The following is a 144,179-nucleotide window of genomic DNA, read 5'->3' as shown; positions in this document are numbered from 1 at the left end:
TTTTGTGCTAACCTTTACACATTGTACATTGTAGTATAAATAATTAAACTTAAAAAACTACTAGTGAGAGAGAGAGAGAGAGAGAGAGAGAGAGAGAGAGAGAGAGAGAGAGAGAGAGAGAGAGAGGGACAGAGAGAGAGAGAGAGAGAGAGAGAGAGAGATAGAGAGAGAGAGAGAGAGAGAGAGAGATGGATATTAAAATATATAAAGAACAACCTGAAAATAAATCTACATGCGTTCAGGGGTGTCTTTGTATACAAGGGCCTTGATTTTCTAAAGGCAGTGCATGAAACTAAACATAAGACAGTGAATCAGAAAGCCATACCTTTCTCCAACTGTGCATAATGAATGGAATGCTGCCAAATAATGAGTGGAAAGTTGTCTAATAATGAGGAGAAAGCTGCCTAATAACATTGGTCCAAAGATAAAGGCTCCCTGCGCCTTTCATAGTCATGCATATGTAAATTAAATCTCACTCTCAATGTTTTGACGACACATAATTAATTTGCTGGCAGGGTCATGCAATGCAAAATGTGCTCACTAACTCTGCACTAACACTTTGTAACACGCCCAAGTCTGCTAAGCAGTTTAGTTGGTTCTACACCTTAAAGGATAATAAGATTGTTGTTGTTTTGTAGCATATAAGAGCCAAATAGAGTTTATTCCTCTGTTCTTATCAAAATGTGAGTAAAACACACAACAAAGCCATCTTATAGCACTGGATGACACACTGCTTCATGACCAATATTTTTGATCTCTGAAGAAGGAATATGTCACTCATGGTATGACATTTTAATGTGTTAATAGTAATAACAACGGGGTTCCCCAGCACAGAAGAATAAGATATATCTAGCTTTGGATATACAGATGATTCTGGTTAGCAGGACACATTTACTGTTTGAGTTTGTATTTCAGTGGAGTTTATTGAAATTGACCTCAGCACTATCCTTTAGAGTAGCAGTTCCTAAACCTTTTCAGCTCAAAACCCAAAATAAAAATGTGATGTCTCCCTGGGACCCTAACTTACAAAGAACATATCATGAATTGCCATAAGATCTAATTTTATAAACTACTGAGGAACACAACAAACAATGAATTTAAAATGTATATAAAATGTTTTGTTTCATTGTAAAAGTACATCACAGTGCTAATTAAATTTGCTGACTGTAATGGTAAGTTTCATAATTGATTTGCACTGTCCACTAAAATGCTAGCGGGCTTTTAATTTAAAACTGATACAGGAAGTGTCGAGTTTGTATTAACTGTGTAATTTTGTAACTTTAACAGGGAAAACAGGAGGCTTTGTACTAAAACATTGTAGTCATGGCCCACATTTCCCATTATACCTAGAGCTGGACTGAGCTGTTTGTTAAGTTTGTTGTTTGTTTTATGTTCTAAAATGCAAATGTTATGTTTGTTTGTAATGGTTTGTTGAGAACATGTTGGTTTATGTTAGTAGCCTAATTATCATTTTTTGTTGGGTTACAGTTTTAACCATTAGTGAAATGACATTTTTTGATGCCAGCTCTATTCTGCTGTCCTATTTTAGAGTTCTTGTCCCTTGTGTTGAATGTCATTAAAAGGTTAATGTTGTTGAAAGCTGCTTGTCTACTGCTCTCTGCCAGCTTGACTGGCATTATGGCCAATTATAACTATCAAACAGAAAGAATTAGAAATAAATTCCTGCCTCTAATAAAAGGCTGTTTCAAATGAAGCCCAGTTACCTTTTGCAGTCAAGTTCACAAGAACAGCTGTACTGAATGCTTTAATGTTTTGTTTGTCATGGTATTTGAACAGAAGTATCGGAGTATTCATTCATTCATTCATTCATTCATACACACACACACACACACACACACACACACACACACACACACACACACACACACACACATATACATATATATATACAAATCTCATGAGAAGGTGGGAAGGAGAGACAAAGATATTGCCAATCACCAATAGATGGGCTGATGATGGTGGGTTTCACCCCACATTTCACACAACCCTAGACCAGCAAGGGGCAGATAAGGTGTAAGGTGGACTATTGCACACAGTGTTTCTGTAAGTTATTAGTAACTTACTGGGCATGCTGCTTTGTCACCCATTGAACCCATGATATTTTCCCATGATGAGGGCACACACTTTTTAATTGCAAAATATGGAAATATTCAGGCTCCTGTCATCCCTCTCACTCACAGCAGTGAATGTCACACTTCAGTTCACACCTATTATTTGATATCATAGAAAGCTCATATGATGTATGAACATCAAAACATTATGTTGTAACTGACTTCTGCTCTGATAAAACATCATGGATAAACTATATATATAAAAATATAAATATATAAACTATATCATATATCTATATGACTCATTTTCACCACTTAGGAACTCCAGGAATCTAGGCAAGAACACAAAGCTTGATTTTAGAACTATCGCAAACGTTAAGCAGTACTATTGCATGATTATTCACTATCTTACTTTTTTCAGCACTCTTCTTGTTTTTAGTCTGTGCAGGTGGTGGAGAAGGAAGGACCGGCTCAGACTCGCTGGGTGAACGGCTCTCCTCCCCCTTGTTCAGGATGTCTTTCTCCTCCAGGTAGCAGGCCATGAAGAAAGTGCTGCACAATTACATAAAAAGAAGATTTGGGGTCACGAAAGAACAACAAGCTCTAAAGAAGGCTGGCAATGGTTCTTCATTAAGGAGAAATTAAATAAGACACATGAAATAAGACAAGCTCCAACATATTTGTGGCACCTCATACATGTCAAGAACAGTGTTTTTTAAATTTTGTTCAATAATGTGCCCCCTTTGAAATATTTTTTCAGCCAGGTATCCCCTGACCAGCACAAAATATTTTGTCAGAAAAAATGCCTATATAAAGAGATACAATACAGTGCTGAACCATCACTGTCAACTCCTTTAAGTAAATCCCATTAAAGGGAAGCTTTGGTGATTTCATGAGGATGTCCAGTTAATGTTAATAGTAAATGTAGTCAACAGAAGCAAACATATCCTCAGTGTGTGTTATACTGCCAAAGAAAGCTGACTTCTAATGCTGCAAAATCTGCAGTTCCTCCTGCTTATGTCACTGGATTTTTAAGGTTGTGCTCATTGTAGCTACTTTATATACTGCTGGGTAGTTTACTCTACAGCAATGCATCATATTCTATCATATGTTTGTTCTACTGGAGAATTTACAGCATGCATATCATATTTTATATTGTGGCATAGCCTAAAAACATCAAGATAACATTTTTAAGCCATACTGCCTACCCTAGGTTAACCTCACTCAGTAATCACTAAGGAGGTACCACAAGGTTCTGTGCTTGGTACACTGTTAATTACATTGCCCTTATAATATTCATTTCCATGCAGATGACAGAGTATTGTACATACGTGGATCCTCTCCAACTCAAGCCATATCTACAGTATTTGCATTCTGCTTTTATTCTTCTTCACATGTCTCTGCATAATCTCAAATTTGTTTGAAATAACAATAAGACAAAATGTGTTTTCATCTCAAGAACCCATAATTAGGACCCAAGCCCCGAAGGAGCAGGGCCTGAATAAATAATAATGATCATTATTATTATATCTTATCCATGTTGTATTCCTCCTGCTGTACTCATATCTCTCTTGCAGAAGAGATCTTGATCACAACGAGATTACCTGTAGATTTTATGATTCTGATTTACTATCCCTTATTTCTGCAAGATGCAGCCTGCTTATAACATAACATACACAGTAGACTGAAACTGCAATTCTATGTCTCCATCTAATGCACTACATGTTTAATGTTAGATGTAATATACTTATTCCTGAGATATTACCACTGCTCAGAGAAATCTGAATCCACTGCAAGACAGGCACTGCAATGTAAATTTAGCATTGTCCACCCCAACCCCCAAGCCACACTGATGCACAGTAACTCATTAAGCCTTTCTAGCGGGTCATGAGACATAATGCAAAAGCAACCAATAAGAGGGTCTCAGTGCATCATGATGATATGATAGGCTGTGACAATAGGCAAACAAGTGCAAAGCATTAACCTCTGCATGACCCCATCCTAGGAGGTCAACACATGGCAAACTGCATGTGACCTCATTGGATTCTAACACATAAAAATGGCACAAACTTTTTAAATTTATGTTTGTTTGTTTGTTTGTTCATCTTGTGAGGACTGAAATCAAGATTAATGTGCACAGCTATCAGTTTGATTTATAAATATACACCAGAAATGTTAGAATTCAGAAAGCACTTAGCAACTCAAAGTATTTTTTCAGTTTAATCCTGGAACCAGGAAAGAACTCTCACAGCATGTATTTCCAGTGTACTGCAATGCTTAATCAGTAAGCAGAACAGATCCAACAAACATGAAATTTGAGCATTTTTATGAGGATGGAAAATGGCCAAGAATTTATTTTTTCATGGATGTAAAAGTTTCCCCAGAAGCGTTTACAACAGAAGACACCAAAGTGTTCCCACTAAAATGGAATTATTTAGGACTTTTGAAATCTACACACTGCAGTAGACAAAAAATATTTTACAACAAAATGTGGAACAATATGAAATGTACAATAACAGCTATCACTTAAAGCAGCACAAAAATCACAATTTGATGTGTAGGGTGTCTAGAGACAGGTGAGCAAACAAAGGTCTCAGCTTTTTTTCATTTCAGTACCCCTCCAGAGATGAAATGCTCCACTGTAGCTTGAAAATAATTCTAACACTACCTGAGTATATGGTCGACTTCTGATTGGTCACAGGGGTTTTGGTCCTTTAGCATGTTGTTCAGAGGTTCATTGATCCACTGTGCAGCAGTCATCACATGGTCAGTCCTCTCCTGACTCTTAGCTTTCCAGTCCAGAGAAGTCTTCTTAGGCCCAAAGTGGATGGAGACAGCAGCTGAGGACATACTCTTTAATATCAAGAGAGGGAGAAGTTCCTCAAAAGGACAGCAACAAGCTGTTTTCCACTAAATTGTTACAGTTGTTATAAATGACATGGTTGATTGGTTGATAAACAACAGGCCCCCTCAACTTTATTCACACCTCCACACAAACACTGCACTCGCCTTTGTGCTCCAGCTTTGAACGAGGTGCTTGTTTGTATTGAGACATAACACAATTAGCATTTTTTCACATATACCAACAAAATGAACCTGAGGCTCAGACTGTTATAAGCTGAATCACTTCTGCTGCTGCACTACTGACATAGTCACCTCCACCTGACCTGAAGCTGTGTGGTTGAAGGGAGGAGGACATCAGTTAATATCTCCTATCTCCATGTCAACTCTCCTCATCCACAACATCCTTCTCTTTCCACCCCCTTCTTACACTGCTTTTACCTGTCATTACAAATTACTGAATGTGACTAACAATGGGCCAAAGAGGACAGCTCCAGCTGTCCAGTTTACTTGATAAAGAACAAAAACTTGTTGAAAATAAATTAATAAAACAGCACCTCTACTATGTTTGGGCAGTACTGGACTGACTACTTTGGATTATGTGTCTAACTTCTCTTTTAGACAATGAAATTCAAGGGCACACTGGTCTTTCACTGGATAATTTGCTCAAATTGTACAATAAATTAGGTTGGATGGGACACTGCTATCTATTACAGTATCGCTTGTAGTCTTTACGATGGTTGTTATGTCACTGTCTCCAGCTGACAGTGAAGCAAGACGGGATGTTTTGGGAGGTGAGTGGACATGCAAGAAAGGACTCAGCCCCCATGCAAACTACATGATTAACATTATGTTAACATTGTGACCAGTCGGCCACCAAGACGGCCGAGCTGGTAAAATTTTTTTACATAAAAATTTATCTTCAAAAACACAACATCCCTGGTTTGCTGCTCTGGAATGGCCTGCTGGTGGGGATTAGGCAACCCTGTTCTTTATCTTTGTTTAAATAGGGGTAGAGCTGGTACGAACTTTAAGATAAGCACCACTTTAAAAGACAACATAACAGATAGAAACAGCATTTTTATTATGATCAACAACTCACATGCATGATAGGACTGGGCAATATATTATTTTATTCATATTGTGATATGAGACTATATATCATCATTTGGATATCATATTATATTGTGATATGTCATAATTGTTGTCTTTTCCTGGTTTTAAAGACTGTATCATAATAAAGTGATGTCATTTTCTGAACATACCAGATTCATACCACATTCTAGCTGTTCTTTTATTTATCGTTAACTGCTTAATCATTAAATCTACCTCATATCACTGATAATTATTTATCATAAATCTCATTGTGTTACATAATACATTTTGTGAATATATCACAAGCCATCCCTACAACATTGTTGCAATATTGCTAAATATCTGTGTGTAGGTATTTGGTCAAAAATATTGTTGTCTATATCACTCAGCCCTAAAGTCCATTCTATCACTTTCAGATGCTATTATTTACAAATGTGGAACAACTTGACTTTGCATGAAAGTTACGGATTGTTACTTTCGACCCTGTCAGTCAGAACTGAAGTAACACAAAAGTAGGGTGGGTCAAAAAGTCAAGAGTAACACAACAGCTTAAACTTGAATTGTTTATATAATTCTTGTTTTTATTTTTCAACTGACAAGACTATGACAGGACTAATTAATTGATTAATCATTTTGAGTGATTTATTTTTATTTAAAAAAAATCCAATTATCTTGTTTTATCTTCTTAAATGTGAATATTTTCTGGTCTCTTTACTCCTTTCCATCTTTGGGTTGTGAACAAAACAAGACATTTCAAGATGTCACTTTGGGCTTTGGGAAACACTGATCGATATTTTTCACAATTATCTAACACTTTATGTACTAAACAAGTAATCAGTTAGTCCAGAAAATTATTAACAGAATAATCAGTAATGAAAATAATCATTAGCTGCAGCTCTATATAAAATATTATTTCAATATAGTTTTCAGTTATACATTATACAATTCATGTGGTATATAAATAAAAATATTATAATTATGATTTTTTTTTTTTATCTTTGGGACGGAGGAATTGTCCTTGTCCTCCTGACAATGACTACTTAAAGCACTAACTAATACTATTGAGCAAAAGCGTTGATGCATGCCTATTGGCTAGGCCTTAGGTGTGTGCCCTCTCAGAGACCTCACCATGACCTCTGTTCATGGTGTCACATCTCATCTTTCTGGCTTTGGTGATACTGTAAAAACTGAAATGGCAAGGGTCAGGGGTCACGGTCTGATTGCTACCTTCTTCGCTCTCTTCTTGCCTCCAGCTGCCTCTTCACATCAGAGCCTGCTGCATGTCTGAAGAGGCCCCTCACTGTCATTACAACCCATCAGCACATCACTAATGAATCACATCTCCTTTGTTAAACCTTTATTTGTTCAATCTTTACGCTTATTGCATACACTGAACTGCATACCCAGAATCAGCCACATAAGCAGCTGTCAGCCACAGTCCAGGCAGTGCGGAAAGAGAATCTCTTGTATTGGACTACTGCTGGATTTTCCAATAAAAGGTTGTCTGTGGTCAAAAAGGCAAAATGTGACTAATGAATTTTACCTTTTCCTTGTCGCAGACAATGCAGAAGACCTCTGTCTCAACAGATAGCTGTCCTCCTGCATCATAAACCTCTCTTCCCTTCAGTCTGCTGATCCTCGGTGGCGCAGAGAGATCTGTGAAGTAATTTGCCTAAAAGAAAAAATAGCTCAGATTCCTGATGGTATGTGATTCTTTGTCACCATTAAAGCCTGGTTTCAGAGCACATGCCTTTGATTTAGCAAGGATAGCAACTGCAGAATAATTTACATCCAACACATACAGATATGCTACATTACAAATATCTAACTTATAAAAATATTAAAGCAATGAAGTAATTATTATATTCAACTCAAATAATTGTCACTCTTACATTCACAGGTACGCACATATTGCATTTAGGTTTACCAGTTCCAGGGACACTTAATGAACTGAGCCATAATACACCTGTGTTCGTTCTGTCAGGACCATTCAGCATGTTTGCTGTCTTTTGGATGGGGCTTTTTAAGTTTCATTTGTGCTCATTTCCACCAAGCCTCTTTGTTATAGACAAGTGTGATATTTTCACCTCTTCACCTTGCCAACAGACAGCCTTTTCTGATGGGAACAACTGTTATACAACCCAAATATCACTTTCTCTCCAAAGCCACCAAACTCAATTGGCAAAAATAATAATTTTACCTCAGAGTACGGGAGTAGCTGCTCTACTGCTGCCTCAATTTGTTGATGTAAATGTGTGACTTCGGAGGATCTGAGGTAATCTTTTAAAACACAGTAACACAAACTAACAGATGGAGGCAGCAGCCGACCAGCAACTCATGTTCTGTTTTTGCCAATGGAGTAAAGTTGTGTTGTAGAGAGTGACATTTAGCTTATATAGCTTTCCCATTCGAAAAGGCCATCTGATCGCAATGTAAAGAAGTGAAAATATTCTAAATATGGCCTAACATTACCTCATACAACCCAGTTTAAAAAAAATCCAAACTATCCTTTTAAAGTAGGCTGGAAACTATTCTGTAACCATGATGGAAAATAGAGAGAACAATAGACCTTTTTCACAGCAGTTATTTTGACATGAGCTGAACTGATTAATCAATTATTAATTGACTATTAAATTATTCATCAACTATTTTGATAACTGATTAATTGTTTTGAGTCGTTCTTTTAATTAAAAAAATGATTTCTGATTTCAGCTTCTTAAATGTGAATATTTTCTGGTTTCTTCACTCCTCTCTGACACTAAACTGAATATCTTTGGGTTGTGGACAAAACAAGACATTTGGACTTTTTGGAAACACAGGCACTGACATTTTTCACCGTAATATGACATTTTATGGACCAAACAACCAACAAAATAAGCAGTTACAGCCCTAATTTTGACATGAAATTTAGGTGACCAGATGCTGTGTTTTGGTGGTTCCATTTTTTAACATTTTTAACTTTATGTTAAGAACAGACAGTAGTTTGTGAAATAATATTTTACGTGACAAGAAAAACAGAGCAGCAGAGTAGGACAAGTGACGTCTCAATCATGTTGTGCTTGTTTTAGCCAACAGAGAGGGCTGCTCGCTATAGCGGCTTCAAATCACTCTTCTTCTTCTTCTAACTACTTGTTCACACTAGTTTTAGAGAAAACTGCGATGGAAAACTCAGCCAGAAGCCAGCAAGTGTCAAGTGAATCCACAGCATCACCAAAATGTCTTTTTAAGTCAGGTAGAGGAAGTGAGGAGGAAGACTGGATATGAAGAAAGTGAAGGAGACAGAGGAGGAAAGGTAAATATATGATTACAATCTGACAATTTATTATTCCATACAATGTTTTTGAGATAAAACACAAAAATGAGAAACACAATGAGGATCTCTTAACTAGGGATGTCCCGATACGATCATGTGATCAGAAATCGGGGCAGCTCAAGTGATTTTCAAATGATCGGAATTGGGTGGAAATTATCGGATTTAACCTTACAAAACAACAAGCATGGCCATATTCACGTTTTAAATTCATCCTGAGGTACAAAGAGATTGTCAAATGGAATGACAATGGCTTAGTTTTAATTTTAATAAGTTCCACAACATCAATATTCATTGTTGCACAGACGGAAACAACACTGTAAACGTCACAATTTACAGCAGGCGGGGAATTCAGACAACATAATAGTAGTGAGCTGGTAGTTAGTAGGCTAACGCAGGGCAAAAATGTCACCTTGGGAAAGCGAAAATGTCTGCACTTTGGAGGTATTTTAAACTGGACAGTGAAGGCAGTGCAACAGCCACTTGTAATGTGTGCAAATTGGGCATTTTGCATGGTGGAAATGTGGATGTGTTCTCTTTTCTTCTTATTATTATTAATGCATTGCTGAAGTCGGATCGGGACTCGGTATTAGCAGATACTCAAAATCAAATGACTCGGACTCGGGGGCAAAAAACACATCCCTACTCTTAACCAAGGGATCAGCAACTCTTACTCTTAAATGAGCCATTTTTGTCCAAAAAAAGAAAACATCATCTGTCTTGACATGCAACTATTAAATTCTCTATTTTCCTCTGCACCTTTTTTTGGATTTGGCATCAATAGCTAGCCCAGGGAGACTCAAGACTGGCCACTGGCAAAATTTAGAGGAAAAGGTGCCAAGCCATAAACAGAGGGTATGATACACATTTTAGTTTAGGGCTGCAACTAAAGATTATTCTCACTGTTGATTAATTATTTTCTAAATTAATCAATTAGTTGTTTGGTTCATAAAATATCAGGAAATTGTGAAAAATAATGTTGTCAAATGTCTTGCACAGCCCACAACACAGCAAACACATTCAGTTTAGTTTCAGAGAGGAGTAAAGAAACCATCAAAATATTCTGCAATTGATTAAATAATCCATTTATAATCGCTTATTCGATTGATCCTTGCAGCTGTATTGTAGTTGATGAAATATAAAAAAAAAAATTAATTCTTTAATTCTAGAGAAACACATTTTTACAATTGGAGAAAGTAAGATTTACAGAAGGGCTATAACAATGATAAATTAAAATTCAAATGTTAAAAAAATAAGCATTCATTTCCACATTATTTCTTGCCAAAGCCCCAGGAAGTACTGGAGATGGGTAGAAGAGCCATATGTGGATCTGGAACCACATGCTGCAGAACCTGTGTTAACCACAGTATTTTATTGAATGCTGTACATTTTATTATTAAAGAGCGGAGAGGAAGAAGACAAAATGAAAAGAGCAAAAAGAACAAGGTAAGGAGAGTGTAGAAGATTAATGGAAAGGTTAAGAGAAGGAAAGACGAGTGAAGAGGTCAGCCATTATAGTTTGACTTTTGATTTTGATTTTGATTTTCTTTATGGAGTGTTCCGTAGTTTACCATAGCTTGACACACCAACTGTAAACTATGATTTTTAAAACAGTTTAGTTAGTTAATGAATTGCCAATTTTATCATTGGGTCTGCACCATAGTTTATAACAGTACAATGGTTACCACTGAAATACATAAAATCAGAATTTTCCTTATTTTTTATTTCATAAGTCAGCCATTCTCAAAACACCTGCAGGGCCCTAATGACCCACCAGCAGGCCACAGCCCAAACTCTGGGAATCACTATAATGTACACATAAAGGGATAATTCACCTAACAATGAAAATTTAGTCACTATATACTGACTCTCATGCCGACGAAGAAGATTCAGGCAGATTCAGTGTAAATAACATTTTTTTAGTCAACTCGGCATGTTGGGGCTTTAGAAGACTTACTTGATAAGTCCAGATTACACCAGATGAGCAGTATGTTTTTATTTTGTTGTTTTTTTAAGTTTGAAAACTGGTCACCATTCACTTCCACTGTTTGTTTCTGCAACACTGTTGTCCTGTAAAACTCCAACAGTGTTTTGTGGACTAAAAAAAAAAAACAGGAGGGTGAGCAGATACTTAATTTTCATTTTTGGCTGAACTATCCCTTTAACATTGAAAATTTAAGGGATATATTTACAGGTGAACTGGAAATGGTTGGTTTTCATTTCATAAATTTGGCCACCAACGTGAAATAATGGAATAAAACAGGTGTTATCAATTTTACTAAGGTTCCGTTCCATTCAGGTTGAACAGACTCAGGGTGCTGCTATAGTGCATGTTGACTCACTAAAAGGCTCTGCTACACTAAATGGAATGGGATCTTGATTGGTACCCTTGATAACACCTGTGTTTACTATTTATTTAATGTTAAAATGGCTGCTGTGAAAAATTTCTATTGGAGTATTAAGTTATTCTGTCACTTTTGTATTTAGTGGTTTGAGCTTATTTTAATAAAAAGGAACACATGAAGGCAGCGCGAGAGCAGGCAAATCCCTAGCTAGTTAGCAAAGTAGCCGGCTAACTGAGCTTATGTTGCTGTTGGCAACTTTACTGTAGAAAGTTAGCTAGCAAGAGCATAGCTCGGGCCGTTCTCTGCTCTGTTCCAGAGGTGGAAGCAGCTCTTACCAGGTAGCCGTGAACGTCTCGGGGCTGGTGGAGGAGCAGCTGGTTCAGAGCTTCCTCCAGCTGCTGCGGGACTTTGTTGACCCGGTAAAACTCCGCTGCTGTCTGTCTCATGTCCAACAAGTCCTGCTCCTCTTTAGAGAGACGCTTCATTTCGTAAGACATTGTCCAGGTGTCCCCTGTCGTAACTCTGCCTCTCTGTGTTGTCTGTTACTATGGAGACAGCCCGTTCACAGAGTCGCGCGCTGCTTCCGCCTTTTATTTTTTCCCGTGTATTTGGATGATGGATAAATCCTTTATCTATCCTGCTTTGTAAAACACTGCAAATTAAATTTGAAATATATAATATTATAGAGTCTAGGATCAGTAACTTCCCCGCCTTAACAGAAAATTACAGTTTATAAGATGACTGAAACACTGGCTGTCTGTCTCTAAATAAGAAACATTCAATGAACAAAGGGCCAAAATAAAGAAACAGAGAAAAACACACTCACACTCACACTGCTTCCTGAAGTTTTAAGAGTGCATGCTCTGGTCAGCAAAGATGGAAAAAAAAGTAGGGGAGACTGGGGACTGTTGCAACTTTAATGTATTTCTCTCAGTTATTCAGAAATGTGAATTCAAATTTAGTAAACTTGTATCTGTCTGCTAATTACCCATGCTATTTAAAGATGATTACATATGATAATGACATCATGACCTATCAGTCACAATATTTATTTGAAAGGTAGAAGTTAGATGTTGGTGTCATTTGCAGCATGATCAGGGACTGTTGCAACATGTTGAAAATACATTGAATTTCACTAAGTAACTTTTGCTTTTTTTCTCAATACACATGGTACTCTGAAAAATACATCGTTATGTGTTAATATTATAGTATCATTTAATTATTTTGTAATCTGCATCAAATAAGAGTTATTGCCTTTTGTTATTGGGTAGAACACAGGCCTCTGCCACATGCAGATTTTACAGAGGCTCTACAACAGTGTAAGACAGGGAAAAAAATGAACTATTTACACTGCAACAAACTTTTATTTAACATGTATTTATTGTACAACTCCAGTTTCAAAAGAAATTGAGAGGTTGTGTATATTTGACCTATATTTAATTGAATACAGAACAAAGACAAGATATTTAATGTTCTTAATGATAAACTTTATTGATTTTTGTAAATATACACTCAATTTGATGCCTGCAACATGTTCCAAAAAAGTTGGGACAGGATGGGACAGTATCAGGTTTACCACTGTGATATATCAACTTTTCTTTTAACAACACTCAGTCCGTGTTTGGGAACTGAGGACGCTAATTCTTGAAATTTTTCAAGTGAAATTCTTTCTCATTCTTGCTTCATATACGACTTCAGGTGCTCAACAGTCCGGGGTCTTTGTTGTCGTATTTTGTGCTTCTTAATAACTCTTTTACTATGAAGACACGTATGTCAATGTGTCTTGACACTGTCTCGCTGAAATAAGCAGGGACGTCTCTGAGAAAGACACTGTCTCGATAGCAGCATATGTTGCTCCAAAACCTATACAGTCTTTTCAGCATTAATGGGATCTTCACAGATGTAATAGTTACCCATGATGCCATGGGCACTTACACTACCCTATACCATCACAGATGCTATCTTTTGAAGGTAGTGCTGATAACAATCTGCATGGTCTTTTTCCTCATAAACGATCTGAAATGTGGACAGCAGACTTTTCCTTTTTGTGTCAGTCTATCTCAGATGAGTTCAGGTCCAGAGAAGTCAGCAGTGTTTCTGGATGTTGTTGATATATGTCTTTCTCTTTACATCAGGGGTATTCAATTAAAATTCAAAGAGGTCCAGTTAGAGAAAATTTCCTAAAGCAAAGGTCCGGAACATCATAATGTCTAACTTTCTCGAGTGGGCCGAACCAGTAAAATTTAAGTATAATCTATTGATTATTCTGCCGATTACTCGAGTAATCAGATAAGAAATATTGCGTGTTCTGCATTTTTTTTTCTATTACATTACTTTTGCTTTATTTAAGAACAATGGAAATATACAAAAGAGAAGATAAGACAGGTCTATTAAATGAACAACTATAAATTGCTAAAGTAAAAATACTCAGCAAAGTAACTTTACTTTTAATGTAGATTTACTTTTACTGTTTTCACTTTACTTTTTACTTTTTTTTTTCCAAGTACAAAGGTAAAAGTAAAGGTAGTAATGTCTGCAGAAACCACAAACAGAAGAGTGAACTCACTCTTTTAACTGAAACAGTCACCAGAATATTTTGTTAACATGTTAAAATCACAACATTTTTCTTCTGGAGCAGGACAGACGCTCCCAGACCCCCAGAGGAAAGGGAACTGGTTTACTAACATGCCACCTTTTTCTCCTCTTATGAGTTTGCAGGTCTGTATTTATTAATAAAAAAATAAAAAAATTAAAAAAATAGCGATAAGAATACCATTAAAAGTACAACAACAGCAATAAAAATGTTGATTTTTCAAAAAAGGAAACAAAAACATGCACAATTTTTAAATTGTAATGAAGTAAAAACACTAATACAACAATGTAAAAATACCTAAATAAAGAATGTGAGTATTTTTTCCATCACAGCAGGTCAGTGATCAGTGTTTCAGTGACTCTCTGTGGATGAGTGAATAGTGTTTTATTTATGGCGGCCCGCCACATTAAAAACATCGGCACCACCACATGATTTTCTATTTTTGGAGCTGCGCATCTTTTTCGGTCGTGTCTAAAAGGTAACTCTTTATTTGCAAAACTCTCGCGAGATTTGTGTTCGTTATTTCTACTAAAATAATCAAACTCGCGCGATCTTTCGCGGGTCTAGGGTTCCCTTCTAGACATGACCCTCTCTGTCTCTCTCTCTCTCTCTCTCTCTCTCTCTCTCTCTCTGTCAAACTAATGACAGCAGACTGTCTGTAAACAGCATGATGTTACACTCTGCAGTGTTTCACACAAAGACTTTATTTGTGTGGACACCCAGGTTTGGTTTGTCACCAATTTTGGCATTTTTATTTTTTAATCAGTCCGAGAGGACGACGGTATCAGTGATTGATTAGTGATCAGTCTGCCCTCCTCTCCTCCCTCACCTGTTCACTCTGCTGTGAGAAGGTCTGAAAGTTTCTCACAGAGAAACACAGACTCTCCTGTTTTACGTATAGGCCTCCTTATACAGTTGTTTCATTTTATAAGTGCATCTGGTTGGTGTCGATGTCATTAACCATCACGTTAGTTTCTGTTGTAATAAACTCCGTCATTAACAACAGTCTCCTCCACACACAGCTTCTCTGCAGTTGGTCTGTGTGTTTCCTGATCGGCTAAAGAAGCGCTGGAAAGACTAGAAAACTTGCGCCAGTTAAAATAGAAGCGTCCCGTCAAAATTTAAAATCTATTAATAATTTATTGGTTATAGATCCGGGTCCGTATAGGACGGCGTGTGGGTCCGGACTCGGACCGCGGTCCGCCATTTGGGGACCCCTGCTTTACATGGTAGAGTCTTAACTTGCATTTGTAGATGCAAAGACAAACTGTGTTTACTGACAACAGTTTTCCAAAGTGTTCCTGAGCCCATGTAGTATCCTTTATACAATGATGTAGGTTTTTAATGCAGTTTTTAATGCAGTGCTGCTTGAGGGGTCAAAGGTCACACATATTCAATGTACAGCCTGTCCCTTACATGCTGAGATTTCTCTAGATTCACTGTATCTTTTAATGATATTACAGATTGTAGATGGTGAAATCTCTAAAAAAAAAAACACATTGAGAAACGCTGTTCTTAAACTGCTGGACTATTTGCCCACACAGTTTTTCACAAACCGGTGAACCTCACCTCATCCATGCAACAACTTAGCCTTTCGAGAACACCCCTTTACTACCCAACCCTACTGTTACCTCTTACCAATTCACCTGTTTACCTGTGGAATGGTCCTAACAGATGGTTTTGGAGCATTCCACAACTTTCAATCTTTTGTTGCTCCTGTCCCTACTTATTTGAAACATGTTGCAGGCATCAGCAGCTCAACTTTTTTGGAAGTGGGGTTGTAGAAAACTTTTAAAAACTGATTATTGTCTCATTCCAGTATGTGAACTATCCTCATACAACTTAATTTATCTCACAATGACTTGTGCATGTTGAAAAATGTTATATAAATTTGTATTTGGGCATTTGTATTTGGACTATCTTTGTTATATACCCCACAATGACTTGTTTATGTTGAAAAATATATTTACGTTGTGTGGTCTGTTTTCACATGGCTCCTGAGCTTGAGCATGTGCAATATCATCACTCTAGCTTGTTTCTGATTGGAGGAAGAAAGTTGGATGCAACCTTCCCCTGTTGCAGCCGTCCCCAGTATAGAGAAAGCCAATGACAATATAACAAACAGGACTGTAGAGACATATTACATAGGAAACAGTAGAGCTACTGTCCCCACACCAGACCATAGAGTCCTGCAGTTAGCATATGCAAACCAAGTAAGTTATTGAAGGACTCCAGACTTTAAAATGTTCTCTCTTAAATAAAAGCTGACCACTTCTAGAAGCATGAACACTAACACACTGCTTAAAATGCACAAAATGCATCTCCTAGCTCAGAAAATAAGTATTTTCAGGAGTTTGAATGCATTTGGAGGAATGTTTTGAGGATTATGGAGCCTATGCCAAGAATGCATGACAAAGTGGAAATGTTTATGGTTTCTTTATTAATGTTTTGACTATTTAACATAGAAAATAATTTCTACACTACACATCCTGCTCTTCAGTGAACCTCCATCTGAGGATGTTAGAAATGCAAAGCTAACAGGAAGAAGTCCCCACAAAGTTCTGTGAGTTGATTTGCTACTTGCTGTTGACTGCTTTGAGATGACAGAATTTCAGGAATTTATATTCACCAAAACTACCATTATCCACCACAAACATACACCATACATTCTTGTCTGTCTTCCTAGAAGCTATGCCAAATGAAATCCTTTCTGTTTATTATTATTAGTACATTTATTCAGGTTGCAGTGGTTAAACATGTCTGACAAAGTGTTCCTGTTTCTCCAGCCTGGTCATGAGACTGACCTGGGCATCAGAGTTGAACATCAGCTTCAGCTGCCTCACTGGATGGACTGTGGCTGGAAACCACCACACTCTTTAACCGTGTATGAATGGATCTTGGCAAAACTACTGAGATATCACCCGACTCCAGCTCTACTCAAGGTGAAGCAACAAAACAAGTGTATATTACTAACTGGAAAAGTGAGTAATTACCTTGAAAGTGTATGAAGTTTTTGAAAATATAAAATGTATGTGAGATGTATATGCTTACATGTGTATCTTAACTCATACTCCTTAAAATAAAACCTGAAAGTGAAATCAATTGAACTAACTTAATGAAAGAATTTTAGTGAAGATGGGAGGGAGATGTGGGAGTGGGAAAGAGTTTGTTTTGTCTAACAGTTTTTCTTCTTCTTCTTCTTCTTCTTCTTCTTCTTCTTATTATTATTATTATTATTATTATTATTATTATTATTATTATTATATGTCTTTGTGAAGCTGTTGTGTGATCAGTCTGAGTCAGTCCTGTTTTTGTCAGTCTATTTTTATTTTGTCTTCTGTGGTTGTTTATTATAAAATCATAAAAAAAAAAAATCAACCAAAACATAGAACACATAGGCTGTCTACAAAATCATCCAGCAGTGATATTTAAGTGATCTGTATAACTCTTGGAGCATGATCAGGTCAACTTACAGTAACAGTCCAATATGTGGACTGACCAGTCACTGTCCAGATGTGATGGATTATTTCCCTCTGCAGCAGGAAATAGATGATATGGTGATGAAGAGCACATGTGAAATTTTTTATCATAAATTCTGAGTTTGTAGTCAAAATTCCAATATTAAATTCTGACTTTAATTTAGAACTTAAATAAAAGTTTTAAAGCCAAAATTCTGAGAATACAGTCAGGATTCAGAATAATGACTTTATTCTCAGAATTAAAATTTTATTCTTGTTAATCTGACTTTTATTCTTGTTAATCTGACTGCATTCTGAGTTTAAACTCAGAATTCTGAGGTTAAAGCCAGAATTTAGACTTGAATTCAGAACTTAAATAAAACTTTTAAAGCCATAATTCTGAGAATACAGTAAGGATTCACAATTCCGACTTTATTCTCAGAATTAAAATTTTGTTCTCAGATCTCTGTCTTATTCTTCAGAAACTTCATTCTCAGAAGTCAGATGGAACTTTAAAAGCAATAATTCTGAGAATAAATCAGGTTTCACAATTCATTCTCAGAATTAAAATTTTATTCTCAGAATTCTAACTTTAACATCAGGATGGTGACTTAAAATTCTGACTTTATTCTCAGAATTGCCTTTAAACTCAGAATTACAACTTTATTCTCAAAATTATGATTTAATTCTCTCGATTTCTTAAACTCAGAACTCAAATAAAATGCTCACACATAGCCAAAACTCACTGTAGCACATGACATGTTTTTTATACATATATTTTAGTAGTAATTGTTCAACTGAAGAATTGAAGAATTGAAGAATTCCCAACTGCCTCTTGAAACTGTTAATTTTACTGTACATCTTTCCTGTCCTGTGATGATGGCAGCAGTCTTCACCCTAAAGAAGGTTAGTCAAAATAAGTGTATCTCTTCAGGGTAATACAAAAACGTTACACACGTCCCTGCTCTCCCCTATCTGTTTGCTTTAAAAGAGAAGAGGGCAAATTGAAAGCATTGACTGTAGGTACTGTAAGCAACTGCGGAAAGAATATCAGTACAAGTATTGGAAATCAAAACCGGTTGTCCACGAGCAAGCCTCCACTACACACACACACACACTGATAGGCCGCATTATTGGGAGGCCTTAACCCTCGTGCGTTTCATTAGCCCAGTGTCGAGTTATTATTGGCGGGCTGTGAATCGGACAGACAAACATTCAATCTCAGGGCCGTAAAGAATTTCATCTTTAACAATATGCCAACAAAAATACACAAGCACAAATGAAATACATACACAACTGCAGGAGGATCATCTTTACGCTTCTTTCTCTCTGTAATTCACTGTTAGTGCAGGAGCTCAAGCTTTATTTTGAAAGGACAGACACTAGGACAACAATAATTATCTCCAGCGGAGCGCGAGGTTCTTCCATCAGAGAACAAGAATCCACCAAAACACGTAATCTATCATTTAAATATCTAATAAATACAGTCATTTCCCGCGTCCCTCGCCTCATTACTCACAATACTGAGAAAATACACCATCTGAACCCTGAACTGTTGGTGACCTTAATCACCCGAGGGAGGCCGTTACACAGCCACCGTGAACTCTTGACTTTTCAAATCCAGTTGGAGAGATAATGGACAGTTCTCTCTGTCTCTCTGCACACATGTTGAAGTCACAAACAGCAGAGACTCACACACTGTACAGACAGGGCTTTTATTGTCTCAGGCCCAGTTCTGCGCAGCTTTATTCACAACAAATCAAATTCACTTGGGGTTCTAGTATTTTTATTTTGTCTTATTATTATTTTAGTTTGCCATTTTTTTATTGTGATAAATGTCAGCTTACTCATGCATGCACAGAGCTTTTCTTTTGAAATGCACCATGTTGGATTTCTTCAAAATGTGTCAGAGCTCGCTGAGATGAGTCGCCATGACGTGACTGAAAAACTGTTTTATTTTCATTTATGGTGATTCATGATATTTACTCACCCTTTTAGTTCGTCACACAAGTACTTCTACTGCCTATACAGACTATGTGCTTCTATATGTCTCTCTCTCTCTCTCTCTCTCTCTCTCTCTCTGTCTGTGTCTCTTTCTGTGTGTGTGTGTGTGTGTGTGTGTGTGTGCAGCAGCAGCAGCGGCCAGAGGTGAGACTTCAGCGACATGAAGGCAGAGCAGCGCTGATCACTTCCCCATAAATAACGCAGGAGCAGTGAGTCAAGAACTGCTTCATGCGCGCACACACACACACACACACACACACACACACACACACACACACACACACACACGCACACACACACACACACAGAGGAAGATTTATGGTTGAACTGCGCGGCTTGTAAACACATAAACACGTCTGTCGCTGCCTCTTACAGCAGAATGTGAACCTACTGTCCAGTCACACTGTTAGTTTGTGACTAAAACAATCAGATGGTTTTATCCTCCACATCCTGCCTTTTGTTACAGTCAGGTGGGTGTATTCTGCGACTACACAGTTACTTCTCCACTGTAATTCTAATATGATATCACCGTGGACCTGAGAGAAATTTTTTTTTTTTTTTTAAGAATTTAATTGTCAAGCTATACACACACACACACACACACACACACACAAACACACACACACACACACACACACACACATATATATATCATATATAAAAAATATATCGCGTAAGTAAATTATTATCAGGCAGTTAATAAGATGATGGAACGTTTCCACGTGTCTATTTTCCGTTACACGGCACATCTCATTCAGACAGTCACGTATGCAAAATTTATTTGAGATTCAAACAAACAACACAAAAATTATAGAGAAAAAAAGTGTAAAATAAAAAAATGGGGTGAGCGCATAAAGCAAAAACAGAGGACAAATAATAGCCAAATGATATAATAGCTTTATCATGTGGGCTTTAATAATAATTACAACAACAACAACAACAATAATAATAATAATAATAATAATAATAATAATAATAATAATAATAATAATAACAATAATAATAATACATGTATTGTTAAAAACTTTAATTTTCTATTTTATAATAGTTTTCGTAATAGTTTTTATTGGCCTGTTGTTCGTGAAAAAGCAAATTCATGGTCATGTTTATGGCCACAAAATAATTACAACGGAAATAAATAAATAAATAAGTAAATATATAGGCTAAATAAATAAATAATTAGATAACTAAATGTCGCGTCTTTTGTGTGTGTGCCTGTGTGTGTGTTTCAGCCCGTGCTGGATTAGAAGCTGCCGGTGGCTCACGAGGCTCCTCCAGCGGCTCTACGGGGTCACCCCGGGGTCAACCACAGGGGCTGAGACGTTACTGCAGGGACGTCGTCGACCGACTCCAGCTCGTTGACGGTTAGCTCGTGTTTGATTTGTAAACGGTGAATGCCACACAGTAAAATGAGCGTCATGGAGAGGACGTGTTTCTCCTCCTGGCTGCTGCTGATGTTCAACACAATGCTGGACATCAACACACATTATTACATCCAAACATTATATCACATATTGTGTTAACAAACCTTTAAGATGCATTCATTATTAAACCTACTCAGAATATACTGTAGTACTAAAACAGCAGCTTAAAATACAAATATTTATGTCACATAAACCAGATTTCTGCTCTCAAAACTCCATTACAAAATTTTAAAATGTTATTTTTGTGAATTTAGTTAAGAGTGAGAAGCATGATCATTACCTAATAAATCAAGCTTCATTCAAATAAAAAAAAAAGATTCAGACATATATGATCAAAAATACAGAAGATATTATGACCTTAATGATGACAGAAAAAAAAATCTTGTATTCTGTCATCATATCCTTTAAATATCTTTCCTTAAACATGTAATCTTGTGTTTACATCCACATTACCATCACTGTAGGTTAGGTCAAGTCAGACTCTGAAAGTTAGTGCCGCCACCACCTGGATGCACAGGAGAAGAACCACTCCTTTGTCTGGTGGCGAAATCCAGCGCAAGCTCACCCTCACAAACTCACAAAAAATACAGTAGTTAGAGTAGCTATGTTCCCATGAGTCCTAGCTTCTGCAGGCCTGACCCACCGGAGCAGGATCGGGAGGCCAGGAGCAGCAGTTTGAGCCGCAGCCTTTTTAAGCAACATATTAAAAGATAGTCAAACCCATTCAGGCCTGTCAGAAAGAGACACATTTTAAGATGATAAATCCTAAAAAGGTGCAGCTTTCAGCCAATGAAGCAGAGCCCCAGCCTCCTCCTGGACACTCTCCTCTCACATCTGAGGCTATAATAGGGCCATCATTCCTTTCTTTTTCTTTTTTTCCTCCTCCAGAGGATGCTAGGTTACAGCAGCAGGGTGCCTACAGGCTTTTAAAAAAACTGCAGCAGCTGCCAAGAAAATGATTCATGTGTGATGGCCAGTTTGGTCTAAGTGACACAAATGGCATATGAAATTGGGCTGTATGAAAAGTGTTTATAGCTAATTTGTTGCAGGACGAAGAACTCTGCATGTCTTTTTAAAGCTCCGGTGCCCATTGTGGGGGTCCACTTGGGGCCCTCAAAGGGGTTCTGGAGGTCCTTAAAGGAGCTTCATGGGGTCCACCTTCAAAATAAAGAAAGGTTCTATTTCATTCTATGTTTTCCTGAGAAGTTTGGACAGAGAGTGGAAGATTTGCTCAGAAGTACAGAACCGAAGCCAAATTTTGATGTGTTTTACAGATAAAAACATAAATAATGTACAATACTCACATAATCACCGCTGTGTGCAAAATTTTTGTGTCAGAGAAAAATTCTGCCATGCTAAATCTCACTATATAAGAACTATAGTGTTTAAAGGGACATGGCTGCAGCATGGTTCCTCTGCTGGTCACCTGTTGCTGTTCTTCCATTCACACAGGCCATTCAGGGCTCATAGACAACTCATCCCACTGCACTGAATGTAATGGTGTCTGTTTATGTCAACATGCACAGCTCATTCAAATGAATTCCCGTTTTAATTGTCAGAGCGGTAGCGTTAAACAGCTTGCACAGGGTCTCCACAGGTCACATGAATAAAAGTAGCCTCCGGCCTAATTAGCGCATCCTTTTTCTCCAGTCTAAAAAGCAGGGGGCGCATCCAGCTCTCCGCATGGTTGCCGTCACTAATTGCGTCTAATTAAAAACCCCTAGTCATGTTTTCAAACTTGACCAGGTGTGGTTTGAATGGGAGCATTGCTTGGCTTTAAAAGTCTGGTTTCAGTCGGGGATCTGGAGAAGAATCGCCTGTGATGGTGATACAGAGAGCTGAGGTTTTACTAGGAACTTCAGAGTGTTACTGCTGACTAGTCTGTGTGTGTATGTGTGTGTGTGGAAACAGTTTTGTGCAGACGGATTTATCATAAAGGACCTATCTCTGAATCTCACCAAAACATTACCACTGATGTAGGGGAGACCAGGGGCAAATGGAACATTTTTATATTTTCCATCAGAACTCACAAATATCTTTTCATAATACATTTAAGCCTAATATTTCGTCCCTAATAAGGACACGACTACAATTCAGTGCCAGAAGTCAGAGTGGAGGCGATGGTGACACTCAAAAAATAGCTCAAATAAAACTCCACTTCAAAGTAATCACATTACTTCTGTAGTATCTAATAATTTTAATCCTTTCTTTCTTTTATATATAATTTTATATATTTCTTTTATATATGGTTCAATTTATTTTATTTTATTCATTTTATCAACTCTTCTAGTTGTAAATAGAATTTAATTATTTAAATTGAGTTAAAAGTACTGTATCATTTAAGTTTAGTGAAATATGTTCATTTGCTAACAGAAAAGTGCATCAACACAGACAAACATTAAACTTACATTAGGCTGTTCAAATTAATAGATGAGACAAAGATAAAGTTGATGAAGTTTAAATTCACAGACATCTAAACTTAAGAGAGTGGAAGAAACATCCACAAGGTACATTTCATACCTCAGCACTTAATTAAAAAAGTCTGCTGAGGTGAGGTGATCCTGCTCCTGTTCTACTGGCAGAGGACCCTACTGAGCATGTGCAGAGTAAATGTCATCACTCTAGTTTGTTTTTGATTGGAGGGATTGAGTGTGTTACAATTTCCCCTTGTTACAATTACACCCGTCTCCCCTAGTTTTTGAATAAAAGAGCTTCTAGAAACATGAGTAAGCTGTGTCTTTATTTAAATGTTTGTTTATAATTTTGATGACCTAAAAGATGTTCTACTTGAATCCTGAGAAAACCATGTACATCAAAAATACCAACTTTTCGTGTTGTCAGCAGAGACAATGTATTTTCCACATTAATCCACTGGTAATTTGGCTTAACAAGTAGAAATGTTTAGTTTTTTTCAGCCTTGTAGGAATATGTTTTAATTCTTCAGTTTACTAAAAAATAAAAAAATAAATAAATCAGCTAATTTGTAGATAAATGATTTTGACTGATGAGTTATTTAAAATCAGAATAAATGGAAAGTCTTTAGGATGCAATTTAATGAGGCTAATCAGTCTCATGTCTGTATTCTTATTCTGCAGACACTGAATCTCTCCAGTTACATATTTGACTGTATGTTATTACATTCTCTACATCAACTCCTCATCCAGAGCTAAATATAATGGAAATACTAGATTAGATTAGTATTTGTAGTAAGTCTCCACAAGGATATGTAAAGAATATTATTTGTGATGCCATAAGAAATAATACAATAAAAATACCCTAAACACCACATAGTACCACAGACAGTACATGGATCTAATGTCTAAGTTGTATTCTGTTTTTTTTTTTGTTTTGTTTTTTTAGCAAGAAATGTTTATGCTTATTGCTATATTTCATTTCAGAAAATGTACACTAGTAAATGTTGCATTTGTACCAGACCAGATATAATAATGTACAAAATACTTTGAGTAGAAATCAGATTCTAGTAATGAAATAAACAAAACATGTCAGATCTTTATAATTCAACGGAGTGAGACCTACCTGAGCAGATTAGACTGACTGAACATGACAGCACTGCGTGTACCAAACATGCAGAAATCATGTTGTTTCACAGATAAAAACTGAATATACTGAACATAAACAATCTTTAAGTTAACATGAAAAAAGTCATGTTAGTCCAAGAAATATACTATAATATACAAGTTTTATTCATTCAAGTTAGTTAAAGATAAAATTTGTATTTATTTTTAGAACTATTTATTCCGTTCTCCTCAATTTAAGTCTTTTGACTTGAAATGGTGAGTTGAATGAATGAACTATGCAGAGTTCAGTCAACTCATTAAATTAGGATTCTAAAGAAACAATGAATGATGAGCACATTAACAGACTTCCCAGCATGCATTGTGCGAGTTAAAACTCTCCTGAGATCCCTCTTTTTGTAGTTCATATTATTGAATTATTTATTTATTTAATGGTAAATAAATTATAATAAATGTTAAATCTTATAAATGTTTGTCAGTGTGACTGAAGAGTTGTTGGTTCAACTTAATATCTTCCGCTTCTTGAACATATTTTCTTCTGTACAACTAAATTAACATCAGGTTTCTTTGAAAAGTAGTTTGTTTGTTTTGAATTATTATAAAATTAACTGAACTTCTCTTTTCACAATCTTTTTTTTTTTTTTACAGTGAAATAATTTTCAACAATTTTAATATGTGCAACCAATGCCCATAGTTATTTTATGTCATTCAAAAGAGTTTTTTTTTTCAGTGTACAGGCCGCAGTAATGAAGTGATCTTTTTATTTTAAAGGAGAAAATGAAACTAGCTAAATGAATCAGCTTTGTTCTGTCAAAAGTCCATGTGTTATTATGTATGTGTAACTTTAACATGGGTCAGTGTGTGTGGTATTTTAGCAGATAAATGTGTCTTTGGTTCAAGTGCTTGAGCTAAAACAAAATCAGCCAAACTGGGCACACTGAATTTTTCTAAATGTAAATCTGCCTGCAGAACGCGGCTCGTGCTGTTGTTCCCTGGAAGGTGCAGAGAAGAACAGAGTGAGCTGAGGCCAGATCAGATAATCAGCACAGATGTTCAGGTAGCTCAGCAGCATTTCGAGTCATGCACGGCTCTTTGTTTAAGCCTAAGAAGTGGCCGACCTGTGGGTGAACCCTTTCCCAGCATGCTTGGGGGGGTGACTTAATCAAGACGGTCAGAACCCGTTAAGTCTGAGGAGTGTGGTTTACAAAAACACAAATCTTCTTATTTTAGACTGCAACTGTAGCACAACACTGATTATAATCCTCTCTTCACATACAGTGAGGCACTTCAACACTACTACAGAATAACAGTAAATTGAATATGTCTGTGGGTGAAATATTCCACACAGTCTATTATGAGCTCTTTTTAAAATATTACTTTTATAAAACAAAAAAAAAAGAAAAGAAATGAGCCAATGCTTAGCATGCACAACTGATATACAAATGTGTTTGTAGCCTATTTGTATTTTCCTGCAGCTTAAACGTAATTTATAACATATACATACATGTATTTCAGTTATATTTACTGAAACTTCAAACATTATTATAACAGCAAATTGCTCAGGAGATCATGCTCAAATGTCAGGATACAAAGTTACTGAAAAAATAAAAAGAATTCATCTTTATAAACAGTTTTTAATAATAGTTCATATCATCCAGAACATCCAGTCCACACTACTGAAGCATTCAATGTATTCTACTACAGAAAGGCTTTAAGAGACTTTAAAGAAGCTCGGGATTTGACACTGAACTTAAATATGCAGTCTGCAGTTCTGTCTCGTTCTGTGTTTTGATATTTCTGTCTGATCAGTAACTTAAACAGCCGCTATAGGCAGCTGATTCAGCCTGTCGGATCTCTTTGTCCAGGCTGCAGTTTAATACAGCCATGGTTAAAATCCTGCAGGCCTGCAGCCTGCCTCCAGATTCTACCCTGTACTCCCCTCTAGTGACACATACTGAGTACTGCAGCTTCATTTCCATCAGTCCACAACATCCCATAAACTTGGGTTCTTTTTAGTTCTTTAGTTCTTTGTTTGTGCATTGAATAAATAAAATGAAATAAGAGAGAGAAAATACACAATAACATTAAAAAATACACAAGAGGAGAGACAAAAAAATATCTGAGGGCTGTTTAAAGGACACAGCACTGAAATGAAACACAGCTGTGTATGATGGCTACAAATTTATGAGATATTAAAGTAAAAATATAAAAAAATACAGAGAATACAGTTTCCAAAAAAGATAGTAGTCCTTATAAATGATTTATGAATGGTTATAATAAGCTTCTAATCTGGGTGTGATGTGGACTATTTGGTGAAATCCAGTTATGGCTTACTAGAAATTAATTGAAGTAAGCGATGAGTTACTTTACAACTGGCAAAAGAATCTTCTGGTAAAGTGTAAAATGGTGCATAACAGTGTCACTGTCCCAGCTAATGATCAAACAGCAATGGTTTAATTTAGAATTGCACTTATACATATGAGACACTAATAAGCATAAAAAAAGGAAGAAAAAAATGAAAAACAATATAAAAATAAATAAATAAGTAAATAAATGAAATAAATAATAATTGGGTGTATTAAAAGTATACAGAAAATAGATAAATTCAAAATTACAATTAAGTTATAATTCTAATGTCAGTGGTGTCCAATTTTTCTTTTTGTTTTTCTATACTGATTAAAAAAGGTTTCTATATAATATTAAATATAACAATAGCGCAACCACTTGCATAATATTTTTTACAACACCAAATAATGTATAAGGTTTTTCAAATAAAACTATTAAGATATGCTGACAGTGGTTAAATGCAGTAACGTATTAACAGATGAAGCTGACAGGTAGACATGCTGCGGACGGAGAAGACAAAGTCAGCTCAGTAACCAATGAGATCAGAGGCTGAACAGAACAGAGAAGTGTGGGCTCACTATTTGGCAAGCAGCAGCATTTGTGTCCTTCTTGTTTAATGTGTTGTCACAGTTTATTAATGATTTATAGTGTTTACAACTGTGCTGGCTTATCAAACCATTCAGAGGGCTGCTGAATGGGTTTGAACAAAACTTAAAATGAGAGATCATACAACTGCTGTTTTACACAGCCCACACTGGCTCCATGTGTCTTTTAGAACTGATTTTTAAGACTTTTTGTTTTTAAAGCATTAAATGGCCTTGCTTCCTTTTATATCACACACTCCTCATCATTTAAAGATCCTCCACAGCTGCTCCTTTAACTGTTCCCAAGATAGCCATAAAAACCTTTAGGGACGCTGCTTTCAGCTACAATAGTCCCAAAATATGGAGCACTGTGCCTTTAATTCTTTGCTGACCGAGTGGACAGTTTTAAACAACAACTCAAAACTTTTTTAATTTTATATCTTTTTCAAGAAACTCTTTTAAAAGGGATAGTTCCCCCAAAAATGAAAATTCAGACATTATCTACTCATTCTCATGCCGATTGAGGGTCAGGTTTGTTTTGCTTGTCCACAAAACACTGCTGGAATCTCACAGGAAAACAGTGCTGCAGAATCTCCCAAACAATGGAAGTGAATGGTGACCAGTTTTCAAATGTAAAAAAACAACTGGAAAAAAAAACATAAAATGCCTCCATACTGCTTGTCTGGTGTAATACAAGTCTCCCAAAGTCCTAGTGCCATACTGGTGTTTTTTCCATCTGAAAACTGGTCACCATTCACTTCCATTGTTTGGGAGATTCTGCAACACTGTTTAACTGTGAAACTCCAGCAGTGTTTTGTGGACTGAAAAGCTAAACTGGACCTTCAGTCAGCATGAGGGTAATCCCCATCTGCCATTTGTACTTTAATTGGTAACTTTACTGCATCTTATTCCTGTGTTTAAAACTTGAAACAGTCCTACCAATCACAACACAGCTGAGTGGCATCATACAAGTATTATATAAAACTTGTATACTTTATTCCTAAATCCTCAAAGAGAAATTGTACCTCCATTGTACAACTTTCCTCAGGATGTGAGACTCCTAAATTCATCCTCCACACTCCATCATGAAAATATTTTTATTTTCAGGAAATATTATTTAAGTAGATTAACTCAATTTAAAAAATATGCACATTTAAAACTTTTCTTCAAACAGACAGATAACCTGGTCACTTGGGGTGGCCAAACAGATTCCAGGGGTGACCATGGCCCGTCTTCTAGAAATGTCCCTGTATCATTGATGACTACACCCTACACTACATGGTACAGTAGCACCCCTGCGGGGATTAAAACAAAGCTTCAAACAGCTCAAAATAAATGAGTGAGTGGGACTGAACCTTCACCCCATGTCTAATGTCGGCCCTCCACATCTAAAGGAATTCAAATTCAAATTCAAATTCAATGAATGAGTTCAAACAGGATGAGGCAGCTGAAGTAGTAGTGTTTAACACTGTAGATTTGAGACATGTTCTGGTTTAAAGATGCTTGTGAGAAATGGTTATTTGATCACAGTGATAGAATGGTGAAGAAATGTATATATGTGGATTATTGTAATCAGTGGGAATGAGTGTAGGTATTTACTTAAGTAGATTATGTGTTACGTTTGTGCAGTAAGTGTGTTGCTGCATATACGACAGACGTTTGATACTGTCTTTTGCTGTTCTAAGGATGTTGTTTGTAATGTTGCCAGTTTGTTGGTACCAGATACCAACAACTACACCTACAATGGGAAACTGAATTTAAAGGAAAAGTTCACTTCAAAACAAAAAAAATGAATATTTCTCCCTTGGCCTGTAGTGCTGTTTATCAATGTAAATAGTTGTGGTATGAGTTGCAGAGTTTTGTGGATATCAGCTGTGGAGATGTCTGCCTTCTCTCAAATATAATGGAACTAGATAAACTCAGCTTGTGGTGCTCAAAGCACCAAAAAATAAAATAAAAATAAAATAAAACCAAACCAAAAATGGAGTCATGGGCAGTAGGCAGATGGTACTGCAGAGAGAAAGTACATAAAACTGCTAACAAGAAGGTATGTGGATTATTTTTAGTAGACTCTAATATTGGGTCTGGTATCAGTGAACTCCATACCATAACACCTTCACAGTTCTCAATTAAAGGTGCGTTGTAATGTCTGCAACTGCATAAATAAATAAATATATAATTAAGTACAAGATGTGCATCTATATACAACTTTATTATTTATGTGTAGTTATGAGAGTGGTACCCTTTTTTGCTTGAGTGCCTGCCAACCAAAATGTCTGTGCATGGCTCTGAACAGACCTGCTGTAGAACGTTTTCACTGAGACGGTTTCTCTGATACAAAGTAGAGCCAATAACAAGCTCTACATTCTCGGTTTTATAATGACAAACAAAAAGAATGTCACACTGGTACATCCTCCACCATCAGGTACAGGACAGTGTGTTTCTATACACTGATGACAGGCAACAGTGGGGAGGCTGAATGATGAGTGGCCACTAGATGGAGTAAGATGCTGATCGTCATGGTGATACATCCTCATCAAGCCTCTGCTCCTCCATGCTACAAACACTCTTCACCTTCTCACTTGGAACTGAAATCAGCCAGAGGGCACAGATCGTTTCACCAAGTGAAAGAAAGAAAGAAGAAAAAGTGCATTAGTTTTTGAACAGTCCTGCGTTCAAAATTTTACTCAAGTTGAAGAACCTTATGCAGAATACTGATCCCTGTCAGTGTATTATATATAATATCATTAGATTATTAATAATGATGTGTTATTGTGTAAGTACCATCAGTTAGAGGATCTAATTTGAACTAATTTACATACAATCAGGTGGTTTAGTCTATAACAGTGCATCGTGTGATTGATAAGCTCATCATCAATTAATTTTTTGATGAGCATGAAAATGATGTGAAGATCTCAACCCAGCTGAACCCTGGGAGATCTTGGAGTGGTGTGTTAGACAGCATTTTCTGCCACATCATCAAAACACCAAACAGAGGAACCTTGCTTGGCAGATGGCTGTTCATCCCTCCAGCAGACTGGAGAATCTATGATGTTCAGGAGGCTCGTAGTGGAACTACGTCTTACTGACATACGTTTTGGGCAACAGTTTATAATGAGGTGCTTGTAATAAGCAATAGTTAATAGGTAATAAGGCCCTTATAAGATGCTTATTAACATTAAATAAGCTATATAAGTGCTAATAATAACATAATAAACATGTTTATTGTGAGATTATGTGACTTTTATAAGCACTAGAAAATTGTTTGCAGTTTATAGACTGCTTAAGAATGTTAATAAAAGCCTTATGAGTAATTTTTTATGCTAGCATTACCACTGCATTTATTGAGTTTAACTAATTTGCCTATTATGTCCTTGTTAAACCTTTACTAAGCTTTTGTTGTTGTTATATTAGGATTTCTACATATTTTATTATACATTTATTAACAGTGATGTATGTATTTATTAACAGTTTACTATGTACTTTGGCGGTAACTCATCTAAAGTGTGAACAATGCTTATTAAATTTAATAAATCCTGTGTTATGCACAGTTAAACATAACTTTTGTTGCTGTCCCATGTGAGCCCTGCATGTTGTTAACATTGAAACAATGTGAATAAAAAAAATGAACACCCCTAACATGAATTGTTTGTGGTGCACTTCAATAGAGATCTTTAAAACAACTTATGACAGGTTTAAAAAAAAAAAACAGTAAAACAAACAAACAAACAAACATTTTCACATAAATGGCAGTCACATGCACCCACAAAGTCAGACAAACAATAGTCAGCATATTATTCTGGACAACAGGGGTGGTAGTTCTTAGTATACTTGAGAAAAGGTTTGTTATTTTTTCCATTTATTGTTCTAGTTTTGCACATTCAAAGTTCTTTTTATGAAAGGTGCTTTATTAAATAAAGTTGAGTTGAAATGAGTTGAGTGCGGTTTCAAAAGTCATGAAGTCCCTCTATGGCTTGAGTGCATGCTTCATCTACAGAATCATTATTACACTATCCTGGATCTGAATCCAGCCCACACTTTAGATTCACTATGATAACTGTAATATCTGTTAATAACTGTATAATAATGTATGATACATCTTAATAAATAGGTAAGTAATTTAAATTCAATAAATGTGTTGGTAATACGTGATAAACAATAACAAGACACTCATAAGGTTTTAATTAACATTCTTAAGCAGTCTATAAACTGTTAACCAGTTTCTTATAAGTACTTAAAAATGCCTTATAATCTCACAATAAACATGTTTATTATACTATTATTAACACTTATATGGTCTTATGAACACAAATTAATATTAAGTGTCTTATGAGGCCCTTATTACCTATTACCTAATGCTTATTACAGGCACCTCAATATGAAGTGTTACCCCACAAGCCTGCAAATGGGCAAATTTAAGTAAATCGCAACTATGACAAAAAATAGTAAGTTAGTAAAATTAGTAAAAATGGGGATTATTAGCAGGATTACAATTTTATAATATATTTTAAAATAAAGAATGATACACTACCATGCACAGTCCACACACATTACAAGATCTAACAAGTACTGCAACAACCCCTCTGGTCTGAGTGACATCAGATGTCATCTTAACAGCTGCCAATTCACCAACATGACCTGCAGGGAAAAAATGCTTCACTGGGAGGAAATTTACTGCTGTTAATCTAAACGTGCATTTGTGCACAACAAAGGAAGAAACAGCTGGACAAATAATTAATAATCCTGACAAAAAACATCACATTAGGCTAAACAGTTTAACCATATTTTGCACTGAGGTAATTCAAAAGTAACGGAAAGTTATCAAGTTACATTACTTTAATATTGTGATACTTAGATTTGGATACTGGCTATATTTTTAACATGTAACTCTGTCTGAATACATTTTTAAAGTAGCCTTACCCTCCCAGCCCTGCTCATTTGTCTATTTTGTATGTAAAATCTTAATGCAAAAAGCACTTAGTTACTGTAACTGTCAAATCAAATAAAAGTAAAACTAGTCTAGAACCACCACTGCTCTCCATGGAATCTTTTTATAGTTTAGAAAAATCTGCAACATAAAAACTTTAAGTTTAGAAACTGTAATTTGCCACAGGTTTCCTCTTTAGGGCCACAAGATCAGGGAATAAAACAAAAACTCCCATTAAGACCTTTATTTTGTGCTTTTGTGGCATATATTTCTAAAGTAATTGTCAGTGAAATCACTGTGGCGCAAACCAGTTCAGACACAAACAGACTGGAGCTCGCAGGTTCCCTGGACTTCTGATATGGATGATTATCAGGCCTTGAAACAAATACACATTTCTAGAATGTTCATTAATTAAGGAAAACTGCACTGCATAGAAGGAAAGAAGATAACAAAGCTTTTGTAATACTGTATTTTTCAGATTCTGTTATTTTCTACTAATTTCCAAGGACATTTCCTGTAGGGAACTATGTTATTTGGAAATACGCTGAGAGATACTGTACTGACAGTATATGAGATACACAGAGTATAAAGAAGGAGGAGGTCCATATATGGAGTAGGTGGGGTGGACCAACAAGACTTTCACTCAGGAGATGGGGGTTCATGTCCCATGTGACACCAAATTTAAACGTTTTAAGGTACATAACATTACATGCAGCATGTGACTTGCTTCACGTTACATACAAGAAAGTTGATACTAAATGGTGGAGTGTAAACACAGCAGACTCAGGGTGGTGAAACACTTGATTCTCAGATGCATCACAATATTAGTAGGAAGATTCTTAATTGATTTAATTTTTTAAACGTTACTTGACAATTTTAACACTGGCGGAGCAAAAATAGCGGAATTCAACTGCAGGGGGAGGCAGCCCCCGGACTGTCAGTGCACACACACACTAGAGTTACCCTGTAGAGGGGATTACTTCATCTTCTCAAAAGGCAGTGGTTGCAATCGTTTTTGATTTAGTGTCTATATAATTGTGTTTGTGAGACAAACCTGAAGTGTGACTGTGAATGCTGTTTACCATCACCCACCTGCAGTCATGTCTCATATTGTATTTTAGAGGAATTGAAGCAGGAAACTGAAAAATTGTTCTCCTGTTTCTCTTCATTCAATGAAGAATCAAATTGTGCAAAAAGATTCCCACCCCTAGGTGAGTGTGAGCAGCTGCAGATGGATACAATCCACCCAGCACCTCCTGCATTAAAAGCATAAAGTTTTGATGCATCTGGATGCAGAGGTTTTCTGTATAAAACTTGTTAAAGTGATTTAAGTCTATCGGGACTTCAGAAACATTTTCAGCACATTTTAATAATGATTACTATGATCATTTTAGTGACTGTAATTGTGCAGTGGAATTTTGATTTCTGGTCACTAGAATCGTCACTTGCCTGTCACAGACATCCTGCACACAGACTGCAAATTGCAACCAATTATCCTCCATTGCTCTTGTGTGTTTGTGTCACGTTTTCAACCTTTTCTTAACAACTCCTCTAATATTTGTCTTATTATTCAGAGTGGAAAAATGTATTTTAAATCATAATGGGGATCCCAAGCATACTAAATATGACAGGATGAAATGTGAAGAAATGTGTTTAAAATGTAGAATATTTCCATTTGTTGTAAATATTTTTATGTATAAAAAATTTACAGTGTTTTGGGTTTGAATATTTTATTAAAAAAAAAGAAAAGTGATAACATCAAAACCATTTGATTCGATCTTTATGTTATTATGAGTTGGATAAAGCATGATTTTCACCCACTTCCTAACAACCTACATTATATTTAACCTCTGTCCTACATCATTATTAATCATGCAACTGTGTGAGTCTAGATTGTTACACACCAGTTATATCATGATGAATTCCTTTCAGACACAATAAAAACAGAAAAATACTTTCAACTTCACACTGCAAGTCCTGTCAAGACCTTTTACAAATCAAATCAAATCAAATCTCAATTTATGTGTAGAAACGTTTGTACCTGCAACTGCATATATAAGATTTTTTTTTTTTTTACTCAAGTGTAGCTTAACAGTGCCATGTGATCTGATGCTGATCCCTGGGTTCAATCGAGGAGGGGGATGAGAGGAGGATGTTAGCCAAGGTGACATCAATCATGCACAACATCTCTCACCCCCTGCATGAGACTGTGGGCGCAGGAAGGAACAACACTGCAGGTTCTTCATCCCAACAGCTGTCAGACTCTTTAAGACCAGCATGACATCATGCAGCACCGTTATATGTCTGTTACATTACTCATTCCCTTACCTTACCTTGTGTAATATACTGTATATTTACACTGTTAAATCTTGTGCTGTGCAATATATGTATTTCTACTGTAAATCTTCACTGTGAGTGTGCTGTTAATATTCTGTGCAATCCAATCTGCCTCTCTGTGCAATCTGCCTTTAACAACACTGCTTTTCTTTAATTGTAAAACTACACACCAGGTGTGTACTACAACTAGTGTGCAGTTATCCTGCACAGCTATATAGCCATATATCTGTCCATATATCCAAACATTTCCATACAACTGTATATGTGAAAGGTGTATATAGTTTATATTGTCTTGAGTGTATAGTTCTGTCAAATTTAATATTACATTTTTTATATTTTTAATTCTTTGACATACGTATATTTTGATTTTATCTTTATTCTGTAAGTATTCTTTGTCACTCCCTTTTCTGTCTGTACCATATGAGCTGTTGTAACATGTGAATTTCCCTGGTGTGAGATCAATAAAGTTTATCTCATCTCATCTCTGGCTGCAGTTGAGCACCTATACTATACATGTAGAGTATAGCTAAACACTCTTAGAAATAAAGGTGCTATAAAGGGTTCATTGGCTTGTCCTCATGACAGAACACCTTTTTGGTTCCTGGTAGAGCCTTTTATAATGGTTCCACTTGGAACCCTTTCAGAGAGTTCTACTGAGAACCCAACATAAAGGGTTACATCTAGGACCATCTGTGAAAGCTTTCACCCAGAACCTGTTATGAGAGGTTCTACACCCTTCTGTGGTATAATGGTTCCACCTGGAACCCTCTCTGAGGTCCAAATTTCCAGTTTACAGGTTTTATCCAGAAACCACACGGGGTACTGCCATGATCCTTTTTATATTCCAACAGATTTATCTAGAACCCAACCAGGGGCCTTTATCAAAACCCTTTTTATATTCAGAAGGTTTTAACTAGAACAGAACAGAACACAACACAGGGGTTTCAACCAAGAACCTTTTTTTTATGTACTCAAAAGGTTTTATCTATAACCCACGCAGAGGGTTCTACTAAGAACCTTTCTGCAAAAAATGGTTTTTCACAAGCAAATAGTTCTAGGTAGAACCTCAGCCCTTCAGGAAGAACCCTCTTATGTCTAAGATGGTACTGTAGGTGGGCTGTTTCGACCTGATCTTGTAGCAGAAGAAGACATCAAACCAGCAGGAGGCACAAAGTGACACGTCAGTATGACTGATTCCTGTCACAAAGAAACTAATTCAATTGACTAGAAACTGTTAATGTAGCAGAGTGACAGCAGGCCGACTGAGGAAACACAACAACAACACAACAACAACAACAACAACACAGTGTGTCAAAACTATTCCCACTGTCTGTGTATTCAAGCAGCACTTGTAAAAATAGTTGCTGAATTCCAGGGTTAACTGTTTTCCATCTAGACCAACTGCAGTTGTTGATGTCAAGTGTAACTAAGTACATTTACTCAAGTACTGCACTTGAATACTAATTCTAGGTACTTTACTTGAGTATTTTCATTTGATGCAGCTTTATATTTCCACCCCACTACATCTTGGAGGCAGGTACTGTACTTTTTATTCCACTACATTTATCTGACAGCTTAAGTTACTTGTCACCATCCAGTGAAAACCATGTATCTCCAGATGTGTTGATGCTGAATGTGTGTGATAAAAAGAAGGATGAAGTGTTCCTGTTTGGGCTGAGAAAGTTCTCCTCCTCCTTAAAGCTGCTACAACAAACTTTCAACTTGTGCTGATTTTGGAGGCCTCTGTGAACAAAAGCTGCACTGCAATAACCACAAAATATATCATCCAAAATAAAATAATCTAAATAAAAATCTCCTCCTGCTTTCTTTGAACTGGCAAACTTTGGCTGGGAAAATGTAAACACAGGCCTGTTTCATCTGATTATTCTTAATGCCTGCCATTTCAAGGTGGCAGGCATTAAGAATAATTAGACAGAAATAGCTTCTTGCAGATGGTCTCATTACCATATGTAGGTCATATAGAGGCAGCAGTTATAAACTGAGACTGTTTCATAACCAGTTAAAAACTCCTTGTAGTAGCTTTAAGTTGATTAACCTCTTTTAAAAACCCCTTGGATCAGCTGGAGAACGCAATGGTACAAAGCTGAAAACAGGCTGTTTTTCTAACTTTTTAGAGATGCTTGATTCTCACAGGAGCCCTGCGATGAACTGGCGATGTGTCCAGGGTGAACCCCGCCTCTCGCCCAATGTCAGTTGGGATAGGCTCCAGCAGCCCGCGACCCTCACGGAATAAGCGGATACAGAAAATGAATGAATGAATGATTCTCACAGGACAGTCGCGCTACAAACCTATGATGATCTTACAGACCATGATGCATTGCTGTAAATTAAATTGGCCAGCAGAATATAAAGTAGTTGAAATGTGCTCTTCCTGAAACATCTACAGCAGTTATTGCAACACACACAAACATTAATACAGCTGTAATATTAATTAAAAATCCTCAGATATTATTTAAAACACTGACAGGGAACATGTCTACTTTTACTTTTCATATGTTAAGTGCATTTTGCTGATAATAATTGCATACTTTTACTTAAGTATGGTTTTGAATGCAGGATATTTAGTTCTAGTAAAGTATTTTTACTGTGTGGTATTAGTAATTTCACTGAAGCAAAGGATCTGAACACCTCTTCCACCACTGCCTCTGCCAAGGTTGTGATATTCTCTAAACTCTCTCAATCTGCGTCTGGGTCTATACATTACATTTCTTCTCATTCCTTTCAGCTGATTATTTTTAAAACACTCTTAACTTTCTCAAAACTGTGAGTGCAATTGTCACAACTATTTCATGGAACATCACAACCTAATTGCATTTTTGCAAAAGGTACTAGCTCACCCAAAACATTTTATCTATGTTTCAACACCTAGTTTTTGTGTCAGTAAACTGGCCAGTGTCACCAAAATGAAAAGAGCAGTTTTATCATTGTGTGAGCCATACTGCTCAAATGTTTTTTTCAACATGAAAGTCAACCCTGCAAATGTTAATTCTGTACAAATCTCTTTTTTTTTGACACTGATTGCTCACTATATGATGCAAGAATGTCCATTTTAGTTTGCTGAATACTGTCGTGTGTTGCACTGAGCTTTAGATTCAGATTTCAACAGCAGGTAAAAGTTTGCTGGCAAAGATCATTGTTAGAATCTTTGATGTTTCCTGGATTAACAGCTGGATTCCAGATTCACACCTAAGAATCACTTGTTCCTCCACCCACCAGTTTTCACAGATTTTTTTTCTTTTTTTTTTTTTGTTGTTATTAGGATCCTATTGGATTTGCTCAGATTCTTCTTTTTTGTAGTCACATTTTTTAGGGGCCAAACAAGCTCAATGGTACATGAAACTTAGTCATGGTGAAAAATTCTGTGTGATTTAACTTTTGCAGGTGGGCGTGGTCAGATAGCTTGGCCATGCCCTCCAAACAGCAACCCCTGCTGCATGTTCCATCAACATGCACAGAAATCAGAACACACATGTATCATGTCCAAATGTACAAAACAGTCTATAGGAACCCATAGGCCTAAACACAACAGAAAGGTGGCCATTTTGGTCAATTTTGGAATTTTCCACACATTGTATTTTAACAAACTCCTACAGAATTCATTATAATAAATTCAAAATCAGTGTGTACTATCTAGACTAGTTTGGGATGAAAAGCTATTAAAAGATGTAGCTGTCGTTGATGTCTCAACATGAAATATAAAATTGCTATAACTTTAGGAAAATGATCCAATCTACATCAAACTTCACATGTTTGACAAGAGTCCCACTCTGAATACATCTACATGACAATATTCAGTTATAGTCATAGTGCCACCTACTGGCATCAGGAAAGGACATGTTTTGGGCTCTGCTGTGCTCCTCCTAGCAGGTTGACCATATCCAACTCAAATCTGGTCAGAAAGGCCTTTAGACCTTTGTTATGCTATATTGTGAAGATTGTCACATATCATCAAACAGCGTTGCCATGACGGTATGGCAAACTTCCATGTTTCACCAAAACACAGGAAGTTGTATTAATTTCAGTGCACATGGTTGAATCTCCCTGAAAGTTCACATGGTTGATAATAGTCCAGGACTGAACATACAGTGTGATACAACTTTCATCGATATGCATGACCAAATGGTTAGGCCACACCCTTTAAACAGCAGAGAAACAATTTAACAACTATATTTCATATTGAGGTAATCCAAATGTGACAGAAAGTGATCAAATTGCTTTAATATAATACTTTTATATATTATATTGTCCTTAAAATATCATACTTTAATATCGTGACAGTTAACAGATGATTAGTAACTTGGAATACATTTTTAAAGTAACTCTCCTAAAGCCTGTAGCTACGACTGCAGAAAGAAAACAGTTCCTACATGAAACTGGAGAAAGAGACATTGATGTTAAACTTAGTTTTTACCACAAGTCAAGGGCCATTTAGTTTGACAATATTCAAGAGAAGACAGAGATTTTCAAAAATCTGCAACTCACCAAAACTGTCTAGATGGATAAACAGATGAGAGGAAAAAACGTTGGATTTGGAGATGACCGTCACTTTAAACATTTTAACACCATTTTTGGTTCCTTTCTGTACACAGTTGGAGATGCAGACAATATTTTGCTGCTCTGTGCGAGTGGTGTCTTTAAAAACAGTGATAAATGTTTCATGCTAACAGCCATTCACGCTTACCTGCTGAGGTTCTGCAGTTAAACACACCCAGACAATTCACATGACACAGTTTGATCTTGTTGATTAGCTTGTATCCTGAACACATTCTCACTCTGTAAATGGAGTGAACACATTCTCACTCTGTTTAAATGGAGTGAACACATTCTCACTGTGTGTAAATGGAGTGAACACATTCTCACTCTGTGTAAATGGAGTGAACACATTCTTTAAATGGAGTGAACACATTCTTTAAATGGAGTGAACACATTCTTTAAATGGAGTGAACACATTCTCACTCTGTTTAAATGGAGTGAACACATTCTTTAAATGGAGTGAACACATTCTTTAAATGGAGTGAACACATTCTTTAAATGGAGTGAACACATTCTCACTCTGTGTAAATGGAGCGAACACACTCTCAGTCTGTTTAAATGGAATGAACACATTCTCACACTGTTTAAATGGAGTGAACACATTCTTTAAATGGAGTGAACACATTCTTTAAATGGAGTGAACACATTCTCACTCTGTGTAAATGGAGTGAACACACTCTCAGTCTGTTTAAATGGAATGAACACATTCTCACACGGTTTAAATGGAGTGAACATATTCTCACACTGTTTAAATGGAGTGAACATATTCTCACTCTGTTTAAATGGAGTGAACACACTCTCAGTCTGTTTAAATGGAATGAACACATTCTCACACTGTTTAAATGGAGTGAACACATTCTCACACTGTTTAAATGGAGTGAACACATTCTCATACTGTTTAAATGGAGTGAACACATTCTCACTCTGTTTAAATGGAGTGAACACACTCACTCTGTTTAAATGGAGTGAACACATTCTCACACTGTTTAAATGGAGTGAACACACTCACTCTGTTTAAATGGAGTGAACACATTCTCACACTGTTTAAATGGAGTGAACACATTCTCACACTGTTTAAATGGAGTGAACACATTCTCACACTGTTTAAATGGAGTGAACACACTCTCAGTCTGTTTAAATAGAATGAACACATTCTCACACGGTTTAAATGGAGTGAACATATTCTCACACTGTTTAAATGGAGTGAACATATTCTCACTCTGTGTAAATGGAGTGAACACACTCTCAGTCTGTTTAAATGGAATGAACACATTCTCACACTGTTTAAATGGAGTGAACACATTCTCACACTGTTTAAATGGAGTGAACACATTCTCATACTGTTTAAATGGAGTGAACACATTCTCACTCTGTTTAAATGGAGTGAACACACTCACTCTGTTTAAATGGAGTGAACACATTCTCACACTGTTTAAATGGAGTGAACACACTCACTCTGTTTAAATGGAGTGAACACATTCTCACACTGTTTAAATGGAGTGAACACATTCTCACACTGTTTAAATGGAGTGAACACATTCTCAGTCTGTTTAAATAGAATGAACACATTCTCACACGGTTTAAATGGAGTGAACATATTCTCACACTGTTTAAATGGAGTGAACACATTCTCACACTGTTTAAATGGAGTGAACACACTCTCAGTCTGTTTAAATAGAATGAACACATTCTCACACTGTTTAAATGGAGTGAACACACTCACTCTGTTTAAATGGAGTGAACACATTCTCACACTGTTTAAATGGAGTGAACACATTCTCACACTGTTTAAATGGAGTGAACACATTCTCACACTGTTTAAATGGAGTGAACACATTCTCAGTCTGTGTAAATGGAGTGAACACACTCTCACACTGTTTAAATGGAGTGAACACACTCACTCTGTTTAAATGGAGTGAACACATTCTCACACTGTTTAAATGGAGTGAACACACTCACTCTGTTTAAATGGAGTGAACACACTCTCACACTGTTTAAATGGAGTGAACACACTCACTCTGTTTAAATGGAGTGAACACATTCTCACACTGTTTAAATGGAGTGAACACACTCACTCTGTTTAAATGGAGTGAACACATTCTCACACTGTTTAAATGGAGTGAACACACTCACTCTGTTTAAATGGAGTGAACACACTCTCACACTGTTTAAATGGAGTGAACACACTCACTCTGTTTAAATGGAGTGAACACATTCTCACACTGTTTAAATGGAGTGAACACATTCTCACACTGTTTAAATGGAGTGAACACACTCACTCTGTTTAAATGGAGTGAACACATTCTCACACTGTTTAAATGGAGTGAACACACTCACTCTGTTTAAATGGAGTGAACACACTCTCACTCTGTTTAAATGGAGTGAACACATTCTCAGTCTGTGTAAATGGAGTGAACACATTCTCACACTGTTTAAATGGAGTGAACACACTCACTCTGTTTAAATGGAGTGAACACACTCTCACACTGTTTAAATGGAGTGAACACATTCTCAGTCTGTGTAAATGGAGTGAACACATTCTCACACTGTTTAAATGGAGTGAACACATTCTCACACTGTTTAAATGGAGTGAACACATTCTTTAAATGGAGTTAACACATTCTCAAACTGTTTAAATGGAGTGAACACATTCTCACACTGTGGAGTTAAACTCTTTTCTGTTATATTAATCATGTGTTTCTTTGTCTTTGACTTACTGTGGTTGTTGGTGTCGGTTCACTTCCTGGTTGACCCAAAGGTGTGTCTGAGAGGCGGGGCCTCTTAAATCTGAAAGCCAGCTCATCAGCCCAAACCATGTGCTGCAGTCAGAGGGGGGTCAGGCTTTAGTTAGTGTTTGTCTTGTATTAGTTGTAGTTGGCGTCCATCTTGTTTTCCTCTTGTGTGTTATTTGTTTTGACCTGGTCACTATATATGTTCACTGCTGCCTCCACAACAGTGTGTTTAGGAATGGAAAGGACGTTTGAGAAGAGCAGGAGAGAACAATGTATCATTAGCGGGATCAGATTGGGTTATACCAGACTGAATTCTACACTAGGAACTATGATGTTTGTCATCAACCAGAGACAGTGGACCTTGTATTTTCTATTTGCCCAACATATGAAAGAGAAACTCATGGACTTGTAATCAATCTTCACAAGAAGCACTGGAAATGACATTTTTAAAATATATCTGTTGAAGAAGAAGAAGACAACAGTGTGTTCGTTCCTCGGCCTCAGAGACAGCTGCTCCATGAAAGAGGCTTTTTATGGACTCACAGGTACTTCAAGAATTCATTCATGAATTGAATGAAATTTTTCTGAGTGTTAATGTTAGAGGTGACACATGGAGGATAACCTCTTTTACTGTTGTAGCTTAACAAATGTTATTGTGTCTCTGGCCTGAACTCAGGCGTATTTAAAGTTTTTGTCCAGTCTGTACAAGACAGACTTCATCATACTCTAATGTTTAGTGTCATTTAGTTTATTTTAAGTGTGATTTTAAGTAATCACAGATTTGCCAGCTAGACTAGTTTGTGATAAAAGATTTGACTATTGTTGAAGGGTGTGCTGTTGAGTTTTGTTGTCTCTCCATGAAACAGAAAGTTTTCATAATCTGAGTATAAATGATCCAGTCAGCTCCTTCACACGTTTGATAAGAGTCCCTTCATGATCACATTTATATCCCAATCAGTTATACTCATTGCGCCACCTACTGGCAACAGGAAACAAGCCTCATGTGATAGTCATCATCTGATTTTCATGAAATTTTCAGTGTTATGAATACTTAGTTTTTTTCATGATTGCTTGCACACTAAAATAAATAAAAAGATAACACACAGTGAAATCTGACACTCAAGGAGCAAAACTTCAGCCCAGATCTACACGACTATAATCTTATTCTCAGCCTCACACTTTTTGCAGAACACTAAACACAGTGTTTTTCAAATCACTAAACACATTTCTCTACATTAGACACAGAAATCTAATATCATGTCACATCTTTGCCCTCTCAAAGCTATGCCTTTCAAAATACAACACAATTCAACCAGGGGAGAAATATAGAATGAAACAAAGTTGAGCGAATGATTTATGTATGGGAAATAAACAAAAGTTTGTGGATTCTACCCTTCATTAAAATTAATCTTTTGAATCCCTTTTTAACAGTTCCAACCCCAATTATTGTTGATGATGGATTCAAATTATAAAGTGGGGGGCACAAACTATATTTTGGCTTCTGAAAAGGGCGTATGCCAAAAAAAAAAAAGTTTGGGTACCTTTGCTCTAACAATATCTCTAAAAATCCCAGACTTTTCATTGAAACAGCAGAAATGTTAAACATGTTTTAGATTGAGTAGAGCAGTGTCTAACTGGTTCAAACAAAGTCAGATCACATGAGGCAGGTGTGTGTTGTACGGTGACAAAGTCATTTTTGTACAGTTTTGAACTAAGTGTTTCATTTCACAAAAGATCTGAGGTGTTCTGCTACTTGTGTGTGCGGTTGTGTGAATTGTGTGTAGTGTTTTGACAAAATGAGCCCTGTTTTCAAAATTGTGCTTAAGAAATTTGAAAAAAAAAGTGTTATATTGCAACATAACACATAATTAGTGGCTGTGCTATAGTGCCACCTAGTGGAGACAGGAAGTGGTATCAAATTCCTTCCTGCAGTGTTGACAACAAGTGACAATTCAGAGCCTTCTTGACAAAATCTCTGTGCAAATTGAACAAATTGTTTATTAGTTATATCTTTGAGACTTGACCAAAGACATTACTTCATAGGTACTTACATGTTTTAGTTTGGTTTCTAAATGGATTTCAGATCATTTTGACACAGAGGAAGTACACCAGCATTCTGAGGTTATTGACTGCTTCCCCTGTTTTTCCCACACAAACTGTAAATGAAGCAGGATTTGCTGCTGAGTCACTGCTGCAGCTGAGCTAACCAGAAATGTGCACGTTCACGGTGTGTTTTCAGACTTGTCTGCACGTTGGATGGAAACACAGAAGGTGAGCTGATGTACTTGAGATTCACCACTGATGTGGTTCTTGGTAAGGAGCAGATACATCAGCAAACATTTGGTGCGATGATGCAGCGAGATCTGAATCAGCATTCAACAGTGGTTCTTTGAAGAATGTGGAAGTACATTTATATGTGACTCATTATCAACATCCCTTTCATTTGGGCTCTACAAAAAATAAAACCAATCTAAATTATGATCTGTAAAAAAGGTTTTCACACATATTGGCCAAAATAGACACCTGTACCTATGTAGACCAATATAGCTGTAATAGGCCAATATTGGGCCAGTAATATCAGCCAACTGATATATCTATCTCAAAATAATAAATTAGTATCTCAAAATAATGAGCTAGTATGACAAATTATTGAGTTATCTTGAAACAACGAGTTACAGCTCTATCTTCCGCTCAGCGACTTTCATCAGAGCTTATTTCCTCCACAGAGTTTCTTCTGTCCCGTCTCTTTATAATTACAGTTTTTGTTTTTTCCGCTGAAATATTAATGATATTTGCAAACACATTATGTATCAGGAAAATGAAACTGGAAGCACCCTCTCTGATCATTAAAACATTGTTCATATGTCAGACAGCGCCAGCTTTAGAGAAGATTTCTTTATTTGTCTTAAACAGTTTACTCTAATGATTAAAGAGGCTGCTTTCAGTAAATTATCTGCTGTAGTAAGATTTCCATGTGTGCTGTAATGTCACAAGCTATCCTACGCCTCCGCATATTTCACACACCTGCAGCCCATCCACTGTTAATCATAATGTTCATTTTCATGACCCAGTTGGCCCGACCTGCAGGTTAACCACAGGGACTACATCACTGCCAGTGGTTCATTTCAACATCCCTGTTCACTTCTCCAGCCTGCTGAATCAGTCATTTCACTAGCAAGGATCACGCCACAGCAATATGTAGTTAAAGATTTTAATGGACGTTCAGAGGTATAGGATGTTGATGATGAATGAATGTAAAGGGGAGGGGCAAAGGTGGATGGAGGATGTCATCAGCTAGGCTGGTCCGGAGGGTACTGAAGACTGGGCAGAGGGAGACTCAGTGTGGGGGCTACGTCTCAGCATATTTCTGCCTGAGCTGATTATGGACCCCAGACTGTGCCTAGAATGAGACATGGGAGCGGTATGCACTAGAATGAATCAGGAGGGATGAGAGGAGAAAGGGAGAGGATGAGGAAAAGGGGAAAGGGTGGGTGGGTTGAGAGATCTGAGACAAACAGGGCTGGATGAGTTAACCAGGTATAAGTAGGCTTGTCAGGAGATTAGAGGTGTGGTTCAGGTGTAACCCTGCTCCTGAACCTAACTTAACTAATTCACTTCATTTAAGTAGTAATGCACCAGAAGCAGGCACACCTGGCTCTCTTAAATGGAATGGAAATGACATTCTGATTGGTTTCATTAATGTTACATCCAAAACACACCTATGATTAATTCACAGAATAAATGCAACCCTTTTGTGCCTTATTTTGTGCCCAGATTATGCACTGTTTAAGTACTAAAGTGGAGTTGAACACACCCTAAATGCCCTTAAATCATGTGCTATAGATTGTCTAAACAGGGCCCTCTGTATATTAAAAATAATGAGTTAGTAAATGATGAGTTAGTATTGCAAGAGTTATCTCAAAATAATGAGATAGTATCTCAAAATAATGGGGCCTATTTAGACGGTGCATGGTGGAACTTAGGGTGTGTCCACCTCCACTTTGCTATTTAAACAGCACATAATCTGGCTGCAAACTTTGCCAGGCACAAAGGGGTTGTATTTAGTCTCATAATTAATCATATGTGTGTTTGGGTGGCTGGGAGGCTGAGTTGTAGAGTGTGCGCCCCATGTACTGAGGCTGTGAGTCTTCTGTATCTGTGGCCCTTTGCTGCAGCAGATGGACTGCAGGTAGGTGAAATCTGATGGAGTGTCTCCCCCCGTCCTACCTGTGTACATGTGCACTTACACACGATCTGAGACACAAAAGGATGACTGCTGTGACATTACAGCGCACATGGAAACATTACTACAGTACTATAGCTTTTTAGACAGCTCTGATGGAAGTCAGGATTTATATGGCTGCTTTATTCCAAATAATTTGACTGTATGAACTGTGACTGTGTGTGTGAGAGACGTTTTGGATGTGTGAAGAACACAGAACATTAATTAGATCGAGTCCAGTGAGTTAGTATCTCAAGATAATGAGTTTATCTCAAGGAAATGGGTTAGTATCTTAAAATAAGACTTAGGGCCTACTGTCTCAAAAAATGAGGTATTATTTCAGCATAAAGAGTTGGTATCTCAAAAGACTGGCTTCTATATGAAAATGCATTATGTGATCTGATTTTTCTCTCTTACATCCAATTTCCAGATAGTCATCTGACCATGGACTCATAAAGTTTGTCCCTCGGATCTACATGAAATCCCCCTCCCTTCTGTATGTGTGGTGGAGATCAGCAGCATCCTGCCGGCTGTCCTGAGCAGAGCTGCAGTCAGTGTTGGCAGCAGCAGTGTTCCTGGCAGGACAGGACAGCAGTGAGAGGGACTGGGAGGGGCGGACAGAGCAGCAGCAGCAGCAGCAGCAGTCTGGGGTCCAACATCCTCTCTGCTGAGGCTCACTGCCCCCTCCTCCTACTTTAGACACCTCCGGACTCTACACCTCCTCCATGTGCTCTGGACGGCTGTTTCACAGAGCAGGGAGCGGCTGAGCGGAGTGAAGTTGAACGGGACGCAGATTCAGCAGCGTGGGGGCTGGTTTTTGGTTGGTGTTTAGTTTCTTCTTTGGCGGTGTTCCCTCTACAGCAGGAAGATTGCTTGGTGTAGCTGCATCGGAGAGAAGGCTCGGGAGGAGGTGAAACTGCGGGATATGATGAGTGAGAAAGAGACGGCGACAGACAAGATAATAACAGGTAAATCACGTCATTTCCTGACCTCTGGACAGTTTGCTGCTTTTTCCAGCTGGACATCCCTGATCGCAATTAATGCGCGCGCACGTACGCAGTTTGTGTTTCGGTATGGTCGGCTGTGGGCGCGTTCACGTGCACTCTGGTGAAGATTTCCGAGCTTCTCGGTGAACGTAAAGGCAACTGACACGAGATATTGTCGCAGTTCAGTGTCATATCGTGTAGTAAAGTCTTTGTGCAACATTGACCGCAGTGCAGGAGGCTGGGGAGCCGAGCAGCCCTGCAGGGGCAGCCGCAGTGTTCAGGACCTCGCCTACACGGAGCGGCGCTCTGCCTCTGCAGGGGAACATGGCGGTATTAAAGTTTCTCACTCTGGTTCTGTGTTCTGGTTCTGCTCGGTGTGTCTGGCTGCTCACAGCCGGCAGGAGAGCAGGCAGGGCCCGGCTCGGTCCTCCATAACGGTGCAGAGTTTGGTCACATGGTCCGTCCCACCGGAGTTGTGAGTCAATGCAGCAAAAAAGTCTGCACCATGTCCTCAGGTAACGCAGTGTTCATCACCGCCCTGCCGGTGCTGCCCGCCGGGCTCTGCCGGGGGAACGGACCCGAGGTGCGCTTCAAATCATTGCCAGAACCCTCCGATGGTTCTGTAGGTCGAATATGTTTGAATCTGATCGACGGATGAGATAAGTTTCCCCCGATATCACTTTCTTCTGTCATAGGTACACAGCGTACTGTAAGGAGTAGTGAGGCGAACTCCATTAGAATTTCTTTCTTTTTAGTGTTTCTCGCTTGTCACAAACCACAAACGTGCAGGAATTATTAAGGATCTTACAAAATACTTTTTCAAATGCTTATAGTTTACAATTCGGCCTACACCAAATACACCATGGTGCGTTTATTTTAACACAGTGTCAACTTTTCTCCATCATGATTTCACATCATAATTCACTATGGAGGGCGTCAGTGAGCAATTGAAGTGAAATTTAAAATGCTGCCCTCTGATGCAGTTTGATTTAGTTTATTTCATTTGTTTCATTTCATTTTGTGGTTTCTGATACTAATTGTACAGTAACAGATATTAGGCCAACCCGCACTTACAGGCTACATTCTGTGATCAAAAAAGAAGCAGGAAGAAGACAAATACTATAATAGCTGCCCCTTTGTTGATAATAACATAACATACATACAGATGGCCTTTTACCTTTTCACAGAACACATACAAATTAAATGATATACATACTAAAATAGAGTCGATGACAGTCATTTTAACATGATTATTGCTGTTTTCCTCTATAAATCTATAAATGTTCTTAAATTGAACAGTATTAGAACAACCTTTTAAATAATTGTTCAGAGAAGTCCACAGTTTCCCTTCATATACTGAAATACACATCTGCTTTAATGTAATATGTCCATACAAACTTTTGAATTTAAGTTTTCTCCCATACTTGTCATACAGAACGTCTGCAGATTTTTAGGTAATAACCTATTTCTGGCTTTATGCATGACTTTTTATTGAAAAGGGACAGTTTATTTAATTTAATTTATTTAATTTTAAAAATTTAAATTTAATTTAATTAAATTTAATTTAATTTTAATTTTAAAGGGACAGTTCACCCCCAAAACAAAGATACATATTTTGTCTCTCGTCTGTAGTGCTGTTTCTTTTTTTTTTTTTTAATTTAACGTGTTCTGGTGTGAGCTGCAGAGTTATGGAGATATCAACTGTAGAGTTGTCTTGCCTTCTCTCCAGTATAATGAAACTAAATGACACCCTTCTTGTGGTGCTCAAAGCATTGTCTCTTAAAGGAAATCGTGACCTGATTATTGAAGGTAATCCTTAGACCTTGTTTTGAGCAGTTTTCATGTAGGAACTACTTTCTTTCTATGGTAGAACTTATTGAAAGAAAGTAGTTTCTACATGAAAACTGCTCACCACAAAGTCCACAGATTATTTTGAGAAACCAGGCCATGATTTCTGGAAAGAGACATTGGTGTTTAGTTTTTCAAATGCATTTTTTGTGCTTTGAGCACAACAAGCTGAGTGCCATTTAGTCCCATCATATTGGAGAGAAGTCAGACTTCTCTACGGCTGATATCCCCAAAACTCTGCAGCTCACACCAAAATTACCCAGATGGATAAATAGCACTACACACCAGAGGAAACATATGTAACCTGATTTGGGGGTGAACTGTCCCTTTAATATATATTATACACAACTTTTGTAGATTTTCAGATAGGTGTCGATTTCTGGCTTTATACATGACTGAGAATTTTTTAAATTAACTAAATCTTTAAATTTAACATTTTGTTGGTTTGTTCTCTTGCGTTGTCTCAATTTAAAAGTTTTATCGCTCTTTTCTGTTGACACATTAAAATGATTTACTATTTCTCATGTATGTGTTGCTTCACACATGCAGTATCCAAAATACTTTAATATGTATGTGTGCTGATATTTTCAGTAATTCTACTAATTTGTGCTACTCGCTGTTTGAGCTTTAATGTACAAGCTTTAAATGAGGCAAAAGTTAAATGGAGTTTAGTTGGTTGGAAGTTCTTTCCTCATCAGACATATTGGGAGCAACCTTTCAGGGTGCTGGCAACGCCTCAGTGTTATGTAATGTAACTGATGGAGTGCCACAGAGACTGCTGCACCCTGATGGTGTCCTGCAGGGAGGACAGCTGAATATGAGACTTTGTGCGACTTTGGCTCCTAAAGCTAAACATGGCTGCTTGAATGCTACACTTCTGTCCTGTGAAACTGGAAAGGTTGCAGACAGCAGCTCTGAATGTGGACAGTCACATGGACACACTGTTACCTGGATGTTGTTATCAGGTAGTTGTGACAGAAGAGCTTCAGACATGATGTAAGATGAGAGATCATCACACTGCACAGGTGCCAGCGACTTTTTCAAACCATGTCAAGCCTAAACCATATCTGTTCTTCATCTGTTCTTTTTTAGCATGCAAATACTATTTTTTTTACCTTCAAGGGTTGAAACTCTTGATGCAGTTACCTCTATGGTTATTCCTATGTGACTTGAATGCAGCATTACTCTGCTGATGCCCCACTGTGGCTCCATTCCCCCTCATTTCAATGAAACCAAGCTGCATTCACTTGCAGCAGGATGTTGCACAGTCTATACTAAATGACAACACTCAACATCATACAGTGTTGTTTGTGACACTGAGCTTGACTGATTGGTTATTTGCCTGGCAAGACATACGCTCCATATTCCACCCTATTTTAGCCCTTTTAAAGCCGTTTGGTCACATTAGGTTTAACATGTCTGAGTCTCTGTGTCTAATTTTATTACACAGGCAGGCAGCAACCTAATTTGTGTTTGTCTTGTAGTTTCACAGCAGCATTTGAAGAATAAAAGAAGCCCTTTGTTCATGATTTGTAGGCCTACACGCTGTACCCTCTGTGGGCCAATCACACTCAAGATAAGGCAGAGGGCTCAATACTGTATAGAGATGCACAATCTGGATTTTGTTTTTTGTTTTTCAGCTGATAGATGAAGAAGATGAACCAGCTCTGACTGAACCAAATCTACCTGACATCACCATGACAACAAGCACAAACAACACTTCTGACTCTGCAAATGTTCAGATACTTTTTCTAAAAAAACCCCATAAACTTCACAAATCTACTTTTATAGAGCAGTTTACCAAAGAATGTAATTTAAATGCTATGATAATCTGTCATATCAAATATTAGTATAGCTGACATATAGACAGATAATTATCAGCTTCTGATTTATCAGCCTTGATATTTATTGTGGATCCCTTGTTAAATACAAGTGTTTTGTTTTTTTTTCATATGTCCACTGAGCAGAATGTGTGCAGACTGTAGGTGACCTTCAGGGGTTGCTGACAGTGCTGTTGAATGATGGATGTGTCATCACATCCAAACATGGCAAGACACACAACCACAAACACAACCACAGTAACCATCATGCACCTGGATCAGGCCAAACAACAAGTTAAAGGAATAGTTTCACGTTTTGGGAAATACAGCTGTATCTTACTTTGTTTTATGCCAAGCTAGGTTCCAGGTCAGGCTGCAACTAACAATTATTATTAAGATATCCATAAACTTTAAAATAGTCCAATACCTCTTTGCTCCATGACACTGACTCGTGTTATTCTCTCCTGACTAGATCCTTATTTGTGTTGTGTCAGCTCTTAGATGTACGTCACTTTGGATAAAAGTGTCTGAATGTCAGAAAGTTATGAAAAATGACAGTCGCTGTTTCCCAGATCTCAAGGTGACATCTGTAAATGTCTTGTTCTGCCCACAACTCAAAGAGTTTCGGTTTACTGTCATGTAGGACTAAAGGAACTTGAAAATTTTCACATTTAAAACACTGAATTCAGACTTATTTCTTCTTAAAAATGACTCAGATTGATAGATTATCAAAATAGTTAGTGATTCATTTAGAAATTGATTAATCACTTAATCAATTAATCATTGCAGCTCAAGTTCTAAGGTTTGTTCAAATTGTTGGACACTGTTTTGGGTAGAGCTAAACAGATTCTGATTTTTGGGGCTGATGCTGATACTGATATTAAAGAGTAGAAATTCTGATAATGATATTATCAGTAGATAAAATAATCGGCATCATGTTCTGTGAAATTGTATCAGTATATACACCGATACTGAACTGATAGGTCAATATGGGGCCAACAGTATGACTGATAGTGTCATCAAATCGATGTATATCTGTCTCTGGTTTTGTCACATTAACCAGCTGTGCCTGCTCCATGGATGTTCTGGATTCACAGTCACAAGCTTCATTGTTTTCTGTCCAGCAGCCCCTTAAATTCACCTGAACACTAAACACCACATTTATTTACATAGATGAAAAAAAGCTATAAAGTAGATCTTGAGTTAATTCTTTTATTAAACACTGCTAGTTTTATGATGTAGTATAGTCTGGCTGTTGCATTTTTAATGACATACAGTATATTCATTAAGAGAGCAGCAATTCTCCTGCCAAGACTGTATAACAGTTCATAAGGTGCCATGTGATGGATTGTTGACCACCTGAAGTGGTACAGAATCCATATTGTCCTCTTTGCTGTGTCCTGCTCACTCACACGGGTTTACATTACTCTGACAGATCACACCTCCTGTCAGGTTAAGGGTATGGTCATAAACAAATCCGCACCTTCAGTTCAACTTCAGAAAACTTTGACTCCCCTGAATTTGCGTGTGTGATAGGGCTGCATGATTCTTGCTAAAATGTGAATCCTGATTTTTCTTCATATGAACTGAGATTATGATTCTTATTTTTTCAACAAAAACATTTATTGCGCTCCTAAGCCTTCAGTAAATAAAATTGCTTGCTATCTAGACAGAGTTACAGACAGACCCTTTTCCTGTCTTACTTTAGAACACTTAAGTAATTAAATTAAATGCTGCTGACCATAATAAAAAAGGTGATACACTATATAACATTTATGTTATTGCGTCAGACATGGGATTACATAAATTGCAGTTTTGAGATCAGTTGTGTAGCCCTGATGTGTGACCGTGACCTAAAGCTGTGAGGGTTATACTTAGAATTACTGTATGTGATGTGACAAATTTCTACAGGCCAATAAGAATGATGACAGGGTAATTCGTTCCACCATAACAGATGTAACAGAACTGGACAGTGACAGAGAGTCAAGGCCTTTTTTTTTGTATATGTCAGGTCTAGTCAAGCAGCATGAGCACCTGCAGGTGTTGATGTATTTGTCTTCTACTCATCTGCTTTTATGTGCATTTTCAGTTTGCACATTAAAAAAAACATGTGAAACACTGCAGATTCAAAGAAGGTTTTACGCTTGGCTGAGGAGAATCAAAATCATCAAAACGTGATACAGTGCACTGGAACCAGACTTGGTGAATAAGTCATGATGTGCATTAAGCTTGTGACTCAGACGTCTGCTGAAGCCTCCCAGAAGAAGCAGAGTGACTAAGCATAAATTTTGCTGTAGATACTACCTATCCAAATTAGATCTCAGATCTACTGGTGTCATCACTTTCCAGAGATGGTGTCATTTCATGGCTGGTCTCAGTACAGTGTAGGTGTGGCTCTTCTCCCAGTCTGTCAGGTCATTGACAGTTTCTGTGGGCTGCAGTGTGGAGCGGTGCTCTGTTAACACAGCAAATTGACATCAGTGGAACAGCACTCAGCTGATTACCTGGACCATAAAGGACAGTTCTCAACATGAGGAGTAATTATTAACTAATCAAGTGTTTTATTGAATGTTGGCTCAGCATCTCACGCTTATAAAAAACTGATCTACACACATGCACATACAGTACTGCTGAACCTACAGACTGCTGACACTATGGATCTTTAAATTCTCCTCAGAAATATCTAATTCAAAATCAAGGCAGAATGTAGGAGTATGTGTAGGGGATGTTTGGAAAACTGAAAGCCTTTTTAACCTCTCGTACACCACCCCTCCCTGCTATAGACCCATTTTTGTCTTCAGGTGGAGATAGCAGGTCAGCAGTACATGTTGCATAGTAGTGGTATGCATAATGTGAAAGCTGGAACTGGAAGATTAATTTTAGGCACACCTCAGCGCTGTGTCAAGTTTGTGTAGTCATCAATCTGTAATAAACATTGTGTTTCTTTCAGATGTCTATTCAGACAGTGATATGGCCTTGAAATAATGTCAGGATATTCTGTGACAACAATATTCTTAATGTTATGACAAAATACTAAAGCAAGTGTTTGGTTTAGAACTCACAATAGCTGTAGAGCTCTCATCACACCAACCAAGTGCGTCTGCTTGAGGTAGTGAAATGACTTTACTTACTGCACTTCTCACATATGACTGTGATTTATTGTATATCTGACCTTTCGTCACCAAACTCCCTTTTCTGGAACTAAGTCCTCCACTGTGGAGCTGAAAGTAATGTTAGTTTCACTTTCAGCCATGCTTGTTGTTGCTGTGCACAACAGCATGATGTCATTCTGTCAACAAGGTGTAATATTGGCTTCATCACAATATGATTTTTTAGTATCACAGGGCTCAGCCCTAGTTTAGAGTGTATAGGGGCTTATACAATATGATGGAAGTATATGATGGGCATTCCCATGATGCCCTGTCTTGTCTCAAGTTGTTGCAGCAGTTTTGATATGGTGCAAAAATGAAACATTTTTTAGCACCTGAGAACTGATAAAATGGATTGAAAGACAGTTATGTTGGTCTGAGTGCTGAACAGTGGTCCCAGCTGTTTACGTATAACAAAGGGATCCTGGCTTCAGCTTTACATCACATTTTTATTGCATGATGAAGTTTTGTTGCTTCAAAATTATATGGAAATTTTTAAACTAGGGCTGCACAATTAATAACAATATGACAATATGGCTTTCTGTGTTTTTTTTATTGCAGAAGGTGCAATATCTGTCCTATACATCAGATTCTACAGACTTAAAAACATCTTTATTTGATGCAGATTCCTGCAAAATTGCATTTTCACGTTTAAAATTCAAATTAGATATTTTTCATCATTCAGCACTAGTTAAATCATTTAAAATTTCCACTTGCTGAAATTTCAAGTTGTGTTGCAACAGATTTTGGGCCAGCTTTACTTTAACAAATGACATTGTGTTTTTAGTTTGCTAGAGCCCTCACTGTTCAAGATGATATTATGGAAAACCACATATAGAAGCCTTTAGTGATCTGGAGATGCTGCAGAAACCCTCCCTGACTGACTGTGTGAGAGTGTCTTAGTGAAAAGTTGTGTTGAGACTGGACACTGGACTTGCACACAGTTCTATACATCCAGCTCTTTGCATGCTTGGACAAGTTCCACATGTGCAGTCAGTGCAGGAGCTCTGGATTTAATGGGCAGCCCTCCACTTAATATAATACATTTATGGAAGAAACAGTGCATCTTTGAATTTAATAATTTTTGTCATGAAGGTCCGGTGGTATCAGTCAAACGTTGACGTTCTCAGTTGAAAATATTGAAGATTGTGTCTGGTGTTGAGCTGCAGCTGAACGAGTTGAAGCTTCCAGTGTGAGTGAGCCGGACAGAGAAACCGAAGGTTCTTCATCAACATCAATGTGTGGAGTAAATGAAGTGGCTCTTGTGTGTTGTTGACGTCTGTCTGTGAATTGTGTGGGGTGGGGGTGGGAGGAGGGTGTCAGACAGGGGTTTCCTTGGTGGTGGGTGTCGAGGGGGTTGGGTGGTTTAACATCCCGGCCATTAACTTCTCCAAGATCAACTCACACCACTTTCACTCCTAAATCCTCTCACAGGGAGCTGAAGAGTCAGTCTGTACCTGTGTTGTCTTGATTTGACTCTGTACTCAATGCTTTTGAAATGACTGAAGCATGTAAATGTTGACATTCAGACTTTTTAGAGTGTTGACATCCACGTCTCATGAACTTGAGGTAGGTGGGTTTCTCACAGTCTCACAGCAGCAGGGATACAGAGGGACAGAAAACAAAAGGAGAGGAAAAACAAAGAAGAGGAAATACAGTAAAGAATAAATATACTCCTGACACTAATACTGATTTAAGGCCACATCACGTAATATTTATAGTAAAATATAACTGAAGTATAAAAAGTATGAAATGTGGAAGAATGCAAAAATGTAAAAGAAAAAAAAACTGTGCAAACAGTGAAGATGTATGGCTGTTGTAAGATATGAACAGTCCACATCTGGAGGCGTGTCGACCTCCATCTACTGTAGCCAATACACTGACTGTGGAGAAACACCTCATACAACCACATTTTAAATAATTTGAACTATCCCTTTAAGTACTTAACTGCAGACTGATGTGTCTCTATAAACACATCTCCTACTGTATATTATTATTAGACTTGCACCGATTTCAACTTTCTTAGCCGATTCCAATTTCCGATTTTTGAGGGGTCTCACCTACCGATTCCGATTTTGGCCGGTTCCGATTTTCAGTCTTTCTAAGAACTGTGATTGACAGCATTCACAAACATTTTTGCAACTTTTCTTGTAAATATGTTCATAATAAGACACTGACTATTAAATATTCATTTAATACTTTCTCCAAAATCATCCAGATTACAACCAGGCCTTATTATAATTTTATATTAAGATTCTGAATTGGGTGAATGTGATCTCGCGAGATCATCTCGCGGGATTTCGTGGTACGCGATTTCACGTGATCTTTTGTGGAAGCGGATGTAAACAAACCGGAGACTAACGCGGTGCAACAGTTTGAAGTAAAACTTTGACGTGAGAAAAACAAACACAGAAGTTAAAGGAGTCTGGATGAGAAAATGTTTGAGGAGACACATCAACACAGGTTGTTTATTCTTCAGCCAGAACAGGAGGTGAGATTTTAACTGTCCCTCTGTGAACAGCAGTCTGCTGCTAGCTTGCTAGCATTAGCCTGAAGTGCGAGAGAGTTTACGGCTGTTTTGCGACATTGTCAGCTGCTCTGTCTCGTTGTAGACTGTCTGTCTTCTCTTTATCCTGTTCTTGGAATCTGTCTCTGACACCAGCTTCATGCAGACGTGTGTCTGAGTGTGTAGCTGTTATCAGTGCTGTGTTGACGTCACGATCAGTTTGTCTGCTGCGCGCATGACGTGACCATCGTGCAGAACATGTGTGTAACAATGACGGGCACAGAACCGGATTTGTGACGCTGACCGGCCGGTCACCGGTCAGGGCCAGTCACGTGAAAACCGGCCCGATTCCGAGCATTGCCGATTAATCGGTGCAAGTCTAAATAGTTTAGTTTATTATTATTCTATTATTCACCTTAGTGATGAATAATATAATATCATACTGATCTACCAAACCTCTGTATTTAATCTTTTTTTCCTGTTTTCATGGTGAAGGATGTTTTTAAATATTTTATCATCAAATATATTCATAATAGCAGTATTAGGCCACTTTCACACTTGTAGTTTGGTTCATTTGGTCCTGACCAAAAGGAACGAAACATAAACATTGTTGCATTTTAGTCCTGGTGTGGTTTGTGTTCATATTGACTCTTTACAAACAAACCGAGAGGAAGAAACCTGCAGTTTTACAGACTGACAGGGAACTCATTGATTCAACAGTTTGGGGAAAACAAATTCCTGTGACTGACAGACATTTATGCAAAACTTTAATGCTTCAGTTGTGTATATTTAAGCAAAGAAATAATCAGTTGTAAGCAAATTGAGGCATAATTAGTATATTTACTGACAGATAGAAACAGGATGACAGGACAGTGCACACCTGTATGCACTTCACTCACCTGCTGTGGCTGGTGTGTGCATGCTGTTCACACAGAGGAAGCACACTGCCGCACTGCGTCTGACAGCTCTGCTGTAGATCTTTACAGATTCACTTTACAGAAGTGCTGAGAGGAGAAGAAAAAAGAATGAGAGGAAAGCACTGGGGAATCACATCTGTTATCATAAATTCCTCTGTTTGGTTCATTTGCTTTCACATCACAAACAAACGGCACCAAAGTTTGTTTGGAACTGAACTGAGACCTTTTCAGGCAGACCCAGTCCGGTTCTTTGGTCCGCACCAGTGTTCAATTCACAGCTTTCACACCAGCTCAAACAAACAGCACTAAACAGGCAAATGGACTGCAGTCTGATTTAACCAGACCAAACGAGGCAGGTATGAAAACACCTTTAATGTAAATTGAGAAACAAGGTTTATTCAAATAGTTCTTTGAATAAAGAAAGAGGTATTTCAGGGCAGTAATACTGTGTTATGATACTGCATAAAAGTAAGTTTGAACAGCTTATGTAGGTTTGAGAAGAACATTTAACACACTTTTGTCTCTAAACATGCCACTTTTTATGCCTCTGCCCGTCGAAGGTGCAGGGCCGGTCAATTTTTTATATTTGACTTTGATATATTTTTGAATAATTATGTTGGATACTATTAGGTAATAAAGGTAATAACTCTTTCCTTGCAATCTTTTCTCATTAACTGTATACTGTATCAATAGAGCCATAATTCTCAAACTCCTGGGACACTTGCAAATAGGATTTATAATGAATCAATGGTTTCAATCAGGTGTAGGGAACACAAAAAGTCACAGTTGTATGAAACTGTTGCAGGCGGAGGCATCAGAATCAACGCTTCAGCGTCGACTTCTACCCGTTTTCATTTACATTTTAAAAAGCTGTACTGAGCTATGCAACGTTTCTTAACTTTGGAAATTTCAGCTTTACAACTATTTATTTACAAAAAAAATTCACCAGCTACATGCTTTCATATGAAGACAGTCTGACATGACTGACCAAAACAAACCACGCCAGGATGAAATCATGGTCCCCCTCCCAGAATGATATAGCATCTGGCTCAGAGTTTTGCAGGGAAAGTGGGAGCAGGAGGCCGTTCTCAGCATTGTGTCACGTCTCAGACATGAAGCATGTGGAGGAGGTGGTGGTGATCTGTGGAGGAGTGGGAGAGGCAGGATGGGGGAGGTGCTACTCATGGGCCATCAGATAGGAGCTGTTAGAGGGAGGGAGGGAGGAAACAGCACTCATCTGGAAAAGGAAAACATTGAGAGGAAGTCTGGACTGTGACATATTTCTAAATATTCTCCCTGCAGAGACTGTGGACAACAAAATTGTTCCTTGGCACATTCATCTTTTTTTTTAACACGTTCTTACCACAAACTTTACAGCGTTAAAGAGTTCAAAAGCAATATGCTGAGTCTTTAGCCACATAGTAATTGCTTTCATATGTTGCTGTGGCATGTCAAGTATGTAAATCAACGTGGTGTTTGCTTTTTGGTCAGAAAAACAAATGGCTGCATTCCATTTAGTGCTGCGGTGAAGCTGGAACACAACACTGATGTACGTGTCTACTTTGAACTTGATGAGCACATTAGTGAAATAACAGGAGTGTAATCTGCTGTGGTCTCAGGAAGACAAAGATTAGATTTAGTTTCCCTCCAGGTCTGTAAACAGTTGTATCAACTACATGTTATTCTTTCTCTACTAAAGTCCCGAGAGCAAGTCAGGAAAAAGTAAATCTGGTGATTCATTTTCTGAGTTAGATCTAGAGCTGCAACGATTAAGACTATTGTGATAATTGATTAATTGGTTTGAGTAATTTTCTAAGAAAAAGTGAAAATTCTCTGATTTCAACCTCTAAATATGAAACAGTAAACTGAATATCTTTGGGTTGTGAGTAAAAGAAGACATTTTTACAATATTAATTTTTACTGGAAAAAAAAAAACAATTAAAATGATGTGATATTTGTAGGGGCCTGAACCAATGATTTTTTGAGTAGGTCGCCTCATAAAGCTGTTTTCTCACACATTTCCTTTTTTTTTTTTTTTTTTTTTAATAATCTTTGTAAGTTCCTTTTTTTCCACCTGTGAAAACAGGTGAATAAAAAGCTTTGTAGGGTTGGTACCTTGGGGTTGGCTGGTTGATTGGTTGAGGGGCGGGACTTAGCAGACCTTATGTTTTTTCTTTTTGAGTGACAGGATATTTACTAAACATTTGTTGTCTCCATGTCAAAGTACCGTCCCCAGCCTCAGAGTACAGAGGAGCTGCAAGACTAAAAAGTAGATTTTCGATGACAACGTGTGCATTTTACTCCGCCTGGCTGCTTTATAACAGTTAAATCTCATTTATGGATCTATAAATGATGTATGTGACCTGACTTCAAACTTGAAAGCTGCAAGTTTGACCATATTTTATGTTGTTTTACTGCTCATTTTATAAGTTAACCCGTTGAAGTCAGTGTTAGCATGTTGCTAACATTCCCACAGGCTGGGGTGATGTTGGACTAATGTTTTAATATTTAGGGACAGTCAAAAGAAAACGTAAGCCTCATTTAACGCAACTAAATAACAACAGTAGTAGACATGGATGATTTTAGTCCTAATAAATTGTAATGTAGGCAAAATCAGGGCTGGATCTTGACTATATTTGTTATATTCCAGTATAAATTAATGTGCAATACAGCAAATGGCCATTTTGTAGTGTTTCCACAGGTCTCAGCTGAGGGTCAGTTACTTTACTTGAGTCCTACATTAGGTGAGTACATTATCTCAGATCACAGTATAATAGTTATTGAAAGCCTGAGTCTTGTATTTGCAGAAATTAAATGAAATGCCTGTAATGAAAAAAGGGGCAAAACGTAACTGTTCTCCATTTGCGTGAATGGAGAACAAGATTTTTAGGCCAGGTCATCTCTGCAGCTCTACAGTACCTCATAATAATGTGGTTTTCTGACACATTTCCTTTTCCTTGGTTCTAGTTCTGTGATTTGGATATTGCACTTGGCTATATTGCAATTTCAGTGATATTTGTGAGTAATTGTGCAGCCCTTATTTCTACAGACAGCCGTACCTCTGCTCTGTTTCCATACACATGTGCTGGTCTGGCTTGATTCCATTGGTGTGTCAGACCAGCACAGCAGAGATTAACATCTCCATCACAGCAGACCTGCCTGCTTAAAGGTGTGTATTTAACGGACAACATGGCTGTGAAACGGAGGATGGACATGTTTCATTTCCCCTATTATTTTATTGAAAAGCTTTTATTGTGAAGCAGCAGGAAATACTAGGTTTCCATCAGCACTAACTTAACATGACTCCTATACAGCTGAAAGTCAACATGAAACAGTAAAGAAGATACCTGAAGGTACAAACAAACCTCAGACCACAGACATTGACTTAGAACAATGTCTCACTAGACTCTTTCCTGGGGGGCCACTTATATATATATATACATATATATATATATATATACACATATACATATATATATATGTATATATACATTTATATTTATATATATATATATATATATATATATATATATATATATATATATATATATATATATATATATATATATATATATATGTATATATACATATATATATATATACACTACCGTTCAAAAGTTTGGGGTCACCCAGACAATTTTGTGTTTTCCATGAAAAGTCACACTTTATTTACCACTATGAGTTGTAAAATGAATAGAAAATATAGTCAAGACATTGACAAGGTTAGAAATAATGATTTGTATTTAAAATAATAATTTTTTCCTTCAAACTTTGCTTTCGTCAAAGAATCCTCCATTTGCAGCAATTACAGCATTGCAGACCTTTGGCATTCTAGCTGTTAATTTGTTGACGTAATCTGGAGAAATTTCACCCCACGCTTCTAGAAGCCTCTCCCACAAGTTGGATTGGCTGGATGGGCACTTCTTGCGTACCATACGGTCAAGCTGCTCCCACAACAGCTCAATGGGGTTTAGATCTGGTGACTGTGCTGGCCACTCCATTGCAGATAGAATACCAGCTGCCTGCTTCTTCTCTAAGTAGTTCTTGCACAATTTGGAGGTGTGCTTTGGGTCATTGTCCTGTTGTAGGATGAAATTGGCTCCAATCAAGCACTGTCCACAGGGTATGGCATGGCGTTGCAAAATGGAGTGATAGCCTTCCTTATTCAAAATCCCTTTTACCCTGAACAAATCTCCCACCTTACCAGCACCAAAGCAACCCCAGACCATCACGTTACCCCCACCATGCTTGACAGATGGCATCAGGCACTCTTCCAGCATCTTTTCAGTTGTTCTGTGTCTCACAAATGTTCTTCTGTGTGATCCAAACACCTCAAACTTCAATTCGTCCATCCATAACACTTTTTTCAATCTTCCTCTGTCCAATGTCTGTGTTCTTTTGCCCATATTAATCTTTTTCTTTTATTGGCCAGTCTCAGATATGGCTTTTTCTTTGCCACTCTGCCCTGAAGGCCAGCATCCCGGAGTTGCCACTTCACTGTAGATGTTGACACTGGCGTTTTGCGGGTACTATTTAATGAAGCTGCCAGTTGAGGACCTGTGAGGCGTCCATTTCTCAAACTAGAGACTCTAATGTACTTATCTTCTTGCTCAGTTGTGCAGCGGGGCTTCCCACTTCTTTTTCTACTCTGGTTAGAGCCTGTTTGTGCTGTTCTCTGAAGGGAGTAGTACACACCGTTGTAGGAAATCTTCAGGTTCTTGGCAATTTCTCACATGGAATAGCCTTCATTTCTAAGAACAAGAATAGACTGTCGAGTTTCATATGAAAGTTCTCTTTTTCTGGCCATTTTGAGCTTTTAATCGACCCCACAAATGTGATGCTCCAGATACTCAACCTGCTCAAAGGAAGGTCAGTTTTATAGCTTCTCTAACCAGCTAAACTGTTTTCAGCTGTGCTAACATGATTGCACAAGGGTTTTCTAATCATCCATTAGCCCAGTGTTTCCCAATCCTGGTCCTCAGGGCCCACTGTCCTGCATGTTTTAGATATTTCTCTGCTCCAGCACACCTGATTCAGATGATCAGCTCGTCATCAAGCCTCTGCAGAAGCCTGATAACAACCTGATCATTTGAATCAGGTGTGTTGGAGCAGGGAAACATCTAAAACATGCAGGACAGTGGGCCCTGAGGACCAGGATTGGGAAACACTGCATTAGCCTTCTGACGCAATGAGCAAACACATTGTACCATTAGAACACTGGAGTGATAGTTGCTGGAAATGGGCCTCTATACACCTATGTAGATATTGCACCAAAAACCAGACATTTGCAGCTAGAATAGTCATTTACCACATTAGCAATGTATAGAGTGTATTTCTGATTAGTTTAAAGTTATCTTCATTGAAAAAAACAGTGCTTTTCTTTCAAAAAATAAGGAAATTTCTAAGTGACCCCAAACTTTTGAACGGTAGTGTATATATGTATATATATAAATTTCCTCCATTGTCTTTTATTGATTTGGGGACCCAAGTAAAATCTCCTGTGACCCACCTGTGGGTACTGAGCCATTCTTTGGGAGTGACTGAGTTAGAATCTACAAAAGTACTGAGAGCTGAAAACACATGCTTTATTCCCTCTGCTCTTCTGTACACAAGTTTAGTGTTGCAACAATTTGCAACACACGCTTGTTTGCAGGAAAACTGTAGACAATCACTTACATATAGTTTAGAGTATCCAGTCCCTCTGTATATCTTACTTGTACTTTTATAAGTTGATTTTCAAGTCTGTACTTTTACTCAGAATTGAATAAGCATTACAAGATGTAATCTTCTCAGTTACTTTTAAAATCATAATACAGTACAATTTGAATTAATATTTAAATGTTTCAGCTGCATTTTAGGAACCAGGTGAGCCAATTGAGTAATATTTTAGCAATGTAACAGTACTTGTACTTGAGTACAGATTTTCAGTACTTTGTCCACCTCTGGATGAAAGAAGAGCACCCAGAAATCTTTACGCAGGGAGAACCTGCAGACTGCAGAGGGGACATTAGCATTCTTCAACTTATCTGCAGCCAGCTGATTCTGCATTTCATTTCATTTCTAACACACACACACACACATACACACGCACACACACACACACACACACACACACACTGTCGTGACAAAAACTCAGAAAAATAGGCCAGTAAGGTCTGGGCTTAAAGCCACAACACCCTAAAAACCTTGATAAAAATTCACTGTTATCACTTGTATATTCCCAAAGTTTAATCCATCAAAAATAAGAATCAGGCAAAGTCCGGAAAAATCACTGGTGAAGCAACAAAGTTCAGCCACACAAAGTTTATTGATCTCTCTAGATGGAAAAATCAACAAGCTTGAGTCAAACCCAGGTTTAGACTGAAGAAAGAGGTGCAAAACACCTTGTTATATACTGTTTAGGAGGCTCTAGGAGCCTCCTCCCTCTTTGAACATTTTGGCTCATAATCAAACATAATTGTGTATTACATTTTACCTTATAGGATCATAATGTCATTCATTTTCTCACAAATTGCTGTCTCCCTTAGGTTTGCACGCCTTAATCTTATATTTTTTAAAAATAGTTAAATGATAATACAGGTTAATGCATTACATGAATAGAACACTGTACTGTTTAAATGACATCATAGCAGCTGGTCTGATATCTTTTCTGCGTGGTCAGCACCAGGCGCACCTCCAAGGTCCCCAGCCTCACTAACATTGCCGGATGGCATCATGATCTTCCATAAAAGGGAATGTTGTCCTGGATGGAACAAGCCTGAGACACAAACTACGGCTGATAGAATAAGTCTCGTGCGCAGAGGATATGTGTCCCCCTGGATGGAAATAAGTCTGAGGCATGAACTATAGTTGATGGAATGAGTCTCGTGCCTAAAGGATAGCTGTTACCCTGGATAGAACAAATCTGAGGCATGAACTACAGTTGATGGAATGAGTCTCGTGCCTAAAGGATAGCTGTTACCCTGGATAGAACAAGTCTGAGGCATGAACTACAGTTGATGGAATGAGTCTCGTGCCTAAAGGATAGCTGTTACCCTGGATGGGATATCTGGTGCACAAAATATACCACTACAACACACACACACACACACACACACACACACACACACACACACACACACCAACGTGAAGCACACACAAGTGCAACCATGTCACTAGTGATTTAGGAACCTGCCTGCAGTCTTAACTACAGCCCTGTCAGTAAAATGCTGCAGCAGTTGTTGGTGTGTGGTGATCCTCTGTTCACAGCACATGAAGGAGCCTTCTGCTTAGTCATTAGGGAACATGAAGCCAAATGAAATGCTTTTGTAGTTCACTGGAAGTCAGCTCAGACAGATGTGTATCCTTAAAATATAAGCTGTACGGCTAAAATGGTAATACTTCTTGACTGTTAAATAATTCACAGGCTTATTAAATATGCACACACCTCAGGAAAAGCCTGACTGCAGGATCAGATCTGAGATGTGAGTGTGTTTGATATTATGAGAGAACACCGGACAATCCAGATGTGTGTTGTGGTGAAAGATTACTACAGATAATAACAAGGTGTTGTCAACACAATACTGATCTATTTTTGACTGTCTGGGTTGAGAGAATTGTCTTAGGGAATCAGAGGGGAGCTTTGGCTATTATCAGTGTTTCCATTACAGACAGGCAGGAAGGAAAGCCATTGTTCAGCTCAGAGTTTTAAAATATTTCCTCAGAGTGTGACCGAAATGCTTTGCCCTCTGCAGGAACTTGCTCTGTCTTTCTGTAAGACATCTTTGTTCATTGTTTCATATAAAAGTCTTTGTTTCTTTGTTGAATTGAACAATGCACAGCTCGGGTCTTTTGAGCACAGGTTTTTACTAAAAGTAACGTCTGTCTGGATACTTTGATGTGGAAATGTGAAGCAGATTTGATGGTGGCTGCTGTGAGGAAGTGAATGATTTTGAAGTCCAGGAGGCAGTCATGAATCAGACTGGTGTGTCTGAGCAGGTGGCACTTCAGAGTCTAGTCGAAAACTAGACTCTGAAGTGCCATCAGTATGAAGAAGATATCAGACACAAGGGGACTGTCTTTCCTTTCATGTCATTAAATTCATGATTTGATCATTTGAGTTTGCATAGTAAAAAGGTCAAGTCTGCATTGGATTAGCAGCTCTTCACTTAACCATGTGCACACAGCTACCAACCCAGTTCCAGACTTGAATGCAATCCTCTGCTTTTGGCTCCACTGTTTTCTGCCCTCTGGATGCAAGTTCCCAGGAACTACATTTCAGACCTGTTTGGGGAACTATACTACACTTTTTTTTTTTTTTTTTACAATTGCTAACTAGGCCTCTGTGATGGCACTGAACAATGTATCACAATAGTTAAGTTTCATACCAGTAGATATAGATGAATATTGATTATCGTGACTGACAACGTTGTGTAGGGCTGGGCGGTACTGTCATAAGGGCTGTATCATGTTTTTTTATATGAACCGATCGCCGTGGCAACCCCGGATGTTTACATCAGCAAAGTTGGACAGATGAATGTAGACTGTGACAGAATAAGCTGATATATATTCACTCGACTGGAGAAACATGACCACATTAAGCACAGACACAGACATAAACCTGCAGGCGGAGCTGCTGCTGCTGCTGCTAGCTGCTAACGTTAGCCACACTGTGTGTCAGGCTGGCAGCTAATGTTAGCTCTGTGTCCTTTACCTGCAGACACTGTGACCCTCTTCGGTCTGAAAAGGTGAAGCGTTTAGTGACTTGTTGTCATGTTTTGTACATTAATGAGGCTTGTATTGCACAGCACAAAGTAGTGCACATTTCAGCGGCATTTAAAGTACGATTTGGCGATTGTAGACTGTGACTAATGGCTTCAAATGACTCTTAATACACACAGTATTTTTTTCGGGCAGTGTTTAACATTATAGATTAATAAATTCTGCTAAATTTTAACTGCTTTCTGAGTGTTTTCTTAGTATTAGACTAGTCTAAATTAAACTTTGCGTTTAACCGACAGGGAATTTAGTGGCCAGGAACATCCCTAGAAACACTTTCCCGCCGTGCACGTTCTGGACGTTGTTTGGGCTATTCACCGGTATGACGGTATATGAAAAATTAATAATGAAAACAAAGACCGGTTTTCAGTACGAACCGTTATACTGCACAGGCCTAGATGGAAGCAGCTAAGGTGATAAAATAAGTTTGTTGTATTCACAGTCTTGGTCAGGAAGACATTTCTTTACTGTAAACACATCAGTGGTCTGATACAGCTGTGGTCAAAAGTTTACACACACTAGAGAGCATGTATATCACCGCAGTTTTGAGTTTCCAGTGATTTCTCTAACTCTTCATTTTCTATGATGGAATGACATTTCGTGTCTCTTTGTCATAAAAAACAATCATGCATTTTGGTTCTTTCATAAATTTACTACAGGTCTACTGCAATATGACAAAATCTGCCGGCTCAAAAATATACATACAGCAACTTGAATAATCAGTTTTGGTGTTGTAGAAAGTTGTGTTAATCAAATTTTCTTAGTGCTGTGGCCTCTTAACTTGTTGTGAGTAATTACAATTGACTACAGGTGTTGATTTCTCTGAGCCTATTTAAACAGGGCTCATTTGATTCACTCATTAGACACAAACGCTACAATGGAAAAGTCCATGGAGCTCAGCTCAGATCTGAAAAAGCAAATCACTGAGGTGAACAAGTTGGCAAAGTCATTTCAAAGCAGCTGCAGATCCCAAAATCAACTGTGCAAACAATTGCTTGTAAGTATAAAGTGCATGATGCAGCTGTGTCACTGCCATGATCAGAAAGAAAACACAAGATATCACCTGCTGAGAGATAGTTGGTCAGGATGGTCAGGAGTCAACCAAGAATCAACAAAAAGCAGGTCTGCAATGAATTAGAAGGTGTTGGAACACAGGTGTCAGTGTCCAGTGTCAAACATGTTTTACATTGACAGGCTGAGAGGCTGCAGAGAAAGAAGGAAGTCTTTGCTCCAGAAGCAGCACCTTAAGGCTCAACTGAAGTTTGCTGCTGATCATGTGGACAAAGAAAAGGCCTTCTGGAGGAAACTTCTGTGGCCATTTGTCCACAAAGATCAAAAATATCTTTGGTGAGGCCTTTAACCCCAAGAACACCGAACTTACCATCAAGCATGATGGTGAATTATATTATCCTGTGGGGCTGTTTTGCTGCCAGTGGAACTGATGCTTCACAGAATGTAAATGGAATAATGAAGAAGGACAAGGATTGCCTCCAAATTCTTCAGGAAAACCGTAAATCATCAGTCAGAAAGTTGGGTCTTGGATGCAGTTGGCTGTTCCAACAAGATGACGACCCCAAACACACATCAAAAGTGGTAAAGAAATGGTTACATCAGGCTAGAATTAGGGTTTTAGACCGGCCTTCCCAAACTCCTGACTTAAACCCCATCGAGACCCTGTGGACTGTGCTGAAGAGAACAGTCTTGTCAGAAAGCCAACAAATTTAGTTGAACTGCACCAATTCTGTCAAGAGGAGTGGTCAAAGATACAACCAGAAGCTTGTCATATTGCAGAAGACCTGTAATAAATTTATGAAAGAACCAAAATGCATGATTGTTTTTTGTGTTTTAATCATTCCATCATAGAAAATGAAGAGTTACAGGAATCACTGGAAACTCAAGACTGCCATGATATACATGCTCTTTACAAGTGTATGTAAACTTTTGACCAAAACTTGTAAGTGTTTATCCATCCATATCCGTGGTCAGGCTGTGGTGGCAGCAGGCAGAGCATGACGTCTCCCTCCTCCACAACACTTCCCTGCTGCTCCGCATCTGCTGGTTCCTTTCAACACGAAGGAGGAGCTAAAAACAAATGTTAGAGCCCCTCAACATCTAGTTGTGTGACTTCAGAAATCCAAAAAACTGCCACACCTGACCTGTTCTGTTTCATCTGCACTCATTTTGCACGCTGTTGTCTCATGTGTCACTCATGCTGTTTCTCACATGTAGATGGGGCAACTGAGCAACACAGATGGTCTGTTTGCACATCACTCGTAGCATCTGGGGATATGATGGGATGTTACAGAGCCTGGGTGTATTCATTATGTGCTTTCATGGTGGTTTACATTTAATGCATTCAAGTGAAGCTATTTTATCAAATTACTGTCTTACTGGTATTTATTGATGATGATGAAATAGATCACTGATAGATATCACTGTCATTTTGTACAGGCCTATTGGTGACACACATTCATCAATACTGGGTGAACTTTTTCAAAACTCTTCATACAGTCGACACAACAGAAGTCAATCAGCACAAAACTGTGGACAGCTTTTTTTTTTGCATTCAGTGACCAAATCTTTCAAAATCCTTCTCACTCAAAGTTGACCACCAACAAACTCTGTATTTTTCCTTTTTGCACATGTAACTGCTACATCTACATCCAACACCTAGTATAACACAAGGTGTCTATAAATTGAGCTGCAATTTGCAACATTCTGCTAAATCTGAAAAGAAATTCAAAAATCACAAATACTCTTGATCGGTGCACACAACACTGAGTGCATATGTTCACTGAACTCTATAAAATCCTTGTGCCAGGTGAGGGAAGGAAAGTCAAGAAAACTTTAATAGTATTGGATGACGACTTTTCCTTCCATCTTTCTTTCCATTTCTCAACCCCTGAGAGGAATTCTTTACAGAAGATTACCAGGCATGGATCAGGCCTGCTCAAAGATTCTTTTCCAGATGTATTACAAAAGAGGACATAAGGTGTGACGTGGATGAGAAGTTGAGGCCAAATGTATGAGATTGTGGAATGAAGTCTAAGAATATGGAGTGAAAGTCTAAAGAGTGTGGAATGGAGTGGAATAAAATTCTGAGAACATGAAATAGAAATCTTGGAATGCTGATGGGAAGTAATAGAAAATGGAATGAAAGTCTTACGGCTTGATTCCACGGGGCACAGCCGGGCCACGGCCACCGGAGCAGATCGCAACTCTTCTACACGATGCTTGTGATTCCACTGGCAGTGCCACAGTGCGTCCCAGAAGTGGCTCTCCGCCCTGTGCCAATGAATACAGACTGAGTTCATTTGTAACAAAAACTGTGTCAAGCTGCACTGAGCAGATCGAGCAGGGCAGGAAGTCAGACACAGACAAAAGAGGGATCCTTTTACTGTGTAGCTTATTGACTTCATGGTAGAAGCACAAAAATCTAAGGAAAATGTCCAAATCAACAAATTCTGAGCAAGTCAGCATAATCAGGCAGACAAAACGCTCTGCTGCTCAAATGCTGGAGCAGGGAGTAGGTTTAGATGACATATGATGATGTCCCACTGTCACTCTGACAACAACCTCCACTTGTCTCACTCAGCTGAGGAAACCATCATACTGTGCTGGGTTTAAGAGGGTCTTTGTGTCTGCTCCACATGTCCATAACTTAGTTGTGTTTGAAAGCGTGAAACAAAAGTTAGCTGGCTAGCTATACTGAGAAAGCTACACCATGAAAATAAAAAATAGTGGCATGACTGAAAGAAACACTAACAGCAGCTCACAGAAAAGAAACACTGCTGCCACTAGTGTCACTGAACCTCTTGTTCGCCTAACAGGACAGGTTTAATAAGAAAATAATAATTGGGACATGAGGGTGTAACGACCTCTTTTTGTTTTCCCACATGTCAAGAACAGAATGAAACTCCTGCCTCACGGCAACTCTGAGGGGACACATCACCTCAAATGCAGAAGACTTTTAAATGCTGATGTTATGAAGGTAGAGGGCTCAGTAGTCAATGATTGTCAGACATTGTTGATGGAGGATGGCATCGTCTGTCAGCCCAACCCCAGCATGAAGCATGAAATAAAAGCATAAAACTTAAGCAATCAAGTGACAGCAGTCTCACAGCGTCTGTCAACTCGTGGTGTGATGAATCAGGAAATGTCACTGATTGGCCCAATCAGGGAGAGTACCTGGGTGTCCGTGTCATTGTTCCCAAAGGTAACCTAACTTTTAAAACTGAAACAGGGCCAGCAGCTTTTCCAAACACCTGTGTTTTAGGTGTCCTAAAATTCCGGTGTAGTGTGGACATAGACACCCAATTCTCACTCCTCTCCTCGGCTCCTGCCCGCTGTCTCCTTCTTCAGGAGCTTCAGCCAGTAGAGCTGCATGATGATGACGATGATATTATGAATTATAAAACACAACATCATTTCAAGGTGCTTCAGTGTAAAACATAACCAGTCACATATCTGCATGACTTTTACGGTTCATTCGTTGTATTAGTTTTTGTAGGCATTAATATGAAATAAACTATTTATACATGAAACCTGCTTTGGAGACGTCCTGCTGTCTCCAAGTATCATGCAGTCTCATGCTTTAACTTCCCGAACCAGTAGATCTGTCTCCTCACTTTAAAAATCTTTTCTCTTTGTTTCCTCCTGGTAAATCCGCCATCACGCTAACAGTGTTTGTGCTCTTGATGCTCCTGCTTCTTAAAGGGAATGAGAGCCGACTTTCTGATTTGTTTATCACATGTTCGGCCTAAACTCACCCATGAATTAATCAAGGTAATTGGGCACAGCTGATAGGTGTATCCTGCTGTGCGCTGCTGGCACAAGGGGTGGGACAGGACAGAATGCGGCCTGCATTTCTGGCACAAGATGGCAAAGGCGGATTTGGACATTTTTGCGCTTTCACCTTGTGCCTTAGATCAGTGTAAGATCAGGCTCAGAGTCTTTGAATGTGGAATGAAAGCGGGGTATGCAAACCATATTTTATTAATAAATATGTATTTAACATACATACTCACAGGTCTTGGTGTTGGAGCTCTGCTGAATACCATCCAGTGTGACACTGTGCTTTATTACCACTCACCCCCACAGTCACACTCATTTATATTCCACATGACAGAGGGTGAGAATGGGACTAGTTTAAATCTGTTTAAAGCATCATGACTGGAATAAATACCTGCAGTTACTGGAATATGTGAAGTATCACATACGTTCAACAGTTGCAGTTAATGAGGTCTGTCGTGGGATTAGAGTGACTGATGTTGGACATCAGCCTGACATGCTCAGTGTCATCCACCTCTGATATGATGAATATTTTAGCAGGTGTCTGACTGGAGAGATGGTTCTTGGACAGACATTATTAAACCTGAGACCCTGATAACCACTTCCATTAGTGTGGCACAGAAGAGCCAGTATGGCTTGAGGTGTCCCAGGGTGTTTCAGAGGGTTTATCCTCCATGACAACAATAAGGAATGTTTGCTGTAAAAATAATAATGGATATAAAAGGTATCTGAAAGCTATTAACAGCTTCACTCCATAAATGTGTTGGCATCCATCCTGAAAACAGATAATTCTGCAGTATATTACAGTGTGTTTGTTCAGATCGCTGTGTGTTTTAGATGTGACAGTGTGGATTTCTGTCGGTGTGTGTAGTGGCTGCAGCTGTTGTCAGGCTGCTTCTCTGCACTGTGTGTCTGGGCTCATGGCCAAGTGGATGCAGTCAACCAGGCAGGGAGGAGTGTTGGGGGGGTTCGTCTCTCTCTCTCTGCGTGGCAGGAATGAATGGGACCTCAGATGGGAAGAAGAAACAGCACATTCTCTCCCCCCAAACTCATTTTGCTGTCGCCTTCATGAATGTGGCTCTTTGATAGTCTATTTTTTGTGTTTGTGCCTCTCGGTTTGCCGCAGTGAATTTAATGAGGCTCCTCTCCTGCTATTGTAGGTAACAGTCGGTGCCTTGCTTTGTATCTCTCTGTGTTTCATCCCAGTCTTAGACACCACTGTCTCCTCAAACAGGCTGCTATTGTCTATTAAGATTCTCTGTATCTTTATTAACAAGTTTATTAACATGTCACCTTTTCAATATTTAAACTAGATACAGTTTTCAGATTGAGTTATTACATGGCTGCTCTTTGTGGCTGTCAGGCCTCGACATAAAACTGAGGTCAACTTGTAGAGTTTGTATCTCACCCTTTCTTGAGAACTGGGATCATTTATGTCCTACCAAAACAAAAAATATGAATACCAACACTCTATTTAGTGACATTTTATTCTTTCAGAATTGATATATATGAAATATATGTAATTTATGATATGTTTAGGTTTACTTTAATGTAAGTCAGCTCAGAACTTATTCAAAAATAAATTAAAAGCCTTCAGAATCTAAAATTCACAATACCTGCTGTTAACATGGGTGTAAAATGTGCTATTATAGTAATTTTTGGCCCTTTAAAGTTGTGTCCCAGAGGCTAGCTACATCCTAAGGACTCCTGTCTCACTGGTAAACTTTCTATTTTTAGACAAATTCATTCAATAATATTTCTATCAGATGTCAACCATAACATGTCAACTCTGTAGTCCTTCTAAATCAAAGCTAAATAAGAATTATGCTTAAAAAATATGTATTTTAATTAACATTAAGAGACTCTGAGACACTTAAAGAATAAAATGGCTGCTCTCTATGACTCTGCTGTGAAATTAAAAAAATTTAACATTTTGTCTGTCTTGTCTGTGTGTTTTTTCCATCGTTAGATTTTCCATCTGACCAAGTTGGCATCAACATTTCATAAAAAAAATAATTACTAGTAGGGTGGCCTGCTACAAGGTTTAATAGCCCCTCAAAATACAGTTTTGTCCCAATTCTCAAGAATGAGTGATTTGCATGATGAAGAGGCTAGACGTCAGAGAGAGGCCAGTGAAAACACTGGACAACTCATCCACACAAAATAATTAATAAAAAAATCCTAATTGATAGAGCTGTTAACAGCGTGTTCAAGTTAGATTGTTAGCATGGTTGGCTGGAAGCCCAGCCTGCCTGCCAAGCTCGCTCAAAGAATCAAAAGACTAGTGTCGTCTGACGAACAGGCGAGGATGAGCATTTTAAAGAATAGGGTGTGATTATCTCGTTCTGTTTTTATTTAATCTTCAGCAGCTTCCAGGGATTGCCAGCAGAAAGACAAAAAACATTCCAGCAAACATTTTGATGTTAGATGTTGGAAACCCAATGAGATGTAAGATGTTATCCCATCCACCTGTTTTTCACTTTTAATTTGAACATTAAAACCTAGTGTGGAGAGGGGAATCACAAGAAATATTTGCAAGATTTTGTGTTTGTTAAAAAAAAAAAAGTTATTCTTTGCTAAGGTTTAAAGGTATAGTTCACGCCAAAATGGAAATTCATTTTTTATCTGTTACTCGTGCTGATTAAAGTTTGGGTTTATTTTTTTAGTCCACAAAACAGTGTTAGAGTTTCACAGGAAAACAGTGTTGCAGAATCTCACAAACAATGGAAGTGAAGGGTGACCAATTTTCAAATGTAAAAGACAACGGAATAAAAACATAAAATTCTAACATACTGCTCGTCTGGTGTAATCCAAGTCTCCTAAAGCCCCAACATGACAAGTTGACTGAAAAAAAGTTATTTACACCATGTTTTTAGTCTGAATCTTCACTGTTGATTGTTAATTTGGAGCCATGTTCACGTGCACACTGTCTGAACTGTGTGTGTGTGGTGTGCAAATGGCATGTCGGAACTTGAAGAGACTTGGATTACATGAGCAGCATGGAGGCATTTTATGTTGAAAACTGGGCACCATTGGGTGAACTATCCCTTTATGTTTTACATTTGGGGTCTGAGGTGGATGTAACAGCAACTAGAAATTAGGGGTGGAAGTATATACAGCTGCAACAATTACTCAAAAAATCACTTACTGATCAATTATTAAATTAATCACCGACTATATATAGATTCATCGGTTTGAGTAATTTTCTAAGAAAAGAAGAAAAAAGTCACAATTTTTTGATTCTAGTTTCTTAAATGTTAATATTTTTCTGAGCCTCATCTTAGGCTTTGGGAAACACCAATCTGCATTTTTCACCATTTGCTGACATCTTATGGAGTGAACAGCTAATCAATAAGAAAATTTATTAATATATTTATTAGTAATGAAAACAGTTGTTTAGGGAAAGACTTGGGTCTGAATATGTTTGGACCTAGTTTTCATGTCACAAGATTGTGACAGGATTAATGAAGCGATTAATGGCCAAAATAGTGGCTAAAATAGTCAACAGATTAATGGACAATGAAAATAATCGTTGTAGCCCTTGATGTATGTTTGTTCAGCAGTATGAATTTTGACTATATCATGATGGTACAGTAGAGCTTTGACCAAAAAGCATTGTGATAATGAGTTACAATAAAACATTAAAGGCACAGATAAAAGAACAAAGAACATCAGAGCTTTGCCATGTTTGAAGATACATGGCAAACTACACTAAACACACTGCATACAGACAGCTTTAGAGGAGGATGAGGAGGAATAAAGACCAGAGTAACTGCCGTTATATGGACATGGTTCAGGTTTAAAAAAATCAGACAACAAGCAGAAAACAATCATCTATAAATCAGAATAAATCATGTCAGATGACAGTGGTTATAGGTGGTGGTAATACTTAATCTACTTGAGATAACATTTTGTATTTTTTATTTATTTATTATTCCAGTTTTGCACATTTAATGTTCTTAAACCAGCCCTCAGTACGTTTTGAATTTTCAAATTTAAAATGCTCAATAATTTTGCCTGTGTTAATGCTAATGGTATACAATGTGGTAAGGATTTAAATTTTTTACTGAATTTTAAAATTCAGTATTGGTACATTACTGACACCTGTTTTTTGATCCTACTCTAATTTTGCCATAAAATAATGTTTTATGTTTGACTACCTTTTCAATCTAAGCTTCTGGGTCAAAAATGTTTTTTTTTTTTTTTTCAATCCATCACATGACGTCATTTACTGCTGTATGGCTGAGGACTCCCTGTGTATTACGTGAATTATGTCCTACAAGTGTTATTATCAGTATTATCATGATTTTATTAAAATGTGCTGAAAATGTTCAGTTAAGTACCAACACACACACTGAAATTATTTCACCAAGTTTCATATTAAAAACCTCTCAGTGGTTTCTCAGTGATGTTGGTTGATGTTGGTTGTCATTGACGTAAGAACAAACTCATGTTGCTGCTGCGTCTGGGAGACTGTTGCTAACTTTGGTTGATGCTGGACAGAATTTACTTTGAGTTTTTCAAAATGCAGTAATCAAACATGATTTTAATGATGATTAAGATTTACAGTAATACTAATTGGTAATTTGCAACATCCCCAGTTTGATTTGACACATATTGTATGTGGTAGAGAGGGGGTATGTTGCCCCCGCTCTACCAGCGCTGCAGCTGATGAAAACACCACAGGCCCAGTATAGCCTGCCTTAGTTGTGATCAGCTGTGTTTCCATTTGAGCCTCACAGCAGGGGAGAACTGTGTCCCTGAGGGAGGCCTCCTTCTTCAAACCAGACTGTCCACTAGAGACAAAGATGGGATGGATGGCACACAGAGGAAAGATTCCCATGTTTATGACATGCAAGCACTCCTGTCACTTGACAATTCAAGATGGTTGTCTGATTTCAGAGTTAGAAATACTGTAGACTGATGATATAGAACTATATAAAGACCACCAAGTCCAAAGTTTGTAAGTACAAAACTCACTGTGATGGAAACAGAGGGCAACACAGAGCAACACAACTGGTTTCTGTTGGGTGCCCTGATGCTCTCAGCTCTGGTGCTCAGTGTTATTGGAGTCAGCTGAACTACCACTGAATCATCCTAGGATTGCCCGGGGCAAGTAAGATGCCATGTTGGGCTAGTAAATCCAACAGCACACTTGCCTGATTGGGTAACTGGTAAAAAGGAACTTAATATTTTTTCAGGAATTGATGATAGAAGTAACAGATTAATCTAGTTGGCGATTAATTTAATAATCGATTAGTAGATTTTTTGATTAATCATTGTGGCTGTATGTACTTCCACCCCTAATCTCTAGTTGCAGTTACATCGACCCTCATTGTTATTTTCTGTCTTTCTGCTGGAGTGGAGGCCTCCAACTGTGAATGCCAACTTAAAGAGATAGTTCATTCAAAAATGAACATTCAGTCATTATCTACTCACCTTCATGCTGATTGAGGGTTGGGTTTAATTTGTTAGTCCACAAAAACTGCTGGAGTTTCACAGGAAAACAGTGTTTCAGAATCTCCCAAACAGTGGAAGTGAATGGTGATCAGTTTTCAAATGTAAAAAACAACAGAATTAAAACATAAAATGCCTCCATACTGCTCATCTGGTGTAATCCATCCAACATGTTGTTTGCACACTGTCACAATATGCACAACCCAGTTCTGACAGTGTGCATGTGCACATGAACGTGGCTCCAAGCCAAAGGAAGGATCTACAGTGGAGATTCTGGCTGAAAACATGGTGTAAATGACATGTTGGGTCTGTAGGAGACATGGATTACACCACACGAGCAGTATGGAGGAATTTTATGTTTTTATTCTATTGTTGTTATATATGTGAAAACTGGTCACCATTCACTTCCATTGTTTGGGAGATTCTACAACACTGCTTTCCTCTGAAACTCCAGCAGTGTTTTGTGGACCAAAAAACTAAACCTGACCTTCAATCAGCATGAGGGTGAGTAGATAATGACTCAATGTTCATTTTGGTGTGAACTATTCCTTTAATCGTTGCAGCTGTAATTGCAAGAAGACATGATAAAAGACTGGGACCGCAGTGAGCTGTAAGATGAAGACCTGAAGGTGACAGCAAACCTCCTCCACATCAACACAGTAACTACAGTGTCAGAATGGATGATGAGAGGAGTATAGCTGTCCAGAGCTGTGAGGCTGAATTGAGGATGGATATATCTTTGTAATATCAGTTCTAAAGGGTACAATGCTTTTTACCAGACTGCTTTCTGCTCTGCTGCCTGCTGTGACAGCTGCCGTCTGGGTCAGAGTAGCTGAAGAGCTGCTGGTTAAAAGCAGTATTGGATTAGCTGTTCTCTTCTTCAGACGGACCCTCGGTGAAAGTGACCTTTACCAGCAGATCAGTGTCATCAGAAAAATGAAGACTTCCCTTATTTATTGATTTTGTGCCTTTGAAACTCTAAGGAAGCTGTTTTCAGCAGTACTTAGACTAATTGATTTTAGCAGAAGTACCTGATCATTTTACTAACACGCTCTCGTGGGCCCAGGCCTCTGGGTAACAGTCATCAGGGGCACAGATGGAATGTGAGGCCAACAGGAAGTCACTGCTCCTGCTGAGAGGAGAGAAAATAAGAGTCTTCACATCCTTTCAGCTGCACACTCAGTGCTGCAGTGTCAACATGAGTTCAGCAGGCTGCTCAAAGGAATACAACATTTCCTGTTTAATTTGACTCATGCTTCTCCACATGGCTGTTCTGCACACACCTATGCTGTTAATTTGCTTAAGTGCTGGGATTGTAACTGGAACACCAGTTCATTTTCTTAAAAGTCATGAATTGCTTTAATTACTATATTTTCCTGGAATGCTAGTGTTGGCACTTATTTGTATACCCACTAAAAAAATGACATCTCAAAGCATAAGACAGCTGTTTGCCTTTACTCAACTCAGCAGTAGAGAGACATAGAACACAAAACCAAAGAAAAATCTTGGTTGACTGAAATTCTACTTGCTCTTTAACCAGTCTGGTTGATGATGGTCGACAGGGGAAAAATGGCTGCTAGTCAAAGATAAACAACATTGCCAAGCAAATAGATTCCAGCAGTCTGACCATTTCTTTTTCTCTTTTCTCTTTCACTCATAGCTCTATACATTGTTACCTTCAGGGCATGTCTATCAACTAAAGTTGATGGGGTATAATTCTCCAAAGCCATGATTTAATTTAATTTTATATTTTAAAGGTAGTAGTTCACCCAAAAATGAGAATTCAGTCATTATTTTCTCATGCTGGTTGAAGGTCAGGTTTAGTTTTGTAGTCCACAAAACACTGCTGGAGTTTCACAGGAAAACAGTGTTGTAGAATCTCCCAAACAATGGAAGTGAATGGTGACCAGTTTTCAAATGTAAAAGACAACAGACTTAAAACATAAAATACCTCCATACTGCTCGTGTAGTGAAATCCAGGTCTCCTAAAGCCCTAACATGCCAAATTGACCTGAAAGATGTTATTTACAACATATTTTTAGCCTGAATCTTCACTGCAGATCCTTAGCTTGGGGCCATGTTCATGTGCACACTGTCTGAACTGGGTGAGTGTGGTGTGATGGTGTGCATGCACAAGTGAATGGCATGTTGGAGCTTTAGAAGACTTGGATCAACCAGATGAGCAGTATGGAGGAATTTTATGTTTTCATTCTGTTGTTTTTTACAGACTGCTCACCAATCACTTCCACTGTTTGTGAAATTCTGCAATACTGTTTTCCTGTGAAACTCCAGCAGTGTTTTGTGGACTAAAAAACTAAACCTGACCTGATCTTTGAGTGAACTATCCCTTTAAGGTCACGACTCGAACTGTCACTTACATTTTCAACTTCTTCTTTAAAAAGATTGTCTGTATGGTATCAAGTTGGATATAATGGCCAGTAAGCTACACAGAGTTCACTTCAGCTCATTTCAGTTCCAACAACCCAACACAGAAGAAAAAAAACTCCCATTCTGTCACCGTCCTCTGGCTCTGGTGGCTCATGCCACAGTGTCCATGTTTCGGGTTGTTGTAGTGGTGTGGACGTGTCCCCAGCGTTTCAGATCAGAGAAAACTCCATTTTTTCAGGATATTGAGACCTAATCTTATATACTTTGAAATTTTTTTCATTCAAATTTGGCTTGGTGGTTAATAACATGTTTCTGTGGTTTGACGAACTCAGAACAGGCATTTATCGTTGCTTTACAAGATCTTTAATTATAGAGTACAGAGCATGCATAGAGCAGAGGCTGAGAGAAAACAGCTCTGCATGTGTGAGAGAGCACAGGAGCCATATACTGGGTTTTGATTTAGTCGTGTTTATCTTGTAGGAAGAAATTGAATACTTCTGCTTTATCGTGTTTGACCTCTGTAGAAACTAACCTTAATAATCCTGACTGAGGAAAGAAAACAAGTGGGTCTGACCTTAATGCAAATTACAGCAGAACGAAAAAGTACCAATTTCATTCTGATATATTTTTATCTTTTTTTTTTCAGAATTTCAAGGTTAAACACACCGCTTTATGCAAGACTGTCCTGTGTGTGACATACAGGAGGTGACCTGTAGTCTGAGCACTGTACACAACATTGATTTTGCTTTTTGTATTAAATTAAAAGTAGTATTGAAAGAATCAAAGTTGGAGATAAACAGTTGGCATTCACAGCAGCCAGCTGCCTGTTTAGAAACTCTAATGAAATTTCTTATTACAGGAGGTAAACAAACTGAGCTAGCACAATGACAAAGAACAGCTGAGCTGAACCTCAGCAATACAGCACTTGAGATATTATTTACTACAAGAGCAATCACTTTATTTCTCTAATCGTGATTTGATTTTTATGGCCATTGTTGGGAATAAAAACTCAAGGTTGTAAAGGTGATTTTGGGAGTGGGCTGCTGGGGCCGAAGAGACGCGCTGGATGGTGGTTAGATGGAGTCTAGCCACAGGTGGTCTGTAATTCTGCACCGTAATTGCCTGGCAAAGTGTATTATGGGTCTTCAGACCACTCATCCACTCCGTAGGGGTGGACAAGAGAAAAGGGTGAGCGAGGCGGAAAAATAGGATGGATAACATGATGTCCCGTCGTGAGACAATTCTGCCAGACACTTACAATACGTCGAGGGAGTATTATTATTGTGTGCATTCAAAGAACACTTTCTGTGACGGCTATTAAGCCAGACTAATGAAAATGATGGTAGCAAATGGGGAGACAATCTCCAATTCAATTGAAATGTCATTGTGTTTTAAAGACAGGTGCAACAGACAGTTTCTGCTCTTTGAATGGAGTAGATGTTGTCAGTGTGAAGCTCTGCACCATCTTTTCACTTCTCTGCCATTTACAGCCTGAGAGTCAGAGTTCAGGGTCAGCAGCCTTCCAGAGCCGCTGGGTTCTGTCCAACCAGCACCACACGGTCGCTCCTCGGTCTAGTCTCTGAGCCTCCTCAGTTGCCATTACTGTTGGAGCGTAAAATATATGATCAAAATTAGCAGGTTTAATTGATTTATTTTAATAAACGTGCATAAAGCAGCTAAAAATAGGTGTTGAGTCCTTTCCCACTGCCAGTAGAGAAGCTTGTCTCGGTAGGACTGAATGTTCAGGTGTTGATTGGTATTTTGGATTGATGGTTGGAATTTAAAACTGTCCCTTTGGCTATCAGAAATGACAACAAGCATTTTCATTATTTACTATTTACATTTCATAGAGAGAATCCTTTATCAGAAAATCAAGAAAATAATGAGTAACTTCATGAGTGTCAGTACTACTCTTGTTTCTTGGCTAGACGACAGTTTCTTTTTACTGACAGCCCTCCCTCACCATAACCTTCTATTCAGCATCTGCATGCCCCACCACTGCTCAGATTATGGAATATCATATCATTGCCAACCATTCTTATGCAGATAACACACAACTCTATATAACAGTGTCACCACACGACCACAGCCCCCTAAATTTGCCAGATAAGTGCAATGAACAGAACAAAAGTGAGGGAATATATTTTTGGATTAAAGGTCAGTGCTCACCTTGAATCCATGACATGAAAACCTGCAGATCAAGTCAGAAATCCTGTTGTAGTGACAGACTTGGACCTAAATCTTAACAGTTACATAAAAACTAAAGTAAATCACTTAAAAACATATCAAGAATTAAAGGATTTCTGTCTAAAAAGATACAGAGAAACTTGTTCATGCATTTTCATTAGGCTGGACTATTATAACACTGTCCTCACTAACTCCAGGAAAGTGGAGCACATTACACCAGAGCTTGAATCACTGCACTGGCTTCCTGTGTGTCAACGGATTGATTTTAAAATCATATTACTAGTTTATAAAGCACTAAATGCATCTCTGATTTACTTGTATGTTATGAAGTACCCAGACCCCTCAGATCATCTGGAACAGGTTTACTCAGTGTTCACAGGATCAAAACCAAGTGAGGTGAAGTTCCTCTGCTCCCCACCTGTGGAAAGAAATAAGAAATAAAGAAATGCATTTTCTATAACATACCATTCACCAAATATAATAAAGCTAAATAATTGAATGATTGAAGCATCAACATTAAAGGTTCAGAGTGTGAATATCTTTCTCTGTCTTCCTCTACAGATGCGATGGCCAATCCTTCTCCAGCAAAGAGCATGGGTGACCCTGGAATCACCCCACTGTCTCCTTCACACACTCAGGTGATTCACTTCTCTTCTAGACGAGGCCTCACATCTCTACATCTGTACCTGTTGTTACTCCATACCTGTTGCACTGTCTTGGTGTGTTATCAGTCATTCTTGAGAACTGGGATAAAACTGAATTTTGTGGGAGTTTTGATTTTCCTGCTTCAATTATTCTGGAAAGTATATTTTTAAAGATCCAACTCTTGGTTGTTAAACCTTGTAACAGGCCAACTTCCTGGTGATTAAACTTTTTATTAAATGTAGACATCAACTCTGTCAGATGGAAAATCTGGCAGAGCTGATGTCTTATGGAGTTGAGCAGCCATTTTATTTTTTAAAGTGTCTCAGAGTTCTCTTAATGTTAATCAAAATACACATTTTAAACCATAATTCTTGTTTTGCTTTTAGAAGGACTACAGAGTTGACATGTTATGGTTGAAACACATATGATTGCAATATCATGAATGAATTTGTCTAAAAATATAAAGTTTACCAGTACTTGGGCAGTATTCCCACCTGTTTTAAACCAGGAAGTCAGACAGGGGTCCTTGGGGTATAGCTACCCCTTTATATGCCTGATTAAATCATGTTTATGTAAGAATCTGATGGAGTTGATGGAAATCTCTTTAAAAAGAAAACATTTTTATTTTACCCTTATATTATCAGTATATTGTTAGTTTTACATTTTGAAGGATTTTTTTTAACACATTATTAAATAGTTTGAAGTTGTGAATTCTTGTCTGTGACAAGGTTGTTTTCTGGCACAAAGAAAGTTTAGAAATCAAAAGCAAACCAAAACATTTCATAAATTATATATATTTCATGTATATAAATCCTTAAAGAATTAAAAATTGGAATTAGAGTGTTGGAGTAAGTGTTTTTTTGGTCTGATTTGTCCTGATTTTCAGGAATGGGTGATAAACTACAGCACATGTATAATCTGCTCGTGTAATACTTGTTCTCCTGTCAGCATAGTATTCCTCCACATCATCCTGTTCATCTGTTCATACTGGTTTACTATGACGACATCAGTCTTTGGACAGTCACATAATATGATTATGATTATTATGATATGATCTATACAGCAGGAGCGAATGCTTTTCTTCCAGACTGGTGTAAACAAACTGAATCTGTTCATTGTTTCCTCTTCCTCCCTCATGTATGTTACATAACAGTGTTAGAGGACCTCAGCAGGAGGAGCAGACTGGGTCACTGCAGCAGCAAGCAGTGACAGGACCAGGTCTGGTTCCAGGACAAAATGACAGGGGGTGCATCTGAAATTAGTGGCTAGTAGCTGCAGGGTGGGCCAGCAACAGCAATGAAAAAGACTGTGTGTGTCATGGAACTTAATGTGGACCCTGATGAACAGATTATGTTAGAAGTAGGGCTTTGACTAACTATCATTATTATTATTATTGTTGATTAATCTGTCAGCTATTTTCTCAATTTATCAATTAGTTGTTTGGTTTATAAATTATCAGAAAATGGTGAAAAATATTGATGTTTCCAGAGTCCAAGATGACGTCCTCAGATGTGTTGTTATGCTCACCACCCAAAGATACTCAATTCACTTACATAAAGGAGTAAGGAAAAAATATCAGAAAATATTCACATTTAAGAAGCTGGAAGAACAAGATTTTTAGGATTTTTAGGCATCTATGCAACACTACAGTACGTCATTATGATGCTGTTTTCTCACACATTTCACCTTTTTTGAAAAAATGTGATTTCGTTCTAGTTCTGCAATTTGGATATTGCACATGGCCATATTGCAATTTTTGATAGTTGGAATTGTGCAGCCCTACAGTGGTCCAATCTAATCATCACTAAATCAGTTTCTTCATTATTTTATTTCTGTTGTTATGAAAGCCATACTCCATCTGTCTTTGAATTTATATTTGTAGTGATGTGTGTTCATGCTGTGATGCTCTGGACCATCCAGAAATTCTCTGAGGCAATACTTCCTGTTTGCTGAGCTGTCGTTATTATGTTAAACTGTGATTGGTTCAGGTGTTTCAGAGCTATGAGACAAGAGTTTTGACTGGCTGAGAGAGTATTTAATCATCACCACTAGAGCTGCAACTAACTGTTGATTATATTCTCAATTAATTGATTAGTTTTGTGATCCATAAAATGTCCGAAAATGTTGATCAGTGTTTCCTAAAGCCCAAGGTGAGGTCTTCAAATGCCTTTTTTATCCTCAAACCCTAGATATTCACTTTACTGTCACAGAGGAGTAAAGAAACAAGAAAATATTGGCATTTGAAATCATAGTTTGGGCATTTTTTCTTTTTCAAAATAGTCACCAATTAAATTAATAATTTTTGCAGGTTTGGTCACCACACCTGTTGATCTATATTCACCTTCCCCCAGCCCTTTGCAGGTTGCGCTGCTGCATTTACATAAAGCAAAATAAAAGGTGCACACGGAGACGCACAGTCTATGCACTCTGAATATCCTCCAAAACTGACACTTACACAGACAGCTGTCTGACCTACCACTTTGTACTTGACATGTTTTATTCAAACTTCAACTGAGGCTGCAAAATATTAAACTGAAGGTGCAGTGCATGCTTTTAAACCTTTGCAGAACCAGGCCTGGATAGGACACAGTCCACGAAATACAGGAGAAGCATAGTTTCTGAACCAGCCACTCCTCACTCTCCAGCTCCCATTTAGAATATGATTATTTGAAGAAAACAGTTCTCCTACCAGTGAATTATGACAGATAATGATGGTGTTTTCATTACCAGGTTTCAGGTATGCAGGCTGGAGTTCTTCACCGCTGCTGTGTGTGTTCATGCCTGTGTTAAGTAGTTGTTTGGAATGATTGATATTACTGATCTTGACCCATTGTTGTTCTTCTGTGATTGTGTTTGAATTGTTGCTGTTGATGGCTGATGTGAGTGTGATTGAGTTTGTAACAGCTTAAATTGCTTGTGTGTGTGTGTGTATGTGTGTGTGTGTGTGTAACAATCAGTCAGACTCACTGTATGTCATCACGTGTGCTAACCCTGTCTCACTGTGTATTGTCTCTGTGCAGCAGAATGACACAGACCAGGTACCGTCAGGGCCGTCCTTCGTGGTGGTCGTTGCCATTGATTTTGGCACCACGTCCAGCGGTTATGCTTACGCCTTCACTAAGGAGCCAGAGTGTATTCACACCATGAGGTAGGCCAGCACTGCAATGCAGACACTCACTGATGACAAGGGTGGGGGGGGCTGTGCTGTGGGACCCACCTGCTTTGAACACAGTTAAGAACAAGAAGTGCAGAATAAATGAGCTCAGAGTCACTCTAATGATTCAGAAACACCAAATAAAACAAATAAAACGTCATTTGCAGCTGAATTGACTTCTTTACATCCATATTTTTGAATGAATTGCTCCAATGAATATCATTCAGCTTCTTACAGTTAGTCAATGAACACATTGTTTTAGCTCGTACAGTTTTGCTGTGCTCCTCTTGTTGGTTTGAAGTTGGCACATCAATTTGATATCAATCAGATGTTTATTGGAATTTCACAAAACAGTGTGTTTGGTCTCTGTCAGTTAAATCTGATGGAACACTGGCTCAGGTGGTACAGCAGGTCCTCTGGAGATCGCAAGGTCTGTGGTTCAATTCCTCCACCTCCTCCTAGCCACATGTTGAAGTGTACTTGGGCCAGAGTAGGTCCATCTGGGGCAACTCGGTTCAATAACAGCAGTAATGGAAATGCAAATCAGTGCAGCAAGGTTTGACTTGGTGCCAGTGGAAAATCCCCACTAACGTGACCAGCCAAAGACAAAGTGAGATTATTCAATACCATTAAGAAATACTAGGATCGTTCTCTAGCACAGGGGTTCTCAGTTGATGACTGAGTGCCAGTTTAGGGAGCCAGCGGGTTGCCCACACAAAAACCCATTTACTTTTTGTGGGATTTGTGATTAGTTTTGTATGGGTTCCTTGATTTTCTTGAGTACTAAATTCTCTGGTTGAAGTCACCTGTCTGCAGATAAGGCTGAAGTCTGATGAAGAGTTGATCTCTTTTTCCTGAAACCTCTTTTTCTCCTGAATCAGGCAGTCTTCTTTTCCATGGTGACTTTTCCATCTCACTTCACATTAAACTGCTCAGTTGTCGCTGAAATGTAACTATTACAGAAGGTTTGATGAAAAGACGTAATTCCTGCGACACTCAGGAGGTGCCATGAGTTGCCATGCAACCAGTAGCTTTCTACAAGAAGTCTTAGCTGACAGATGTTTGTCAGGGGGGTGCAGCTTAATGCCACTGAACATCAAAGTACTGAAATAGACAGCACAGCTCTGAGGGTCACGTTGCACTTTGAGAACCCCAAGAATAATCATGATCCATCCTGATCAGGAGGATGGATGACTTTCCTCTATATATTGGTAATTTTCAGAACAGAAGTGCTCACCATCCAGTGCAACTTTTTTCTTCTGTGGCTTTCCTTCAAGCTCTTGTTATCTTAATGTGGGATTTTTTTTTTATCAATTCCCCAGTGGTCAGAATGGAGACATTTTCCTCCAAACTGCTCATGGCATCATGGGAATGGCCATCATATATTTCCATCATAATGATCTCAGCCCTGATAAATTCTAAAACTTTCAAAATGTGAATTGCTGCCTAAAACACCATGTTTATTACAGATTTATAACTTTTAGATTATGTTTACCACTTCTCTGTAACATATACTGCTGACCTGCTATCTATGATAGGCAAGGGTGGGTGTTTTCAATGTGGAACTCGATCTTAAGGCCCTAACAAAATTCCTGAATGGCCCAGACCAGGTCCATTTAGGACAAGGCTTGTATTTACTGTCACATCCAAGTGACATATGTGAGTACAGAAATGTGGTTACACAGACTCATCTGAAAAGACTGTAGATTTTGGTTTAGTTTTGAAGAGGTAAGTACAGGTGCCTGAGCTGATAATTGTAGAGTCTCAGAGTTTCCTTCTGTCTGTCTGCTGACACAGTTTGTTGTAAGTAGAAGAAGAAACTGGACTCCCATGACCCCTCAGGTCAGCTCTGCTTCCCCCAGTGCCAGGCACCACAGGGGTTCACAGCTTCCATCTCACCACAGGCTGACAGGTGTTTAGCCGACCACTTCACATGTGATTCTTCACATTCTTGGCATTGCTATTTAGAGCTGCACCAATAATATTCATTATGTTGCAGTCCATGTGTGCCCTTAAATCAGTGAGGCTCAACTTGTATACCATGGGCCAAATCTGGCCCCTGATAGGGTGTCGGGTGACACTCCAACCATTTTCTAACTTACAGCGAAAATAAACTGATTCACATTGTTTTTCTCAGTAAGCAGGGACAGATATGTAAGATGAGGTACATGAGACCAGCCATTTCCAAAGACTGGGTCATGACCCACAGGTGGGTCACAGGAGATTTTATTTGGGTCAACAAATAATTAGAAGACTATGGAAAAAATTCTGCAAAGTTTAGGATTTATATCTGCAGTACAGATTTCATGAAGCATTTAAAATATGAAAAAATGAGATCATGCTAATTCTGCCTAAATGTATTCATTTTGTGTCATTTATGAAGTAAGACAGAATATCATACACTATAAAAATAAAAAAGTTTAGAAAATTCATCATTTTGAGGCATGTTACTTCAATAAATGTTTGAGTTTTGAACCCAACTCAAACTCTCAAGTTTTAACAAAAACATTTCACCAAATAGTCATATTTTGATAAAATAATTTCTTCTTTAGGTGAACTTGAATCTTTGAGTTTTAGAAACCTCCAAAATTTAATTAAAAAAATTGTTGAATGAACTCATTGAAGTGAAAGTAAATAATGGTTAACATTTTAGTGTGTTAATACCCAAATAATGACAAATCAGCTTCACAGCTGACTGTGAATAGTTTTTGAAATACCATTTTTTGCTAAGCTTCAAAGATTGAAGTTTATCTTTACATATAAGGTCTGCTGTGAATTGGACCAGTTTGGGAAACAGTGACAGAGAGGGCTGATCTTTGTGTGACAACCTTTCAAGGCTGTGCAAAGAGCAGCAGGATCGGACAGTGAGCTGTTAGCTGAAAAAACAGAAGTTACACAGAAATGAGGATAATTAAGTTATTGATCATTTCACAACGCTGGTTGTATAACGAGGTGCCACTTATAGTTTCTTTATGCTGCTCACAGAGTCTGACATCCTGAGGAAAGAAACTGCTCTGAGGTCTGGTGGTACAGCTCTCCAGATGGCAGCAGGGTGAACAGGCTGTATCCTTTCTATCCTCAGGGATCCAGAGCAAACAGATTGAAGATCTAAGAACATTAAATTGAATTTCTCTGTCGTCACTGAACTCTCTGGACCAATCATCACTGTGCCCTGTCTGTGCAAAAACACCAGGTTACCAGGGCAACAAAATGCATAGTTTCCTTTTCAGCCAGTATGTTTAGTTGTACTAAAAGATCAGCTTCACACTGGTGGGTGAATTCATAAAGAATGGATTGTAGCCACTGAAAGCTGCATGAATTGCTCATCACTTGCAACAGCTACCTGCCCCGTCTCAAGGACTGATTCAAAAAAGATATCACACTAATGATATAACAGTGTCAACACACCCAGGAAGTTTTTGCTGCTGAGTCCATTTGCCCTTGTTTTGCATCTTTCAAATGTTACATTTTCTTGTCATGGTCACAGTAATATTTATACTTTAGGTGTACTGAAGCAGTATGGTTAAATAATAAATAATGTTTGAGTCAAAAACTGTTAGAAATACAGTTGCAGGAGCAATATTTTCCACTCTTATCTTATCTTATCTTGTCTAGTCTTGTCTTGTCTTAATATGCTGGTGTTTTGACTCTTTTTTCATTGTGGCTCATTTGCATGGAAAGAGGCCAATTTTATGCCAATTTCAAATGTATGCAATATACTTAATTTAGACATGTGCACGTGCACCAGAACACAGACATGCTATTTGCTTGGCAGGACAATTATGGATGCATTTCACTCTTTGTGGGTGCTTGGAGAATTACACAGTTTGTTTTTGTCTTATTTGTGCAGGTCTAGTGGCTACAAAAGATGTGCAATCCTTTTGTGACTTTGCCCTTGTTTTAGCTTGAACACTAATGCTGTGACAGATTGTTGTACATCCATCTTATCCCACCTGTCTACACCTGATTTGATTCAGCTTCATTTTTCAGTCATCAGTCTGTGCAAAGTGAGAGGAATCTTTTGCGTGAAAAATGCTAAGAACTGCTGTTGTAAAGAACACTTAAACTGGGACCAGGATTAACTGTTATTGTACATTACTAACTCAAAAAAAGTAAATGACTGTGAAGTCGTTATTAAGTTGACAGTTCCCTTTGAACTGAGCATGGTGGTTTGGAATCTTATATAACATGGCTGAAGAACCTGTGCAGTTGTCATTGTTGCAGATTTGATCTTTTGCCCATACATCAAAAGGAGGAGTTTAATGAAACTTGATCAAGAGAATGAAAGAATAATCAGTACATGCTTTGTCCTGATGTTCCCTTCAATTCTGGAGTTTTAGTCCTTTGGGGATAGTCTTTAAACATTCACAGATAATGTCATAATTAATCCATGCACAAATACGTTCAGATCCAACACATCTACAGCTTATAGAATTGGCCTATTGGTCTGCAAATACAAACATGCTAAGTATGAATGAACAAGGTCCGAGAACGCAGCTTGACAACCTTTGCTCCCATTAGTCAGGGTCAGTGATATCCAATCTCCAACTACAGCTATGTCTGCTCCGTTCAGAGTCAGACAAACACATCTCCGACCTTAGCCACCATAGCAACACTATCAGGCTGTTCCCTTGTTTATCTGAAGATACCTGTTTACCTAAAGATTGGAAAATTCACTAACACTTCAAAATAATTTACTTAAAAGTTCAGCTTAGATTGAACCGATACTAGGTAGTCTCAAACAATATAAATACATTGTCTTTTTACACTTCAGACTTGCAGACTTCCAGACCCTCAGACCCTCCTTCCTCCTGAAAGACCTTCAGGAGACAGCGTCTTTGATCACAATCATCCTTACATTTTATCATAAAAAACACATTCTGTTGTCTTCAGTATCTTTAAGGAGCAAAACATTCACCACAGGCCTCAGGGTTTGCCTCAGGTCACATAAAACTGAATCCCATATTTTCACTCAGTGCTACTAGATTTGCAGTGAAAACAGCTTCAGTCCTCCTGATTGTTTAGTTTGGTTGCTGAAATCCTTCCCCAAACACCGTCTGCACAGAGGCTGCTGTGTGCTGTCAGGGAGGAAGCTTCTAGTTTCTAGCCAGGAGTTCTTGAAAAGCTCTGTCAGAGGGACGGGGAGGGTCTGCAGTGCTGGTACGAGACATTCCTCGCCCTATAGACGGAACATTAGCATTCATTAGCTGTCCTCACTTGTTGTGACAGAGACAAATGGAGCACGTACCTCCCCACCCCCCCAAATCCAGAGGAACAGTTCAGGGTGCTGACAGCTCCTCTTCTCATCGCTTCAGATCTCCCTCACAGCTTCCAAATATTGTTTGTCAGATACATTCATTATTGATAGTCCAGCCAGTTCAGTGTGAGGTCTCAGGTCAGTGTCTAGTAGTGTTAGCTGTCCAGAACAGAAGCTGAATTATTTTTTGTTTTTGTCAATAAATCCCATGAAAAGACTAAAACCAACAAATCCATCTGACAGCGGCGGCTGTGGCTCAGTGGTAGAGCAAGCTGGCCACTAATCAGACGATCAGTGGTGTGTCCTCGGTGTGTGTGTGTGTGTGTGTGTGTGTGTGTGTGTGTGTGTGTGTGTGTGTGTGTGTGTGTGTGTGTGTGTGAATGTGGCATGTGTTGAAAAGTGCTTTGAGTGGTCAGATGACTAGAAAAGCACTATAAATGCACTCCATTTAACATTTACAATACATACAACTAGGGCTGGATATCAATTCAAATTTCCCAAATCGATTCAGTTCAATTCACAAGGTCCCGATTTGATTTGATGCTCAATTCAATTCAATGCAATATCAATTCAGTTGGGGATATTTCAGTTACAGTACCAAGTTTGCTTGGATATGAAAGAGATTCACAGAGAACTAATGCTGTAATTGTATAACAAACCCTCTAATCTAACTCTTGTTAACCTTGAGACATGAAAAATAGGGATTTCAATACCAAAACATTTGAGACTTTGTGTCCTGTATTTTGGTCACCTTTGAAGAATGAAAATGACAAAATAACACTGCAAAGGTATAAAGTATATTTCATCAGCATTCAGTTTACTTTTAAATCTCAGGAAAGAGAGAATTTCCAAAATGCATGCACGTATTCTTCTTAGGGAGTCTAGTTTGGTGCAGCAGTACTTTTGTTCTGGTTGAAACAGCAGACTTTAAAATTGTGTAGAGCTTATACACACTGTACGCTGTCAGAAACAGGCTTTGATCATGAAAAGGGAAAAAAAGGTGTGAAAATTTGTCAAAAATCTGGAGAAATACAGGAGAACAGGGAGAGATAAGGAGATGGTAATGGAAAACATGACTTTGTTCAGTAAAGATTTTGGTTTGGTTCTTTTCAAATATAGTTTCTTGCATTTATTTTTTACTGATCAATCATCTGCATTTGTGTATTATGTGTTGCATGTGGACACACACTGTCCAGTGCATTAGTCTAGCTAACACTCAGTGATGGATGAGATGCTGTAAGGCAAAAATATTGCTTTAGTACTCAGGTTGGGATCTGAGGCATCATTACAGAAACATAGTTCTGTAATGACACCCCAGAATGACACTGCATTTTTAGGGAAACATCCTATCATATTCTAGGACAGGAATTTAGCTCTTACAGAAGCATCCTAATTTCCTCAGTTAGGATGGCATCAACCCTGTACTAAATTCAAAATAGTGTCAGAAATGGCATCACCACTGTTGATCGAGGTGTTCTTTCCATTCATATCCTTATCATGGGTTGATAATTGGCAAGAAAACTGCCCAAAAAGGCATTTCCTCTCCTCTAAGGCACACCTCTGACTCATCAACAGATCTGTCCATTCACAAGCTGGTAAGTCACACATGAAGTGAGACAGCTGTTGTCATGGATACAGGCAGTCTTATGTACATTTGAGACACAGAAAGGACAAGTACCAATTGAAAAATCAAATTTACAGCTCTAGTTAGGATTTCCTCAGTTGAGATAAGATCAGAGGTCTGACACAGGATGGGACACAGCCAGGAGTTTAGGATTTGCTTCTGTAAGAGGAAGGCAGGATTTTTCCTATCTTGGAAACTTGAGTTAAGGTCTCCAGGTCTCCAGTCCGCTGTGTCAGTTGTGGTCATTCAGTTCTTACAGACAGTAGTGCTGCTCAGGTTCAGGACTCAGGTTCAGGACTCACACAGTAGTGTGTCTCCAGCCTGGTGATACAGGAACATGGAGCTTTATGACCCAGAGGAAGAAGATATATCACACTGTCTCACACACACACACACACACACACACACACACAGAGACTTATTAGTATTCAGTGTTGGTTTGAGTGTTTTTATGAGACATAAGGAAAATGTAGAATATTACCAGACCTGTCCTTTAAAGCTGCTAGCTGTGCTTCTTTTACACTTCTTAGATTCATGTGATGTCAAACGTTTTCTAAATTTGCTTGTGTTTTATTGGTTCACAAGTGTTTCAATGATTCTGCACCAGCGACAACTGTGGCCAGAGGCATTATGTGTTCTGGTTTTCCATCCCGTTCTCTGTCCTCCTCTGTAAAAATAGTCTCTAAGTGAAGACAGCATGTTTCTACCTGGAAATTCTTCACTGCAATCACACAAGTATAGTGAGGACGTCTGTATTAAATTCCTCCATAGTCCTCACCACATTATATGATTTTTGACAGACATGGTTTTAAATATAATATTATCTAATTTATAAATGAAGTTTCCGTGCGTTGCTCTCAGTTTCCCTTTGATATATGTCTGTATTAGGCCCAGATACAGTAAATGAGCCTGTCTTGATTTGATATTTCAGTTGAGCTTTTCACAGATTAGATTGTTTAATAAAGCAATAAAACATATTTTTCATAATGGTATTCAGTAAATCAAGACTGGTACTTTTGGAAGACAGAACAGTCTTCCTCATACAAATGAAAAGTCTAATCTTTAAGAAATAAAGCCTCTTCAGTATAGTTTCCAGTGTTGTCCACAGTAGCTATAGACAAAGTTACGTGGTGTCACTTTTAAGGTACACACTGCAAAAACAGCCCTACTAGAAAGAAGCCAAATATTCTAAAATTGAATCAAATTGTCATGTTTAAGCAAAAACATCTGGCGGAGGTAGAGAGCCAGTTTTGCTTGGCTAGAATTCTGAAAGCTAGCTTATAAACTTATAAACACACTTATACTTAGAATCTGTACCTTAAACTGAGATGATAATAATAATAAGCAAAATAAGCTTACAATAATACACAGTTTCTTCAAAAAGCACAATAAAAAAATGTAATGTTGTTTTAAATGAAGGCATCAGAAGCTTTTATTTTGAATGTTTTTTTCAATTAAAACAGTGAAGAAAAAACTAGCTGAGAAACACTGAGACTATTGAGTGAATCACTCATGGAGGGAGTGAACTGTAAGGAAGTCATAACAGTCCTTCATGTCTTCATATGTGATAATGATGATGCTGCAGGATCTGCATCACTGAACCAACTGCAGCACTGCTCTGTGACTCATTAGTTTGTACTGTAGGAGAGGGACAGTGCAGGTCCCTTCTACAAACCCATCATTATGAAGGGCCAGGAAGCGCAGCACATCACAGACTTCAAATATTTGGGAACAGTAATAAACAATAAACTCACTTTCCAGAACAACATGGAACACATACAAAGAAGCAAGACAGCACCTCACTCTCCTCAGGAAACTGAAGAACTTTAATACCAGCCAGCACACCGTGTCCATGGTCTACAAGTCACTAACAGAGAGGGTTCTCACATATAACATGGTCTCGTGGTACGGAAACATCTCAGTGAAACAAAAGAACAAACTGATACAGACGGTCAATTAGACCAGCAAAATATTATTCACTCATTCCACAACCAAAAAGGCAATCCAGAATTTATAGTGACCCACACATCTGCTCCACCCAGAATGTCAGCTGCTGTCATCATCAGCAGACTGAAAGTCCCAGTGACCAGGAAGTACGGTTACAAGAAATCTTTATTCCATCAGCTGTGACCCCTCTCAATAATTACCTGTTTAAAATAGGCTCACTGGATCTCACCTGCCCCTGTTTTTAATATTTTAATGTGCATTTATTTATTTATGACTGCAGAGTATGTACACTGCCCACATTTGGTGTTGTGATGTTTAGACGGCTGACATGTCAGACATGAAGAATGATTCAATCACTCAGTGCATCTGTGACTGCTGCTCAGTTACTTTAAACGTTTACTTCTTTTAAGATTTTATGTGTCTAATGTTGAATTGTATATTGATTGTATTGTTGTGTATGGAGTGTGTTCTCCCCACATGGCAGTACCAAAGACAAATTCCCATTTCATCTAAATTTAATGGACAATAAAGTAACCTGAATGTGAAATTAGATCTGAAAATGTCCTCAGAAACTATCCTGAGGTCTGCTCTACATTTGTCAAATGGCACAAATGGTTAAACTACAAATAATTTTCTAATGAAAAACTTTCTTGACAAGATTAGATTTGTTTTTTGACAAAAACAAGACAGAAACAAGTCTTTTTTAACCTCTTGAAATTCCTTTTTTTTGCAGTGTCATATGATTATGACACAAAATTATGATTATGTCTCGCATGTTATTGCTTATAAAACGTATCTGGTACAGAACAGTTGATCTTACATGTATATATGGAAATAAATTGAAGAAGAAAGTAGTGTGCATGAGCAGTGAAAGTCACATTTACTGAACAGACTAAAAAGCACGGAAACACACACACTGCACTGAGAGGAAAATGAAGGAAGAATCAGAGCAGCTGTAAGCACTTAGTGTCAAAATCAATAAAACAACAGACTTTCTGGACTCGTCACAAAACGGCACAATAAAGAACACAACATCCACGACAGCAGCAGCATAAAAGCTGTCGTTATTTCAGATGAAAATGTAAGAGATACCCCGACACCCCTGTGTTTCTTATCAGCTAAAAGCTGTTCCATCCAGCTTTCTACCAAATTAGTTCCTCCTCTTCACATCAGGTGCTCTGAGTGAGATGGCCTCTATAATCCCATCATACACTGCTCCCAAGGAACAGGCATAACACAAATAGCTGACCTCCATTTGTCCAAAAATACTGTGGTAGCTCAATTAACCCAGAAGATAAGTTCATGTGGCTCCTCTGGCAGAATTTAATGATTGATTTGAATAAATTCATTATGACTGTAACATATAGCTTATATATAGCATACAGCTGTGCATATAGCCTGTAATAGATGTATAAGTGCATGTACACTTAATTGAAATTATAATTCAGCTGAGATTTTCAAGCTGCTAATAATTCATATAAAAGTATTTGATTAATACAGATTTTTGGATCATGTGTTGATAGCTGACTTGTCTCCTCTCAGGCGTTGGGAAGGCGGAGACCCTGGTGTGTCCAATCAGAAGACTCCTACCACCATCCTGCTGACTCCAGACAGGAAGTTCCACAGTTTTGGCTATGCTGCGCGTGACTTCTACCATGACCTGGACCCCAGCGAGTCCAAACACTGGCTGTACCTGGAAAAATTCAAAATGAAGCTCCACACCACTGCGGTAAGGACACAAACACGCAGTGAATGAATGCAGAGCAGAGCTGCAGCTCATTCTTCACTGCATCCTCATCACTCACTCTGCTGTGTTATGTATTGTCCTGCAGCTTAAGCTGATGCTGCACCACACTACTGCCTCTTTCCTTTTGGCCTGTGGGGGGGGGGGGGAGGGTTGTGCCAGTGGATGTTCAGTCAGGCTCCTTCACAGAGCAGAACTCTGTGCAGGACATGACCTGGATGATGCAGTATGTCTCTGTGTCTGCTGTGGTGTTTTCATCAGGCACGTCTTAAAGCGTGATGTTAATCTGCTTCTGCTGGGCGTTTATTATAGTTTTTTTTCAATTGCAACATGCATCGGTCTCACAAGACTACCACTTGAAAGACATTGTATATTTGCAGCACATTTATATTGAAATATATAGAAAATCATGGAATATTTGCAATAAAATGAAATAAGAATGATTCCAACCACAACTGAAACTGATTTCAACCAAAAGCCTATTTTTGGCCGTAAGCAGGAGAGATGGATGACTGGAAGCCTCACAGTACTATACAGTATCAGTGATTTCTTTCTTTTTTATTACATTATTATTGCAGCCTTGGAAGTTTTTATTTCAATCGACTATTATAATGACTAAATTCCTATATTTAAATATATTAAAAAAAATACAGTAAAAGATATTGAAGCAAATTGCTGTTTCTAATTCATGCGTCTTAGTTTTACTCTTAGTTAAACTTAAACGATAAACAGTCCTCATTTTTGTAATGCTCCCTGTTGGTAGTGTTTTTCAGCTCAGTGTGTTATGAGTGACAATGTTTGCTTTTCAAGTGCCTCAAGGACCTCATTTTGAGACAGACATGAAGTGGTACTCTGAGTGAGTTTTGGAGGTGTGACTAACTGTATGGCCAGAGTTGAAAGAGCAGCTTCAGTAGGATGAAGGGGGTCGGTTTGTTGTCAGACTGCAGGGCTAGGAACCTGAAGGGTCAGACTCAGGCTGGGGACACGTCTTGATGAGTATTGGTGCTTTGTCCCCTGGGGTTCTTGGTGGATACCCGAGTGGACACACGGAAGACGAGTGAACTCCCCGTGGAGGGAACCTGGAACAGATGAGGTTGACCTTGTTGTTGAGGGACCACTGTGGCGATCACTGAGCTGCATGCTGCCTGCAGATAAAAAGGAGAATGAGGTCTTGGGTGGGAAGTGGTCATGAGAACTGAAAAGAATGGCAGAGGGTTAGACATCCTTATATATGTATGCACAGGTGATTTGAGTAGAGAGGTGCAGGTGACTAACTACTAGGTGACACAGATGATTTGGGCTTGTACGAGGTGCAGGTGGTTTAATTAAAGAGATGCAGGTGATAGAGTTTGTGAGTCCTGTTCTTCCGTGCACTAACTAGAAGAGCACCTAGAAAGTGCAGATGTCTTCCAAGGCCATTAGTCAAATTTTCTATCATATGCAAATCTGCAAACACATCCACTTGGAAAAATACAGTAAGGATTATTTTCATCATCATTGCTTACTTCTTACATACATGCTGAATTTGTGATGTTTGAGGTGGTTGTTATATTCTGTTGTACCTATCTTGAAATTTGAACAAAAGTGATAAATAATTCATGCATCCGCCCTGTGATTCAGATCCACTCAAAAACTTAATGGGCTCTTCCTTTGCCCGTGCTACACCCCTCCATCAAGTTTCACCAAAATAGTAGTTTTTCCGTAATGCTGCTGACAAACAGCCTCCTTGGCTGAGTTAATGTTGCACTAGTCTGCCTCACCGGATGCACACTGTGGGCATAAATCCTGCCATTGGTTGCTCGCTTCAAGTGGCAGCGCAGCATCTGCTGTCTAAACAGAACAACCTCCAAGCTGCAACTTACATGCTGAAAATTAGTGCCTGGGACGCTAATGGTACAAGTGTAAACACGCTAATAGCTGTTACCTTTTCATTTTAATACCAGAGCTCACCTCCTGATGTGGAAATGTTCCATCAAAACAAGTTCCCCCTCAGCAGTATTTTGCAGCTGCATCCTGGGCTTAGCACAGCTCAAGACGTTTGTGATTAGTTTAAAGAAATGCAAACAAGGTTTTGTTTCCTTTATACCAGAATGTGTATGGTTGGAGCAAGAACTTTTTCCACTGCTGTGACTGCTGTGTGAGACTAATGTTGATGCTCCACCCAGACAAAAATAAACTGAATGTAAAATCCCTGAGTATTGAAGTGGACTCTTCTTCTGCAGTGTGTTGATTTGATGTCATTCATTCAACTCTAACTGAAACATCTTCTGTCTGTACTCAGAATCTGTCCATCGACACAGACCTCCACGCAGCCAATGGGAAGCGAGTGAAAGCTCTGGATATATTTGCATATGCATTGGCCTTCTTCAAGGAGCAGGCACTAAAGGTAACACACCTCCATCAGCACTGGTGTATCTTCTGCTGTTCTACATACACATTGCATTTATTCTAATGATTTATTTATACATCTGATCTGAGCAGTACAGGTGACACTCTGTGATGTGATGAAGGGAATATGTAATTCATCAGGAGAGGAGTAGTAAATGACAGGTATCAGCAATAAAGCAGACCCACTGACCCTGCCAAGCAGCTCTCTGACCTGTTGCCTGTGTTTCACTTCCTCCTGCAGGAGCTCAGCGATCAAACAGGCGGCGAGTTTGACAACGACGACGTGAGATGGGTGATCACCGTCCCCGCCATCTGGAAAATGTCTGCAAAGCAGTTCATGAGGGAAGCTGCCTATAAGGTAGGCTGAGGATACACTGAAGTTTGTCTCCAGGCTCCAAATGGTTTGCAAATGACTGATTCCAAATGTCTGAGTAACATTGTAACAATAAAGTGAGAATAGCAGAGACGGGATCTAATAATGATGGTAAATGAGGTGAAATGATTCTCGGGGCTGCTGCAGTGCCACACAGTAATCAGGACCTGCAGTCAAACGTGACTGCCATACACACACATACACTAACCTACAGACTGTGGTAGAGGACAGGCAGGAGTCAGAGACTCATCGATAGAGACACCAGGAGACACAGGGAACAGGAGGACGGAGGACTACAGAGATGGGAAGAAAAAGTGATAAATTGTTGTTTCATAAGGCGTTCAGTTCAGAGGGATCAGGACTGATGTGAGCGCTCATTTGATTCTAATGATCAGATGTTCTCTTCTTATCTACTTATGTTCCTAACATGCAGGAAAGTTAGATTGGTGTGTGCGCTGTAATGTGCTCAGATTGTGTAATAAATTGTTTACAGTTATCCTGTGAATGCAGGGTCCTCACAAGATGAGGATTTTAAACGTGTGTGTGTGTGTGTGTGTGTGTGTCTTCAGACCATCAGTGTGTGTGGTAACCTGGGTGTGGCCATCTGCAGTAAAGAAAGACACAAGAGGAGGAAAGACAGAGGACAGCTGTGATGGGTGGGGGACCAGAGCCTGTGTGTGTGTGTGTGTGTGTGTGTGTGTGTGTGTGTGTGTGTGTGTGTGTGTGTGTGTGTGTGTGTATGTGTGTGTGTTAGGGGTGGGGGATATTACCTCAAATTTATATATCAGCATTTCTTTTGTTTTTTTGTGGTGACAGCATTATGTCATAGTGTTACAAATATAATAAATAAGAAGGGATACTCCACTCAAAACATGATTCTACCTCTTTTCCCTCTGTTATTAACAAAAGGGAACATATCAATAGATAGATTGGCTCCAAATAGGAGTATAGGCCTATAGGTATAGGATGTAGTTGCTCCATAACGTAGGCTAATTATAGGCTAAACATAATGTGATTTTCTCTCTGAGCCAAGACTGGATTAGGCATCTCAACTGCATTTATTTGGCGGGACACACAAAGTATATAAATATAAGTACAATGTTCAGTATACCACATGACATGTGTGTCTGTACGTTTACTTACAGCAGCTACAAATACACAGGAGGGGAAGGCCTTTTGTAACAACAAAGTCAGCAGAGCTTGAGTTACAGTAAAAAGCTGCATGATGTCACACATCAGCCTTCTACTCTGGTTATTTAACTGGCTTAACATTCACATAATTTCTCGCTTGTCCCTCAACATTACAACATTAGTCCAACATCCTCCCAGCCTGTGGGAGTACAACAGATACTAGCCACAACAGGCTGGTCTGCAAAATAAAGAGTAAAGCAATAAATAAATATAGTGAAACTTACAGCTTTGAAGTTTGAAGTCAGTATGAAGTAAGATGGTTAATTTGGCGCAGCCATTAGAGTTTTCCAGTTGTTGTCCATCAAAGAGATAGTTAATCCACTGGGTCTTCACGTCCTCAGATGGAGGGAGCAGATGAAGTCTTGTGTCAGTTCTCGCAGCTAACAACAGAGAAGATGGGATGCTTTGCTCAAAACGTTACCTTCCACATCTTCCTGTTGCACAGCCTGCAGGTTGTACCAGAGTCAGTGTCAGCAAGGAAAACAGTTACTGGATATACGTTTACTGGATATAACATATAACATTAGTGTAATATGCTAAAACATGTCGCAGCAGGATGTGACACCATCGACGGTGATGACGCTGATATACTGCCCACCCCTAGTGTGTGTGAGTGTTTGTATTTCTGAATTAGCCTTCTTTCAGGGAGACATTTCATACTCAGCACCAGTTCATGTGGGACAGCTTGTTCAAGTGGGGGCAGTGTTAGCATAAGGTTTGGTAGGTTTCGGCAATTAGTGGGTCTGGATAGGGTTAGGGTAAGTCTCTAGGAAATGAATGTAAATCACTGGTGGCTGCTGCAGAGGACTGACAGTCTCAGTGGATGGGGCGCACACTCTACCAACTGAGCTTTAGGGGCATCCTGCAAATCACAGCGCACCACAAAGTGTCTCTTGCAGGCAGGCAGACTGGAGTCAGCTGATCTCTGCATCTACCACTCTTCTCCTCTTCCATCACAGTTTATTAAATTTGAGACTCGGTTTGTATTGATATAAAGACAAAAACAGTCATCATTACAGATGAGTCCCCACCATCCTGCTGCACGCCCTGCAGCCCTTCCCTCACCTGAAACATTCAGATTATTTCCAGTATGTGGAAACACATGCTGTATGTGCGAAAGTGCAAATTTGGATGATGTCCCAACCTGATCCTCGGGTCTGTGTGTGTAAGTGTTTGTGATTGCATGTCAATGAATGTGGAAAACACCAGTGCTGCTGTCATCATATAAAGTTTCCTATTGCTGCTTAAGCAAAGGTTTTTGCCAGTCAGAGTGACCAACATGCAGTTCTACCTTTGCATTTGTGCACTTTGGATTTGGGTGTCTCTCCCATTTACCCACTGTACTGTTAGGTTCACTGATGTGATGCATTATTTATTAACTCAGCCACAAATGGCTTGAAGTAAAGCCTGGCAGAGAATCTAAAATGTACTTAAATGACCCCACAGAATTGAAGTTGTTGCCAGACCTCATTCATATTTGGGTAAGAGACTACAGACAGTAATGCAAACACCCACCAGACAGTTGATCCTGAAAAAATTCTGAAATGGGCAAATTTAAAAAGGACAATAATAAATAAATTGAGGTGAACTTAGGCCATGTCTTCCCTTCTCTTTTCTTTGATACAAAAACATGATTATTAAACTTCTTCCTGATCTTTCATGTAGTTGTATAAAGTACAGAGCTGGAGTCAGGTTAGCCTATCCTAGCATAAAGAGTGGATGCCGAAGACAAAATCTGTCTCTGTTCATACAGAGGATCTTGTGTGTTTAATCAGTGCATGAGCTATTATTTGACAAACAGCAGTTTACCCATCCAGCACTTCTGTGCAGTGCTACAGCTCATGTTGTCAGATATGGTCAGTTAGTGCAGGTTTTGGTTTTTGTTTGGATACAGGCACAACGGTACAGTAGAGGACTCATCATCACTTGTTTTGTCAATTTGCAAAGTTTTGTGCATCCTGCACTCCTGCAGAGCTCCTGCGGAGCTCCAGCAGTGCTCCTGCAGCCTGCCTGTCTCTGCTGTTTGTGGGGAGAAGGGGGCAGGGGGAAACAACTCGCTTCGACCACAGACATATATCAAACAGGATTACAACCTCTTTAATAACAGTCTGTCTCCAACTCACTATTTGGACTATTTGGACCGTTTTTGCGCATGCTATGGCTATATATAGCTACTTTCCAACTGCTCTAATATTTTTTAGGGTCACTTTGGGGCAAAATTGGAGCCTAACCCTGAAATTAGACAAATGACCATTGAAAAGGAAAATAGTAATTTAGTTGTTTTGCACTTTTTGATTCAACAGATCAGACAGATGATGAGCAGTGTGTTCATGGACAGTTCTTGAGAAATGTTGTCTTTACCTTGTTATGTTCAATGCCTAACTCCTTCTGTATGTGAAAAAAACTACATCAGAGAGAGTGAAGATGGAAAGTTAGTGTTATGTAAAAATATTGATTATAGACATGAGATTGATCAAGCAAAGACACTAATCTTCCAAACACTACCTTCAAATTCTCACTGTAATAAGTCTTAAAATCTGAAATCAAGTGAACACAGATTTGTGAACACTGGTTCAGACTCCAGCTTCCATGTCTTCCCCAGTGATATCATCCTTGTGTCTGGATCACATCCCTGGTGTGCATGTTAAAAGAGAAGGAAGAGGAGGAGGAGGAGTGCAGAGGAGGGCAGAAACAGAGAGAAGGGGGAGAGCTTGTAGCTGTTATCTGCAGCGGTGCTGGAGGCAGGGATGGAGGGATGAGCTGACAGAGAGAGTGTAACACAGAGGTAGAGAGGGCGTTGGCAGTGACTCAGCATCAGCCAGTGTGGATGTGATCTGATTGGCTGTTCATGGAGGATAGAGGGAGGGAGATGTAACCACTGCTCCTCCTCGTCCTCTGATGACATCATCCATTAGCTCTCCTGGGGCCATGACATAACCCATCATACACTTTACTCACTCCTCTTTTCTTCTGATGCGTCCTGACACAGAGCACCATGTCCTCTCTGGCTCGTCTCCTTGTCTTAAACAGAAACAACTTCATTAGACTTTAAAAGGAGACGACCAGTAAACTCAGAAAGAAAGTTTATAACCCTTTGATATTAATATTAGTGGAGTGTGATTAATACTGGGTTTAATTTCCTGTTGGAGCAGATCTGACACATAGCTCATTCTTCAGCAGCAGTTATTTATCAGAGTGATGAATTACAGGAGCTTTATATCATAACTAATGTTTTGCATTCATCTGTGACCCCTTTGATCCATTCCTGGCTATTGACTGTACTACTAGGCAACCATTAGAGAATCTTTCTGGGTACTTGAATAAATTAACATGTTAGTGAGATAATATTAAAGAAGAAATCTGTAATATATTTACTGCAATAAATCATAAAATGACCAAGGTGTGTCAGAGATCAAGGATACATGTTATGTTGAAATACTCACTTCATTTGACATGAATGCTGCAGCCACAGTGTCCCCCTTTGAGATTTCCATTCTATACTGCAATAATTGATTTGCATGTATATGTATATATGCTGAATTTTTGCCAAATGAGTCAGTGTCTTTTTATGAGTCACATGAAATCATAAATAATCTTTTCGAAGGCATAGATGTTTAGAACTGTTTATAATTGAGCAAAGTGTTATTGGAGTTTGGCAGGCAGTGAGACAGGGAGCCAGCAGTGTTATTTCAGAGCAGTGGGTTTTTGTTTTCAAGATATCAGACCGAACTTTACATTGAGAGACAACTGACAGTTATAAAGAGCTGATAAACTTACACACGAGGACTCGTCAATTTACAAAGTTGCGTACATCCTGCGCTCCTGCAGAGCTCCTGCAGAGCTCCTGCAGAGCTCCTGCAGAGCTCCTGCAGCCTGCCTGTCTCTGCCGTGTCTGGGTAGGAGGGGGTGGGGGGAAACAACTTGCTTCGACCATAGATCATATATTAAACAAGATTACTGCTTATTTAATAGACAGTCTGTGGCTCCAACTCACTATTTGGACTGCTGTACTCATTTTTGCACACATAATGGCTGCATATTACTTCTTTAATGCTGTATATCAGTTCTAATTGAACTGTGTAAAATTAACAAAACATATGCAAACATATTAGACATATTCTTGTTAATATTAAATGTGTTTCCAGTCAAAGCCATCAGTCTGTCTCCTCTTTCAAACCTGAATTATTACTAACATGTTGCACAGCTTGTTTGCACCTTGTTTTTCAGTCTGTGCATGTGAAGGAACAGATACATTCCTATTTGAATCAATACAACTGTCTACACAGGCACAAACTGCGTATCAGTACTCACTACCTTTATGGTATTGGTTAAAATAACCCAATTAAAAAGTAGTATTGAACCTTCTCAAGTATAATGATTCCTGCATTCAATCCCTTTGCTAAGTAGATCTAGAAAAAAAGGACTATTTATATGATTTTTCTTGCAGTCAATTTGCGCAAGTGTACTTCATGAAGAAGAACCTTCACAAAAAGGTATGGAATGCAGTACTCCATAAAAATAAACTTGTACGGGGCGTCCCTATAGCTCAGTTGGTAAGGCATGCGTACCATGTATTGAGGCTGTCAGTCCTCTGCAGCGGCTGCTGGTTCGATTCTCACCTGCAGCACATTTGCTGTGTGTCGTCTTCTCTCTCTCTACCCTCTTTGCTGTCATATCTTCAACTGTCCTATCTCAATAAAGGTGAAAAAGCCCAAAAAATAATCTTTAAAAAATAAAAAAAACAAACCTGTACTTCTGGTTGGTTTTTTCACTTTGATGAACAAAAAGAATAATCTTGAGGAGCCTCAGTTGTTCTTAGCTGAATATATGAGTTTAATATCTGTGCTCAGAGAAGATCTTGGTACTCAAGTACACATAGGTACAGATTATAACACTTTAACATACAATAGAAACACTCAAATTTACACAGTACTTCTCACATTATACACAATCACAGTATTTAAAAACTTTTATTCTAGAGAACCATCCAGATACGATTAAATCTCAAATTTGGGTATTTCAAAACCAAGAGATGTGATCCTGATCCTAGAAAATTGGGATACAGATTTGGAAATCCAGTCTTACTCAGAAACCAGATCAAATAATGTTTCTAGGTATTTCAAAACTCCAAGGTCAAGATGGTCCTGATCCCGTCGGATTCAGCATGGATTCAAGGTGGATGTAGAGACATGTAGGGCTCGTTGGATGTATTTAATTATTATTTTATTAATTTCTTGCATGTTAAAGTAACACAGATCCTGCCAAAACAACATCCATTCTAAATGAAACAATTAACCAATAAACCAATATTTTCAATTACAGTGCCAAAAAACTCCAAGCTGCTGTTGTTGTTTCACATTTCTTCCTCCAAAAGTGCAATGTGAAAAACAATTCTCACCTGCTTCAGGCTTCATAACATCGCTAAAGGATGCAAGGTTCCTCACTGTGGTGGAAGCCTCAAGTAGAGACTCTGACCAACCACTGGCAGAACTGGAACCAGTTGGACCAGCTGGACGGCCAACGAGACTCTCCAGCGAAACATTGTTTTCTGAGGGTCTCTTGATCAATAAAAACAATAGCTGTCAAACCAGTTAGGCCTGTTTTTATGTGTCTTTTTTATTCAGCAAGACATTTACTTCATGATAATAGTGGACATTTTCATGTCTGCATTAATGAAATGTTGCTTCAAACAACAGATGGAGGCCGATCTGCAAATCTAGATTCTGTGATTCTAATTTTGTGGTATCTGGATCACAATGATCCTATCTGACAATTCTTTGAAAAACCAGGACAAAACCTACATGATTAGTTTGATCTCAGATAGCAAAAAAGGGATTACAAAATCTGGATAAAAAGTTTTGAAATACTGGCCCCAGGAAACCTGACAGGACGGTGCTACATTACATAAGCAACAATGTCATTGTCACAAAAGCTGTTAAGACTTTATCTGAGGCCTAAGATATCTGTAGCCTCAGACTCCCAGAATCTGCATAGTTAGTGTGCCATAAGTGAAGGACACTGAAATTCTTCAACAAGGGGACTTATAGTGGTGCTGGTATCATACCCAGCTCTAACACAGGCTTTTACACATTTAACTACAGTTGTTTTGTGTTGGGCTCTGAGCACTGCCAAAACATGGGTGACCTACGCTCAGTACTGTGCCTGAACACATCCCACACTATGCAGGAATATTGAAATACACCATTTTTGAACATGCAAATATAACACATTTGTTCTGCATGCAAAAAGCTGCATGGTTTTTGCTCAAAAAATGGCCATGTGTGTGAAGCTGAGATTCTTGGGTACCCAAGGGCAGATATATTGAAGTGAGACATCAGTGGACCTCTTTGAAAATGATGGTGCTAGTTTGTCCCTCACCAAAATTTAGCCAGACTTTGGAGGGTTATTTAGCCCCCTTCTTCCTGACAAGTGAACACTGTTGGTAACAATGGATGTCTCAGGTCATCTACTTCAATACCAGTATTGTCACACTGGATCACTTTTCATATGCAACAACATTTTGGAAGTGATCAGCTGCTTTGAGTAAAGACAGGGAAAGAAGAACAAAAGCAACTTTCTTCACACAGCCTGTGTGCAGAAGTGCAAAACAAAGCCTATAGAACATCAGATACAGACTGCAGTATTGTGGATATTTTAAGCACATCACCATTGTGCAAAAGTTGATGTTTGAAGTTAAAAGTCTTTTCTCTGTCTGCGTTGTGTCTCTGTGTAGTCTGCCCTGGTGTCCCGTGAAAATCCAGAGCAGCTGATCATCGCCTTAGAACCCGAGGCGGCGTCAATCTACTGCCGCAAGCTCCGCCTCCACCAGATGGTGGACCTGGGCACCCAGACCACCCAGAACGGCTTCAGCCCCAACGACAACGTGGGCAGCGGAATGACCCAAGGTACGTCCCATCAACGCTGACATCAGGTGGATCTGATTCCATCATGATGCCTTCATGCCTCCACGCTGCAGTGATCATTAATCATGTCCAGCCCTGTGCTGTTGACAAGAGCTTTATGAATGCGTGTGCATTTAGTTTCTCTTTAAAGAGCAGCAGTAGTGTTGACATTGTAACATGCTGTTCATCCTCCTGTTGAATGTTCTCTTCCATAGTTTCTCCTGGTCATGGTAAACAAGCTTTCTTCTTCACTTCACACAAGAAATGCATGAGGCTCCAAACACACATTACTTTGATTTGTTTCATCACAAATTCACCTCAACATGCTTTTGCTTCTTTGCCAAGATTCTCCTTTTCAAAAATCATGTCTCCATTTATAAGGACAAGTTCAATAATAAAAAGGTAACAAGTGTTGAGTATTAAGTGTTAGTTAATAGGTAATATGGCCTTATAAGATGCTTATTAACATTAATATGTGTTGATAAGACTATATAAGTGTTAATAATACCACAATAAACATGTTTATTGTTAGATTATAAGACATTTATTAGCACTTATAAGAAATGCTTGTTAAGGCTTAGTAATACTTTATTGTGCACTTATCAACAGTTAATTAGGCATTTTGGGGTACTGGATCTAAAGTATGACCAAAGTTTATAATGATTAAGTAATCTTTTATTATGCATGTATTATCAGTTAACCATGGTTTTATCATTACTATTATGATTTGAATGCTTTTGCCTTTATTGGACCATCACTTATTATGACTCTACTAACCAACAACTACTAACCTAAAGAACTTTGACAGTACAGTAGTGTCCCGTTATTAGTGTAATTAACTGGTGAAAATCACACAGTTTGCATTTGTTTGATGGTAATACTTCTTAAGAAAGTCATAAAATGATCAGTTACAGTTAAAATTAACTATTTGACAGTTGTGCTGACCTCTAATTACACCATAATGATGTGTACTAACAGGAGAAACTTAGTATATCAGTCTTATGTAATGGTTGACACAGAAACTGTCATTATTCTCTCGTTCTCTTTCAAGATAAACCTGAGCTGACAGATGTTATTTACCAGCATGTGAAGCAGCAACAGCAAACACCCACCTCCCCTTCCTTTTTTCGAACATTTTGTTTATCACCACCGTCAAAAAAACAAACAAACAAACAAAAAGCTCTTTTCTTGTCTGTAAAGACAACCATGATATATCATTCGCTTGCATGCATGCAACTGGTCACCTCACAGTCATGAAAAAAGAAAGCTCGCCTCTTTTAATGTTTCTGTTTGTTTGTTCTTTCTTTTCTGTTCAGACATGATTGTGTTTGTTCGTGTTTAAAGAGCTTGAAAGTATTTCCAAGGAAAAGCACCTCCATGTGACTGTCACTGACATGTATTAACACGTTTACATGTAGACTAGGGTTGCAAATTGTAAGCACTTTCCTCAGTTGATCATTGGTAATATTAACAATCAATTAATCGTTATTTAAAAAAAATACAATTTTTGCATATACCAAACAATACAATTTTTTCTCCTCAATCAAAGCTTCCACAGCAACATTTTCCATATTGACTGACAGCATTACACAGCCTATGAAACATATAAAGACATGAAGACCTACATATTAAACACATATACTTGAATATCGAATAACATGTGGAACACGCTCATAAAAATAATCTGTTATATTTCAGATCTTTATTTGATAGTTTATCAATTAAAATTTTTGATTTGATCAAATTCTTAATTGTTATCATCCATAATCTAAACATATTAATGAAGATTCCTTAATCTTGTGTGGAGAACATCTGGCCAGTGAACATTGTCCTCTGACCCTCCCCAGTATTAATGCTGTATATATGAGCTGGATCAGGTTTAAATCAACATGCCTTTTATTTATTTAGTGACCCAAAATACTGCAGTGTTAGATCTTCTATTGATTTAGTCCGTCATGTGATAAATAGGGACTTCAGAACACAGCACAAAGTTAAATGTAGTCTTTGTGATGCTGTATATCTCTTTATCATAAAGCAGGTCGAGGAGGAACAATTCTATAAAGCAGGCTTTTATTGTAGACTGTACAATTCAGGTCTAAATGCATGTCTTTAATAATTAATAGACTGTACTGAACATCATGCGGCATCAGACTCTTCCTGCTCTTTCATGGCCCTGTCTTTGCATTAGGAACAGCATTCTGCAAGGCTTTGAATTAGTATCAGAAATACAGTATGTCCCCTTTTTGACCAAATACTGCCAGGCACTATGGAGCCCCAGGAACTTAATCAGGAACTCAAATTTGCACATCCCTCTTTTCATTTCCATCACATCTGAAGAGCATGAAGATTATGTTAGATTAGTCAGATTAGTAATGAGTAAAAAATGAATGATGATAATTAGGGTTGGGATATGTTAAAATTTTCCAATCAACCATCGTCAGCCCATCCATGGGTGATTGGTGATATCTTCGTACCTTCCTCCAACCTCCTCCTGTCATTTCAAGGTTCAATTGGGAGATGTGCACAAGTGGCGAATTCACCACATCACATACGCTACATATGTTCACTATGTCCAATAAACAAAATGAAGTCACAAATTATCAAGAAATTAAATATTCTCACACTTATTTTCCTTTTTAAACTCTCACTCCTCACCCAGCTCAGTGTACTCATTGTCCACTTGAGTGGGTGTGTCCTACGCCGCTGGATGAGAGCTCAGCACAGAGCTGTCACTATGCAGACCATTACATTAGCTACATAAAATGACAAATATTGTCCCAAAAATCAGCCAAAAAAAAAAAAAAGCCAGCCAGCGATGGATTCATATTGATCGTCAATAGAGGATATAGTCGGCCAGTCGCCCAAACCAAATGATAAGTCAGGAAGCCAGCAGCATCTCAGCAATGTGAAGAAACAACACAAGAAATGTCATTTTACAAGAAAAAAGATGAAGAACAATATCAGCTGACAATGACTGAATGACAAATGTCCATCTCTCATACTGAGACAGTGGTTGTGTGAGTTAAGCTTTACAGCTACAAGGTTTCTCTTTGACCCATCTGTTGTTCATTACTGCAGCTCCACCTCAATAGTTCCAGGGCCTTTTTGGCACCAGGAACTAAGGCTGAAGAACAAAATTTGAAGTTAGGAATTGTAGGATCAGAGGAACCAAAGCTCCTGGGTCCCTGGGCTAATACAGAGCCTTTTTTTTCTCTTCCCTGGCGTCCCTTCTACTGGCTCCAAGTGTGTCACAGATCAGACATGTTATAGGATGTTTACAGGGTCCTTGTTACAGCTCCGACCTCCTGCACCTCCACATTTCTTCGTGGTCTCTGAGGTCATCAGACCAAATTGTTTTAGCTCAGAGCTAGAAAAAATCATGCGTCATCTACAGTGGACATCTTCACATCTCTTTGTCCTTCGATTGATTTGCTTTGTTGATGTCTTCATCAGTAAGGCTTTGTAACTGTGGTTTGCTCTGTTGTCTCTTTGTTGTCCACAGAACCGTATTCAACAACTTTTCTGTGCTTTATCAATTAATTCATTTACAGTTAATACTTTTTATAGATCAAAGTTAGAGTATAGTAATCAACATAATATATTCTGCTGTAAAAAGACGGATTGGCTTTTAGATTGGAGCTGCATTTTGGTCTAGAGCTACATTTCTCAACAACTACAGATCAGATTGACATAACATCTTGTCCCAGTGTCCCCAGAGGATGAATCCTTTGACTTGTCTTGTAGCTCAGCCATCAGGCCAAAATTTACACACGTACAGTTTGCTATTGACCTGGTTTTGTTTAAATACATAAGATGAAAGCAAATACTTCCTCTTCCTGCTCCACATCCAGTTACAGCTACAGGGTCTTTTTAAACCATATGCCATATTATTAGTTTATCTTGCAGAGTTGTAATGAGCTGTTTTAACTGCACGCTAATTGGAAGATACAGTACATAGCTTGAGGCATGGAGTAAAGCGTGAGAGCAGTCTGTAAAACAGACAGAGATGTTGGAATTTAATTATTTCTGTAAAACAGCAAATGGGTCTTAATCTTGTGGGACATATTCTCTGTTACAGCGACCAAAGTCACTTCCCATTTTTGAGGAGAGACAAAGCATAGAAGAAGAGTTTTTGGTCACAAAGTGTTCCATGAAAGCTAATCTTTGACTTCTTCACTCCCATGGTGTCCTATACAGCTGCCTAAGAGAAGTAATACCCCAAATGTTTGGTGACACATTTCTATCTGTAGACATTAAAACTTTTGGGCTCTAAATGTGGTAAACATGGTGTGACTAACCTTTATATGCCAGATGATTCTACACAGAAGAAGATACACAGAACCATGTGGGAAGTCGTCCTTAGAAACTGTTTGGAAAAAGGCAGGCATTTTCAAAAAACACTTGGCAAGTGATTGGATGAACAATCTGCCTGTCACTTCTAACATGGGCTGACTTCAACCAATCAGATCAACCCATGGAGCCAGTTGGTAAATCAACCTCTTGCCAAAGTCAGTTGGGAGAAGAGTGAAAACATCTTTTAATGGAGAGAAGCCTTCAGTTCCATTCTTTGCTCTTCTGTCAATTAAGAAATACTCTCCAGACAGTATATGCTAACTTCTTCGGGAGCCGCCATTGTTTATTTGAGACAAGTAGCTTCCATGGACGCTTCTCACTGATGTCAAAATCACATCTGTAGCTGCCAGTAGTCCCTGTTAGGATGCTGAGAGACTGCACTACTTTTTGTGCAGGCAAACTGGATCATTTGAAGACTGATGAGATGAATTCTCCCATGATCTTGTGATCTCACAAATCCAGCTGTGCATGTCCTCTGTCCCATCAAGCTTGGACATCTACTTTGATTTTACTTGAATGATTATCAGCTGCATAGTAGTTCTATTTGCACTACTTTCTGGGGTCCACTTGGAGGATGTGTTCCACACATGCACAGGTACATAGTGGCGGATGCCTTAAGTGTCATTTTGGCGTAAGACTAGTTTTAAGCCATACAGTGTTATGTTTGGGTAATCCGTCTTGCCCCTGTCAACACTCCCTGATTGCTTGGCACCTCAGATGGTGCTGATTGGCAGGTACACAGAGAGAACATCACAGTGGTCCCACTCAAACTTTGATATCTGACTTATTTACCAAGCATCACCTGAAGGCCTGCTGCCTTTGCTACATGTACAGTGAGTTAAGTGCCAAGTTTTGTCATTGTCCAGTCTTATGAAGGTCAAGCTATTTTCCTCTCAAAAATTCTATTTTAGCTATTTTCTTATTTAAACATTAGGCAGCATGACTGGGATGTCTGGGCCCAAAATGGGGAAAGAATGCTATATGTTATTCCAGCAGTTTGTGCTGTAAGTTAAATTACTACAGTTAACAAAAATGTGAGTAACATGGCATGTTTCCACTACATGGTACAACTCGACTGGACTCGCTTTTGGTACCAGGTACTTTTCTTGACTTTGTTTTCCCCTGTAGATAGTAACTTGCCAGGGAACCAGAGGAAACTGCAAGCTGTTGTTTCTCTCTCGTTCTCACTGACTCTACCACATACTCACTATGTGAGGTGACACTGATCAATCACTAGTGTGCAGTATTTTCACACAGCCTTTTAGTATCGGCTTAGCTAACTGGAAACTTCAACTGAGGTGATACCAAGTAAGTACCAGGCAGGTACTATCCTAGAAAAACAAATAAGAGCATATTTACCATATTTAGTCCTTTTTTAATAATGTATCATTTTATCAAGAGTTTTTTCAGATGTTGTCAGAAACACAAACTTTGAAACTACCTCTGTTGTTTACTTTTGACTTTCCCAAAATGAAAGATAGTCTGGTCACTCTCCTGCTCAAACAGATATCCACCCCTCCTGGATCTCTCTGGACCAATCACAGCTATACGGGCGGGACTGATTCAATGACAGAAGAGCATCTAGATTTGAAAGGTCACACACTTTAAGTGCAATGCCAGGCTCACGAAACTCAGATCAAACTGTCAGACTAGGCAATGCCTATTTCTCTCCATGAATGTTTTCAGAAACACAGTTGTGTCTACTGTTTAGCTGTAATTGGAGAACATTTGTGACCAGGTTGCCATGTTTTTTCAGCGTCCCATCTTGCATGTCACTCATAACATCATATGATATTGATGTTGCTCTGATTGGTTGTAGGGCTACTCAACTGACAGAGACATTTTGGTCTGTACCTGTTGATAAAGCCCCTTGGCAATGTGATGCCAGGCTAGATAATCCCCTGTCTCAACATAGGTAGAGCTGATTGTCATAGTAACGCTTTTCCAGCGGTGGGGAAACAACACATGGAGGCTTTACTTTGGTCTAAGAAGCTGCAGCCTCTATTCACTGACAAACTGTAACCTGCGCTGTACATTTACTGCCAGACTGACAACTTTCACCTGCTTGAACTATATTCACTGTCACTCTCTGCTGCTCATTCAGCCACACTCACACTACACTACTCTGACCAATCAGTAGTCTGCAAAGCTTTCACGTCACCGTTTCTAGCATTTCAGTTCAGCTGGAACCTCATCCAAGATGGTACCAAAAAAAGTACAATACCAGACACTATACACAGTGGAAACCAGACAAGAGCCAGTAGAGTCAAGCCAAGCTGTATCAAACAGTGGAAAAATGACTGACATCCCAAAGACTATATTTGATCATATATCAGCAGAGTTTTTTCAGATGGAACTCTGAACTTTCTGCTGATTGTTCCTTTTGACTTCCCCTTAATGGGCGTTCACACTGAAACCACATCTAACTAATATGTTTCACTGAAAATGTTACAACTGTCATTTAATGTGTCCCATTAGACAGTAATGTCCTGATAATATTACTTTGTACTTTTTAGGGATATGGAGACATTATACACTTTATAATTTAATAACTGTTTTATTGAAGGTCATTCTTAGGTAACTGTTGTGCATTTATTTGATGTTATTGGAATGTTAGGCTGATGTAATGTTAACTGCAGACCTCTCTCATGACCTCTGCAGAGCTAATAAGAGTTCTCCTTCCTTCTCTGTATTGTTTCCTCTGTGTAGGAGGAAATGTCCCTCTGACATTAACTTCTGCCTGCTTTTCCTGCTGTTAGCCAGTCAGCCTCGGGTCACATGACCTCACTGTGCTACAGGTTAAACAGCCTGGAGTATCAGACTGTGGTTGTTAAGTAAAAGTTTGGGAAAATGTTCTTGTAATCAAAACCACCTTTACTTGTTAAACTGATGGTTTTTCTCATCAGACTTAAATTGTTTGTATTTTCCTTCCCATTCACAGAGCATGAATGTAGAATTATGAACCTGCCAGGTGGATTTTCTTGTCATGTTGCTTTCTTTCCATAGTTTTCTTTAGGAAATCATATTCATGCAGTCAGACTTAGAAGGTCAAAGTAATATTTGATAAAACACAAGGTTCTTGATGAATGTTTATAGTGGCAGCACCTGTCAGGAGTCCTGATGTTCTAAGCACGTCACTTTCACTGCATGTTCTCAGTGTGAGCAATGTGATTGGTCACCCTGTTGTGACAGATAGTCCCATACTGGTATATACTCATATATGTGTTAACCTGATCTATTCATTTCTCATTTAAATCCAGCTGCTCTTGAACATACACATTGCAGATTGAATCATTCTACAGGAGTCAGACTTGCTCATTGTGTGGACACGTGCACTTCAGCCTGCCGCTTGCCTCACACACACCACTGTACTGTATATGAACCGCACAGCTTCACACAGCAGAGCTTCACGCCTTCATCACTCTCACCAGAACATTCTCTCTCTGTTAACAACCAGCCAAGGAGCATGTTCGGCGCAACCGGCAGAGCCGCACCTTTTTGGTGGAAAATGTCATAGGGGAGCTTTGGTCGGAGCTGGAAGAAGGTAGAGTCTTTCTCTTCTTTTACTCATCTCTTATCTTATTGCCTTTCACTATTCCGCTACGGTAAACGCTCTTGCTGTTTCCTGTGCTGCCAACCTGTCATATTAGGTCCTAACTTTAGATATTGTTAGACAGAGCATGCTGGGTTACTGGGACACTGTAACAATCTAGTAGAAAATGCTATACTTACAGAAAGGCATCAGATGTTATAATTTCTAAAAAAAAATAACATGTATTATTATATTTTGTCTTTTGTTCAACATATTATTCATGCCTTATTTTATTGCTTGATAATCATTAAGTTGTACCAAACAGTTTCTTTTAGCTAAAATTCAGCATGAGGCCATGCATGTCTCTGCTTTACCTTCAACTTCAGTTTGGATTATCAGAAGTGTGGTTATATGAGGTTCTTCTCCACAGTCAGTGTATTACCTTCAGTAGATGGAGGTCAACATGACCCCAGTTTGGAGAAACAGCAGGAGAACCAGTGTAGGAAGCTAAACAATGTACTTTTACCACTTTACCTTGGTGTCAGACAAACTTTTCTGACTGGAAACTGCCATTATATTAGCTAAATATCAGTCTCTCGCTCATCCAAACACCACTGGTGAAAACAGTCATTTTATCATGCAGAACACAGGTGTTGTTGAGGGCTCTACCACAAAGCAAGCTCAACACAATCAGGCTTTCTTTGTATGAACTGGCTTGACAAAAACCTAAAGAGGTAAGAGGTCAGAGGTAACAGGTATCACAACAGTGGTTATCAACTTGCGTGCCATTTTCTGTGATAAATAGGATAGATTAATCAATTTTCTAATGAGTGCTCTGAGCTGCAGTATCAGCAGTGCAAAATGGACTTGACAGCACATCAGAATTGAACTTAAAAATATAATTCAAAGCATGTGGAGCTGCTTCATTATTCTTTTAGTGTATGGATGATCCACTGTGTAAAATTTAAAGTGTTAATATCACCTGAAGCAACCTGGAAAATATCACCGAGTTCCTTTGGCAATACACAGTTTTGCCAGTTTGCAAGAGTTTGTGTTGCTGTAATTACATCACACAGGTTCTTTTGGTGACATCACTGACAGCTCAGCATGTTTGTATCTATAATGTCTTTCCTCAGCAGAGAATCTATATCACTCATTAAGAACATCATCAGGAAAAGACTTAGCTAAAGAGTCAGGCTTTTTACAGCTGATTTCATCTGAAACTCTGGACCAGGTTATGAGTTCAGCATCAGTTGCCATGGCGATCTAGCCAGGTTAAAAGAGAGACACCTTCATGACACTGAAAACTCTGATTTTAGATTCAACATGCCTTGCACACATTAATCTCACTTCATTGTACAGCACTCTGGTCTACAACTGCCTCCATTTGTTAGCTTGTTCATGTCATTGTGTGACTTCTGTTTTAAATGGTTCACTTGTATTCATTGAAGTCACGCAATAACACAAATAAATTGAGGCAGTGATAGACCAAGGTATGGTAAAGTTACTGTTTTTGCCTGTGGAGTTTGGATTCTCCAAACTGGGGGCTCATCGACCTACATCTACTGTAGCTAATACACTGGCTATGGATAAGTACCTCATACAGCCACACTTCAAATAATCCAAACTGCCCCTTTAAGTTTAGTTGAGAAGGAAAACTACAGTTCATTATAACTTGGGTTCTGTTTTCCTAAGAGCTTGCCGCTGCTTCTGTCCGTTATAATAACATTGTCCTCACTTACGTAATTTCTGGGAACACAGCAACATTGCTAAAAATAGGTCAGACAGGTGAAGAAACTGATAATCAGGTTGTAAACAACCTCCAAGCTTAGATCAGACATACTCAGAGGAGAGAATGTGGCTAAACAGTAAAAATTCCACACAAACTGTCTGTTGTAAACATCCAACACAGTCTACAGACTGATGTTCACACTCCTGTATGATGGAGGATTATTAGCAACACTGCAGTGATGTGATTCAACTGTTAGTCTGTTTACTGCCGGTCTGATTGTCTCATTGCTTCTTTGATGCCCTGTTTGACTTCACTGAAGTGATGTCATCATACTTTCACATCTCAGTAATTAACTCAGTGAGCACAGTGTTATCATAACTCATAGAAATTATGGCCAAACTCAAGTTGCACTAAGAATGAATACAGAAATAAATACACAGTGTGAACCAACATGGTTTGTGACATTTGGATTTTGAATGACTAACTCAGAGAGATTTTATTCGAGTAAAACGCAAATAGAATGGGTAGCCATTAATACAGCAGACCCACATTCAGTTGCACACCCACACACACACACACACACACGCACACCTCCTGCAACATGGAGTTCTAAAGAAATGCTTCAGATGTGACGCTGAATGTGTTTCATGTGTGAATCATCTGTCAGCCGCCGTCCACCATCTTGTCTTTGCCAAAGCTGATCCTGACTCCCACTCTTCTTTCATCACCTTTCCACTGTGCTGCTGACACCACAGCTGCAGAGATGTAGGTCAGCAGGACTCTCTGACTCTCTGCATCAAGATGCTGAAGACTCACAAGGAGTCAAGCTTCCTTCGAGAATGTTTCTAAAATCAGCAGAGTCGTGGTGAAGAGGCAGCAGCGGCACGTCTGCATGTTCCATTTGTGTGTGCTCTCTCTGCAGGTGACCGCTACGTGGTGGTGGACTGTGGTGGAGGAACAGTGGACCTGACTGTCCATCAGATCCGTCTTCCAGAGGGACATCTGAAGGAGCTCTACAAGGCCTCTGGTAAAAGGACATATAACATTTCTCCGTTCTGTTTATTCTCTGTGATTTTAATCTGATTCACAATAATGCCCCCCTGTGTTCCCAGGTGGTCCCTATGGCTCTCTTGGAATTGACTATGAGTTTGAGAAGCTGCTGTGTAAGATCTTCGGCCAGGATTTCATTGACCAGTTTAAGATCAAGAGGCCGGCCGCCTGGGTGGACCTGATGATTGCGTTTGAGTCTCGGAAAAGGGCAGCAGCCCCTGACAGAACCAACCCACTCAATATCAACCTGCCCTTCTCCTTCATCGACTACTACAAGAAGTTCAGGGGTCACAGTGTGGAACACGCCCTGCGCAAGAGCAAGTGAGTATAAACACAACATTCAGCTCTTTGTCTGGATCTCAAAGAGGACTCGCAAGATATAAAAATAATATGTTTCTCGTATATTTGATTTATTTAGTTAGCTGTTTCATGTGGACATCCAGTCAGTGAAGATGTTAAATTAAGTCAAATGAAGCAATAAATTCCTCAGTGCTGCAATATTGATCAAGAACGCTGAGTTCTCTTGTGTTGGCAGTGCCTACATGTACCAGGATGCATTGCAAGGCAAGCTTCTAATGCCCACGGCATGTTTGCGTGTCATCACCAACCCAGCCTATAGCTAGGACATCCACATGGAAAGGGATGAATTTTCTCTTTCAAGGTGACCTGTTTCTTGTATATTTTTGTAGCTGTTAACAAACTAGAGTCAGCAGGTGGTTAGCCTAGCTTAGCATAAAGACTAGGTGCAAGGGGAGACAGCTAGCTTGGCTCTGTCCAAAGTTGAAATCAACACAATCAACAAAGAAAAATTGTGTTTTTTTTCGTTTCAGTACATCCCTCTCACTCTGCCTAAACCGTTTCAGGTTCAGATTAAGCAAGATTCTCACTTGATTGTTGCCTATAGAAAATGTTCTTCAAATAACATGCAAAACATTTACTGTTATTCACAGTACAGATTAAGTATCTGACATGTTCTATAAAGTTTCATCTAATTACTGTCAGTGAATACAGTTGCACTTCCACTAGTTTTATGGACCCTTTATTTCAGAGGCTGGGTGTTAAGTGTGGCCACAAATACAGTAAACAAACACAAAATACACACTGTATTTTTGGAAAAGGGATGTTTGCACTACTTTACTAAGTAAGTAAGTCAGTGCACTTGTTTCACATTAAAATAAAATAAAAAAAAGACTTCACATTCTGTTCAAAGACAGAATTGGTGGAGAGATTAATTTAAAGTAACATTTTAAAGAAAAACATGCATATTTTCCCCTGGCCTGTAGTGTTGTTTATGAGTTTAGATAGTTTTGGTGTGAGTTGCAGAGTTTGGGAGATATTGGCCTTGTGTCCAATATAATGGAACTAAATGGCACTCAGCTTGTGATTCTCAAAGCACAGAAAATACATTTGAAACTCAGAAAACAGTCTCTACAGTTTCTCTCTATCAGATGGATTCTTCTTAAAAGAGACATTGCTGTTGAGTTTTTTAAATGTATTTTTTGTGAACTTCTAGTTACACTGGAGAGAAGACACACCAAAACAGTACAGATGGTTAAATAGCACTACAGGTCAAAGGAAAAATATGTACTTTTGATTTTGGGGTGAACTGTCACTTTAAAAAGCAACGCCCACCATCAGTGACTATAAAACATGGGTTTATTTCTTAACCTCCTGCCTTGAATAAAGGACGCAGTATGGACCTCAGTGTTAGTGCTGACAGAGAAGATATTAATGGTGATATAACTTTTCACTTCCAGCCATTAGATCCTCTAACATCTGACTTGTGGGACCAACATGGAGTCTAGATTTTAATGGCTCTGCCTCATGTCTGTGTGGATTTTCATAACCCCACAGTCAGGGACATTAAAACATATTTATATGGCTGAAACTGAAGCCCTCAGTGGCCCCCGGGCTCCTCTGACGCCTGACTGGAAACACTCCCATCTGTCTGATGGTGCTGAAAGCCCTGGGAGGGGCCAATGTGAACACTATCACACACTTACATGTGCACATACTGTACATGAATCACACACATGGGATCAAAGCAGATGGATGGTATGGATTCTTCCAGGATTTATGATTGGACAGACAGACGGCAGCAGGCACACTGAGACATGCTCGTAGGTCTCAAGAGACAGGACTGAGGGAAAGAGCCTACACAAAAATCAATGCCAGTCAGTGGTCCATACACAGCCCAGGCTCTCACTGTCTCTGCTGCTGGTTACATACACACCTCTCTTCATATGTCTGTCAAAATCACTTTCTGAGTGCATTTAAATGTCCGCACTCCTCACATGCTGATTGGTCCGTCCAGGCTGCAACGATTCCTAAATTGGTAGTGTCCAATCATAAATCTGTAGTCTGCCTGTGCAAAGCTGGGGATGTTAATATCTTTAAGCAGTGGCCCCATGGGCTTAAAGGGCTTATTTTTGTGGCCAAGTACATTTTTGTGCAAGAAAAGGCAAATTAACAAAATATTGAACACAACTTAACTCATTTATTGACTGTGACACTTCTGTTTTTCAGTTAAATGGTGATGTAGTTTTTCTTCTTGGCTAGTTGAGAAAAGTGGTGGCACACACCACAGAACATTATGTTCTTATAATTTGGTTTTTATTTTACATATGATTGGCAAACCCTCACCATATTGTCATCTATTGCTATTTTATAATGTATATTAAATGTATTCTCCTCTCCTCTCCTCTCCTCTCCTCTCCTCTCCTCTCCTCTCCTCTCCTCTCCTCTCCTCTCCTCTCCTCTCCTCCAGTGTGGATTTTGTTAAATGGTCGTCTCAGGGGATGCTGAGGATGAGTCCAGATGCTATGAATTCTCTCTTCAAGCCCACCATAGACCACATCATCCAACATCTCAGTAAGCTACACTGATAACTTCAATACGTCTTCAACACATAAACACACAAAGACACACATCCCTCACCTCTGTGGTCAAACAAGTCTTAAGATATAGCAAGTAACTGTGTTTTCATTCATAAGTAACCAATAGAAAACTACATATCAACCTGTGTACCATATGTTCTTCTCATAACATGGCGGTCACAAGTGATGGTAGACACCAGCAGGCTTGGCTGGGCCAAGTAACTGAGGAATGTTTTTTTAGTTTCTAAAGTAGTGTGTTGGTCTCTCCATAAAACATCAGATCTACATTATTCAAAGCTTCCCTAACCAGAGGAATGTAGGTCACATTACTTCAGCACGGATTGCTCTGCTCAGGTTGTAAAAGATGTTTGTAACTTGTTTGGCTTCCCTTTAAGGACAGTGACATGAGTGCAGTTACATAAAATGCACCATATTTTTAATCTTGTCTAGAAATTATGCCATGCAACTCCCTGCACCTTTCTGTTGTGGCAGACCATAAGTATAATAAAGTAAGAAAAAGCAGGCTCTGTTTAAAGTACTCTAAAGATATATTCTAAAGTATTTTGGTAACATTTTTAAGAAGCTGTAATAATTTTTCCAATCATTATGGTCAGTCATAACAAGGTTGTACTCAACAACCTCAGTGAAATCTGTCTGATCATCCCACTTTTACTGTATTGTCAGAAAACTCTGCAGTTGGAATTATGCCCCGCCAAGTGGTGGTGACAACAAGCTTTTTTGGACATGAATATAGCACAGTACCATAGTAACTACTTACATCACAGCTGGGCGTGGTCATAAGGGCAACAACCAACACTTGACCACACCCAGCTGTGATGTTGGAGGTTCAACAGACGGGTCGTCCACACCAAGAATGATAACTAGAACAGCTAGAACAACAAAGCTCCAGCTGTGTCTCCAGCTTGGGAAAACAGATATTGATGAGCTGTCTTTAACTTTTGCAGGGAAAACAAATCAGAGGGATTCGTGAAATTCTTCAATTCACAGGCAATGTAGTGATATCCCTGCAGTTCTGGCGGTGACCTAGTCTTGAAATTAAAGCCAGAGTCCTCTTTGTCTGAGTCAAAATGCTGTGTATTTGGCAGTCTGTCTCAGCTAAAATGGCGTTTGTGTAATTTGCAGCCTAATATTACATTATAAGCAGGGTGCAGTTTGCTGAGGGGGGATTTCTTCCTGTGCTATTTTTTATCCCTGGTGGGGACAACATTTATTCCCCCCAGTACTCTGTACAGTCTTCAACAACCCCTGTATTGTAGACCATCAAGGAGTCTTTGGATTGCACACAATGGGGGGAAATTGAATTTGGGCCGAAAGTTCTATTTATAACCACAGAAACTGAACATATTCTGTCTGACTATGGGTTTAGTATGGACAGCACTGCACCAACACAAGCACCTACCCAAGTAAGACTTTGGTGTTGCATTGTGGGTTGTACAGGAATGACACTTCACCACTCTGTGAGGAAATACAGATTGTTCACAGCTGACAAAGTCTGTTCTTTGAAGTTTTTAAGAATAATCACTAAAGTTTTTGCAGGTTTTTGTGAGGGGTCTGTGAACGCAGCAGACAGACAATCAAAGAGAGAGAGAGGGAGCGCTCATGTGGACTGACAGCTGCAGAATATTCTTAAATTCAACCTGATTGAAACTCTTCATAAAGTCAGTCTAACATTTGATCATGTGCTCAGTTATAGTTGTCTAATACAGCTGATTTAAACTTTTAAGCCAGTTATTTCACCAATTTTACAGCACAAACACCTGTTTACTTCAATATAGGGTTTGCTGTAATTATCAGATAACATTAAATATTACACAAACTTATTTGAAGATTTTGATTGTGACAAAGGAGATACTGGATCCACATAAATTTGTGCTGATCCTGGTCTGGGAGTTCCCTGATTCTGTTCTGTCAGGATCCAGCAAAAAATTAAGAGAGGGGGCTTCAGTTCTGGCATGTTAGATTAACATTTAACCTTTTGTTCTGTTGTGTGCATCACATCACCTACATGTGCACATGAGGAAAGCACAAGGCATGTACACAAAAATATCACACTACCTCATTAACTTATTCTTTTTAAAATGCATTAACAATATTCCTGCAAATGCAGTGTTTGAGTCCCAGTTCCTGAACTGTTTAATTAAAGTTTATTATTATTCTATAAATGTTACTTTAACACCTGCAACAGGCTTCATAATCTATAGGCCCACTGAATAAAAATGTGTTGAAAACATCAGATTTTTTCACAAGTTACACATTGATTATTAATATTTAATAGCTAAGTTGTACAAAGTTATTGTTAAAGTTATCATTCTTGGTGTGGACGGCCGTCACATCTGTCACCCCACAGAGACCAGTGCAGCTGTTTTTGCTCTTTTAAAAATCTGTTGAGGACATAATTTTTAAATTGAGATCTACTTCAGAGAATTTACTAATTTAAAGGCATGCAGTGTCAACATCCAGCATTAACTATGAGCAGCTATGAACAACACAAACATATACATAGTTACATGATAGTGTCTGTACTTCTCTTCACTGACATTGTGTTTGTTTGTCTCCTCCAGTCGAGCTGTTTGAGAAGCCGGAGGTGAGCGACATTAAGTTCCTCTTCTTAGTGGGAGGTTTTGCTGAGTCTCCTCTGCTGCAGCAGGCTGTCCAGAACATGCTGCAGGGCCGCAGCCGCATCATCATCCCCCATGATGTGGGCCTCACCATCTTGAAAGGCGCTGTGCTGTTCGGCCTGGATCCAAGCGTCATCAAGGTCCGCCGCTCGCCTCTCACATACGGTGTGGGTGTCCTCAACCGCTACGTGGAGGGCAAGCACCCGCCAGAGAAGCTGCTGGTGAAGGACGGCACGCGCTGGTGCACAGACGTCTTTGACACCTTCATTGCTGCCGACCAGTCCGTGGCGCTGGGTGAGATGGTGAAGCGGAGCTACACGCCGGCCAAGCCCTCTCAGCAGGTCATCGTCATCCACGTCTACTGCTCGGAGAAGGAGAGCGCGGGCTTCATCAGCGAGCCCGGCGTCAGGAAGTGTGGGACACTTCGCCTGGATGTGAGTGGAACGGAAAGCACGGCGCCACGCCGCGAGATCCAGACGCTCATGCAGTTCGGTGACACAGAGATTCGAGCCATGGCGGTGGATGTGTCCACTGGACGCACCGTCAAAGCTAGCATTGACTTCCTCAGCCATTAAGAAGGGAACCACAGAGCTAATGTTACAGAATATGTGGAATCAGTGAAAACATACAGCTTACACACACACACACACACACACACACACACACACACAACTGGAGATATTTACTGGAAAGTGGTTAATGAATCAGTCAGTTGAAGCGTGGGTGGTAGACAGTTTGAATCAGACCCAGCCTGACATTCAACTGTAGAATCCATGTTAGGACCAGTGTGGATGAGTTCAGTGTGTTTCAGGTGCATCACTTCACTCCGTCCCTGTAGCTTGATGAGGAGCTCTGTAGTGTTCACACATTCATAACAGACCCGTACAGTTCACCCCATGCTGAGGCTCCAGTTTTGTTGAGGCAGGTTTAAGAGCTCCTGACAGGAAAGTTAAAGGCATATTGACTGTTGATGTTTGATCACCTCTCAGCCTCCATCAGATGCATCCTTACAGGCTTCACTCTCTGTCACATTACAGCAGATTATTGTATATCTGTGCACTACAAAACATCCTGTGTGATAGAACTATAAAAAAGGTCATAACACCATGTCATCAGTGTACTGCTAATACTGTTCATGTTTAAAACTTACATCAGCTTCACCTTACTATAGTTCTGAGGGCCGTACTAGTGGTTTTGCACGATTCAGACCTGCAAACATAGCTAATAAAAACTGTTAATATGTCACCCTGCTGCCAGACATTTTCCAAAGCATACCATTTTATTTTAGATTGATTTTCTGCTGTTGGGACAGTGAAAACGCCTACGAGAGTTTGCCAGATCCTAAGGATAAAGGGCCAGATAGGCTACAGTTACATATCATTAGCTTCCACTTTTAGCTTCCTCATAATAAGTAACTATTAGCCTTTCAAGCTCCCTACAGCTGTGTAAAACATATCGGCTATGGAGGAAGATGGGGCCAAGAGTTTACTGTGGGGCATTTTTGGCTATGTGGGGGCAGCAAAACAAGCTGTAAACAACATCCAAATAGTAGTATCTTATAAAATCAGTATGGTAAACATGTTAGCAAACTGACATCCAGGAGACCTGGAGCAACATTAGCATTCATTTGGCGGCTATTATTCTTCTTTTAGCTCTATTGTTGGACTCCAGCAGCTCATGAAGGAGATATCTGTTTCTTATGCTGCTAAATGCTCCACTGTGTCCACCAGCTAGTCTCTAACTGCATCTGTCTGTGGCATGGTACCTGACAGGTAGTGAACAGTGGGTGTATCAGAGCGTTTTCTCTGGAACCCAGGCTGATTAGCTCAGTGGACTGAAACTGAAGCTTACAGGCAGTCAAACCAAAACAGTGAGCTAAAAGATGCTAAAACTCTTACAGAGCTGAGGGAAACTGCAGTGAGGGACACCTCTCTGACTTTTTCTCTACAGACATTACACATAGTCATTAATATTGTTAATAGAAAAATACTGATATTGAGCATTAATATACATGGCTAATTAGGTTTTACAGTTCTGCACAGAAACTTTTTTTGAACTTGTTCATAACAGTTTGCTGGTATCTGAACTGAAAGGACTTTTTAAAACACATGAGCTGTGGATGAGGATGGGACAGGGATTTGAAGACATTGCATTTCTGCAAAATTATTATCAGCTTACCACATAAATAGCTTCCCTTGCTGACAGACAGTAGAAGAAGCAACCTTACAAATATAGGCATCCTCACTTACCTTACTTAAGTATTGATACAGATTACCAAATGACCATTTGACCACAAGTCCATTTTCAGTCCAAGCATTGAAGCTCATAAATGTGTTGATATCCAACCCCATGTGGACGATAGGAAGTCAGTCTAAAAGCTGATGGGATGCCTTGGAGACTCAGCAGCACTGATGCCAAGCGCATCTGATCTTTAATTAACAGGCCACATCCAGCAAAACCACTACGAGCATCCAGTTCAGTATCCAGGAATGTGAAACGTGCTGCAGGTTAAATCTGAGAAGCAAGTACAGCCATCAAATGCGCTTAATTGTTGCCTTTATTTGTTTATGCTTCTGATTATTACATGTGGACAAAATGCCGCCTGCCCACTTGAATCCTTTGAATCCAGGTGTGACAAACAATGAAGTGTTTATTTCTGTAAATACAGTATTTAAATATTGTACAGATTTTTAGCGTTGTTTCAGCAGCTTTAGAGCCAAGTGTGTGTGTGTGTGTGTGTGTGTGTGTGTGTGTGTGTGTGTGTGTGCTTTCACATGGACATCTCTCAACATTGTTTTCTCACCAGCCATGGCACGAGAGGCCGAGGCAGCTTTGATCGCTGTCTTCATTGAGAGTGAGAGATCGGATGTGTCGCCTCTTACTGTTTTTTTTTCTTTTGCAGTCACAAAAGAAACTTGAATACCTCCGTCCTTAAAAAAATCATTTCAGTCAACGTGTCTACTGTTAGTTAGTACTGAACCAGTAGCAGTATCTGAATGTGTCCCGTCCCCTTTTCCATCCCACCTACGGTCCAAGTAAAGAAATACTGAACATCTTCAACCTACTGCAAAGAACTTGAGCCATTGAATTTAACAGAAATGCTTGTTTCTGTGTTAAAGACTGAGACATAGCAATAATCATTCAAGTCAAAACCACCTTTCCAGATTATTCTAAAGTCTTCATTAAAAGAGTGCCTAGTATGAATAAAATGTGATGTCACTCACCCATCAGGCCATACAGTGCATTCCTCCACCCTCCTAAACATGCACTTAGCTTTACCTAGAAGTGTGAATTCAGAAGTAATCACTGAGCGTCACACTGATTCATCAAAGGCCTTTTCATTATTCAACATGTCTGTCTAACATCCTCTTGAAAACAAACCCACAAGTTGACTTAAAGGGGCATTACTGTGAGATATCTCATCTGAATTGAGCTCTGCAGCAACATTGGTGGAAAAAAAGTCAGTCCTTGATCCAGCTTGTCGATGTAGTGACCACATCATGTCGTGGGTCCCTTTGACTGTGGCTGGTTTCATCCATGGAAAAACACTTTGCTGGTGTTACTCTTCATTTGACAGCAGGGTTGTGTAAAATGTGACGGTGCGACAGCTACAGTAATATGATAGCTACAGCTTTTGTTCTTTGAGAGGTCAGCACTGTCCAAACAGTTTGCTTTTGTCAACGGTGCAAATTTAGTGTGTGAAGGTCACAGTATGCTCCAAAGTAACTCTCTACAAGAACTTCTTTTTGGTGTTTGTAGTGTCAGTGCAGTGCAATAATTTGTAAGCTACTGTCAGGGAACAGTCCTGACTCAAGTCCTTCATGCAGTGACTGAAGTAGTTGCAATGCTGTTAAATTTACACAAAGTAAACATGATTGTTAGATTGTTTCAGAAAGCTACAACAAGACTGAGTCAAGACCAGTATATGGCTGCACCGTGTACAGTAGAGCGGGGATGTCAAACTCAAACTCATCCTGGGGCCAAATAAGCATAATGGTGGCCCTCACAGGGCCAATTGTGAATGTAAAACTAGGCTTGTGTAAATGAATGCTAGGAAGGTAGAAACCCAGAAGTTTCAGTTTGCCTACAAGAAAGGTGTCAAATCAAAACTGCAGATTTGCTTAAAAATGAACTGATGGAAAATCGGGACGCGTTTTGGGACAGTAATTTAGTTCATGGATACAGTCCTTCTATAATGCCATTTAGGTTTGTGTTGCATAAACTATATTCTTTGTAAGCTCTCACGGGCCACATAAACTGAGGTACTGGGTGAATTTGGCCTGCAGTTCTTGAGTTTGACGTGTGCGCTAAAAGGGTGTTAAATTGAAACAAGTGCATTTAATTTGAAATAGATACAGGATGTGGCAGCATCCATAAGCTGTAGAGGAGATAGATAGTTGAGGCCTTGCTGTAAAACTTTATTCTTTATGTTCGCAAATGGACTTACACGAACAGCTACAGACAACACAGAGTTTGCTTGGAGGAAGTGCTCCACCCATGCACAGTAGATTTTGGTTTGTAAGAGCTGATGGCTAAGCTGCTGTTCAGACAAAAATTTCGTTTAGACAAGCTGACAAATGCTTTGACTTGCTTAGATTGAATTGAATTGGTCATTTTCTTTGATTTATGGGCTTCTACCATGGTTAGGGTTAGGCTATGTAATTAAAAGTTTCTTCTGTTCTTACAATCGGAAGTCTGCACAGGATGTTTTATTTTGAAAAGTGACTAGATGCTCCATGCTATGTCTGACTTGGTGTGTGTTTGAAGCTGAGCAGAGTGTAGAGCCACCTCTGGAATGCTTCTGGTTGGATCAGAAACATTGTCTATAGCAGCCCCAACCAGCTCCAGATGCTGTGTTGCAGCTGGAATCTGAAGCAGCAGTGCCAGGTGGAGTCAAAACGTTACATTGAGATTGTACTCCCAAACACCACAGACACCAAGTAGTTCTGTTTAATTGGCTAAAGTCGGCTAAGAGGATGCATTTCAACTATGAACTGTAGATTGGAGTCTATAAGTTCAGAGTAGTGGCCAAGTCGGTACATTCACAACAAATTCCAGGTATGCAGATGTCTGCCAGAGTCTACACTTACACCCTCTGATGATGAAATGTATGTTGTGTGGACACACCGGCAGACACAGAAAGTTTAATACCAGCTTTACTTTGAAGCAAGCTGAGGCCATCAGAGTTCACCAAAGTTGAACTGAACATGAAAGCACTGTGCAGATGTACTTTGCCTCCATGAGTGAAAGCACCGATTCCATTAAAATGAATACATGTCAGTCCAAAATGTTGCTGTTATAAATGCTGGTGTGACCCAGCTCTTACACCGGTTCAATGCTTATGCCTCACCACAAGCGTCATCATATCCTAACACAACTCAACGAGGCAGATGTTGTTTACAAGACTCTACACAAGTCTCTAAGCTAGCTGATAACGTGGAGCTAGATACAAAACATCACGTGAGGAAGCAACAATCACAGTGGAAAAACAGTAAACCTTCTGTAAGGCTCAAGAAAAAGGCAGAGTAACTGTAGAGTCATTGGTATTGATCAACAACCCCCACAGGCAGATTAGTCATTTTGTGCTCTAGTGTTTCCAGGATCTTGATATCTGAATAATACGATCCTACAGCCGGTTTTTAAAGCGTTTTTCTTCGATTCTTTATTTGAACTGTGAATCAAGGCTTGTCTCGCTTTTCAGTGTCAATGTACAAAGTCGCACAAGCTGCTGTCTTCGGCACTCTTTCTGCAATGCATGTTTCGCATGTGTCACATAGGAATGAACAAGCAACAAACAACAACAAGTTGATCGCTATTACTAATACACAGAGTTGAGGTTTACCACAAAATGATGATGATGATGATGATGATGATGGTGATGGTGATGGTGTCACAGTGTTGGAGACTGGCTGGGCTGTGTGTAACACCCTGCTGCTTTCTGAGCTGACGTAGTTGATATTAACGCTCGTACTGTAACTGACGGCAGCTCATAACTACCATAGCGGGGCAGCACTTCACACACTTTACTGATAAACTAACCCAATAACCTTTTGTTCCTGCTACACACCTCTGTACTCACACAGGATGGATATGGAGTGGAAGGATTTAATAACACCACGTTTCTATTCTTTCCTTAGTTAAATAATTACACTGTATTTTGTGCAACTTTGAGTATAATGTGATGCACAAGATACTGTTATGTAGCAGCTTTATACTTAAAGCTATGATCAAATGATATGAAGACATGTTTAGCTGACGTTAGCTTGGTGTGAGGCAGCATTAAACAGGCAATCAGTCTGAAGTCGAGTGGTTCAGTGGTTTGATTTGGTAGCAGTCTAGCCAGCTTGCATCTTGTACAAGTATCTGCTTAACACTATCTAAAATATACAATAATTCAGCTAAACTGATTGAGCTTGTAGTTAGGATAATCTCAGCAACAAAATGTACACTATTTTAGTTCTTTACTGACGATACAAAGGAGTTTTCTTTGTTCTTTTTTTTTTTATCTTGAGTTACTTAAATGTCCTGTTCTCTTGCAATTTTCACACAGTAATGGGTGTATTTTGATCAATGCCAGATATTCACTGTCACCAATAAAATGTATGTGTATTTCAAAGAACATCCTTGTGTGTGGTGCTTTCTGCTCATTTAATCAGGGTTTTCAGTTTCATTGCAATGCCACAGCAGCCTCAAAGCAAAGTAAAATCTCCTTGTGATTAAATATTTCATTCTTTTATGAAATGATTTAGAAGGGCTACAGAGTTAACATGTTATGGCTGAGACACATCTGATGGCAATATTATTTAATTAATTTGTCAATAGAAAGTTTACCAGTGCTTTAGCTGTATTCACACTTTTTTTAAACCAGGAAGTGAGACAGAGGTCCTTAGGGTGTAGCTAACCCCTTTTTATGATTTTATGTTTTACAAATCTGAATGAGTTGATGGAAATTTGTGACACAACTTTAAATGGCCAACATTTTCATGAAATACATGTTTTACAACAAAGATGATTATAATAATACATTTTTATAACAATGTTATCAGAAGGTATTGTTAGTTTTAGATTTTGAAGGTTTGTAACACATTTTAAACTTTTCTGTTGTGAGTTCTTGTCTGGGACAAGGCTGTTTTCTGACACAGAGCAAGTTTGGAAATTAAAACAATTAAAGCAAACCAAAATATTTTAGGAATTACATGCATTTCATACATATATATAAATCCTTAATGAATAACATTTTCACCAAAAAAGTTGAATTAGAGTTTTGGTATTAATAATTTTTAGATTTTTTTTGGTGGGACATGTTTTGTCCCCGTTCTGAAGAATGGGTGATATATTCAGTTATTGTTCAGTTACATTGCATGAATTCATTTCACAACATGAAGGTCTGTCCTGTGAAAACCATGAGCATCTAAAATGTCATATGTTTATGAGCTGATTTACTCAAGCAGCCACTTTTTTCTTAATTACAAGAAATGGGTATGAATCAAATAAACATTATGTACCTTGTTTATAAGCAAAGTGCATGGAAAGTTCTGCATTCCATATCTGGTCCATATATGAAGCTACTGGGGTGTTTTTTATTGAATATTTAAACATGTCTCAGGTATTAAGATATAGCCTATTCTTTTTTATATCAGACTATCAAAGTAATGTATTATTACATCATACAGCACAGCGTTACATTATGAAATGAGACTTGATGCTACATACACATTCAGTACAGATAATATATTGAATTCAGGATGGGATAAAAAAAAATATTCTTTTTGAGTAAGTGTCGGGCTGAATATAAACAGCAGCAACATGAGTTTGTTTCTATGTGTATGTCGTATAATACGTTTAATATCACACTAATTATATTGTATGTGGACTGACTGTCAGTTATAATATTTTATTAAGTTTCAGATAAAACATACAACTTACACATACACTTTTAGGAAAATGAATCCATATCTTTTCTATATGGATAGCTTTGTGACAACTCAATTTTCATATAACACACTGGATTTTAAAGGGTAATTCAGCCCAGTGGTACTCAAACTGGGGGGTGGGTCCCACTGGCAGGGCACGTGGATGACCAGGGGGAAAATATGGAGATGATTTATGTAGAGAAAATAACCAAACAGAAGGTTGCTGATGCCATCTTACTGAATTGTAATTTACTGAAATTCAACTCTTATCATTGTTAATGACACGGCAAGCATCTCCCCTCCCCCTCTCTCTTTCTGGTTCAAGCCGATGACCCCCACCATTAATAAAGACCCTGCATCCGCTCAAGGTTTCTGTCTGTTAAAAGGCAATTTTTCCTCTCCACAGACACCTTGGTGCTTGCTCTTGGTGGGAACAGTTGCCTTTATAAAGGGTAGGTCTAGATCTGCTCTATTTGAAAAGTTTTGTTATGATCAGACATCATACAAACAAAACTGAAATAAAGTGAAGGATTCAAAAAATTCTTACATGTAGGATGTGAACTTTTTTTGGCTTCTGAAGACAGGCATGCCAGAAAATATCTGAGAACCACTGACTTGGCCCCAGAAGTTGAAGAATTTCCTTGACTCATAAAGAGACTGTCTGTCCTTAAAGGTAGAATACATAGGATTTGTCTAAATTGTTCATAAACACACCAGAACATCACAGGATGTCAAATACCAACATTCTGGGTTGGTGAAATGTCCTGACTACAGATACAAACACCACCACACACTTCTAGTGTGTCATAAGAGATGACTGAAAGGGATTATGTTCATATGAGCCTGTACATTATGTTTAAGGAAACTGCTGCATATTATACCTTGAAGTTCATCTGAAAAACTCCAAATCACCAAATTTGGGGGAACATGGTGTTCACTGAACCGCAGCTTTGCACTCTGCCAGGACTGAAATTCTGTGTCGGACATGATGAATGATGTATTTGTTTGATGGCTGGAAAACTGTCACAATTGTATATACTGACTGTAAAAATAGAGTTAAACTGGATAAAATATAAAGCACATGTAAGAACTAAAACCTGAAACCCTTAAAGTCCCTGCAAAAATACAGACATGTGAAAACTACAGTCCTGCTTACATGCATGAATGCCACATTAAAATCTTGAAAAAGTGGTGGCTCATTTTTGTTGAGATGGTTAGTCATTATGAAAATGATGAATTTCCACCATCTAGTCTTCAGTCTGGACATCATATTGGGCCCCACCATGCAAAAGACTACAAAAATTATGTATCCCTTAACCCTAGATTATACAATCATTCAGTTTGTATTAACATCAGGTCTCTTAAAGACTGTGCTGTTTACTGTGTTATGGACTGAGCTGTGGACAGGTGATGGAGTCTTTGTGAGGCAACACTGCCACCAAGTGGATTCAACAAGGAATGAAATTCAGATTTCTTAAAAAAACAAAAAAAAACAAAAAAAAAAAAAAACCCACACGTCTTCCAAATAGTGAATGTAATTGAAAATAATTTACTGACAGAGGCAGAGACAAGAAAAGTATTTTTCTATATAGAAGTCATACATTTTTGTAGAATTAGATGACAAATTGATGTAAATATTTGCACATAAGATTAAAGGCAGTTTACAGAGAGGCAGAAAAGTACTTTCAAACAGCTGAATATGAAATAACCACATGAGTGGAAGAAATGAAAGTATATCTGAGACAACATCAGACAGCACTGTGAACAGGCAATCATGCTGGTTGACATAACCTGATGGACTTTCATATTTACGTGCATATTTAGGTGGAGCATGAGATGCAGGATTTTACCTGTTCAACACAAACAGAGATGATTGTGTCACTGAAAATAGTTTTTCTCACTGGTCATCAGTGTTGCTGTCGTATTTGTTGTTATGTTGGTGTGATTTTTTTTTCTAAGTCTTCAAATTAGGTCTACATGTAATGTTGTACATATTTGAACATATACATATGAGAATCACTTCAAGAATGATGTATTATTTGCAATAAAAGTATGACATACTTCATAATTCATTAAAGTCAAAGAATAGGCCTTGTATGGTTTAGAAACAGCATGTTGGATTACTTCTGTAGGAAATTAGCACACCAACATCTACCAAAGTATCATAATTGATTCATTGTGTTTTTATCAGTTGTGTCATGTCATTGATGCAGTTTCAAAAGCTTGATGTGGTATCTTGCCAGCCAGAAATTGTTGTTCAGTGTTCAAAATGTTCAGATTTGACATTCTTAATTCTTTGACATAGAAAAGTTCCCATAATAGACTAGGGTGATCATATCCCAACCACTCAAATGTGGGACAAAGATTATGTTTGTGTGGGACAATGTTTTGATATTAAAAATGAAACATTTCTTTTCTGCCCCATAGCTCACAATATCTCAGTGCTTTGGCCTCCAGTTGATTTAGAAGCACAAAATAGACAATAAAAAAGTCATTGTTCTGGCCATGTTCCATCATATTCCACATAAATCTGCAGAGTTTGTGACTTTGTCGTGACTTGCAATTTTCCCTGTTGGGCAGCAAAGACTCACACTTCGCACTTCGCCCACGTGTGCACAGTTTCACTGACATCAAACAGCCCTGTGGTGACAGCCTTCCAAGGGAGAAAAATTCTGACTTTTATGCCAGAAATAAATTGCAGAGTTCATTTTCATTTCATTCAATTTCAGGCGAACTTGAACATTTTATAAAAAAAAAAAAAAAAAAGTATTTTTCCTTACTTTACCGCACTACATGCTACCAATTTATACTGGTAGCATTAGTAATGGCTAACAACATATTAACAGTAGTAACAATACAGAATGCCACAAGATGTTGTTTCTACCCGTGGCCATCAAACTGTATAACTCCCACGTATGCAGGAAGAACAGCAGAAACACTGGACAATGAAGACATTAATATCAACATCATGTGCAATATTACTTTCATTATAATTTGCAATATTACTTTCAACATCATGTGCAGTATTACCTTCAAGGTCATTTGCAACATTACTTTCAATATTACATGCAATGTTACTTTCATTGTCATGTGCAATATGACTTTTTTCAGTATCATATACAATATTACTTTTTAATATCATTTGTAATATTACTCTCAATGTCAATGTTACTTTCAGCATCATGTGCGCATTACATTTTAATATTACCTTCAATATTATTTCTATGTTACTCTTCAATATCAGGAGCAATGTTACCTTCTATATCATGCCCAATATTAGTCTTCAATATCTTTTGCAATTTTACGTTTTGTTCATTTTCAATGTCATATTTTTGTTCATTTACTTACCTATCTTACTAAATTTATCTTACTTTAACTGTCTTTAAAGGTCTGTCTTATATTTTCCTTGTTCAGTATAATGGCTACAGTTGATCAGTACTATAGAGTAGAAAATACAACGTGTTTTTCCTACTTGGTTGTTAAACTAAACACATTTACTCCACTATTCCCCTGTAGCAGTTACTGGTGATGGTGCCAGACATGTCTACAAGGAGGTTTGATCCTCGAAAGAAAAAAACAAGTCTCTTTGGTGTTTCTGTGGTGCTTTGTAGGTTATAAAAACTCCCACCCAAGAACAATTTTCCATTAAACTGCGTTTTTTTCTTTGAGTTCCCCTCTAACACCCCCACCAGTGATTCACCCAGTGGAATATGAAACTAAACACAGGCACTTATTCAGTAACCAGAATACATTTACGCAGTGAGTGTATTATTCTTACAGAAGTGGTGGTAGAGAGCTACTCAACCCTTTACAGGGCAAGGTTGTTTTTAGCTTGGATGTGGTGTGTGTGTGTGTGTGTGTGTGTGTGTGTGTGTGTGTGTGTGTGTGTGTGTGTGTGTGTGTGTGTGTGTGTGTGTGTGTGTGTATGTGTGTAGGGGTTAGGGGAAGGGGACTGTGGAGACGGGGTGAGAGGGTTGGATAGGTGTGGCCGATTTCCCTCAAATAGCTATGAAGTAGAGTAGTTGCTACGGCAATCTGGAGGGACCCAAACTCTCCAAGTGGCCCTTTAGTCGCCGGCTCAGCTGCCCTCCCACATACACGCTCTCTTCCAGTTAATGGCAGGGTTCAGAGCTACATGACTAACCAATGAAATCATGGGACGATAACAGGGGGCTTGACACACTTTGTGCTTGTTAAAGCTTCACTCGGTTGAAAACAGACAGAATGTAAGTTCATTAGAATTTGTTTGTTTGAATTGAATATTTGTGTAACCTTCTTAAGTGTTCAGGTGTAAAGGTACGCCTGGACACTTAACACGCACACACCCCACCCACCTACACACACACACTCACACACTCACGCTGGTGTTGACTGAATGAGGCGGACTGAGGACAGACTCCAAACAAAATTTGGTTTGTTCTCAGACTGTTGAATAAACTCCACATCTGTTCCATGATGGCGAGATGCTTGTGCATACAGCTGTACTATAAATAATAATAAAGGGAAAATTCACCACTTTTCATGTGGATTTCCACTCAGTGTTGATGGTAAATGTAGTCAGTTGAATCAAGAAATGGCTCAGTGTTGCTATATTGACCAAGACAGTTAAGTTCTCCTGCTCATTGGAGCTGTGCTGGCAGTGCCTACATGTACCAGCATGCTTTGGATACAGAGCTTCTGATGCCCAACCTCATGTTACCATGTATCACCACCCTGACCTGTAGCTACTACTTCTTTGTCCAAAAACATTGTCACCATGATTGCAGCTGGTACCATGGTTATCAGAGTGTCTCATTGCCCTCTGGTGGCTGGCTGCAGAAAAGGTCATAAACTCTTTCCCCTCCCCGTTTTTATTCACCAGCATGCCAATCAACTCCAATTATGAAGAATATGCAGGAATAAAATAGACACTATCAGTTCAAATTTATGTCACTATCAAACGGAATTTGTCTTGGTTGCTTTGCTGAGTAATGAAAATACTTATTTTTAAAACTGAAGTGTTAACTGGACATTTTGACAAAAAAAAAGAAAATCTTGTTTTATTGTATTTGATAATGCCAGGCATTTATGAATATTCGTTTATCACAAAAATTTGTATTTTAGAAAAAATAAGTATTTTTCATTGTTCTTGGAAAATTTTGCACATTTCAGCTGGTTTATGTTCCGTTTTTTCCCCAGACAGGAACCTTTTTATTTCACCTTGTGGTCTGCATAAACAGCCTGATCAGTGTAAACCAAACACAGCAATATCACATATAACAATAGCTGGCAGGGTATTAGCTTGCCAAGGAATTGTTTTGGGGAAAATCATTTAAAAAGACAATTATTAGCAAGTGCTCACTTGTTTTCGAGTCTATGTGTGATTGTGGTGGAATAGTGCAAATCATTAGAATAATGACTGAGGCAAATAAAAAAAAATATCTTATGTACCTGCTGAACATTTTAACATGATTTTACTATAAAATGAGGTTCAAAATGTTGAGTGATTACGAATTGTTTCACTATTATGCTAATATACAACAGGATTTTCAGTAAAGTGTTGATCATATTGGTGTTGTCGAGGTCTCAGAAACTCATGTATCAAACATCATGCATATGGTGTCATATGGTTAAGTTATTTCCTGGTGAAAACCTGCATTTTCGATCCAGTGGCCGCATCCTTTTAAAAAACAGTGTATAGCTTTTTAAATGAAGACTGACTTAACATTATGAACTACTCTGGACTGTCACAGTTAAACCTCTTCTGAAGTGACCCAATTTAGATACCTCACTTCTTACTAACTACAGTCCAGTGTCCAATCTGCCATTTTTATGTAAAATCTTACAAAAGCTTGTTTTCATTCAGATAAATGATTATCTAAACTCTCACTACAAAAAAAATATTTATCAATTTGAATTTCAGGCTAATCACAGCACTGAGACAGCATTAGTACAGGTTGTAAACGAGGTTTATACTCTGTATTAGTAGTACTTGACTCAAGTGCAGTATTTGACACAGTAGATCACTCATGCTTTTCAATAGACAGTCTGTTTTAACTGGTTCAAATCTTGGAATTTTATGTAAGCATGTATCGGAAAGCTATCAAATGGACTGTGGTGTTCCTCAAGTCTCACTGTAGTTTCCAACACTTTTTGACCTTCAGATGCTCCACTTGCAAACATCATCAGGAGGCACGGTTTAAATTAGTAGTTATTCTGATGACATGCAGATTTATATTGCAGTGTGTCCTGATGACTCAGGACCAAATGATACCTTTTGTAACTGTATTTTAGATATCTTGTTAAAGCTGGTCTGACATTTTAGGCAGTGTTCAAGTGTACATGTTTCTGATGTATATATATATATATATATACATACATACATAAATTTAAGTTATGTTTTTGGGCTTTTCTTGTCTTTTTTAGATAGGACAGCTGGAGAGTAGACAGGAAAGGGGGGTGAAGAGAGAGGGGATGACACGCAGCAAAGGGCCACAGGTGGGAGAGGACTGACAGCCTCCATACATGGGGCAGACGCTCTACCAACTGAGCTAAACAGCCACCCCATGTTTCTGATAATTTTGGTTTTATTTAGTCATTTGATGCAGTACATCATGTCATGATTGACAGCTGAGGTCTGCTCGCCATTGAGTCATCTGGCTGTATGGGCATGACCATGATGCCGTGCTCCAGCCCTGATAGGACTGGGCAATAAAGTGAAAGCAAAATCTATCTGTGATAAGCATGTCATCAATAGGAAAGTCCATTCATGAATTCATTCATTGTCTGTAAACGCTTATCCTTGAAGGGTTGCAGGGGTTGCCAGTTCATCTCAGGGCTGACGCATAGAGACAAACAACCACTCGCTCTCACATTCACACCTATGGACAATTTAGAGTCACCAATTAATCTATTATGCTGCATAATAGGTTATGGAGGACTGTGGGAGGAAGCCACAGTACCAAGAGAGAACCCACACAGACACAAGGAGAACATGCAGACTCCGCACAGAAAGGTCCTGCCCCAGCCACAAACTCACCAGCGTCCCAGCCAGCTGGTGGATTCGCACTCAGGACCTTCTTGCTGTGAGGCAGCAGTGCTAACCACTGCACCACCGTGCCGCCCTGCAATATGAAAGTAGTTTGTTAAAATGTTCAATCTGAAATAGTATGTAGCTTGTATTTACTTCTTTAACACCAAGAACATCAGTGCTGTGACATCACTGGATGCAGGAAGAAAAACAGATTTGCGGCTCAGCTTTCTCTGTGAATAAAGCAGCATTGAGGAATTTATTGCTTCAGTTGACAGTACCAAATCTTTCCTTTAATTTGGTGCACATTTGAAAATGAATATTTTCACATACAGCAGCATCAAAGCGTCTATGTGTAGGATTTTAAAAATGAATTTGTTGACTTGTTGACTGGTGTCAGTATCAGAAAAGATAGTATGGAAACACCAACACAAACCGCGACTATCCCTCCCTACTCCCACACTTGTGCAAATATGTTTCTTTTTCCACTGAAGTAGATGTCAGCCCTGAACAGTCTCAAGGCTCTTGATATCCACACTTTCCATCTTGAGCACAAAAGTATGCGTTCACTTGCCGCCAACACTCAAGTCTCTTCAGTTTTTAATGCAACTCAGTTTGTTGACTGAAATTATTAACATGAATACAATCAATACTTTGACTTTGGAGTCACACAATGGCACAATCACACTTATCTAAATTATAGAAAGTAATGATAGGGCAACACAAGTCTTCATGGAGTTTTGAAAGAACACTGGAGTAGTGGAGTAGTCACTGTTAAAAAAAAAAATAAGAAGAAGAAGAAGAAGAAAAAACACACACCCAAAAAAAAAAAACCCAACAACCCTGAACTTGATCCAGAAGCTGAAGCCAGCTGTTACAGCCCAGTAGAGATTCTATTCATAGCTGCAGCACACAGTTTACATCCAGTATCAACCCTCAGTACCAGTGCAGGAAGTAGTTTCCATGAAATTTTCTTAAAGATCATGAAAACCATGATAAATATGTGTTCTGAATTTGTCACACCATGGAAACAGTCTCAGTGTCAAACACCACTGTGACCTGAAAACCACCTCCTAGCAGCTTTATTGGACATGTTCAGACATGTCTGAGCCACCAGAGCCAGAGGACAGTGGAAGGTATTATTTTTTTCTTCTGTGTCAGGTTGTTGGAACTGAAATGAGCTGAAGTGAACTGCTGGGCTGATTAACGGAACACTGGGGAGGGTGGGGTGGTGGTGTCATTCATAAGCTGAGTCATGGGCTTATCTAGCTTATATATTTTTTATATTTATATATTTTAGCGGGACTGTCCCCCAAGCAGTAAATGAGATATTCCCAAACAGAGCAAACATACATTGATCAGTCACAGCAATAAAACCATTCTAATGTGTTGTATGTCCTCTTCATGCTGCCAAAACAGATCTAACTCATCAGGTCATAGCCAAAACAGCTCTGAACCGATACAGCATAGACTCAACAAGACCTCTGAAGATGTCCTGTGCTCTCTGGCACCCAGTCCTTTAAGTCCTGTAAATTGGATGGGACTTGTCATTCCAGACTGTCCCACAGATGCTCAATCAGATTGCCAAACTACAGCAGTTGCCTGTACTATTCAGAAGTGGTAAAAGTACACACATTCTTCATTCTAGTAGAAGTACAGATACATGTACAAAAAAAAAGAAAAGAAAAAAGACTCTGGTAAAAGTAGAAGTACTGAATCAATCTTCTTTACTCAAGCTAAATGTGAAAAAGTACAACATACTTAAAGGGATAGTTCACCCAAAAATTTAATTTCACTCAGTATCTCCTCACCCCTGTGCTGATGTGAGGATGGGTGAAGATCTCCAGTTCACTAAACACTCCTGGAGCTTCAGTGGAAAACAGCGTTGCAGCCAAATCCAGTACAATTGAAGTGAATGGTGACCAATTTTAAAATGTAAAAAAGAACACAAAACCCCCCCCCCACAAAATGTCTCCATACTGCTCGTGTGGTGTATTCCAAGTGTCAGTAAGCTGCAACATTAAAATTTGACCCAAAAAGACACCATTTACACCATGTTTTTAGACTAAATGTCAACTGTAGCCTCTCAAACCTGATTCTCGTGCACACGCCTGAAGCAAGTACACAGACTCTCACCCAAGCGGACAGAGAGACAGAGAGATCTGCTCAGAAATAGTGACTTGTTAAGCACACAGTTGACTAATCAAACTTCAACAAAGAAGAAAATGTTAGAGGACTTCAACATAGAAGAGGAACATCATTTCTTTGCTGCAGTTGTGCCGTTTGGGCGAGAGCTTGGTTAAGCCTGTTTAGAAAACGTAAGGAGTGGTACAGATATTTGTGTTCAAATGTAGGGAGTAAAAAGTAGTAAATAGTTGTCAGAAAAATAGATACTCGAGTAAAGTACAGATACCCCCAAAAATGAGCACAGCAACAAAGTATTAGTACTTAGTTACTTCCAACCTCTGGTAGTAATAAATTGATTTCTTTCTCTAAATTTAGTTATACTAAGGAACACCACTCAGATACATCTGGAGAGGATTTTAGCCTGTTATAACATATTGGCAGCTCCAGCCACCACGACTGACCAACAGAGGAACTGCCTACAACAATTTGATAACTCTAACACTTAAAAGAAAAAAAAAAAAATCTGTAAAACTCCAAGAATTTATGGACTCACAAACTGAGTGTCATCTGTGAATGCATTACAAAAACAGCACAGCAGTTATCTACTCAAATTGTTGCGCAAAACAGCTCCAGCACAAAAAAGTCAGCAACTGCTTTAAAAAGACAGCACTGACCCCCGTCTGACCCATCTGCCTCTATTCAACCTCCCTCCTGCTCACTATAATAGATTCCTTTGTGTACTCTCATATTACTGCTGAATCAATTTATTATGAAGGTCAAAAAATATAGTGGTATTCAAAAACATTTTTTATGGAGGTCAAATAGACTTACCCTCTCACCATGTGACAGCTTCAGGAAGGTGCTGGACAATAGAAATCCTTAAAACCCTTTGGCAGTTTACTGTTTCCCTCCGCTCCATTCAGCATTGTCTTTTATAAGACATAATAAAACATATTTTGTTACGTCCTTGTCGTTGGACATTCATGTCTTGCATTTTCAGAGGAAAGGAAAAGTTCAAAACAACATCTCGTCTTTGTCGAGCCTGTGTCTCCTTGACAGAAATGAGCTCAAATTAAGACCAATACGAGATTTTGACCATTTCCTCATACTTATTAACTCTTTTCCCGCCAATGTTTTTTTTAAAAAGTTGCCAGCCAGCACCAGCATTTTTGACAAAATTGACTGATTTTTCAGCACCCACAGAATATTCTGTTCTATGAATATGTTAACATGGAATATATCAAAAGAAAGAACAGATCTTCTAGTGTCAGACAAAAACTGTTTTGTTCGAGCTTTATTCATTCTTTCTTTGTAAGCACTTGAATGTCAGTTGGTTCCATCAAAAAATCCACTGCTCAGACATAAAAATGAGAAAACAGTGTATGAAAGAGAGATTTTTAAGCAGAATACCGATTCACATTTTTATTTTTGGTCATTTATCACTTCATATTATGTGTGTGACTTCACTGTCACCTGTGTAACAAAGCTATGCGTGTTTCCCACCCCCCACCTGATACTCTGTCCAAGAGGCCTGAGTGCTCTCTGCCTCACCTGTGGTGTGAGCAGCCTCGCTGTGTCCCGCTTACTGTGGAGGTCTGGAGGCTGCAGTGTGAGCAGCCTCGCTCTGTGCCCGTGCCGCTTCTTCTCACGTGACAATTTTTTGTCAGATGATTCATTACAGCGTCACCTACTGCCTGGCAATGAAAACAGCAACTGATGGAATAGCTTGACAATGGCGTGGAAAGAGTTAAGTTTGGCTCCTTCTCTCATCTCAGCCTGAGACTAATTTGATCCCAGCTGAAGATCTTATAATGTTCTTTTTTGTCTCACTTAACTGATCTTAAATGTGTCTTAAATAATCAGCTCTTGAGATAACAGTGAGATCTAACAGAAAACCCTTACATGAGATCTTAAAGGAATTGTTCACCCAAAGATGAAAATTCAGTTATTATCTACTCACCCTCACGCTGATGGAGGGTCGAGTTTATTTTTTAGTCCGGTTTTCAAATGTTAAACACAACTGGGAAAAAAAACATTAAATACCTCCATACTGCTCATCTGGTGTAATCCAAGTCTCCTAGAGTCCTGACATGCTGTTTGCACACCGACAGTGTGCATGTGCATGTGAACGTGGCCCCAAGCTAAGGATGAGCAGTGAAGATTCAGGTTAAAAACATGGTGTAAATAACCTTTTTTAGTCAACTTGGTATGTTGGGGTTTTAGGAGACTTGGATTACATCAGACGAGCAGTATGGAGGCATTTTATATCTTTACTTGGTTGTTTATTTTTACATTTGAAAACTGGTCACCATTCACTTACATTGTTTTGGAGATTCGGCAACACTGTTTTCTTGTGAACTCCACTGGCATGAGGGTGAGTAGATAATGACTTGCATGAACTATCCCTTTAAATTTACCTCAGTGGTCAAATTCAAGTCTTGTTGCTCCATATGGTTGCCAAAGAGAAATCTCTGAGACATCTATGAGCTCAGAAAATGATGCTTTTCTTTTGTTTTGCTCCTTTTTTCTCCTGAAGGGAAACAGATGAGACTTAAGAGAGCTCAAAATAAGAATATCATTTATTTTTCAAAAGACAATTGTGTGAAACTAAATTTTCCTCTGGATTTGCTGCAACTTTGCAGAAACATGCACATGAATTCTTTACCTCTCTGCTCACACCAATTGTTCCTGACAAGAGTACAATGTAGCTAACGGCCAGGGGTTAACTTTGTTGTGCAAGCATTCCCCAGGGGAGCTATTTCTCTCTTGCCACCTACATGTATACCTCACTAATTCATGACCTGTCTGTAAATGCTTTGTTAGTAACAATGCCACCCCCGAAGCTACTGGCTTGAAGATCCAAAAAAGAAGTGCTGTCATTCGCAAATTTCCTGTGACAAACACACATAATTACAGGAATTAGCCCGCTATTTTGTCATTAGCCTTCACTTTCAATGAGCCAATAATCAAAAGAGAAACAAGAGTCAGAGACAAAGACGGATGTCTTTAGAGGATTTCAAGACACTTTCTCCCCCCACCTCTGAGCCCACACATTCAATTTGCTGTTTTATTAATATTATTAATGTAGTCAAGCTTGAAGCTTTGAAGCGGAGAGTTTTTTCTTCTGATTGGTATTGTGTGAACGCTGATGGCTCAGCTCAGGGGAAGTCAGAGTGATTTCAAATGCACTTTGTTAGTCGCATGATGAAAATGGCAGCTCGCCTTTTTAAAGCCTTGTATTTGCGAGCGTGATTACGGGGTGTGTGTTCAAATAAATGAAGCCAAAACAATGACACACAATCAGGACTTCATAAGCCAGCGAAAGGCCACGGACAGATTAATAAGTGCTTTGCAGACACACACACACGCTCACACATGTACATGCAGAGGCCTTTTGGAATTACAGATATATGTGACACATTAGACAAGATTGTGTCCGGGACCATTCTGTATCCAAATGAGCAGGAGAAAGCAGTGATCTCACCATGTAATTTACTGTTGATTTGTGTTTGCACAGATGGAGCCTGATGTCTTTCAACATTAATAAGGGTAATATTTACCCTCTCCTTGTCCTGACAGGCCTTGGCAGTGAGGAACAGTTAGCTTTGTGAGGAGAGAGAAAGACGAGGGACGCTAACAGTTGGACATGTGAAGTATCCTCGTACCGCTGCTCTTGTTGAGCCTGTTAAAGTGACAGTAATAACACTGCAGTAATGGGCCACTATAAATAGCAATGAAGTTGTCAGGGATGGTTTTATGTGAATTTATGTGAATTCTCAGTCTACTACAAAGATAATAAATAATGAATGGAGTTGTAAACCTGCAGTTAGAGTCGCTCCCTGATTTTTTTAGACTCGATCACACATTGACAAGCTGATTCACAGAAGTAGGTTACATGACTGTATGCATTATCAGCCCGTTTGTGTCTGACTCTGGTCTGACAGTGACTTTGCAGGGACTTGCTGTACATTGTGTGGACAGATAATGAGACAATGGGCACAGACGTGCAAAAGGCCTCCCACTCCTCCTGCACAAGAGCACCACTCCCAGACTCTCTGAGCCTTTTTCAGTTTGTGACAGCAAATGTTTGGTCCTTTTGCATCTCTTTGTGACTATTTTGCTTCTCTGTGATTACTTTGTCTCCTTCTAGTGGTTCTGCATGACTTTGTGGTGGTTTTGTGTCTCTGTGGTCATTTTGAGTTTCTCTGTGGTTGTTATGCGTCTCTTCGTGGTCATTTTGTGTCTCTTTGTGATGGTTTTTGGGTCTTCACTCTTGTTTTTGCATCTCTTTATTTCAATTTGAGTCTCAGTTTAGTTTTTCTTTGAGATGGTTCTGAGTCTTTGTAGTAGTTTTGGATGTCTTTGTAGGGTTTTTACATCTCTTTGAGGGTTGTGACTCTTTTTGGTCATTTTAGTCTCTTTTTCATCATTTTACCTCTCTTTGTGGTGGTTTGTCTCTGGACTTGCTTACAGTTCAGTTGCCAACTATAATCCTTGGTACATACCATGACCTGGATTACTGAGAATCTTCACACAC

At 38.7% G+C, this 144,179-nt stretch overlaps 2 protein-coding genes across 4 annotated transcripts in view; one reads left to right on the top strand and one right to left on the bottom strand.

Moving 5' to 3' along the window:
* Positions 1-12,192, bottom strand: part of eno4 (enolase 4) — a 24,335-nt gene extending 12,143 nt beyond the window's left edge. For both annotated transcript variants that reach the window (XM_084735786.1, XM_084735787.1), the window contains exons 1-4: positions 11,999-12,192; positions 7,552-7,680; positions 4,741-4,925; positions 2,485-2,624 (exon numbers count right to left, since the gene is read on the bottom strand). In XM_084735786.1, the coding sequence (XP_084591912.1) occupies positions 2,485-2,624; positions 4,741-4,925; positions 7,552-7,680; positions 11,999-12,160 (616 nt within the window). In that variant the 5' untranslated portion in view covers positions 12,161-12,192. The remainder of the gene's footprint in view (positions 1-2,484; positions 2,625-4,740; positions 4,926-7,551; positions 7,681-11,998) is intronic.
* A 34,342-nt stretch (positions 12,193-46,534) lies between these two features.
* hspa12a (heat shock protein family A (Hsp70) member 12A) lies at positions 46,535-125,322 on the top strand. Of its 2 annotated transcripts, XM_084735544.1 has the most exons (12): positions 46,535-47,348; positions 81,748-81,824; positions 84,852-84,979; positions 95,356-95,542; positions 97,839-97,943; positions 98,187-98,303; positions 106,243-106,414; positions 114,222-114,308; positions 116,951-117,055; positions 117,141-117,399; positions 119,846-119,949; positions 122,537-125,322. In XM_084735544.1, the coding sequence occupies exons 1-12, from the start codon at positions 47,306-47,308 to the stop codon at positions 123,166-123,168; spliced, it is 2,016 nt and encodes a 671-aa protein (XP_084591670.1). In that variant the 5' UTR covers positions 46,535-47,305; the 3' UTR covers positions 123,169-125,322. The 2 variants fall into 2 exon arrangements, with proteins under 2 accessions (XP_084591670.1, XP_084591671.1); XM_084735545.1 differs by lacking the exon at positions 114,222-114,308.
* Positions 125,323-144,179: the final 18,857 nt, after the last annotated feature.

The sequence above is a fragment of the Lutjanus erythropterus genome, chromosome 14, assembly GCF_056507025.1.
Source record: "Lutjanus erythropterus isolate fLutEry1 chromosome 14, fLutEry1.hap2, whole genome shotgun sequence".
Lineage (NCBI taxonomy): Eukaryota > Metazoa > Chordata > Actinopteri > Lutjaniformes > Lutjanidae > Lutjanus > Lutjanus erythropterus.
The sequence above is the reverse complement of the archived record's forward strand: the minus strand, read 5'-3'. Positions and strand labels throughout refer to the sequence as shown.

Bases quoted from the DNA above. Each gene is read 5' to 3' on its own strand.
- hspa12a (XM_084735544.1), top strand. From the start codon at position 47,306: ATGATGAGTGAGAAAGAGACGGCGACAGACAAGATAATAACAG. The intron at 81,825-84,851 runs GTGATTCACTTC...GTCTCTGTGCAG, and splicing joins TGTCTCCTTCACACACTCAG to CAGAATGACACAGACCAGGT. The intron at 117,056-117,140 runs GTAAAAGGACAT...CTGTGTTCCCAG, and splicing joins GGAGCTCTACAAGGCCTCTG to GTGGTCCCTATGGCTCTCTT.